General features: G+C 43.3%; 1 protein-coding gene and 1 pseudogene across 1 annotated transcript; both read left to right on the forward strand.

Moving 5' to 3' along the window:
* Positions 1-15,007: 15,007 nt before the first annotated feature.
* Positions 15,008-99,560, forward strand: LOC141103568 (putative ferric-chelate reductase 1). The gene is made up of 16 exons (XM_073593298.1): positions 15,008-15,178; positions 19,781-19,982; positions 31,458-31,597; positions 43,394-43,485; positions 51,737-51,800; positions 54,839-55,030; positions 60,000-60,101; positions 60,192-60,339; positions 60,996-61,109; positions 62,364-62,476; positions 82,297-82,383; positions 86,793-86,890; positions 93,382-93,440; positions 93,557-93,694; positions 96,529-96,554; positions 99,170-99,560. Exons 2-16 carry the CDS (start codon positions 19,787-19,789, stop codon positions 99,251-99,253), a joined length of 1,653 nt encoding a protein of 550 aa, XP_073449399.1. The 5' UTR covers positions 15,008-15,178; positions 19,781-19,786; the 3' UTR covers positions 99,254-99,560.
* A 29,781-nt stretch (positions 99,561-129,341) lies between these two features.
* Positions 129,342-129,991, forward strand: LOC141102972 (uncharacterized; annotated as a pseudogene).
* Positions 129,992-144,179: the final 14,188 nt, after the last annotated feature.

Here is a 144,179-nt window from a genome sequence, read left to right on the forward strand (position 1 = left end):
CTACCTCCAGTTCTTGCACCTGAACAACTCCTCCCCAGCTGGGCTGACTCTAGGTATTTAAGGAGGCCTACCCCCTGTCAATCCAGGTTGGCGATTGGTAAGGGCTCCTTAGAACACCCCAGACAGCTCCACCTTCCCCACGTTCCTTATAGAAGCCTCTAGAAGCAGAAGGGAGGTAAGCGAAAGTTGAAGCTAGCTGTGAGTCATCAGCCTACTCTAAGCCACTCCCAGCCCACAGATCAAAAAACAGGCCTAGCTTCTCTCTAGGCCTGCTTAACCACTTCAGCCCCGGAAGGATTTACCCCCCTTAATGACCAGAGCATTTTTTGCAATATGGCACTGCTTCGCTTTAACTGACAATTGAAATACATGGAAATGCTACTTGATATGAAAAAATTAATTTACCTTCGTACTATTACTAAATCGAAATGTGGACAGTTGTGGAGGCAACATGAACTCTCGTGGTACGATATGAACTTACAACAATCAATTTACAAAAGTATATAAATTTATTATGCACAAATATACACATCATAAAAAGCCTTCAATAGTAGATAATATACATTGGATGCTGCTAATCATGGAGCATCCACTTGTCTGACATAAATTGGAAGAACCCAGAATATATAATGATGATTCCGCGCTGTTACACACAGAGATTTATTTTTCCAGTTGCACACTCTAAATGTGACCCCCTTCATCAGGAGTATATTAGGTCAGAAAATGATCTACAAGAAAGCATATGAATCAAATATACAGTATTAACAACAGAAGGGCATAACTAATAACCAACCTTCATGGTATACTGTCATGCATCTTAAATCAATACAGATAGAATCTAATATACCCCTCAGTATATCCCTCGACATTAAGGATTAGGCCCATGTGAAATGATTAATTTAGGAGCGAAAAAATTAACTCACCCACATAGCCGGCACCAGAATTTGGGCGTCACAAGGCCAAAAATTGGCAATCTTCCGAGCGAGTGCGGGAACCAGGAAAAGTGAAGTCACATAAAGAGACTGTTGCATAAAGAAGAAAATACTTTAAAAATAAAAAACTAATATTTAAAAAGTTCATAAGGTGGAGAAATCTCACAACCATTGTAATTCACATAATGATGTGATCTTGACATTATGCTTTGAGATCTCTCAGATAGGTTGGTGTTTCTTTTGATCACTCTCATTAGGATTCGATCTGCGCTAAGACGTTTCAATCATTCTAACAATAAGCTTCTTTAATGTTCTTTATATATTATATAGAATGTGGCTTTAGATGGTTCCATGGACTTTTTCCATATACACCTGACTTCAATATCCACTTGGATAACACACTCTCTCCCCGCCTAATTACATGCTCTGTGTAGTGAAGACTCCATGGGTGTGTATCACTAATTGAAATACTTTGATTGCATACCTTGAATTTAATTACCTGAATTACAATGGTTGTGAGATAGATTTCTCCACCCTATGACCTTTTTAAATATTAGTTTTTTATTTTTAAAGTATTTTCCTTTTTATGGAACAGTCTCTTTATGTGACTTCACTTTTCCTGGTTCCCGCACTCGCCCGAGAGATTGCCAATTTTTGGCCTTGCGACGCCCAAATTCTGGTGCCGGCTATGTGGGTGAGTTAATTTTTTCGCTCCTAAATTAATAATTTCACATGGGCCTAATCCTTAACCACTTGCTGACCGCCTCATGCAGATATACTGTGGCAGAATGGCAGGGCAGGCAGAGTAGCGTACACACGTACACGTACGTTACTCCCCTCCCCGCGATTGCACTGATTCATGGCCACCCCCTCACAATCGCTCCTGAGGAATGAGATGCTTCCTCTGCTTCTGAAATGTAAACAGAAGCAGAGGAAGTGATGTCATCTCTCCTCATGGAGCCTTTTCGTTCCAGCTTCAGAGGAGAGAAGACATCAATGTGAGTTGCACCAACACTACACTAACACCAGTACACATAGGCACAGAAAACACCCCCTGATCACCCCCCTGCTGCCCGTCACCTCCTGTCACAGTGACACCAATAGCAGTTTTTATTTTTTTACTGATCACTGCATTGGTGTCATTTGTGACTGTTATAAGTGTTAGGGCTGTTAGTGGTAGACCCCATTAGGTCTAGGGTACCCCCCTAATAAAGGTTTAATCCCTTGATTGCTAGTGTCACTAATTGATCATTTTTCTGATCGCCGTATATGTGTCACGGGTGACGCTAGTTAGCCTGTAAGCTATTTAGGTTCACCGTCAGCTTTTTATAGCGTCAGGTACCCCCATATACTACCTAATAAAGGTTTAAACCCCTTGATTGCCCCCTAGTTAATCCTTTCACCAGTAATCACCGTATAAGTGTTACGGGTGATGCTGGTTAGTTAGTTTGTTTTTTATACCCGCCGTTTATTACCCAATAAAGTTTTAACCCCCTGATCGCCCAGCGGGTGATATCAGTTAGGTTTTAGGGTCAGATAGGGTCTGCGTCACCCCAGGCAGCGTAAGATTAGTGCCAGTACCCACGCACGCAGCATACACCTCCCTTAGTGATATAGTGTCTGAACGGATCAATATCTGATCTGATCAGATCTATACTAGCGTCCCCAGCAGTTTAGGGTTCCCAAAAACGCAGTGTTAGTGGGATCAGCCCAGATACCTGCTAGCACCTGCTTTTTGCCCCTCCGCCCAGCCCAGCCCAGCTCACTCAAGGGCAGTATCGATCGATCACTGTCACTTACAAAACACTAAACACATAACTGCAGAGTCAGGCCTGATCTCTGCGAACGCTAACAGTTTTTTTGGTAGCGTTTGATACAGTTGCTGACAGCCTAGGAGCTTTTTTACCTGTGAGTCTCACTACTGTACCAGTAAATTTAGAGCCCAAAATGGCAAATCGAAGGTACACTAGTGAAGAGGCCTACACGTTTCTGAGCATGATAGATAGTGAAGAGGAAGTCACTCATCTGTCAGATTCAGGCTCAGAATATGATCCTGTAGACCACAGCGGCTCCATGACAGATAGCTCTGATGACGGAGTTGGGGTCCCTGCCAAGGTCAGGTGTACCAGACCCCAATCTTCTTCTGCTGTTGTTGAGGTGCAAGAACCACAGGGCTCTTGGATGGAGGAGAGAAGTACTAGTGCCGCTCATCCTTCTGGTGAACTGGCAAGCACCAGCGGCCTAGTACACCCTGGTCATAGTCAAACCAGTAACACGTGGTGACGTGGCGAGTCCCATAAGTGCAGTTCAAGCTGACGAGGTGGCAAGCACAAGTAGTGTCCTGCTTCCACCAAGAAGACAAAGACAGGCCCGTCGAGCCCATAGTGCCCTTCCTGCTGCATTCGCCAATCCTAATTGAGAACCCACCACTTCTGCAGCACCCGTACTTCCCCCATTCACTGTCCGAACCCAGCATTCAGGTGGAAACAGTTGATTTTCTGTCACTTGATTTTTATTCACTGTTTTTCACCAAAGATCTCTATAGATCTATTGTGGACCAAAGTAATTTGTATGCTGGTCAATTCATCGCCGCTAAACCCCAGTCCTCCTTTGCCAGAGATTGGAAACCAATTACGGTTTCCGAATTTAAGACCTTTCTGGGCCTATCCCTCAACATGGGCATAATTAAAATGAGTATGTTGCAGTCATATTGGTCCACTGACCCAATTTACCATATGCCCATGTTCTCTGCCTCCATGGCCAGGGCACGATACAAGCAGATCTTGCAGTTCATGCATTTCAACAACAATGAACTCTGTCATCCTTGTATAGACCCTGGATATGATTGGCTCTACAAAATTCGGCCCCTCGTAAACCACTTTAACCAACGTTTTGCAGACTTGTTTACTCCCCATCAAGTTGTCTGCGTTGATGAGTCCCTGATTATGTTTTCTGGCCGCTTGTCTTTCAAACAGTATCTTCCCAGCAAGCATGCCAGATACGGGGTCAAGATGTATAAGCTCTGTGACAGGGCCACAGGCTATACATGTAGTTTTATGGTTTACGAGGGAAGAGATAGTCACGTAGAGCCGCCAAACTGCCCAGATTACATAGGGAGCGCCAGGGCCGGTCCTGGCCGGGGTGCACGGGGTGCAGTGCACCCGGACGCCACAGAGGTGGGGGCGCTGAAGCCCCTCCCTCCTCCTCCTCCTGTCCATGTCCGTAGGCGGCTCTTTCCGCCAGTCACCGCAGCCGCTGCCGTCGCTGTGTCTTTTGCCGAAGCCCATCCCCCCTCCCTCCTCCTGTCAGAGGAGGAGAGCGGAACCAGCCACAGATCGGAACGGCTGTGTCTCTGTGTGCAGAGAGACCAGCTGCGCAGTGACGTCACGGGGGGGGGGGGCGGTCCGTTCCCACGTGTTCCAGCTCTCCTCCTACTGTGTAACTCCCGCCTGCTGCCCAAGCCTGACACGCTCTGTTCTCCACCTGGGCGGCGCGGCTGCACACTGTCCTCTCCTCTCCAGCTGCCGCCCGGGTGTTTTTTAATTAGCTCAATGGAGGGGGGGGCTGCTTTGTCTAATGGAGGGGGGTTTGTCCTGGGGGGTCTATACTAATGAAGGGGGGTTGTCCTGGGGGTCTATACTAATGAAGTGGGGTTGTCCTGGGGGGGTCTATACTAATGAAGGGGGGGTTTGTCCTGGGGGTCTATACTAATGAAGGGGGGGGTTTGTCCTGGGGGGTCTATTCTAATGAAGGGGGGGTTTGTCCTGGGGGGTCTATACTAATGAAGGGGGGTTGTCCTGGTGGGGTCTATACTAATGAAGGGGCGGTTGTCCTGGAGGGGTCTATACTAATGGAGGGGGGGTGGTTTGTCCTGGGGGGGTCTATTCTAATGAAGGGGGGGTTGTCCTGGGGGGGTCTATACTAATAAAGGGGGGTTGTCCTGGGGGGTTTATACTAATGAAGGGGGGGTTGTGCGGGGGGGTCTGTACTAATGTAGGGGGGTGGTTTGTCTGGGGGGTCTATACTAATGGAGGGGGGGTGGTTTGACTGGGGGGGTCTGTACTAATGGAGGGGGGGTGGTTTGTTCTGGGGGTCTGTACTAATGTAGGGGGGTGGTTTGTCCGGGGGGGTCTGTACTAATGGAGGGGGTGGTTTGTCCTGGGGGATCTGTACTAATGGAGGGGGGGTGGTTTGTTCTAGGAGGGTCTGTACTAATGTAGGGGGGTGGTTTGTCCGGGGGGGTCTGTACTAATGGAGGGGGGTGGTTTGTTCTGGGGGGTCTGAACTAATGAAGGGTGGGTGGTTTGTCCTGGGGGGTCTGTACTAATGGAGGGGGGTGGTTTGTCCACGGGGGTCTGTACTAATGGAGGGGGGTGGTTTGTTCTGGAGGGTCTGTACTATTGGAGGAGGGGTGGTTCTGTACTAATGTAGGGGGGTGGTTTGTTCTGGGGGGTCTGTACTCATGGAGGGGGGGTAGGTTGTCCTGAGGGGGGTCTGTACTAATGGAGGGGTGGTTGGTTTGTCCTGAGGGGGGTCTATACTGATAGAGGGGGGTGTTTTGTCCTGGGGGGTCTATACTGAGGGAGGGGTTTATACTTAGTGGGGGGTCTGCACTGACGGAGGGGGGGTCTATACTTAGTGGAGGGGGGTCTGTACTGAGGGGCGACTATAGTTGGTGGAGGGGGGGTGATACCATGTTTTACCGCACCGGGTGACACCCCTCTCCAGTGGCGTCGCTAGGGGGTGGCTTTTGGGGCTATAGCCCCGAATCTGGGGCCCATAGCCCCGAGTCTCTGCAGGGGTCCCCAAGGGGAGGGGAGGCTCTCTGGGGACCCTGATGTAAGTGGGGGGCTCTCTGAGGACTCTGATTTGGGGGGAGGCTTTCTGGGGACACTGATGTAAGTGGGGGGGCTCTCTGGGGACTCTGATTGAGGGGGAGCCTCTCTGGGGACCCTGATTTAAGGGGGAGGCTCTCTGAAGACCCTGATGCAAGAGGGAGGCTGTCTGGGGACCCTGATGTAAGGGGGGCTATCTGGGGATATATACACACACATATATTATATACATGTTTATGCCTGCCCAAGCGTATAACTTTCTTTACTACGCTGCTATGGGCTCTAGCCCCAGATCTTTTGTAGAGCTAGCAACGCCCCTGCCCCTCTCCCTCTCCTCTTCGCACGCTGCTGCTGTACTAGTGAGCGGCACACTATGTTTCTTCCCCCCGCCTTCATATCGGCCAGGGAAGAAAAAAAAAGGAGCAAAGAGGAGGATTGTGGGACATGTAGTCCCGAGGACTGGCAGCCCCACTGTAACACGGAAACTGCAGCCCACACAGCATGCTCAGCTGAATGGGAGAGAGAGAGCCAGGAGTCCAGGAAAGCTTTCAGGGAAGTACACCCAGGACTCCAGAGGGAGAGGACAGTGCTGAGGGAACACCATCAGAGAGAGAACCCCGCTGACCTGCACCACCAGAGGGAAAGCCACACAGCCTGGCGCCATCCCTGACGAAGAAAGGAATGAAGTCATTGCCAGAATACAGATCTGGGTGCTACTCAGCCACGGGCAATTCAGAGTGAGCTGACTCCTGATCAGAGGAACCGTTGTTGCTGTATCACTGGGTCAGGTGAGAGGGCCGATCGGCCATTATCTACTAACGTCCATGGAACTGCAGTCTCTGACCATCTCTTGTATCATGTCTGCAATCTCTGATCATCTCCTGTACTATGTCTGCAGTCTCTGATCATCTCCTGTACTATGTCTGCAGTCTCTTACCATCTCCTGTAATATGTCTGCAGTCTCTGATCATCTCCTGTATCATGTCTGCAGTCTCTGATCATCTCCTGTATCATGTCTGCAGTCTCTGACCATCTCTTGTATCATGTCTGCATTCTCTGACTGTCTCCTGTACTATGTCTGCAGTCTCTGACCATCTCCTATATTATATCTCCAGTCTCTGACCATCTCTTGTATCATGTCTGCAGTCTCTGACTGTCTCCTGTACTATGTCTGCAGTCTCTGACCATCTCCTGTACTATGATTGCCGTCTCTGACCATCTCCTATACTATGATTGCAGTCTCTGACCATCTCTTGTAACATGTCTGCAGTCTCTGACCATCTCCTGTACTAAGATTGCAGTCTCTGACCGTCTCTTGTATCATGTCTGCAGTCTCTGACCATCTCCTATACTATGTCTGGGGGCTCTTTCTAACAGACTCTCTAACAGACAGCCCTCTGTGTGCATCAGAGAGATTCCCCTCCAGGTCTCATTAGTGTACGCTCTTCCTGTATTTTCTTTATTGTTAAAAGATCATGGGAAGATCCTAGGGTAATGAAGACTTCTTAGGGGAGCATCTCTGTGTTTGAGTCGTTGCCATAGTAACATTTGTAAAGGGGAGGAGTTGGTAAGATGACCACGCCCACGTGGAGGCGCCAGAAATATTTCTGCACCCAGGCGTCTGTGACCCTAAGATCCGCCCTGGGGAGCGCTGGCAAGATTGTGTGGGACTTGGTGTCACCCTTATTCGGAAAGGGGTACCATTTGTATGTGCCACTTTTTAGTCACTTGTTTGATCATCAGATTAGCGCATGTGACACCATACTTTCCCCAGCGGCTTGTAGAATCCCGTCTTAGGCTGGGGGAGAGAGCCTGCTTAAAGTGTAATAACTTGCTCGCTATGAAGTGGAGGGATAATAAGAATGTTTTCGTTCTTTCCTCCCTTCATGCAGACACGACGGTCCACATACCTACGGCGACTGGTGTTGTGGAGAAACCCCTCTGTGGCCACGAATATAACCAAAATATGGGAGGGGTGGACCTCAACGACCAGTTGTTGGCGCCGTACCTAGTTGCCCGTAAGACCAGACGCTGGTACAAAAAAGTGTCTGTATACTTATATCAATTGGCTTTGCTGAACGCTCATGTGTTATACAGAGCTTCAAGACAGACTGGATCCTTCCTTAAATTCCAGTAAAAGATCGTTAGAGCCCTTCTCTTTCCAGACGGTGCTTCACCTCACCTTCCTAATCCAAATGCAGTAAGTCGGCTGCATGAGAGGCATTTTCCTTATGTCCTCCCTGGTACCCCTACCCAGCGAGCCCCCCAAAGAAGATGTTGTGTCTGTAGCAAGCGCGGATATAGGCGTGACACCCGCTATTATTGTCCCTCCTGTCCTGACAATCCTGGTCTTTGCATTGGTGAATGTTTTGAACATTATCATACACTAGTGGAGTATTAGCGTAGGGTACAGCACTGCACAGACTAGGACACACTTTAACTGGGTCTCCCAAGATGCCATCGCATTTTGAGAGACCCGAACCTGGAACTGTTACAGTTACAACCGTTACAGTTACAAAAAAAAGTGTAAAAAAATAATTTAAAAAAACACAAAAAAATATATAAAATTAAAAAAACGAAAATAGTTGTCGTTTTATTGTTCTCTCTCTATTCTCTCTATTGTTCTGCTCTTTTTTACTGTATTCTATTCTGCAATGTTTTATTGTTATTATGTTTTATCATGTTTGATTTTCAGGTATGTAATTTTTTTATACTTTACTGTTTTTTAATGTTAACCATTTTTTTGTTTTCAGGTACGCCATTCAGCTGCAGCGCATATTTATAAATCTTGACAGCAACAGCGTTTGCTCCCACGATACATAAAGCCGTGACTCCAGCGCTATAGGAGGTGATTTCACCACCACAGTTAAAAACAAAATGGTGCATTTATGCCCATCATTAGAAGTGGGTGGATGAAGGGAGGTATTCTAATGGTGGGCATACCCACCAATCAATCTCTTTTTTTTCGTTCAGCCCACAGGCTGCATGAAAAAAAAGATTACAATATATGCCCAACAAGGACCAGCAACGTACTGGTATGTTGCTGGACTTTGAGTGGTTATACCAGAATGATGCCTGCGGGTTTAGGTATCATCTTGGTATCAATCTTTTCAGCCAGTGGTCAGCTTTAATGTAAAAGCAATACTAGTGGCTAATTAGCCTCTAGACTGTTTTTACAAGCAGTGGGAGGGAATGTCCCCCCCTCCCACCGTCTTCCATGGTTTTCTCTGGCTCTACTGTCCCAACAGGGAACCTGAGATTGCAGCCAGTGGTTCCACCAGTTGACCATAGAGCCGATCAGAGACCAGAATGGCTCCAATCATCTCTATGGCCTAATAAACCGGAAGCTACGAGCATTTCATGACTTAGATTTCGCCGGATGTAAACTGCGCCATTGGGAAATTGGGAAAGCATTTTATCACACCGATCTTGGTGTGGTCAGATGCTTTGAGGACAGAGGAGAGACCTAGGGTCTAATAGACCCCAATTTTTTCAAAAAAGAGTACCTGTCACTACCTATTGCTATCATAGGGGATATTTACATTCCTTGAGATAACAATAAAAATGATAAAAAAAAAATATAAAAAAGGAGCAGTTTAAAAATAAAATAAAAAAGCAAAATAAATAATTAAAAAACAAACAAACAAAAAAAAGCACCCCTGTCCCCCCTGCTCTTGCGCAATGGCGAACGCAAGCGTCGGTCTGGCATCATATGTAAACAGCAATGGCACCATGCAAGTGAGGTATCACCGCGAAGGTCAGATTGAGGGCAGTAATTCTAGCAGTAGACCTCCTCTGTAAATCTAAAGTGGTAACCTGTAAAGGCTTTTACAGGCTTTTAAAAATGTATGTAGTTTGTTGCCACTGCACATTTGTGCGCAATTTTAAAGCATGTCGTGTTTGGTATCCGTGTATTCAGCCTAAGATCATCTTTTTTATTTCATCAAACATTTGGGCAATATAGTGTGTTTTAGTGCATTAAAATTATAAAAAGTTTTTTCCAAAAAAAATGCATTTGAAAAATCGCTACGCAAATACTGTGTGTGCAAAAAAAATGAAACACCCACCATTTTAATCTGTAGGGCCTTTGCTTTAAAAATATATATAATGTTTGGGGGTTCAAAGTAATTTTCATGCAAAAAAAAAAAATTTTTCATGTAAACAAAAAGTGTCAGAAAGGGCTTTGTCTTCAAGAGGTTAGAAGAGATGGGTGATGTGTGACATAAGCTTCTAAATGTTGTGCATAAAATGCCAGGACAGTTCAAACCCCCCCCCCCAAATGACCCCATTTTGGAAAGTAGACACCCCAAGCTATTTGCTGAGAGGCATGTCGAGTCCATGGAATATTTTATATTGTGACACAAGTTGTGGGAAAAAGACATTTTTTTTTTGTCGCTAAATGATATATTGCTCAAACATGCCATGGGCATATGTGAAATTACACCCCAAAATACATTTTGTTGTTTCTCCTGAATACGGGGATACCACATGAGTGAGACTTTTTGGGAGCCTAGCCGCATACGGGACCCCAAAAACCAATCACCGCCTTCAGGCTTGCTAAGGGTGTAAATTTTTTATTTCACTTCTCACTGCCTATCACGGTTTCGGAGGCCATGGAATGCCCAGATGGCACAAAACCCCCCCAAATGACCCCATTTTGGAAATTAGACACCCCAAGCTATTTGCTGAGAGGTATGGTGAGTATTTTGCAGACCTCGCTTTTTGTCACAAAGTTTAGAATATTGAAAAAAAATAAATTTTTCTTTCCTTTCTTCATTTTTAAAAACAAATGAGAGCTGCAATATACTCACCATGCCTCTCAGCAAATATCTTTGGGTGTCTACTTTCCAAAATGGGGTCATTTGGGGGGGGGGGGGGGGGGTTGTGCTATCTTGGCATTTTATGGCCTTCGAAACTGTGATAGGTAGTGAGGAGTGAAATCAGAAATTTACGCCCTTAGAAAGCCTGAAGGTGGTGATTGGTTTTCAGGGCACTGTACGCGGCTAGGCTCCCAAAAAGTCCCACACATGTGGTATCCCCGTACTCAGGAGAAGCAGCAGAATGTATTTTGGGGTGCAATTCCACATATGCCCATGGCATGTTTGAGAAATATAACATTTAGTGATAACTTTGTGCAAAAAAAAAAAAAAAGTTTGTCATTTTCCCGCAACTTGTGGCAAAATATAAAATATTCCATGGACTCAACATGCCTCTCAGCAAATAGCTTGGGGTGTCTACTTTCCAAAATGGGGTCATTTGGGGGGTTTTGTGCCATCTGGCATTTTATGGCCTTCAAAACTGTGATAGGTAGTGAGGAGTGAAATCAAAAATTTACGCCCTAAAAGTCCTGAAGGTGGTGATTGGTTTTCAGGGCCCCGTACGCGGCTAAGCTCCCAAAAAGTCTCACACATGTGGTATCCCCGTACTCAGAAGAAGCAGCAGAATGTATTTTGGGGTGTAATTCCACATATATCCATGGCATGTGTGAGCAATATATCATTTAGTGACAACTTTTTGTAAAAATTTTTTTTTTTTTGTTATTATTCAATCACTGATGGATAAAAAAATTAAATGTTCAATGGGCTCAACATGCCTCTCAGAAATTTCCTTAGGGTTTCTACTTTCCAAAATGTTGTCATTTGGGGGGGGGGGTGTTGTACTGCCCTGCCATTTTAGCACCTCAAGAAATGAGATAGGCAGTCATAAACTAAAAGCTATGTAAATTCCAGAAAATGTACACTAGTTTGTAGACGCTATAACTTTTGCGCAAACCAATAAATATACACTTATTGACATTTTTTTTTACCAAAGACATGTGGCTGAATACATTTTGGCCTAAATGTATGAATACAATTGAGTTTATTGGATTTTTCTTATAACACAAATTAGAAAATATATTTTTTTCAAAATTTTCGGTCTTTTTCCATTTATATAGCAAAAAATAAAAATTGCAGAAGCAATCAAATACCATCAAAAGAAAGCTCTATTTGTGTGAACAAAAGGACACAAATTTTGTTTGGGTACAGCATTGCCTGACCGCCCAATTACCAATTGCAATTGCAATTAGCAGCACAGTGCCAAATTGTAAAAAGTCCTCTGGGCTTTAGGCAGCCAAATGGTCCAGGGCTTGAGTGGTTAATGTCGAGGGATATACTGAGGGGTATATTAGATTCTATCTGTATTGATTTAAGATGCATGACAATATACCATGAAGGTTGGTTATTAGTTATGCCTTTCTGTTGTTAATACTGTATATTTGATTCATATGCTTTCTTGTAGATCATTTTCTGACCCAATATGCTTCTGATGAAGGGGGTTACCCCGAAACATGTAGAGTGTGCAACTGGAAGAATAAATCTCCATGTGTAACAGCGCGGAATCATCATTATATATTCTGAGTTCTTCCAATTTATGTCAGACAAGTGGATGCTCCATGATTAGCAGCATACAATGTATATTATCTACTATTGAAGGCTTTTTATGATGTGTACATTTGTGCATAATAAATGCATTTACTTTTGTAAATTGACTGTTGTAAGTTCATATCGTACCATGAGAGTCCATGTTGCCTCCACAACTGTCCAAATTTCTATTTAACTGACAATTATGCGGTCGTGCAGCGTTGTACCCAAACAAAATTGACATCCTTTTTTTCCCACAAATAGAGCTTTCTTTTGGTGGTATTTGATCACCTCTGCGGTTTTCATTTTTTGTGCTGTAAACAAAAAAATTTTGAAAAAAAAAAATTTTTTTTTACTTTCTGCTATAAAACATATCCAAAAAAATATTTAAAAAAACAAATTTATTCAACAGTTTAGGCCGATATATATTCTTCTACATATTTTTGTATATATATATATATATATATATATATATATATATATATATATATATTTTCTATTTTCTATGTGCATATATGTATATATTTTCGACATAAAAAAATCGCAATAGGCATATATTGATTGGTTTGCGCAAAAGTTATCGCATCTACAAACTATGGGAAAGATTTAGGGACTTTTATTTATTTTTTATTGTTTTTACTGGTAATGGCGGCGATCCGCAATTTTTTTAGCAGGACTGCGACATTGCGGCGGACAAATCTGACCCCAAAGGACACTTTTTGGGGACCAGTGATATTATTACATTGATCAGTGCTGTAAAATTGCACTGATCAATGTAAAAATGACACTGGCAGGAAAGGGGTTAACACAGTGTGTTCTAACTGTAGGGGGGATGGGCTTACTGAAACATGACTATATAAATCGCTATATACAGTAAATACCGTATTTATCGGCATATAACACGCACTTTTTTCCCCTTTAAATCAGGGGAAAATCGTTGGTGCATGTTATACGCCGATCTACGCTAATTTTGATCGATCGGGGCGATCGCCGCCGACATACACATAGCGTGTAGATTTAAAAATGGCGCCGCGGAGTTCGCAGGAACTCGGCGGAGCTGAACGAGCGCCGCCGAGATCACAGTGACTGGGCGGAGCCGAGATACACATAGCCGAGTGTACTCGGCTCTTCTCGGCGCTGCTCACAGTCACGCCCAGTCCCGCCATTGGACCTGTGTTATGTCCATCATAGGGCGGGACTGGGCGTAACTGTGAGCGGCGCCAAAAAGAGCCGAGTACACTCGGCTATGTGTATCTCGGCTCCGCCCAGTCACTGTGATCTCGGCGAACTCCGCGGCGCCATATTTAAATCTGTAATGGACACTGGGGGCAAGGCTGAACTGACAAGGCTGCACTGACCACTGGGACAAGGCTGCACTGACAAGGCTGCACTGGGGCAAAGCTGCACTGACAAGACTGCACTGGGGCAAAGCTGCACTGACAAGGCTGCACTGATAAGGCCACAATGGACACTGGGGCAATGCTGCACTGACACTGAAAAGGCTGCAATGACTATGACAAGGCTGCAGATGGACACTGATAACGGTGCATTGATGGGCATTTTAATGTAAGTTTTTTTTCCTTAAACCTCCCTCCTAAAAGTTTTTTTCCTTAAAATACCCTACTAAGCTTGGGGTGCGTGTTATACGCCGGCGCGTGTTATACGCCGATAAATACGGTATATAAATAATATATATATATATATAAATCGTGTATAATAATAAAAATAATAATAATAATGACAGATCACTGTTCCTGATCACTGGGGACAGTAGATCCCTGCCATGTCACTAGGCAGAACGGATAAATGCCTTGTTTACATAGCCAGTTCCCCCGTTCTGCCTCTCCTCGCCGCGATCGTGGGCATGCCGGTGGGCATAGAGTCCGGTGGGTCCCGCGGGCACTCTCCCGCTGCGAACAGCGGCGCGCGCGCCTGCTATCCTGCTTTTACGGGCTGACGTACAGGTGCGTCAGTTTGCGCAGGAGAGCCGACCTGACGCAGTATATCTGCATGAGCAGGTCAGCAAGTGGTTAAATTTACCTGTACTACAAAAAAAAATCTCACTCTAGCACCTACACTGGGTAGAGGGTGCTACACATGCTGAGTATAATACCCTTATTTCTTAAGGCCGGGTTCACACATGTACGGTGCGAATTCCAGCTCTGTTTTCTCTACGAAGAGAAAAAACAGCTGTTCAGCGGTTCCTCTCCGTTGTAGCTGTGGATCAGTGAGCAGAGAGAGGAGGGGGTGTAGTGAGGAAAAGGAGAGAATTTGTGTTCAGAGCGGAATGCAGAAGATAATGTGCTTGTAATTCGCACTGCAATGCCCAGAAAAAGCACACGTTTTCTGGGCAATGCGCAATGCGAATGCAATGCACATATGTAAACCAGATGCATTCAAATGAATGCATTTTAAATGGTGTAAGCTGCATCTAATTCGCATAGGTGTGAACGGGGCCTAAACCTCTGAGCTATTAGCCCAGCAGCATTTTTGAATGGGAGTAAAATACAGCTAAAATTACAGGCTGGAACAATTACATTGTTTAGGTGATAATGAAAAATTTGATGGACCACTTGGTCTTTTTTCTGCCTTTTCTATGTTTCTACAAATTCTACACCGCACTTTGGATTTATAATTTTATATTCTGGCTAGAACTGTTGGGCTTTTGTTGGGTTCCAATTTACGTTATCGTTATGTATGCTCTATTACCAGGTACCATGGAGGTTTCACCAGTTAAATTTAAAAGCTTCCTGTCAATGAAGCAACAAGTTGTGAAAGAAAGGAGGCAAGCATTCTATTACAGGCAGCACATGCATCACACCGTCATTTACATACACCACTCCCTGTCATGGGAAGGATAATTAGCACAACCTGCAAGTCTTTTCTACAAGTACTTATGACTGAGACAATCCTGCTGCTGTACGACTCAAATATCTGTCTCCTTTTTTCAGTGTTCAACATCGCTCTGTATGACTGACCATCCACAGAAATAAAGATCGCAGGATTCCAGGTAAGGCTTTCTGTGGTTTGTGTTGTGTTTATTGGTAGCATTTTAAAATATACAGAAGAAATGTAACAGACATGACTGTGTCAGGAAAACGTATGCCACCAGTAGGACTCCTTTCACACTAGCTACAGGGTTTATTGCTGTGGATCTCTTTATAGAGGACAGTGAAGGGAGGTTTGCAGGTGATCTGGAGGTGATACTGTCAACTCCTGATGTCTGTTTTTCCTGGTGATTCCTGGTTACGGTTAGGGTTGCCAGCTCATCCCTTTAAACCCAAACACATATTAATTACACAGGTTCTGTGGCTGATTAAGGTGGTAGTTAAACTCCATGTGGTGCCTTATCTGCATTAAATTAGCCTCAGAACTTGTGTAATCAATATGTGATCAGGGTTTAAAGGGATGAGGTGGCAACCCTAGTTACGGTGCACCCCATTCACTTACATGGGGGAGTTTGACAGGCAGTGCCACCTGTCAAACTTTGCATATAGTGTTAAAATTGCCCCACCATGATGCAATGGGGTACCGTGTTTGCTTGTAGGTGGGGGAGGTAAAAAAAAACAAACAAATCAAATTCCTGTTTTTTTGCCTTCGGACTGCCCGTGTGAAAGGAGCCTAAGGCCCCTTTCACACTGAGGCGCTTGTAAACTGCCAGTAAAACGTTGAGCACTTTTGAAAAGCTTTTGAAGCGCTTTCCATTAATTTCAGTGGAGAGGGGTGTTTTTTCACTGCCCCAGTGTGAAAGCATTCATTGATTTTAATGAAAATAGGTTTTCGTGAGCTTTTTATGTGCTTTTTCTAGTGTGAAAGTGCCTCAGTGTGAAAGGGGTCTAAATGTAACGAGGCATGTGACCATTTTAAAATACAGGGGGACTTCTAGCACACTCAAGCTCGAATCAGGTTAAAAACTGATTTTTGATGCATACATTTGCAAATGTGTGCAATAAAAACCTTTTTATACACCATTCCCTAGTTGCTAGTTTTAAACAGATCTGAAGGGCTGTCATTGTTGCTTGTTTTTTGGTACAGACTCACACTAGAAGTCTTCACCTACCTTGGAAGGATGATTGCTGATCTCCTGGTATGTTGCTGTGGTCTCCACAGTGGGGCCGGTTTGGCTCTTTGCTTGCCTCTATCCGGCTCTTGGGGCACTATTCCATAGACTGGGATGCTATTAACGTTCATGTGCGTGTAAAGGCAAGCGTCCCAATAACTTTGGTAATATAGTGTATATTATACTGATGTCAGAGACATTTTCCAGTTCATGTTTGCCTTGAGGTCTTCATACACTTCACAATTTTTGTACAATCATCTTTATATTTTTTTTAAAGATGTAAGTTAAAGACATCTAACTATCCAATCTACAGTATACCTATTCAGGTAGACCCTGAACACCACATAAGTAGTGATTAGTAGTCCATTTTCTTTGTCATTGGGCATTTAAAATGAATGTAGTTTTTTGACATTCACTTTGAAGGAAACATTACTGTGCTAAATGAACAGCCTCTGGTCCTTGAGTGCAGGGGTCTCCAAACTGCGGCCCGAGGGCCAGATGTGGCCATTTGGCAGCCTTTATCTGGCCCCTGGGGCACTATTCCACCCAATGACACCAACAATGGGGCATTATTTATTCTATGGATACCAATGATGATACTATTCCTCCTACTAATTGGGGCACTACTCCTCCTATTGACCACCAACCCCCCGAGGCCATATTTATTCTCACTGATGATGGGCCTGTGACATTTTCTGCCCCTGTTGGCCACAATTCGGCCCCCCTAAAATCTGAAGGAAAATAAACTGACCCTTTTGTTTAAAAAGTTTGGAGACCCCTGCTTTAGTAGATCAATCCTAATGTGTTTAAAGATGTAGGGGTCTACCCTCCTTTTCTGGACTTCTAATGCACCCCTGTAAACACATAATACATTGGTGTGTGCCAAGCAGAGAGGCTGGAGGGGGCTAAAGGGGCCTATGTGATATGGGAACACCTATGATCAACCATAGGTAAATGAGGCTGCACATTTCTGGGCTAAAAGGGTGAAGTAGTCACCTGAAGTTCTCAGATATGTGTGGCCCAGGTTTGTGTTTGTTAATGGCTCTCGGGATGAAAGGGATTTCATATTAACTGGCATGAAATCAGTGACAGCTCTAGCGGCACATCACAGCCCTTTATAATGGTCCTGAACATGCGTTGCAGTACAATGCTTTGCGTATCCAAGTACCCAGGATAATCAGATACTGTACTTTCTCAGCATATAGTCCTATTAGTCATTGTACCTCAGTCTTGAAGCAGTTACTACCCAAGATTTTTGCAGTTGTCCATAGGCACCCTAGACGTGTTTTCTCTGATACATTGAAGTCTTGCATGCCATGGGTTATAAAGTTCAGAAGATAGGTGGCTGCCAAGGAAATTGATAAACATGTGCAGTTAGTGCTGGTTCACACAGGGGCGACTTGTCAGGAGACTTAGCTGCCTGACAAGTCGCGCTCCGTTCTGTACTATGGAACCATCCTAATAGCGGGTCGATTCGCTCCGACTTAGAAAAAGGTTCCTGTACTACTTTGGGGCAACTTGCATTGACTTCTATACCGCCACTGAAGTTGTGTGCAGATCGCCTTACATAGTCGCGCTGTAAGTCGGGTTGCCCCTGTGTGAACGGACACTAACTGTAGCATAACTTGCTACCCCCCCCCCCCCCCCTATTTTCCTACAGCAAAGGGTTTTTGCTAGCTGTGACTGGCAACACCAATTCTTGCTCCACCAATTGCATTTAAAGAGTGACTCCACTTGTTGAGAAAAAGCATTCCCCTCTGGGTGATCTATGTACATTGCAAACTTTGTTGCAGAGATTTACTTTTGGTTATTCTAAAGAAATTGCTGTTTGTCTGTGTCCAAGGGGAAAATGAATGTACATTTGAGTGATTTATTTTTTTTTAATCAGCTGCTGCACCTGGAGGGCTATAATGAGGACAATTGCATGGTCTGCATCCCTTTAGCAATTATTTACCTTTGGGCGTATCTCGCCAAAAATTACATTTTTGTTGCAGAGGATACTGAATCTGATTTGTATCTTAGTGCAAATTTCTGGGAATACCAGAAAGCCATTCATACAAGCAGGAATAACATTTTTGGGGGTGCTCTGTACATCACTTGTGTACAGAACGCCTTGAGGTTGCCATACTGCCTTGCTTTTTACAAAAAAATAGAGCTGCAGATTGAAAGGTAAAGGTAATTTTTAATAACATTCAATTACAATATGACTTTTATTATTATTATTACCTTTTATTATTATTATTATTATTATTATTATTATTATTATTATTATTATCACCTTTGTCTATTTTAGTTCCCACAGAAGTGAAGTTACCCAATGTTTCAATACAACAATCTTACCAAAAATATGTGGTCCTGTTCCTTTCCAATATTCAGGCTTCATATAAGCCCGTGGGCAGCACAGTGACTAAGTGGTTAGCGCATCCGCCTAGCAACACTAGGGTTGTAGATTCGAATCCCAACCATGCCACTGCCTGCATAGACTTTGCATGTTCTCCCTGTGCTGTGTGGATTTCCTCCCATACTCAAGATATGCTTCTAGGTTAATTGGCCCCAGCATGTGTATATTTAAATGTGAGTTTGGGACTTTCGATTGTAAGCTCCTTTGGGGCAGGGGCTGATTTAACTGTACAAAATATACAGTGTGTAAAGCACTGTGTAAATTGACAGTGCTATATAGGCACCTGTAATAAAAATTAGGTTGACCTTTTTGTTTTATTGCAATCAAATAAGCAGTCAGAAATATATCTCATTTTATATTTCACTGTGATGCTATGTTCATGCTAATTCATTTAACTGCATAACGTCCCCGAATGACACAGAAATCAATTACATTGTTTAAAACTTGACAAAAAAATATTGATGTGTGTGTATTAGGAAGTCTTTGCGTGCATTTGAAAAAAAAATATGCAGAGATATTCATCCTGTCAAACTGCATGTACGTTCAATATTTTTTGAATGTAGAAAAATGTAATATTGTTATGCTATTTTTTTTTCTCCGGTGTTTTCTTAAAAGTAGAATGCGTTAGAAAACTGCATTATGGTCAACAGATGCAGCCGAGAACCATAGTAAATATGTATTAGTTTACTGTGAATATCGGCTCCATCTAGTGGTCGTAAAGCAGTATTTTTTTCTGATTCATTATCTGTATAATTGATTGATATTTGACCTAGAGAGAGAAAATAACCTAATATTCAATTCACACAGATCAAATGTACATGCAGTTTCATGGGATGAATAGCACTGCATTTTTATGTTTTATAAATAGACCCTTGAATTCCATAAACCATGTTACATCATACACGTTTAAATAAAAGAGAAAAAAATACCTGTTATAATTCATGTCAATTGCCAGATCTATTAAGGCTGTCAAGATTAAGTCGGATCAGTTGACCAGCCAACTTAAAGTCTACTGGCATTTAGCCACTTTTACTTTACTAATTACTATATTACAGTATGTTGTAACTATTTAATGCCATGTTTTAACAATATCAGAGGGTTGTTATCTATTATTATCTATTAATAGCATTTTGAATTCTATGTATTTTCAGGAAGACATGGAACACACATTGTTGCTGCTCTTTTATGTTGCTGGGTGTCTGGTTGCTGTATTTGGGTATCCAAATGGACAAATAAGTGTTGCGTGTGACACCATGCTTCCAATACATGGGAATGCTGCTGCCCAGTCATCATCGGCCCCTTATGTCATCACAACATCTAATACCACATTTATGCCTGGTGATACTATAAAGGGTAAAGGCTTTAATAATAAAATTGCATGAAAAGCTGTTTGTAGCAAAGTCCAAATGCAAAATATATATATATATATATATATATATATATATATATATTTTTTTTTTATAAGCCAGTATGATGTTGAATAAAGCAGTGTAGAACACAAGTGTTATGTGAAAAGTATAAAACATCATTCAATCAAATTTTACTGTACTAGGGAAACATTGGTTGTTGTGGGGCATTGTACTTTGTGCTTTGCTGTCCATATTAGCAAACATGCCCATACAGCAACAATATGGTGTGAATTATAGCCAATGCATATGCAGCTATTCATAGGTGTTCGCATTAGGGTGTGCACCCCAAAGCTGAAACACACATGCCATTCTCTGCAGCCTCAGCTGCACTGGACAGTGAATGCATAGGAAGTGTTCTGTGCTGAGCGGTTTCCTGTTCATTCACAAACTGAAGCATAGTAAATACAGCTTACTGTGCTTCAGTTATGAATGAGCACAGTGAGTGTGTTCATTTTAGAAAAGGAAGGGCCTGGTAAATGACATACAGGGGGAAGCCCAGGCATTAGGGAATTGGCACCATCCAGAGTGATTAGGGTGTACCCAGGCACACCTGGCACACCCCCTGCGCAGCCATTGTAGAGCTACTACTGTTATGGGATGCAGAGCCGGTTGCGCTCACCTCTGTGGAAAATGTTTAACTATTTGTTGCCGTTGTGTAAATGTAATGACATGAAATGTTTTTTCTATGTAAACTATATTTAAAGTGTACGTCAAGCCATAATCTTTTTTTGGTGCTGGATAGTGTGGGCAGGAATTGAAACTCCTGTCTGATGTTTACTGCCATCCAAGGCTCCATTGGAGATTTCATTAAAAAATAAATGTCACCCACCGCTCTACAAAATATTGGCATCAGAATTGGTAGCGGTGTTGCTGCTATTTATCTTGAGTGTTCCCAATCTCTTAAAGTAGAATTCCAGGAAAAAATGTTTTTCCCATGCAGTGGGGTTGTGCCCATGCTGCATAGGTTAACTGCTAGTTTTTGTCTAGGAGTGAGGAGAGCGGAGATATACTTATCTAATCTGCCAATCCTCCGAGCGCAAGACCAGTCCCTGCCAATCCTGTCCCCCCCCCCCCCCCATGGTCTAGCGGTCTTGTGCGGTGGACTGTTCCTGATGTTGTCATGCCCATAGACCAGCTCTGGACGTGAGGACGTCAGGAACAGTCCACTGCTGGATGTGGGGGAGCAATGTTTTTCAGGGGATTGAAGGATCGGGTGAGTATAGCCTTGCTGTGTGCCCCTGGACAAAACGAGCAGTTAACCCATGCAGTCCTAGCATAGCCCCACTGCAGGGAAAAACATTTTTTTTCTTCTTCCTGGAGTTCTGCTTTAAGGAAGCTGAATTTTTATTTTTTGCCTTTAATATGCCGGTCTATTTGGTTTATGTCAATATAAAAGTGCACTTTATTTTAATAAAATATTTTAAATGAAGAGCATTAAAAGAAGGGTTGGGTTCCCCCCCCTCCCCGAATCCTACTTGCCTAGGTGGATGCAGCATGGGTCCAATACCGCATTTGTCCTCTGCCCACTCTATCACTGTGATCAAACACTGCCAATCGTTTGGTTCTCAGGGCTCCCTGAGCAGAGAGCTGGTGACAGTCAGTCACTGCACTCTACTCATCCCCCCCCCCCCCTCCGAGCCAGGTGATGGTCCAGGCATGCGGGCGGATCCCGACTTTATTGTCGCGATCTTGCCCGAGCCTGCACTGACTCTGTGACATCAGCCAACAGCAGGCTTCAGCCCGCTGTCTGTTGAAAACAGTTTACAGGAGAGCTAAAACAAACTGCACTCCTGTGGTCCATAGGAGAAATACAGCCAAACAAGCTTTGGCTGTACTTCTTTTCAATTGAGTTTTATTGCTTTTGAGGGACACGTGATTTGGAGTGATCATCTTAGATGGTAGTAGATTGGTGTTTTTACGGGGCTGGAAGTGTATACAATTATTCTATTTAAATTTACTATTGTGCCTGCTCAGACCTCTTATAATCTGGAGGTCCGTATTAAGGTGAGCAGATTCACAAATGCATATGGCACATGGTGGTGTTAATGGAGGAGGTGTTCACAAGAAGATTACAAGGAAAAAGAGTGCACGTGATTTTTGACGATCGCAGCACTTTTATTTACATTCTTTGAGGACGTGAACTTTATTGCACTTTAGTTTTTTTTTAAACTCAAACTTTATTGCACAGTTTTAATAATTTATTTACACATGATAATATGTTTATATTGCTGGATTCTATCCCCCTCCTCCCACTCTACAAAATAGTGTTGCTGATTAAGAATTCCCCTTACTTCCTGTCTGGTAAATCATTGTTGGCCAAACATGAAGTGAGGGTAAATCTTTGCGCCCCGGATAGCTGTAAAAATCTGACAGGGGTTGTAACCCTTCCCCACTCTATCCAAAAATTGGAAAACAGTTTTTGGCTTGAGATACAGGTTAATTTAAATTAATGATGTCAACATTTACAACAATTAGTACAATTGTTAAAGGAACGGTGAATGGTTTTAGGTCAATTTTTGTTTGGTTGTTTTTTAAAGTTAGTTTTTAACTTTTGGAACATACTGTATACAAGCTGTTTTTATAAATAAACGTTTGATACATAACAAAGGATTTTTTTTTTTTTTAATCCCTATCGGTTAACTAAAGAGACCACAGCAGAGACTGTTTGCTTTTTAGGCCCTGTTTGACTGAGAAGGGATGAGTTGCTGCTCCATTTCATCCGTGTAAATTTTAGCTTGAGCTATTGACGTCTGTGAACATCTATCTGTAAAAAGATAGAGGAAATAAAGTGAAAAATAAGCCTACTAATTGGAAAAAAAATGTTTATTTACCAGAAAAAAAACACTTTTTTAACCTTATTTGTTTTAGCTATCATAATAATTAAATACATATTCAAAAACCACTACACATTATTTTTTTTTTTTTTTTTTCATTTAAGTACTGAAAAATGGAATGTTGCATTGACCTGTTTTAGAGTATCAGTACTCAAATTAAAAAGTGTAGGTGATCACTGGTCGGAGATGATGTCAAGGCAGCTTATCTCTGGGGGAAAGAATTGGTATTGGGGCTGCTTTTTGTTTTTTGGCCCAATTAAAGAAAAAAATCCAGGTATGGCTGTTTCATACATAGTTGCATTGATCCAGCTTGGGCCATTGTAGTTTTTGTATATTCCATACCTGGCCAGTGCCTCTGGAAGCTGGAAATAACTGCTAACTCCAGTGATCTCCACTAATTTCTGGGTTTGTCCTGAGCGGTTGCCCTTCCACATTCTGAACACACGAGGCCAGCCACTCAGCACAGGCGTCATTCAGAGAATGCTTTTGTATTATCTGAATGAATGCAAAGCGTTCTCTGATCAGATGAGGTGGAGAGAGTGACATCACTGCCCTGCCTCTTCCAATCAGAGAACACTTTGCTTTTATTCAGAAAATACAAAGCATTGTCACATAGGCTGATCTCCTATAGTCAGAATGCAGAAGTGCAGCCGCTCATCGTTGGACCCTGGAATTCAGCGGAGATCACTGGAGTAGTGGTGTCTGCTTCAGTGATTTCCAGCTCTCAGAGCACACCTGGCTGATGCCCCTATACATAGTTTCATTGGTCCAAGCTGGATGAATGTAACTATGTAAAATACCCATGCCTGAAATCCATCCTTAATATTTCCATAAACAGTGGAAGGCTGTCGGAAAAGTGGAAACTTTACAACACAGCACTAAGATCTCAAAGCAGCTGAACACAGCTTCAATGATGACCACTGAGCAACATGTACTGGGTGTTGCAGCCTTTCAAGGCTAGGAAATCTTGTAGCTACACAGACACAAAGGGGGTTATTTACTAAAGGCAAATCCACTTTGAACTTCAAGTGCACCTGAAAGCAGGGCCGTCTTAATAGCATCATGGGCCCCTGGGCAAAGTAATGCTCTGGGGCTCCTACAATGAAGATAGCGCAGGTAAAACAAACATCAAGTAGGAAGGAGGCAGACAAGCAGAGCTTCCCCCTTTTGGGTGGAGATTCGAATTAACTACACGAACAATCATTCTGTACAGCAAAGAAACAGTGGGAAAATACTACATACGTAAAGTAACAAAGCTGTCCCGTGCATATAATATATCTGCTAGATTGATGCCTCCCCAGCACTATGGCCCCTCTACACCCCAGATATCCCCCCAGCACTCTGACCTCTCTATACCCGAGATATTCCCCCCCCCCCCAGAACTGTTATCATATACCAAAAGACACCCCTTGTATTGTGACCCCACTACATCCCTGATACCCCCTACACTGTGGCCTCTCTAAATCCCTGATACCTCTAGCACTATAGCCACCCAAGCTACCCAAAGCATTGCTACCCCCTATACACCCCAGATCCCCCCTCAGCATTATTTTCCCCCCATACACCCTTGATATCCCCCAGCACCATTACTCCATCCATGTAGTACTCCCTTTTCTGGTGGAGATACAGTGCATGTAAACTTTTGGCTGGCCCACTCACCCAGGTGTGCCCACTCATTAAGACAGCCCTGCCTGAAAGTGCACTTGGAAGTGCAGTCACTGTAGATCTGAGGGGGACATGCAAGGAAAATTAAAAACGCATTTTAGCTTGCACATGATTGGATGATAAAATCAGCAGAGCTTCCCTTCTCACCCTTCCTCCTCACCTGTACATAGTGCCCGCTGTCATACCCTCCACACTCCTCTCCTGTATATACACTGCCCACTGTCATACCCTCCATGCTTCTCTCTTATACATAGTGCTCACTGTCATACCCTCCACACTTCTCTCCTGTACATACCGCCCACTGTCATACCCTCCACACTCCTCTCCTGTACATACCGCCCACTGTGATACCCTCCACACTCCTCTCCCTCACCTGTGCATACTTCCCACTTTTATACCATCCATACTCCACCCCTATGCCTCTTGCCCATAAAAACAGTTTAAAATCATATTGAATATCCTTAATGTTACCAGCTCTAGAATGGGCAACTAAAGGAAATCTTCTCAGTCCTCATATTTGTTCTGCCCATTATTAGTACTCAATTAATTTTGTGATTACTACTGTGATTTATAGAGGAACATAGGTGATGTCAGCTATTCTAAATGTACCACTTGTAAAAAAAAAAAGTGTCCCTGAAAAAATATGTTGGCAACTATGCACTTGGGCACTGCCCAATGGCCACCGGGTCAGTAGGGGGCCCCATGAGAGGCTCCTGTGATATTAAAGTGGTAGTAAACTTTGCTAACATTACTACTTTTTAGAGGCCCTGAGGTAGGTTATGCCATAATGTACTAGTATGCACAGCATATTAGCACATTAGGGTACACTTACCTGTCAGACTGAGCCCTCCCGGTCCACTTGTAAAAAAAAAAAGTGTCCCTGAAAAAATATTTTTTAAATGTTGGCAACTGTGCACTTGGGCACTGCCCAATGGCCACCGGGTCAGTAGGGGGCCCCATGAGAGGCTCCTGTGATATTAAAGTGGTAGTAAACTTCGCTAACATTACTACTTTTTAGAGGCCCTGAGGTAGGTTATGCCATAATGTACTAGTATGCACAGCATATTAGCACATTAGGGTACACTTACCTGTCAGACTGAGCCCTCCCGTGCTGCAATCAATCTGGCGGGTCCCAGGCGCTTCCATCTTCACCTGGTCTTCCTTCCGGGTTCTGTGCCTTCGGTTACTTGCCTTGGCCAGGGTCTTTGCTGTCACTCCCACAAATTCCCTCTCTCCTCTCTCTCTCTCCCCTCTCTCTCTCCTCTCTCTCTCCTTATTCTCCTTAATCCGGCCCTGGGGTCTGCTGCACACAGAAGGCTTTTTATCTTAATGCATTAAGATAAAAAAAAAAAACCTTCTGCCTTCACAACCACTTTAACAATGTATAAAACCCAGGAACCAGAAGCAAGCCTGTCATTGAACTCATTACGTTCAAGTGAATGATAAAACCAGCTGACATGTTTCAGGGCACATGCCCCTTTCTGCTCTGAGGAAGGGTCATGTCCTCAAATTCATCAGTTGGTATTGACATTCACTTCAACCTAAAAAGTTCCATGACAGGCTTGCTACTGGTTCCTAAGTTTTATACAATGTTGTTATTCACATTTACTTTGTGGGTATAATTTATTAAAGTTCTTGAAGGTAATGCACTAGGCGTTTGTGCCCTTTGTGTCTTTGTTTCTCAGGTTTGGAAGCCTTCCATAAACATGACTTCTTGGGCACCTGCAACGTCAATATAACAATGATAATACCTTCCCAATTCAAAGACAAGTCACACTTCCTTTTGGCTCAATGTTGAAATGTCATTAAATACATTTTGTTGTCAGAGTAAAACACATTACCAATAAATAAACACCAACAGGATGATTATGTTAATGCAGGTCTCTCTTCTTTAATAAGAGCTTAATCCCAGATAAACCGTGCATCTGTGTAGAATTTAGAGATGAAAAATGCTTTACTAGCCAGAGTACAGCTGGTTTCTGGTTTATCATATGTAGCTAACAGGTAATGAAACCTTCGCTTGGGAGAAACGCCAACAAATCTCCAGGTTTCACAGATTGTTACAGAATGGGAAAATAAATAGAACGTGTCCCCACACAGCATCTTTTATCAGCTACACCCTGAAGTGGTAACATATCTACTGCATGACCTCACAGGAACATTCTCATGGCTGCCACAAAAGGATATGGGGGATGGAGGAGATGCGCACCTCATTAGCAAAACAGGTTTTACAAGGTTTTTATATTGAGCTGCAATTATTCTGCACTCGGCGTTCTTTAATTGTATGGCTCAGTTAAGGCAAATTTGAATACAAGTATGCAGGCAAATAAAAACATTCACAATTTGGAAACTGTAAGTGGAGAAGTCCGCGCTTAGGACAGTATGAGGGCTGCTGCCTATTCCTAATTGGTACCCCAAAAGGGTCCAATATAAGAGTAAATAAGATAATAAGGGAAAAAAACGGCGCTGCCCTAAGTATGATTGGGTATAGTATACTACATAATAGGTGAACCCAAACTATGTAACAAAGGTGCAATTACACTGTTTGTGCAAAAGTGACCCAAAAAGGGTCCAAACAGATCAGTAGCAAAGAGCAGATGCCGTAGTCTCAGCGCATGCGACACTCCTGCTACAGTGGAAAATAAAGTTTAAATGAAGTGCTCCCAGTGAGTAAATGTAATAATAAAAATAAAGTGAAGGAATATATCAGTGATATAGCAAAACAAAAATAGATATATATTTCCTCAGAACTCAAAAGTTTTGGGACAAAATGGCGCCAGGGGTGTTGATAAAGTGTTAAAAAATAATAATTAATTACAAGTGTATAAAGTATTAATCTCCGTGTAACATTATCATATGTGTATAAATATTTCCTACAATCTCCAAAAGTATTGGGACATCATACCATATGTGAACCCCAACAGCTTATTGTGAAACATAAATAGCTTTTAGTGACACCCTGTTGACACCCTCCTCGTTAGTTAGCTGCCAATTATATAAAAGAACGTACAATAGCCATGAAACTACATATACACTAAACATTAGTTTCTAAAAAGTCCATGCAGGGGGTCATCCATTAACGACCATATAGAGAAGACAAAGTTCAACACTATGTATGCTGTTAATTATATTCTTATGGACACACTGCAGTGACTTCAGTGCTTTACACTTCAGGAGTGACTTTAGGTGCTCACCCCCCAATGATACCCCACTCACCAAAGATGAACACCCCTACAGGGGTAACGAGCGACAGAGTGGGCTTCCCGGGGCAGGTGATATTCACTCCAAGTCTCCTTGCGCTCCTCTGCAGCATTCAGTCCTCACCGCTACTCCAGGGGATGGGTGTATTCTCATATGATCAGGGTACTGCAACGTATTACCACCTTCAGCACTCCAGTGTCCCCTCTGGGACACTGGAGTGCTGAAGGTGGTAATACGTTGCAGTACCCTGATCATATGAGAATACACCCATCCCCTGGAGTAGCGGTGAGGACTGAATGCTGCAGAGGAGCGCAAGGAGACTTGGAGTGAATATCACCTGCCCCGGGAAGCCCACTCTGTCGCTCGTTACCCCTGTAGGGGTGTTCATCTTTGGTGAGTGGGGTATCATTGGGGGGTGAGCACCTAAAGTCACTCCTGAAGTGTAAAGCACTGAAGTCACTGCAGTGTGTCCATAAGAATATAATTAACAGCATACATAGTGTTGAACTTTGTCTTCTCTATATGGTCGTTAATGGATGACCCCCTGCATGGACTTTTTAGAAACTAATGTTTAGTGTATATGTAGTTTCATGGCTATTGTACGTTCTTTTATATAATTGGCAGCTAACTAACGAGGAGGGTGTCAACAGGGTGTCACTAAAAGCTATTTATGTTTCACAATAAGCTGTTGGGGTTCACATATGGTATGATGTCCCAATACTTTTGGAGATTGTAGGAAATATTTATACACATATGATAATGTTACACGGAGATTAATACTTTATACACTTGTAATTAATTATTATTTTTTAACACTTTATCAACACCCCTGGCGCCATTTTGTCCCAAAACTTTTGAGTTCTGAGGAAATATATATCTATTTTTGTTTTGCTATATCACTGATATATTCCTTCACTTTATTTTTATTATTACATTTACTCACTGGGAGCACTTCATTTAAACTTTATTTTCCACTGTAGCAGGAGTGTCGCATGCGCTGAGACTACGGCATCTGCTCTTTGCTACTGATCTGTTTGGACCCTTTTTGGGTCACTTTTGCACAAACAGTGTAATTGCACCTTTGTTACATAGTTTGGGTTCACCTATTATGTAGTATACTATACCCAATCATACTTAGGGCAGCGCCGTTTTTTTCCCTTATTATCTTATTTACAATTTGGAAACTGGCCTGGTTTACAAGTCAATTCAGATCTATTTTAGATATTTATAAAAAAAAAAATAAAAAAATAAAAAAAATTTACAAAATAAAATCTGATTTTATTTTTTTTAAAGTTGTTTACAGGTAGCAGTTCTCCCTTGCTGACTCTACTTCTGCAGGCTTTGCTCCCCATTTTGCAGTGCTGCACAATAGTTGTATTTTACTTAAGACCTCATGCACATTGGATTTTTTACAGCTGCTGTTTTTGGCTTCAGATTTTTTTTTTCTCCTGCAGCCAGTAAACTCCCCTATGTATCCATGCACACATAGGCTGTAATCAGCAGTTTTTTGGCAGGGCCGTTTTCTGGCTGAACCCCCCCCAGAACTAGTGGGTTTTAAGAGGACTTCTTAAACACTCCAACTATGATAAAAGCTTAACGCTATTGAGCGTTTTTGAGCCATAAGCTTTTGTGCTGGAAAAATGCTGCAAAACTAATTCTACAGCTACAGTTTTCTACAGCTAACTCTACTGGAGTTTTTTTAATGTCCAGTGTGCATGAGGCCTTAGGCCCCTTTCACACTGGGGCAGTTTGCAGGCACTATTGCGCTAAAAATAGAGCCTGCAAACCGACCCGAAACAGCCACTGCTGTCTCTCCAATGTGAAAGCCCCGAGGGCTTTCACACTGGAGCAGTGCGCTAGCAGGACGGGAAAAGTCCTGCTAGCAGCATCTTCGGAGCGGTGTATACACTGCTCCTTCACCACTCCTGCCCATTGAAATCAATGGGGCAGCGCGGCTATACCGCTGGCAAAGTGCCTCTGCAGAGGCGCTTTGCGGTGGTTTTTAACCCTTTCTCAGCCAGGGGCCTTAGGGTAGATGTTACTAAAGGAGTAAAACCTGTTCACTGAGAAACATGAATACCCAATAATGCAAGGGAAATGTAAAACACTTTTTTTTTTTCTAAAATCTAATTGGATGTTCAAAGTAAACACTAGAACTTCCTGCGCAATAAGCTATTTACTATAATCTTCAAGTTGTAGAATCATTAATGTGCAATTAGTGTAGAATGGCAACTATTTTCAAATGCTCAGTAAAGTGCTTTCTGTGCCATAAATAAAGTACTGTATGTGCAATTCATAATACATTTATTATGAACCCCGCCCCACCAGAACTAGTGGGTTTTAAGAGGACTTTGCACATGAATTGCACATACTTTATTTATGGCGCAGAAGCACTTTACTGAGCATTTGAAAATTGTTGGCATTTTACACCTTGAGGATTATAGTAAATGGCGTTTTGTGCAGGCAGTTTTTTTTTTCTAAGGCTCGGTTCACACTAGGCACCATTCTGTACAATGGAACCGTTCTAAGGGGAGCGAAGCAAGTCGCTCCGACTTAGAAAAAGGTTCCTGTACTACTTTGGGGGCGACTTGGGGCGACTTGCATAGACTTCTATACAGAAATCGTTTTGCAAGTCGCCCAGGCAGTCGTGTGCAGGTCGCCTCGGTGAGGCGACCTGCAAGTCGTGCCGCCCCTAGTGTGAACCGAGCCTTGGGATTCACATCTAAATATTACAACATATTTTCCTGTGCCAGCAGCAGTATCTTCTATGGTTATATACTTTTCACTGGGCAAATGTTTGTTAGCGCTGGAGTACTTTATGTAATTGTATTAGTAGTATTTATTTATTGTTTTAGTAAACACTGCTGCACCTTAGTTACAAACATTCATTTTGCAACTTGAATAGCCTCTGATCTTTTAGTATGTCAATTCTGTTAGAGTTGTAAAGTCTCTGGGTTTTTCACCTTAATGCATTAAGTTGAAAAACCTTCTGTGCTGCAGCTGCCCCCCCAGAGCCCCCCCTTTTTCTCTCCTGAACCTGATCGTTCCAGCGATGAGAACGAGCCCAGCAGCTCCAGTCACTGTCTCAGGTCCTCATTGGATAGATTGATAGCAGCAGGAGCCATTGGCTCCTGCTGTCAATCAAATCCAGGGACACGGAAGCCAGGGGGCGGGGCCGAGTCCTGTCTGTGTCAATGGATGCAGCAGCAGGACTCGGGAGGGCGCCCGCACGAGTGCCCCCATGGAAAGCGGCTCTCCATGGGGGCACTCGAAGAGGAGGAGCCAGGAGTGCCACCAAGGGACCCCAGAAAAGGAAGATCAGGGCTGCTCTGTGTAAAACCTTTGCAGAGAGCAGGCAAATATAACATTTATTATTATTTTATTTTAACAAATGAACCTTTTACAATCACTTTAAGTCAGTTGACTCATGGCTGATTTTCTTTGCAGCTTCCCCTTTCCTGTTTACCATTTATCCCAAAATTTTGAGATGGGAATGAGGGACACCTATTAGCAAAAGTATGTAGGCATAGGACACGCTCCCTGCCACAACCCCTTAAAGGAGAAGATAAGTTTACAAACTTGAAGATTGCTCACATTAATAGAGTAAGGTAGACCTAATTGAAATACAATGTGGATTTGACCATAGATATACTTTAAGTAAATCTACCCCGTTGTGTGTATCCAGATGGTTACTAATCTTTCTACTTCATTCCATTTAGTAACCATACAAAACAGCGGATCACCTAATGGTTTTAAAGGGTTCCTTTTAGAAGCTCGATTAATGGGAGGAAATGGGATAACTGGAACGTTCAGCACTACAGATCAGAATGCTCAAATACTATCTTGCAACACAGGAGCGGTAAGCATTTTTGGTTATCCATTCCATACGTGAACTGACGTGTTTTTTTTTTTTTTTTTTTTGTTTTTTTTTTTTTTTATTACAGCTCAACTGAACATTCTTAACTCAAAGTACAACTGTGGCCTTGTTCACACTTGCTAAAAATACTATTGCTGAACAAACGCCCCCATAGCGTTAATGATGCCTATTTTGTTATGAAAAAGGCCTGACACACCACAAGCGCATGCTGCCAGGTTTATGGGCATTACCATAGACTTGAATGAAAGGAGTTGAGGTGCTTTAATTACTACCAAGCTGGACATGTACAGTAGCTTTGTGTTTTGATAATGTGAACAGCTCTGTGCACTGCCCATATTATAATATTCAGGCTGCTTTACTAGATGTCTGAGGGGTGTTAAAAACGTGTCTCAATTGCATGCTTTTAATCAGTGGCAGCCCGTCCATAAAGGGCACAGGGGCGCTGCCCCCCTAATCCATGTTTCTGGCCACCAATCTACATGCAGGGCGCTGGACTCCTGGATTTCAATGGAGTTGTTTGTGTTTTTTGGAAGCACTTGATTGGAGCCTGAGGCTCTAAATGGCTTCAAAAAATGGGTGGGCTCAGGGCGCAGAGTACTTGTAAATACTGAAACAAAAGAAAAAATCTCAGTGCAAAAGGGCTAGTATCATACTAGCATATATGTGGTAACTCAGCAAATTCTTATTAGTGACTCCAAGAAAATAAATAAATGGTGAACAGTCCCACCACCTTGTAATACAAACTGCGCAAGACTTCATCAGAGGATCTTCGTCCTCTGATGAAGTCACGTGACGATACGCGTCAGGATTGGAGCACAGGAACTGTCACAGACTGACGATAGGATACGAGCCCGGCGCTCGTGGATGTTTTTTACTACAGCCTTCTGGTAAATGTAAGTGTACCATGTTGTTTTTAACCTAATAAACTGATTTATATACGGGATCACGCTATGTGCACTCTCTTCCAACACTCCACATATATTCATCCCATTGTGACGAGCATTGAGGAAACGGGGACAGTTTGAAGACACCCTTTTGAGGTATACGAACTCGGCGTTCGTTGGATTGATGCCCACACTCATTTTACAAAAGTGAGTGCATCCCCCTTCTGTGTCCTGTCCCCTTTTTCCACTGTGGCCGCCACGGAGTTATACTATATACTGTCTGCTTATGTTTTTTATATACCATCCTGCACACCCACCACCCGAATCACCTGAACTACTGGATGGGACCGTTGCCTGCTGGTGATTTGTTACTGGATTACAAGCTGTTGTCTTGCAGCAGTAAGGTGAGCTGCTTGCGAGCACAGAGGTGTCCCCACTGAGGACCTTTTTCCCTTCCCTGTGGCTTGTGGACTTGCCTTTTTGGAACTGATGACTCATTGTTTGAGCACTTTGTACTACAAGGTGGTGGGACTGTTCACCATTTATTTATTTTCTTGGAGTCACTAATAAGAATTTGCTGAGTTACCACATATGTGCTAGTATGATACTTTTTTCTTTTCTTTTGTTTCAGTATTTACAATATTTTTTTATGTGCTAGTATGATACTAGCCCTCATGCACATGGACTTTGTTTGATTTATATATTTTTATTTGGTTCAATAATTTTTTTGTACCAACACTGTATTTGTCACTCATTTCATAGTTTTTTTATACGTTTTAGGCAATTTTGTTTCTTCAGTTTATTCGGATTTAGTGCTCATGAGATTGCACTTTATTTATACTTTTATATTTTGTATAATTTTTTCATTTTGCCTTTTGGAATTGATGACTCATTGTTTGAGCACTTTGTACTATAAGGTGGTGGGACTGTTCACCATTTATTTACTTGGAGTCACCATTAAGTATTTGCTGAGTTACCACATATGTGCTAGTATGATACTAGCCCTTTTGCACTGAGATTTTTCTTTTGATATGTATTTGCTGAGTTACCACATATGTGCTAGTATGACACTAGCCCTTTTGCACTGAGATTTTTCTTTTCTTCTGTTTCAGTATTTACAATAATTTTTATGTGCTAGTATGATACTAGCCCTCATGCTCATTATACCTTTATACTTTGTATAATTTTTTCATTCACCTCTCTATACATTTGAGCTAGCCCCTTCCCCTTCCTTCCTTCCCCCTTTTTATCACAGCACAATCACCACTTACTTTATTCACACCACTTTAATTCCGCATAAAACATTTAAAGAGGAAGTAAACCCTGATGGGTTTACTTCCTCTTTGTTTCCCTGCAAAGGTAAAGGATAATGGGCTACTATGCATCGCATAGTAGCCCATTATGTGTCACTTACCTGACACAGGAGCCTGTGATGTCACCGTTGTCCCCTCTGCTACGGAGCGTCTATCTTCTTCCTGGGTATCGTGGCTCCAGCGCTGTGATTGGCCGAAGCCGCAATGACGTCACTCCCGTGCATGCGCACGGGAGCCGCCACTAACGGTGGCATGTGGCATGATCAGTGATCAGTAATCTAGGCTTACCTGTAGGTCAAAGTGGTCTGTAAGGGATTACAACCACTTTAAGTGTCCTTTCATGAGATAATTCATGAGGGCGTGTTTAGGGGCAGTGTAGGGGTTGGGTGGTGGCGATTAACCCTTGAGGCCTGGTTAGTAGCTCAGGACTTGAAATTTTGAGCCCTGATGTACTCTATATCAGGGGCGTTGCTACATCTACAAAAGATCTGGGGCTAGAGCCCATAGCAGCGTAGTAAAGAAAGTCATACGCTTGGGTGGGCATACACATGTATATACAGTAATATACGTGTGGGTGTATATATATCCCCAGAGAGCCCCCCGTTTACATCAGGGTCCCCAGAGAGCCCTGCCTTACATCACCTTACATCAGGGTCCCCAGAGAGCCTCCTCCTTACATCAGAGTCCTCAGAGAGCCTCCCCCTTCCATGAGGGTACCCAGAGGGCCCCCCACTTACATCAGGGTTCCCAGAGAGGCCCCCTTACATTAGGGTCCCCAGAGAGCCTCCCCCTTAAATCTGGGTCCCTAGAGAGCCTAGGCCTTAAAATCAGGGTCCCCAGAGAGCCTCTCCCTTACATCAGGGTCCCTAGAGAGCCCCCCCACTTACATAAAGGTCCCCAGAGAGCCTCCCCTCCACTTGGGGACCCCTGCAGAGACTCGGGGCTATTGGCCTCAGATTCGGGGCTATAGCCCCAAAAGCCACCCCCTAGCAACGCCCCTGCTCTATATACTTACCTATTTTCAGCCCACCCTGGTTCAGTCACATAATCTGGCTCCCCTGTGTCAGTCAGAGGTGGCTGCAGGGGAGAGGAGGGAGCGCCGATAACAGATGGGCCATATGAATGTTGTCACCACTCCAGCCCTGACCAGCTGTTGAGTACTCTCCCCTCTTCTCTGCAGCTACATTGACTAACACAGGGGAACGTGTGAGCAGGCTGAAAATATGGAATTCTATATCCAATTAAATTCTTCTTTAACTGATCCGGACCGCCCACCGTACATGTACTGCGGCTGAGCAAAATCACGTACTTGTTGGTGCGCCACTGGAGCACCACTCCTGCTGTGGTTGGACACAGCAGGAGCCGATAAGCCGATCGTTCACAGGAGACACGGAGCAGTGGTGTCTATGTAAACCAGGCACACCGCTGATCTGTCAGTGAGGAAAAGACATCTTCCGTTTTTCCTCCATTGTAACACATTCTCCCCCCCTCCCACTGATGTGGCAGTGATGAGGGACACTAACTGGTGTGGTGGTGATCAGGGACACTGACTTATTTTTTATATATATATATATATATATATATATATATATATATATATAATTTTATTCAGAATACTTTATTAATCCCAAAGAGAAATTATTAAAACCGTTAAATTCAAGACAACACAAGATCACAATAACAAATGGAACAAGACACAATAAAATTGCCAATAACCGCAATTAGTACCAAATAAAACTAAATTAAAACTATACTTTAATAAACCATCCATTCTATTAAAATACAAGATTGAATAAATAACACAGACTGAAAAATAACAGAAAATCAAACTACCAAAATGCAAATACTACACCACTTTCTCTAGCATTACCCAAAATCATAATTAACCTAATACCAACATACTATAAAGCTACATAAAATATGGATCATAAACCAACATATATAATTTTTTTTATTTATTTACATACTATCACCAGAACAGTGCAATATTACCATTATGACACTGTACTACTTTTACTTTGAGGGGGGTGACCAGAATTTAGGCCCCTTTCACACTTGTGTGACATGGGACTGCAAAGTCTCATGACAAGTCGTTCCCCATGATTTCCAGTGAGTACCATTCATATCTGTGCGACTTAAAAATAGTCCCTGCACTAATTTGGTATGACTTTGATGCGACTTGGGGTCTCTAGACCTCAAGATTACACAGGCATTGCTTCAAGTTGCTACAAAATCACACTACTTTCAGGTCACGCACACGTGTGAAAGAGGCCTTATGCTGTAATTGCTTTTACAGTGATGATCACTGTAATAAGCAATTGGTTAGGCTCCATTCACACTCGTACGACTGAAGTTGCGCTGACTTTGGAGTGCAACTTTGGATGGGTGCAATTTGGATACGTCTTTGGCTTTGACCAGTGATAATGGACAACTGTTGCACACCAGTTGCATTGTATAATATTCAGGTATGGAGGGGTAAAATTGAAGTCTTTGGCCCTAAAGTTCAATGAAAGTCAGACCAAAGTAGTGCAACTACTTTGAAGTTGCTGCAACTTTAAAGGCCTGTACACACGATCCAAAAATTCAGCTTTCTAAGCGATCGTATGATAATCGGATCGTTGGTACAGAGCTTTTGAGAGCCTTACATGACAGTTCATCCGATTTATTATTCAATGAGACGAAAAATCTTGTACGATACCAGATCGTACGATTTTAGTTTTAATCAGTACAGTTGTCGTCCGAAAATAGAATACGAATACAACCCCTTCCCGTCGACTGTACGCACATATGCGGCCTTGGCTTTAGGGGGTTATACCGGAATAATGCATGCAACTGCCTTTAACGGTATAGTTTTTTTTTAGAGCGGACGGTCGACTCTTCAAGGATAACAACCGATGTGGCTTTTAACAAGGGGGGCTTCCAGATTCCAATAAGTCCCCCACCCGCAGACCCCGACAACCAATGGCCAGGTTTGTCAGAAAGAGGCTCTTGTCCCCATCAACATGGGAACAAGGTGGTTTGGGGGTCACTCCAAGCACCCTCCTCATGTTGAGGGCAAGCGACCTGGTATGGTTTAGGAGGGGGGATGACTTGCTCATCCCCCCCCCCCCATTCCCCTCTTTCCTGGCCTGCCATGCTGCTTGCTTGGAGAAGGGTCAGGTATGGACTTTGGGGGGGGGGGGGCCACGCCAATTTTTACATTTTGTCGTGGAGTTCCCCTTAAAGTCTATGCCAGACCCAAAGGGCCTGGTATGGATTTTGAAGGGACCCGCACGCTGGGTTTTTTCTTTTCTTAATTCTGTCATAGGGTTCCCCTTAACCACTTCCCTGGCCAGCCTGGCATTCAATCCTCAGTCACTCCAAGGCAATTAACAGTCCATTAGCTTTGTTTTTGTTTTTTTTTGTTTTTTTGCGCAGATTGAACTTGGTTAGGGTATAGGAAGTATGGAATTGCCAGTGAATTTTAGAACAATCAATTGGGACAACTTACTGTATATACTCGGGGGTATATATAGGCCTCTCTTCCTCCAGCACAACTCTTACTGCAGACTAATAATCCTCAGCTCCTCCAGCACTCGACTTGCATGAGCTCTCAGGCACAGCTAGCACCATGTGGTTAGGCCTGACACTGGCTCAGCCAGGCCTTAGCAATTGCCATTTGCAGGCAAGGACCGCAGGCCCCTATAGTGTAGCAAAATAGAAAGTCTCTGGTGCTAGCTGTCCTACACTGCCCATGACACCACAGTCCATTCCTCTGGTTCTGCGCTCATCCCAGACTGCATCCTCTCAGGCGTGCCTCTGAACTGTAAATATATATAAAAATTTACACGGACTGTACTATATACTCTGAACTGTATTATATAGTATACGGACTGCAGTGTGTGTGTGTGTGTGTGTGTATATATATATATATATATATATATATATATATATATATATATATATATATGTATATATATGTATGCATGTATGTATCTTCAAAAAAGTGTTCATACCCCTTGAAATTTTCCACATTATTTAATTTTTACAACCAAACATCTAAAAGTATTTTAAAAGTGGCACATAATTGTGCAGTGGAAGGAAAATGATAAACGGTATAACATTTATTTACAAATGACTATCTGAAAAGTGTGCTGTGCGTTTGTATACAGCCCCCCTGATTCAATACTTTTGTAGAACCATCTTTCGCTGCAAATACAGCTGCATGTCTTTCTGGGTTTCTCTACCAGCTTTGCACATCTAGAGGGTGACCTTTTTGCCCATTCTTCTTTGCAAAATGGCTCAAGCTCTGCCAGATTGGATGGAGAGAATCTGTACAGAAATTTTCAAGTCTTGCCACAGATTCTCAATTGGATTTAGGTCTGGACCTTGACTGGGCCATTCCAACACATGAATATGCCTTGATCTAAGCCATTCCAGTGTAAAATTTTAAGAGGTTTAAATACTTTTTCAAGGCACTGTATACTACACAGCCTGCACTGTATTATATATTCTACACTGACTGCAGTGTGTGTGTGTGTGTGTGTGTGTGTGTGTGTGTGTGTGTGTGTGTCTCTATATACAGCCATTAATATCTAAACCGCTGGCAACAAAAGTGAGTACACCCCTAAGTGAAAATGTCCAAATTGGGCCCAAATAGCCTTTTTTCCCTCCCCGGTGTCATGTGACTTGTCGTCCCAGAAGAAAGCCTCTTCTAAAGATGATGCACAAGAAAGCCTGCAAACAGTTTGAAGACAAACAGACTAAGGACATGGATTACTGGAACCATGTGTAAGGTACCTGTGGGTAGGTAGTGTCCGAGGTGGAGCTTTTATGCTGAGGATTCAGATGAAGACATAGTCAGGCAGATCAAGCTGGCAACAGATCAGGCAAAGCAGTTCAAAATCCAAAGAATGGTCAGGCAGGCGGAGGTCATACACTAGCTGGCGGTGAAGTGCCAAATCAGCAGGCTGGAGAATGGTAAAGAATTCAGGCAGAGGTTCAATACACGGTAGTCAAAATCACAGCGCTATCAATACACCCAGGGAGCTAGTCCAAACAAACGGGCACTGAGTAACAGGAATTGCTGCTATTTATGGGCTGCTTGATTGTACATTGTCCACAGCTGCCAGCAGGTGGGGCTGGTGAGTCCAAGGCAATGCATCAAGCTGGGAGAACATTGCAATAACTCCATAGCTCCTCCGTGGCACAGCAGGTAAGACTGCAGCTGTGGGACCAGGAACCTTCCGGTTTGAAGACGGCCATGTACATGACATCATGTCCTGTGGTCTGAGACCCAGATAAACTTATTTGGTTCAGATGGTGTCAAGCGTGTGTGGCGGCAACCAGGTGAGGAGTACAAAGACAAGTGTGTCTTGCCTACAGTCAAGCATGGTGATGGGAGTGTCATGGTCTGGGGCTGCATGAGTGCTGCTGGCACTCGGAAGCTACGGTTCATTGAGGGAACCATGAATGCCAACATGTACTGTGACATACTGAAGCAAACACACCTCCAAGACGACCACTGCCTTGCTAAAGAATCTGAGGGTAAAAGTGGACTGGCCAAGCATGTCTGCAGAACTAGGTGGAGGAGCGCAAGGTCTCTAACATCCACCAGTTCCGTGACGTCGTCATGGAGGAGTGGAAGAGGACTCCAGTGGCAACCTGTGAAGCTCTGGTGAACTGCATGCCCAAGGGGGTTAGGGGGGTGCTGGAAAATAATGGTGGCCACACAAAATATTGACTTTGGGCCCAATTTGGACATTTTCACTTAGAGGTGTACTTACTTTTGTTGCCAGTGGTTTAGATTGCTGTGTGAGTTATTTTGAAGGGGACGGCAAATTTACACTGTTATACAAACTGTACACTCTCTACTTTACATTGTAGCAAAGTGTCATTTCTTCAGTGTTGTCACATGAAAAGATATATTAAAATATTTACAGAAATGTGAAGGGTGTACCTAGTGTGTGTATAATATATCCTATCTATCACGGCCGCTGTGTAAGCAGCCTTATATAGTGTGTTGTGTGGATTTAGCCCCTGAGCCATGATTGGCCAATGGCACCCTGTCTTTGGCCAATCATGGCTCTGACAGTACATTGCGCTGTGATTGGCCAAAGCATGCAGGTCAGGTGCATGCTTTGGCCAATCAGCAGCCGTCAATACACTGTGATCACGCAGTGCATTATGGGGCACTCCATGGTGCTAGAATTTGCCGCAAACACCCCATATGTTTGTTCTGCGAACAAACAAGCACCCAATGTTCGAGGCGACCTTACGTTTGACTCGAACATTGGATGGATGGATATATATATATATCTATTTCTATATCTCTCAACTGCCCGCTTAAAGTATATTAGAAACAGTACACCAGAAACGGTCTGCAGTGAGTTCTAGCTAAACTGTATACAATGGATCTATCTATCTATCTATCTATCTATCTATCTATCTATCTATCTATCTATCTATCTATCTATCTACCTATCTATCTATCTATCTATCTACCTATCTATCTATCTATCTATCTATCTATCTATCTATCTATCTATCTATCTATCTATCTATCTATCTATCTATCTATCTATCTATCTATCTATCTATCTATCTATCTATCTATCTATCTATCTATCTATCTATCTATCTATCTATCGTCGCTCGCTGTGATTGACCAATCATCAGCCAGCAATGCACTGCGATGATGCAGTGCATTACAGGCCGTGACACGCCGCCCCAATTTTGTTGCGAACGGCCCATAATGTTTGATCTTCGTCGAGCGATCGAAAAACCGATGTTCGAGTCTAACTCATGTTCGACTCGAACAGACAGCCCAGCCCTAATAAAAAATATATACATGGGCATTATAACTAGGAGTCAGACATGAAGCTATATGGAGGGTGGAAGGGAGATATAAATCTTTATATTAAAGTAGTACTAAAAGCTAAGACTTTTTTATTTATTTTTTTCATGGCTACGTTCATTTCAAATATAATGCACTATACTGGTAAAAGTTTACTTAATATTAAATGTGTTGCCTTCTATTCCCTCCAGTCTATCAGCCTACAGCTTCTCTGGGTTCAGATGTTGATCTTCCCTGCACAGTCTTTAACTGGTTCCCGACCGGCTCACGCAGATATACTGCGGCAGAATGGCTCTCCTGGGCGAAATCCTGTGTGTGTGTGTATATACGGCTTTGTCCAGAAGAGCCAACCAGAGGGCGAGCACCGCTGGAGGCGTGCACTCACACCCGCTGCACAGTGGAGGACCTGGTGTCCGCCGGGCACTATCGCCGCCGGCCAAGCGCAATCGCTTGCACGAGAGCCAGTACGGGGATTTGTGTGTGTAAACACACAAATCCCTGTGCTGTCAGAGGAGAGGAGCCAGATCGTCTGGTCCTACAAAGTAGGAACAGCGATCTGTCATCTCTCCTAGTTAGTCCCATTCCCACATAGTTAACCACTTGATCGCCCCCTAGTGTTAACCCCTTTCCTGCCAGTGACATTTATACAGTAATCAGTGCATATTTATAGCACTGATCGCTCTATAAATGTCAATGGTCCCAAAAATGTGTCAAAAGTCTCCAATCTGTCTGTCGCAGTACCGCTAAAACGCAGATCACTGCCAAATAAACAAAAATAAATAATAATGCCATAAATCTTTCCCATAGTTTGTAGATGCTATAACTTTTGTGCAAACCAATCAATATACGCTTATTGTGATATATATATACTAAACTGATGAAGAATTTTATTTTTTATTTTTACATTTGGGGGATATTTATTATAGTAAAAATGTTATTTTTTTTTGTTTTCAAAATTGTCACACTTTTTTTGTTTTATAGTACAATTGTCAGTTAAAGCGACAAAGTGCCAAATTGTAAAAAGTGCTCTGGTCAGAAAGTGGGTAAAATCATCCAGGGCTGAAGTGGTTTAAAGTGTGTGGTTGTTGGGTGTTTTTTTTTTTTTTTAAACAAGCATGTTATACATACCTGCTCTGTGTAATGGTTTTGCACAGAGCAGCCCTTATACTTCTCCTGGGGCCCCCCACCAACGCTTCTGGCTCCTCCTGCCTTCAGAGTTTCAGAGTGCCCCATTAGTAAGCTGCAAAGTGTAATATAGAGTGCTCCTATAGCAAGGTAAAAAAACTTCTGCCTTTTTAGAACCATTCACTTCCTGCCCAGGACAACATGTTCACAAGTTCTCAGGCACTTGCTGACATTTAGAGCCCTTTCACACTGGGGCGGTTTACAGGCGCTATTGCGCTAATAATAGCGCCTGCAAACCGACCCGAAAGTGCCGCTGCTTTCATTCCAGTGTGAAAGCCCCGAGGGCTTTCACACTTGAGCGATGCGCTGGCAGGACGGTAAAAAAAGTCCTGCCAGCAGCATCTTCGGAGCGGTGAAGGAGCGGAGTGTATACTGCTCCTTCACCGCTCCTGCCCATTGAAATCAATGGGACGCCGCGGCTATACCGCCTGCAAAGCGCCTCTGCAGAGGCGCTTTGTGGTGGTATTTAACTCTTTCTCGGCCGCTAGCGGGGGGTAAAACCGCCCCGCTAGCGGCCACATACCGACAGTAAAACGCCGCTAATAATAGCGGCGTTTTACCGCCGACGCTGCCCCTGCCCCAGTGTGAAAGGGCTCTTATGGATGGTGTACTGAGCTGTATGTGTGCTGCACTGTATTTCCTGGTATGTAAACACATAATGCATTCTTTATGCAGGCCAACTAATCGTTTAGCCAATTATGAAAATAGTTGACAACTACTTTCATAATTGATTAGTTGTCCATTAGTAGTTTCGGCCCTAAATCTCACTGTACAATACAGACTGAGGGGAAACCTAGACTATTGTTGACCTCCTTTTGTAAATGGTGTCCAGATTGTAATGTAAATACCTAGTGTATTAGCAAGACACTGTCATTTATTGCAAACAGTAGCTAGCATGTTTATCATCAGTAGGGAAGTAATGCCAGGTACACATGGGCCGAATGTTGAGACATTGGCTGGTTCAAAGATAAAGGCCGACATCTGGCCCGTGTGATTGTCGGTCTCTCCAACATAAGTCAGCCATTCGGCTGCCTTCTGTCGGACGTGCATGCTGGAAAACCAGCAGCCCACCGACTCTCGATCAGCGCTCTCAGCCAATGGCAGAGAGCACTGATCGGAGTGTTTTGACGAGGGGGCGATCCCCCTGCCAGAACACCACAGCTCAGTGGAGGAGAACACTGTACTAATGTTGAATGGTTAGTACAGCGTCTCCGACTGGAGCTGACAATTTTTGCGTACATTAAAAAACTTGTAGTGTGTACCCGGCTTAAGGCTTTAAACTTTGTTTTAACCATTACTTCTACTTTAACAATGCATACAGAGGTGCTCTGTAGTCTTAATACACTTTCTAATGTTTTTTTTACTTAGCACTGCATAGTATATAGAAGACAGGACAGCACCATATTTCTTCAATACTTTTTTTTTTTTTACGTTTATTAAACAGATACGGTATGTCAAAATGCTTTAATGGTAAATGTAAAAGACCAAAAGGGAGCAAATAAGAGAAGTTTGTTGTATGGATTTGCATAATTGAACTCCTTTTTTTATTTTTTCTATGCAGAATAAAGCTGTCAGCCATACCAAGAGTAATTTTAAACAGTCTGTGACGGCTGTGTGGACAGCACCCCAAGAAGCAGGACCTGTGCGCTTCATGTAGGTATAGGGGAATCTGGTTATATACGTACATCGTACAGTACTTGAAACTTGTGAGCTGCTATAGTGACAACCTTAATTAAGTGTTCTTGCATAGCAAGACCACTTACTGTTATCTCACATATATATTATTCTTATTATTATAGCCAAATTTACCACCCTAACTCCTCCCACAGTTTTTACACTACATAGACAAGTAATATACCGAAACGTGCGGATTGTTCCCGAATGGTGTGCTATTACTTTGTGGAACGTTTCGCCGAATGGTTCACGAAATATCGTCGTTTTTGCGGCGAAATTGGTCCCATAGGAATGAATGGGGAAACTAGAGTGGGAGATGACAAAAGCTGGAAAATCAGAACATGATTTCTAAACTGCCTCCACTCCCTCATTTTCAAGCCCACCTACACAAATCTTATATCAAAACGTTCAGCTATCCCCGCTGCCACTAAACATGTCCACGGCTAAGCCATAGTCCTGATAGTTTTCACAATATGACCATTTGTTTGCAACTCACGCCGTCCATTGACATTCATTGAAACTACACTCTAGCCCCCTCCAAATTTGAAGGGCAATTTCTAAACTGCGACTGTGCCTTCATTTTTAATATTTCAGAGACATACTATACATCAAAATCTAGGTCTGGGTCTTGTGATTCTCACAATATAAAGATCTTCGCTGTAGGATGTAATGTTTTTAAAATACGGCCATTTGTTTAGAGGTCATTTCAGGAAATTTTAGCCATTAATCAGAGTGTACTGTTAGTGTTTGTTTTGTTGCCATGGTTACCAAAGCTTCTGTTATACACAGGGGGGGAGGTGGCTGGAGCATCTCAGCTGATTACAGAGCCCGGGGGAGGGGACAGACACACCATGTACTGATTTATAATAGAGGAATATGATGGGGCAGTTTTGATGGGGTAATTCTGATGGGGCAGTTTTGATGAAGCAGTATTTGGGAAGCATAAACAGGGCATGAGCGTTGCTAGGAAACAGTGGTTGTAAACACAAGATGCTGAGACACCCCAAATGCATGTGACTTCATCTGCTAGACTTGATAATGCTTGTAGACTCCTCCCACAGTTTTTACACTACAGAGACAAGTAATATACCGAAACGAGCGGATTGTTCCCGATTGGTGTGTTATTACTTTGTGGAATGTTTTGCCGAATGGTCCACGAAATGACGTTTTTGCGGCGAAATTGGTCCCATAGGAATGAATGGCGAAATGTTCAAAACTAGAGTGGGAAGTGACAAAAGCTGACAACCCCATGATCAGCCAAAACATTATGACCACCCCATGATCAGCCAAAACATTATGACCGCCCCATGTAAAAAAAAAATATTTTTGAAAAAAAAAAATATATTTTTGAAAAAAAAAAATATTTTTGAAAAAAAAAATTATTTTTGAAAAAAAAAAATATTTTTGAAAAAAAAATTACTTTAAAAAAAAAAATTATTTTTGAAAAAAAAATATATTTGAAAAAAAAAAAATATTTTTGAAAAAAAAAATTATTTTTGAAAAAAAAATTACTTTAAAAAATAATAATTTCGAAAAAAAAATTATTTTTGAAATAAAAAAATTCATTTTTGAAAAAAAAAATTACCTTTGAAAAAAAAAATTACTTTTGAAAAAAAAAATCATTTTTGAAGAAAAAAAAATCATTTTTGAAAAAAAAAATTACTTTTGAAAAAAATGTTCAGCTCTTTCAGCGAATGATGGAACTTTTTTACTACTATTTATACTTTTTAAAATATTAAGCTTTTTAACACTTTTCACAGTTACTCAAGCCACTCCACCCCACCCAGTTACTCCGCCCACTCCAGTTGTAGAGGCAAGAACACTTTTCACAATTTCCCCAGAAATTGTACCTTTTCTAGTTCCTTAAAGTGATACTAAAGTTGTGTTGTTTGTTGTTATATATAAGTTATTATATATAGAAAAAAAAATAATGCATAGAATGCACTAAGATAAAAAACCTTCTGCCTTTACAACCACTTTAAAGCTGTCTCCACCTATTAACACTCTCATATGTGTCTAGTAGCAAAAATAAAACAGGTGTGGCACTAACCACAATCTAGCACCACAAATTGTATCCTGTGCTGCTCTGTGTTTTGTATCACAATAAATACATATAAATAAAATGTTGAACAAATAACATTGAACTTGATAAACAAATAAAGTCTCTCTGAAGTTGTGGATAAGAGACACACAAAGTTTTTTTTTTTTTTTTTCCAAGAGATACATTCATTTTATTTATATTTATTTATTGTGATACAAAACACACAGAACCACAAGGTAAAATTTATGGTGTTAGATTGTGGTTAGCACCACAGAATTAGGGAAATCTGGCGCTGAGTCTGAACTATGGGAAAATCTCATTTTAGAAAATGCTGTTATTGAATGCACCATTCTCAAAAATAACAATTTCTTTATTCTAACTTTATTTAATGCTGGGATTCACTATTGGTTACCTGAAAGTAAACCAGAGGTTTGCAGACTATGCTGAACGTCTTTTGTCTTATGTTGAGAACTATTTTTATTCAGTAAGAAAAAATGGTTGTCTGTTTTTATAATGATACTTTGACACGCAGTACTGTACACTGCACACTACAAATCCAATATTTCATAGTCTCTAGTGCACATTGTGAGCAAGCAAGAGAGGGTGACTATATTTCTACATGCAGGGGACCATGGAGGATGAATGTAGCCACCCTCTAACAAAGTCAGATCACCACAGCAAAAATAAAAAGGAGATTTGGAAAAGGCACAGAGCAATAAAAAGTATTCTCAATTAACTTTTATTAAAAGTATGTAACATGTACATTGTATCATTTGCAATATGCAATAAAAATGTAGGCCAACAGTCTTGCATTGCAATATAACCACAATCATATTCCAAGTCCAAAGTTGCAGTGCATTGAGCAATACCCTTTTGACTGGTGCACAGGAATCAAAATGTATGTGTACATTATATATTCATCATCAAATGACAGAGTGTGGCTAGGTCAGCATTCAATTTCATAGCTGTTTTCTATAAGTTGGCCAAAGCTCTTCCGTTGAAAAGCTAATATGGAGATGTGTACGATGATGGGTTACACCAGGGCGGCTGGTGCTCAATTTGCTTGGGGGGGGGGGGTGTCCCGCCAGCCAGCCAGCCAACCAACCAACCAACCAACCACCCCCCCATTGCTTGATCACTGCATCACATGCCCGTCGCCCCCGCCAGCCCCGTACTTACCCCATCCAAGTCACTGTTTCCTGGCGGTGGCTTCTCCTCGCGGTCAATCAGCACTTAGGATTTCTGGCCAATCGGGTCTCAGGACTCGCTTCCTGATTGGCCAGGAGGAGGACCAGGAAGACCTTAGCAAATATTTGCTAATGTCACACAACTGGATGGACTCTGGGCCCAGTGCTCTGTGCCCCGAGCCCACCCTTTTTTGAAGCCAATTAGAGCCTCGGACTCTAATCATGTGCTTCTAAAAAAAAAAAAAAAAAAAAAAAAAAAAAAAAAAAAAAAAAACCTAATTGGAATCCATGCGTCCGGTGCCCAGATTAGGCGCTGGGCGCATGGATTAGGGAGGCGGTACCCCTGCACCCTGCATGAGCAGCCGCCACTGGGTTACACTTTGACGTTACCCCAAGAGACGATATTGTGTTGTAGATGGGTTTAGGCAATAAGCTTATAGGGTGAGGGGTTTTCACTTTTAAGTAAAAGAAAATAAGGGGAAGAAAAGGTAGGAGAGGGAACATGTAGGGTAATGGAGAAAAGGGGAAGAAGGTAAGTTGTGTTTTTTTTTTGTTTTTGTTTTTTTTTTTTAAGTTAATATTACATGAAATTTTCTTTTAGTGTTGCTTTAATGTAAACTTATGAGAATACAGTAATTGCTAAAAAGGAGGAACAGGCCAGGGACCTGATGATGCTTTTGTGATATTGGATAACCTTTTAACATTTTATAGAAACCTGCTATCATTTACGTCACTGCAAAAATAATGTAATCACCACTCTTTGGTTTGCAGAGGTGTGGTGCTCCCTTTCTCTGCTTTCTGTTTAATGGCTTATATAAACTAACAATGATTGAAGTGACAGTGTAAATATCTACTCAAGCAGTATGTACACTATTAGCAGGGCAAACTCTTAGTCAAAAATGGCTGAAACAATTTGGCTTTGTTTGGCTGTAGAGGCTATAGGGCTGGCAACACAAATAGGAGTCTGATTATTCAGAAACAAACAGCTGAGACAGTTTTTACATCGCCCAATGTGTATGTCCACTGTTTCTGGCAATATGCTGCAAGGGGAACGTTTTTTATTGCGCTCCATATTTTCTCTTTTTGCCAACCAAGTCATTTATGCTGACCATAGAATGAGCCATTTTTTTTTTTCTGCAACCACGGGTTGCAGGAAAGAAAATTGCTTGATTCCCCCATCAACACAGTCAGTGTTGATGAGGGAATCCATACCACTGAGCCATTGTGTTCCCCCGGCTGGGGGACCGAGAGCCATCCCCGCTAGTAGAACACAGTGATTATTGCTAGTGGCTACTGCCCCCCCTCCCTATGGGAATGAGGATGGGGTACATGGTACACCATGGTACAACCACGTTTTTAACAATTCCTTTAATTAAAAAAAATGTAGATCCATCGTCAATCGCGATGCCTGCCGCCACTGCAGAAAAAAAAGGATAAAAAAACCCCCCCCCAAAAAAAACAATCTGGCCTTGTCAGAGGCTCTTGCCAACTGCCTGCTCCTCCGTCTGAAATTTCTTAAATAGCTAAGGGGAGATTTACCGGTTGATGTCAGTGGGTGACCCTGCCCTCTTGTGACATCACCAACTGGGGCATGCTGGGGGAGACTCCATGCCTTAGCCATTCAAGAAATGTCAGATGGCGGGAGCGTTCGATGAGGACGGAGGTTTCTTTTTTCTTTTTTTACTTTTTTTGGGGTGTGGCGGGCATCATGATTGATGGTGGATCTATACCGAGGGGACTTTTGGCCACTAGGGGGGGGGGGGCGCTCGCCGCTGGAGCGTGGATCGTGTGTTCTCTTCTCTCTCCCCCTCTCCCTCCCCTCCATTTTTATAGCACTGGTCCCAAAAAAGTGTCCGCTGCAATATCGCAGTCCTGATAATCGCTGATCACCGCCATTACTAGTAAAAATGCCATAAATCTATCCCCCTATTTTGTAGGCGCTAGAACTTTTGTGCAAACCAATCAATATACGCCTATTGCGATTTTTTTTTTTATTTTTTTTTTTTAACACAAATATGTTGAATACATATCGGCTTAAACTGAGGAATTTTTTTTTTTTTAAATGGAATATTTATTATAGCAAAAACGAAAAAATATTATTATTATTTATTTATTTATTTTTTTTCAAAATTGGCGCTCTGCAGAGTTGATCAAATACCACCAAAAGAAAGGAATGGGACACTGGCTCATCCCCCCCCCTCGTTTTCTGGCCTGCCGGGCTGCATGCTTGAATAAGGGTCTAGTATGGATTCTGAGGGGGACTCCACTCCGTGTTTTTTTTTTTTTTTTTTTTTTTTTTTTATTTTGGCGTGGGTTCCCCTTAAAATTCATACTTGACTGGTAGGGCCGCTTTTGTTTACATTTCAGCTCTCAAAGGGGAAACTTGCTGAGAGCTGATGAGTCATTGGTTCTTGAGGATGCAGTGGCTGACTTCCCGACCCGCTCTTTACCAGCTATATATCACACAGAATTTGAATTGGTCGATCATTTTTCGACCGATTCAAAGTCCAGTTGTTCTGAAAATTTGGAATTCCTTAGGAATTGAATAAACGAAAGGAAATTAAAGGAAACTAAACAAATTCCAAAACGAATCAACAAAAAGGAAAGTAGTAACATAATGAATCCATCTGAAACTAAACAAATTTTTCCATTCTGCACATGTCTACTTTGAAGAGGTTCCCATGTGTTTATAGGACAGGAAGTGAAAATTAATCTCCCCAATGGGACATAGATGGCATAAAACCTAAAACGAGTTTTAACCATTCCCCAAAATGGGGGAAATAGGTTTTAGCTTTAGATGTGCTTGAAAGCCAACTCTGTGCAAAAAAAAAAGTTTTCCCTTGCAGTGGTGCATGCTCCCTATCTCCCACTGATGTACCACACCACTACTAGTGTAGAGAAAGCAGCGCTGCTATTTCTGGTCACATGATTCGCTCTATGTGTACTAATTCTATAGAGCTAAATGTGTCTGCATGTAAATGTGTAGTCCACATCTGAGGTGAGCTGCAAAGAATGGCTACATTCACATACACAAAGGGGGGGCATTGAGAATGATCATAGCAACCCTAGATCAGGAACTCTGAGAATAGCAGAAAAAAAGCTTGCATTTGAGAGATGAAAGAAAAGGAGAGAGATAGAAGGTACATTCTACTTATATTTAAACATATTGCATTTATTTTTATTACATATTAAAGAGGGTGGCTACGTTCAGTCTCCATGGTCCCACTGAATGTAGGAACCCTCTTTCTTATTTTTGAGATCAGACTATGGGATGTACAATTTGCAAAGAGCAGTGCACATGACTTAATGCACTGCTCATTACAAACAAATGGAGTTCATAAAGGAGGCAGAAAAACAATTTCATGAAAATGGATTACAGGACCATGAAGTAGTGGATATTTATGGATTCTTTTTTAAAAAGCCCTTTTGGGTGAGAATTACTAAAACTGCATACAGCTCTGCATAGAAACTAATCAGCTTCCAGGATTTATTGTGAAAGCTTAGAAAGAAGTCCAGCCTGAGCTCGTTAGGCTGGGCTTCTCCTATGGATCACATTAGTGCAATTCGGTTTGCACTCCTGTGACCCGTTTTCAGCAGAGAGCGCTCTGATGTCCTCTCTCCACTGACATCACAGGAATCTGTCCAGGCACCGTGTCATCACGACTTCGGAAGTCTGTATCTGCCAGGTGCCTGGACTGATGGCAGTCTCAGCCTCTCAGCAAGCCACTGAGACAGCCGATCCCCGCCCCTCCACAGCTCAGCGCTCCAGTGAGCATGGAGGAGCAGAGGAGAGAAGCTGATTGACGGTCAGCAACTCTCCGATCAGAAATCTGAGAGAACCGAGCCATCGGCGATGTTCAATGGCTCGGTTCTGAGTGTAGACGCCGGGGGGACAGATGCAGCATCATTCCCATGCTGCATCCACCTAGGTAAGTATAAAAGAGGACGGTATTCCCGAGTGTGACTCGGTGTTAAATTTCAGTACTATTAGCGGTAACCCCGAGCCACACTCGGGATTGCATTGCAGAATCCTTGTACAGCATACTTACCTTGTCGCCAGGATCCTGCGATGTCCTCCGCCAGATCATCCGCCCAATGCTCTGTGTTCGCATGGGGGCGGACCCCAGCGGCAAATTCAAAAAGTACAAAAAACATAACCTACGGTACACTGTAATCTTACATATTACATTACTGTATCAAATAATTTCACCTCCCTTTTCTCCCTAATGCTTTGTCCAGTGCCCTGTATGCACTTTTACATTATATGTACTGTTCTTTCTGCCTGGAAACTGGAGATTGTCCATGGCAACCAGAAACTGTCCCTTTTACGTCCAAAGTGGTTTTAGACCAGCTAGAAAATGGCGATAGTGAATTTGAATCACTTGCAGAATTGAGTGATAGTGAATCGTGGGGAAATTCATTTTATTATTATTATTTATTATTATTATTATTATTATTATTATTATTATTATTTTTTTTTATAATTAATTATACTTATTTATTATATTATAATTAATGATTTAAAGTTTCAAACTTCATCATACCAGGGATGTCTACTAGACTCTTGTTTGGACAGATTTAAGTTACTCTCAAGAATTACAGGCCTACAATATAAGACGCCAAATTTGTATTTCTATGCAAAACAATGTACTGCTTTGAGATTAAAAAATCTGACATAATCATACCGCCAGGGAGGTTAGTTGAACAAGCTGATTTACTATGCACAGCTGCACCAGATTCTGTGTGCAACGGTTTTCGTAAATCTCCCCCTTTGTGTCAATATAGGTAAATGTTCACATTTTTTATTTTCTTTACTTGAATTACCTGAATGTCATTGTGGACACCCTAAACTCTTCTCATACCCATACTAGTATTTTGGTTTCATTAACTTTGTTTAATCACTGTTTTAGTGCTGTTAGCATGAACAAGACCATTCACAAGGTATTGCTAGGCTTTTAACTGAGCATAACATTACATGTTCTTTTTTTCTTATTCTTTTCAGAGCAACTGTATTACAAGATTATTCTACCTTCTGGACTGGAGTTAAAAGTGACATCATTTTAACAGTAAGTTGTATTAGAACTGATCAGTTATGTCATTATTAGTTGCTATTGCTGGGTACTGAGGCAACACTATATATTGATTTTGTGGTTAGTCTAACTTACAGTAAGGCTCCGTTCGCACCTGATCGATCCGAATCGCGGACGGAATCGCCGCGATTATGCGTGCAATGCCAAATCACGGGATGCTTGTGCGATGCCATTACTACTTAATGACACCCCAATCACGATGAGATTTTGCCGCGATTGTCACAGATAAATGACAGCAAATGGCAATGCTGTTGCTCAAAAGAAGCTCCTGCTCCTTTTTTAAGCGACAAGCATCATGCATTGCGATTTGCCAGAACTGCAGCGTGATTTATCACGGCAAAATCTCGCCATGATTGGGGTACCAATAAGAAGTGATAGCAATGCACAAGCGTCTTGTGATTTGCCACGATTTTAAATCGCGGGCAGAATCGTGGCGATTCCACCTGTGATTCGGATTGCTCAGGTGTCAACAGAGCCTAACTTCTGTGGACAGGGACAGATTTCTTTATAGCCAAAATAGGCTGTGGTCCAGGGTGGTATGGCTGTCAGGGCACCTGGACTTTTGGCTAGCCAATAAAAACTGCGGTGTAGGTGGCACACGGCCACTTACCTTTGTTAAAGGTAACACCTGTTCAAGGCTGGTCTTGGCCATGTTTTAGCCATGAAGGGAACATTTCTGTTATCATGCCACTCATCTTTTCACTCCCCATGACATCACCACAATAGTGAAAGTCAATGACTGGACATAGAGGGGCATTTTTTATGCATTTGTAGCGCATATTGGGCCGTGTTTGGCAGTGGTACGGGGGCTCCCTGTTTGCTGCCGGAACAAAGTTGAGTCTGGCTAAGAGCTGTTCAGCCATTCACAGGAAGCCCTGTATTTTATCAAGGAATAAGAGGCGGGAAGATGATGCGACAATCTCCCCCTCAACCAATCACAGGAAGCCTCGTATTCATTCATAAAATTACAAGGCTTCCTATGCATGGCTAGGCCGTGCTTAGAGTGACTTAATTTTGTTCCGGCATTAGATAGAATGGAGATGAAATAGCAGCTACATTGAGTTATTCTTGGCGTGAGTGTTTTTTATTTTATTAGATGGGAAGTCCCTGTACTGCTGATGGAACACAATGCTGTCAATTGTTTGTAGCTTATGCAACGTACAGTTTATACAAAACTGACAGCCACTGCATCAATTGGTAAAGGAAGTAGTTTGTTTGGACTAGCTTGGCTCAAATGAACTATAGTATTTAAAGTGAAAGCAAACATGGAGTTAGGCTTTAACAGCATTCAGCCACTTTGGAGAGATCTTAAAGCATGCCATTTATGCTAGACAACCGAAAACTTTACAGGAACTGAAGGCTTTTTCCAAGAACGGACAGCTTTACCCTCATTAACAACTATCAAAAAAAAGACTGCAAGCTGTCATTGCTGCAAAAGGAAACAATGCAAAATATTAAGAATATATATATTTATTTATTTTTTTAATAACAAACATCTGTATACCTACCTGTTCTGTGCAATTCCATTCCACCGCCCCACCAGCGCTCCTGCCTCCTCCTCTCTGTTCATTGCCTCAATGGGAAGCTGTCTCCTGTGGGGGCACCTGTATGTGCTCTCTCCCGAGCCCCGCTGCTTCTCCCATCAATGGCTTTGATTGACAGCACTGGAAGCCAATTACATGGAAGTAAGGGCAGAGAAGAGCTACAGATGTGCACAGGGCTGGATTGAATGAGGGTTCAGGTAAGTATAAGGGGGGGTGAGGGGCCAAAATCGATGTTTAAACAATTTTTACCTTACTGCAACTAATGCATTAAGGTAAAAAATGTGGAGGCTCTAGAACCACTTTAATGATTGTGATATACCGTGATGCCTGATAATTTAATTTGAATCACATTATATGTGTTTTGCTCTGATCACTCATGTTTTAGTAAAAGATGGTTCACATCCTACAACTTATTTTGAGGGGAGGATGTAAACTCTGAGCACATACACAGTGTATAACTATTGCACATAAAATGTGAACAAATATTATATAAGTAGTAGGATACAAATTCCATTAGGTGTGGAAAAAGAAACAGTTCATAGTTAATTGGGGATAGTCAGCATTTTTTTGTTGATGATAATAAAAACTTTGCTAGAAACTCATTGATACTGGCAGTCCCTGGGTTATGTACAATATTCTGTGTAGGTTTGTTCTTAAAGTGGAGATCCACCGAAAAAAATTAAATAAAAGTCAACAGCTACAAATACTGCAGCTGCTGACTTTTAAAACAAGGACACTTGCCTGTCCAGGGCGCCCGCGATGTCCTCACCCGAAGCCGACTCATCCCTCAGCTTCCGGGTGGAGGCGCCGTCATCTTCAGTAAGGGAATCGGGAAGTGAAGCCTTGCGGCTTCACAGCCCGGTTCCCTACTGCGTATGTGCGAGTAGCGCTGCACGTTCTGACTGGTCCCTGCTCTCTTCTGGGACCTGTGTGTCTCCCAGAAGACAGCGGGGGGACGGAGGAGGGGCCGGACACGGCATGGTCGCCGCGGATTCTGCGGTAATCTTTCGCTGGAAGTTGGAGCAAATACCTGTATTAGACAGGTATCTGCTACCCCCTGAAAGGTGCCAAATGTGACACCGGAGGGGGGGAGGAACCGGAAGTTCCATTTTTGGGTGGAATCCCGCTTTAAGTTGAATTTGTATGGGAGTTGGAACTGGTACATTTTTTTTTAAGTGTAACTCCAGCTAAAAAATGTATTTTTACGTTTTAGATAGCATAGGGAAGGGTTAACTGGTCATGCAGTGATGTAGGATTGCTGACAGGTCAGCTGGACAGTAGGTGGCAGCATGCGGTAAGCAGCAAGATGCCCGTCCGGCGGTCTCCGGGACCAGCGTGACATCGCACTGCCTTGGTTCTTAAGTATGAGTCGTATGTAAGTCGGATGTTTGTAACTCAGGGACTGTATATATAAAGCTGTATTTTTGTCAAAGTAAAGTGTGTCACTCTCTTCTTCCTTTATGCCTAAAGTCACAGATGTCCAATATCACCTGTGGAACTCAGAAGAATTGCCTGAGTGATCCAGTGAACTGCAGTCCAAATGACAGTGGTTGTCTTTTCATGTCCTCGTCTCCCTCCAGTGATGGCATTGGCTTTGTGTTTGAAATGAGTGGGCCAACTTCAGGATATGTGTCTATTGGATTTTCATATGATACGATGATGGTAAGAACAACATGGAAATGTAGAACAGTATTTACTAGCCTATATTGCGACAAATGGACAAAACCATCTAACCTCCCTTTTTTTTGTTTTTTGTTTTGTTTTGTTTTTACTATGAAGAAACGTGTGGCGTCACAAGCCAATGTGTGCTTATTGTCACTGATAATCCCTTAGGTCCCTTTTTTTTTTAATCTAGGAAACACCTGCAACAGCAGTTCAGCAGATGTGAAGTTCACGGTGCCTCCCCGCATAAAAAGCCACTGCACCTGTGAGGGTGGGAGAGTGTACTATATGGGTGGGTGGCGGATCCCCAAGCATGTAGGCCTACTTGTGTATACCTATACCCAACAACAAAGATGTAATATAATGCAGCTTGCTGATACTTGGATGCAGTGACTTTTTTTTTTTCAGACTTTTTCCTTAATTTTTCATCTGTTGATCCTGCCAGTAACACACTTCTTCTCCTAGGGGGACAATGCTCACTCATTGCATTTTATCTATAAATGAGCAACATTGTCACCATATCCTGCTCTCCTGATTTGGATAACATAGTATTCCGTAATTCACAGAAGATGGCTGTGAAGGCTGAGAAGCTCCCATGAATTACATTATAAATCTGGCTTATAAGGGGTTAAATGGTTCTAAAGTCCAGTTTGTTTTTACCTTAGTGCATTCTTTGCAATAAGGTTAAGAAAAAAATGCCCCACTACTTCTTCTACCAACCCCCATCCGTGAACACTTACCTGACTCCTGTCACTGATCCAGCGCTTTCTCAGCTGCAGCACCGCTCTTCTCTCTTCCTGGTCTCACAGGAGATAGAGCAGTGGGAGCCAGGGTCGGGACAAGGGGTGGGCAGAATGGGTGGCTGCCCTGGGCACTGTGGTATCATGTGAGGTTTGGGGGCACCACCAGGAGATTGGGGGGAGGGGATTTATGTTGGGAGGGGGAAATGGGGGGGGCGCAGCTAAGGATTGTTCTAGGAGGGGAAATTTTGGGGGTTTGCTAGAAATGGAGCTGGGGGGGATTTGTGTTGAGAGGGGAGAGGATTTGTGCAAGAATGGGTGATTTAGGGGGGGGGGGTTTGTGCTAAGTGGGGACATTTTTTTTCTGGGAGGGGGATTTGTGCTAGTAGGGATGATTGGGGGCCATTTGTGCTAAGAGGGAGAATTTGGGGTGAAACCGGGGGGGGGGGGGGGGTGAGATTTGTGCTTGGAGAAGAAAATTTAGGGGTAGAGGATTTATTTATTTTGGGGGGGGTGGAAAGGTGGGAGGTTTGTGCTGGGAGCATATTATGAATGGGGAGATTTGAGCTAGGTATGCAAATTAACTCTCATTTTTTTTGGGGGGGGGGGGATTTTTGCTGACACCTAATGCTCATACATCTTGGGGGGGCGGGGGCACAATTTGGCATGCTCGCCCTGGGCTCTAGATTATCTTGTCTTGGCACTGGTGGGAGCAATAGGCTTTGGCTGCTGTCAGTCAAACTCCTGTGAGAAGGAAGCGGAGGCTTGGTTACTGCTGTTGTGGGTGTCTATGGATGCACACAGCCTGGCTCAGAATGGCATCTGCACGGGTGCTTTCTTAGCACCTCGCTTCCTGAGGAGGGAGAAGCGGACAGCGCCAGTGGGAAACTGCCAAAGAGGAGCTAAGGGACAGCTCTGAGCAATATCATTGTACAGAGCAGATAAATATTACCTCACTTTTTTCATAAAAATAATAATAATTTTAATATCACCTTTTAATGTGGATGTAAACCTTAAATTTACCCAGTGAAGTGAACAGCCTCAGATGATACACAGGGGTAATACAAATCTCCCTACATAAGTTTTACATGTATATTTGCTGCCTTCAGCTTTATGTATTCTTTAGAAAGTGCACATTGTGTTAGAGATTTTCTCTTCCTGTTCAGCACTGGGAGTGAAGTCTGGGCATACAGCCAAGACAGCTGATTGGAGGAAATCATCTATTTATAGCACCCACCCTGACACAAAATTCAGCCTGGTTTTATCTCAGTTGACGGAGAAGTTATCATGCTGATAACAGAAGAACAGAGCAGGAGAAAGCCATAGGACTTAGGGCTTTGAAGACAGATAAGGAAACACTGCAGATATACAGTATCTCACAAGTGAGTACACCCCTCACATTTTTATAAATATTTTATTTTATCTTTTCATGTGACAACGCTGAAGAAATGACACTTTGCTACAATGTAAAGTAGTGAGTGTACAGCTTGTATAACAGTGTAAATTTGCTGTCCCCTCAAAATAACTCAATACACAGCCAATAGGGTTTAGGTATGGAGACATGCTTGACAAGTCCATTACCTTTACCCTCAGCTTCTTTAGCAAGGCAGTGGTCATCTTGGAGGTGTGTTTAGCGTCATTATCATGTTGGAATACTGCGCTACGGCCCAGTCTCCAGGGAGGGGATTTGTCTTTTTAAACCTCACCTGGTTGCCGCCACACATGCTTGACACCATCTGAACCAAATAAGTTTATCTTGGTCTCATCCAACCACAGGACATCGTTCCAGTAATCCATGTCCTTGGTCTGCTTGTCTTCAGTAAACTGTTTGCGGGTTTTCTTGTGCATCATCTTTAGAAGAGGCTTCCTTTTGGGACAACAGCCATGCAGAGCAATTTGATGCATTGTGCGGCGTATGGTCTGAGCACTGACAGGCTGACCCCCCACCCCTTCAACCTCTGTAGCAATGCTGGCAGCACTCATATGTCTATTTCCCAAAGACAACCTCTGAATATGACGCCGAGCGTGTGCACTCAACTTCTTTGGTCGACCATAGCAAGGCCTGTTCTGAGTGGAACCTGTCCTTGTAAACAGCTGTATGGTCTTGGCCAACGTGCTGCAGCTCAGTTTCAGGGTCTTGGCAATCTTGTTATAGCCTAGGCCATCTTTATGTAGAGCAACAATTTCTTTTTTTCAGATCCTCAGAGTTATTTGCCCGAGGTGCCATGTTGAACTTTCAGTGACCAGTATGAGAGAGTGAGAGTGATAACACCAAATTTAACACACCTGCTCCCCATTCACACCTGAGACCTTGTAACGCTAACGGGTCACATGACCAATTCAATTTCATTTTGGACATTTTCACTTGGGGTACTCACTTTTGTTGTGAGTTATTGTAGGGGGACAGAAAATTTACTGTTATACAATCTATACACTCACTATTTTACATTGTAGCAAAGTGTCATTTCTTCAGTGTTGTCACATGAAAAGATATAATAAATTATTTACAAAAATGTGAGGGGTGTACTCTTTTTTTGTGAGATACTGTATGTGCCCAGCCCAAATTTCATGAATCGGGTTTTCATCCACTTTAAGTGCTGGGAGTATAGCTAAAACTATTTCCAGTGCTCCAAATATAAACCTTTTGGGTCTTGGATACTGGCTGCAGAGTCGATTGTAGCCCCTCTGTCGTGTCCATCAGGAAATACTTTCTATTATTTGAAACCATTTACAAAATACAAAGTTATCTGTGAACGGACAGCAGAGAGGAGGGGTCGGCAGTCACTTGGCAGCCTCATCTTTCCTGTTAAAATGCTGGGAGTATAGCAAAGCTGTAAAAATGTAAATAGTAAATAAGAGATGGTGGCGTGCATTTCATTGGACTTAACCCCTTTATAAGCAAGCAGATTTATAAAACTTCTGAAATTACTGGGATTCTTCTTTAATAAGTCAGTTCAGTGCACAGAATATTACAAGAGAAATTTCTAGCAGGATCAACAAGCATTTTCTTTCTTTGCAGAAAATAAAACTAGGCTGAAAAAATATAACTAATGCAGTCCTCTAAGGACTTGTAAGCTTAAATGCTTGTTCTTTGGTTTAGGTATACAGTACGTTATGTCCCAACTTTTTTGACATTCCGTTTCCAAAGTCATTGTTTTAGAAGTTGAACTGTTTGGCGAATTTGATGAAATATGCTGCTGCTTAAGTCCCAGGAGCTGAACATCTGTTTCTGCATTTATTAAAGTCTTTTGAGCCATATGTTGTCCTAACAAAATGCATGGCTATTGAAGTTCCAGTATCCAACTATAGGCAGTCCCCGAGTTACGAACCTCCGACTTGGGAACGGCTCCTACTTACGAACGAAAGGTGGCGTGACGTTCTGCGCATGCGCGGCCACTTTTCGACAACGAGCACCTTGGAAAACATCGGAAAATGATGTCTGCGCATTCGCCCCACCCATCCCCCCCACCACCTTCCACCACTCAGCATGGGTTTCCTGTCCCACCAGGAGGCCTGAGCGACCAGCCAGGACGTCCGGCTGGTTGGCCAGAGACCTGAACAAAGCCGATTGCTGTGTTCAGGTCTCGGATCTAGTAACCCGAAAGTGATTTCATGACATCTCTTCCAGATTACTCTTATCCTACAGGCGCCAGTTTAAAAAAATAGAAAATATTCAAAAACACCGATCTTGTCGTTTTGAATACTTTTAAGTGGAGGGGTTTGCGTTTTTATACACTCCAGATCCCTCCATAAAGAGTACCTGTCGCTGCCTATTTCTGTCACAAGGGATGTTTACATTCCTTGTGACAGCAATAAAAGTGATGCATTTTTTTTTAAAAGGACAGTGTAAAAATAAAAACTTTAAATTTACAGATTATCGACACCTGCTATCGGCTTAAAGGCAGATGAAATATCGGTATCGGCCCTGAAAAAACGATATCAGTTGACCCCTAGTTGGCAAATATTGTTGAATACAAAGCCTATCCCGGTCTTTTTCCAGTGGAAAGCTCTTTTTTTTTCTTTTTTTTTATCTTCCAATTTCTTATCACAATTCCAAAGAGATATCCTCAAAAAGGTTCCCTGGAACCAAAGAGCTGCCAACTAATCTTCACATACCTCTCATCATAAACCATAGGACATCATAGAGTCCAGAATTTCTCCATAATACAGTAATTAGCAAATCTCTCATATGTTCACATGCACTACATTTGATTTATTTTCACTTCCAGGGCAATGATGATGTTTATATCTGTACCAAAAACTCATCAGGAAACATTCTAGTACAGCATGGGTATACCACAGGAACTGTGGCACCTCAAATCAGCAACACAGTAAGTGTTTTATTGGACAAAGCTTCAAAAATGTTCAGTCTGAAGTTCTAACTTTTTTTTAATGTAGCTTTTTTTTTTTCTTTGCTTCAGAATACAGCAGGGAATATTGTTGCATCCTATATAAATGGCGTATTGAAATGTTCCTTTATTACTCAGAGTACCATTTCTACTCCGCAACGATCTAGTGCCAATTCAAGCTTTTACATTTTTCTAGTCAGTGGCCCATCAAATGCTGGTGGTAAGTATAAAACACGTGTATCTAAAGTTCAACCAATGCATAGTCCATTCAATTGATGCATCTCCTCTGTTCTTCTTCTTTTTTTTTTTTTTTTACCACAATTTTGGGCTCGGTACGCAGATCTGAATCCATCTGGTACTACAGCAAACTAAATTTAATCCAAGTGTTATAGGGTGGTAACGTTTCCAATTAAATATCAACTATATTGCAATGAGATTAAAAATCAAGAACATTTGTATTTCTCAATACTTGCATGTGGATTTTTCCAATCTGCAGACAACTATTGTAATTTATAAACTGAGATTGCCTAGATTCCGAAAACTGGCAACTATGGACATCAGACATGTCTACGTGCAAATGGTTACAAGAAACAAAGACATGAATTCCTGATTCACCTGATCAAATCATCCATAATTACCACATCATTTCTATAACCTTGGATCGATTGGGCAAAACTTGAAAAATCTGTCGACTGATATTTGCTGTCTTAAATATGTTTGGAGGTCTCCATTTTTACTTTCTGTTGATGCCTGTGAGGGAAACTCTCCCTAATCAATACGCAGACAGCATTTAAAAGTTTTGACCTGGAAACATTATCTCTCAAATGTATTAATATTTTGTAAGTAATATTTTCAATTCTAATCCATTGCAAATAGGACAAATTGACAAACACACCAAGACTCTGATATCCAAAACTACAGTTGATATGCTGTCAATTTCCAATGTGACTGGTGCAGCAAGTGGATCGAGCCCTTTAGTTCTTGGTCATGGTGAGAGTTCAATTGTCCCTTCATTAATGTTGTTTTTTATTTAAGTTCCAGTCATGGCGTAAGATAACCCTGTTTCCTCTGGGGCAATGTTCAAAGAGTAGTAAAGTAAAGGGGTATTTCCAAAAATCCTCCCAGTATCTTCAGCTCACAAAGTACAAAATAGAGTGTAATCATCATAGGTGTGTGCAGCTTATTGCTTTAGGGTGTGCACCCCAAAGCTCAAACACAAATGCCTTTCTCTGCAGCCTCAGCTGGACTGGACAGTGAACAAATGGGACGTGCTCTGTGCTGAGCGGCTTCCTGTTCATTCACAAACGGATGCATAGTAAACAGTTTATTATGCTTCAGTTATGATTGAACACAGTGAATGAGCACTCTGTTCATTTAGAAAAGGAAGGGGCCAGTAAACTACATATTAATTAGCTCCTTCCCCCATAGCAGCTGTGGGGGGGAAGAGAGGAAAGGAGGGAAGCCAGCAGCACTGCGGTGGGGGTTGGGGAGCCCAACACGAGGGGAAGCCTGGGCAGTAGGGAGAAATCGGCACCGCACAGAGATTAAGGTGTGCCCAGGCACACCTGGCACAAGCCCCTGCTCACACCTATGGTAATCATCCACTTAGTTGATCCTTTCAAAAATGGATAATCACATATGGCAGCAGTAGTTGGAAAATGGGAGAATTTATATTGTGTGCCAATTTGCCCTTGTTATTGACATGACATTGTAAAAGGCTACTGTACTCTTTCCATTAGATAATTTGAAGACCTCATCTCATATGTTGGCACAGGATGGCTCGTTAGTTACGTTGCCCTATTGTTTGCAATAGTGTGTTCCAGAAGGGATTGGAGTTAAAGCTGCGATTTTATTAGTTGTGTATCAAGTCATTATTGTACACCATACAGACAGAAAAAATATCTAGAGTTTTCCCCTTTTGTTGGAACATTGGTTTTGGGGTGGCGAATTGGCAGTGTAGTGAGAAACAGCCATACCGCCATAGGGAAGAAAGCTTCAGAGAAGTGCCTATAAATCCACATTTTTCTCTTGCAATCTACAATAGCAGTTGCATATAGTATTTTATTAGAAAAGACAATGCTTTTCAAAGTATATACTGTACATCACAAACATATTACAGTAATTCACAACATTTCCAAAGAACACGAGGTTCAAGTTGCTGATGGTTAATTGTTTGAGCAACTATATAAGTTTAACAAGGTGTTGTATAATATTTTATATCATAGAATGTCTTATGTTTCTCAGGTGCACTAATGCTCATTGCCTGGATGACTACTGGCGGTATTGGGATGATCATGGCTCGCTATATGAAAAGTGCTGCTGGCAAGCCAATATTTGGGAAGGCCATATGGTACCAGGTAAGACTACACAACGACCCTGCAAATAATACACTGCACAGTGCATGTATGTGTGTGTGTGTGTTATACTGTGTGTGTGTGTACCTTGTAGTAGGGTACCTTTTGACTTGATATTGAGCAGGTGTGCAGCACAGCCAAACAGTGTCCACTTTTGTTCTACACTACATAGCATGATATTAAAGGCATACAGTACCAGTCTGAAGAGGTAACATGGTTATAACTTAAAGCGGGGGTCCACCTATCTATCGTTTTTTTTTTTTTTTTTTCATTCACAAACTTTTCTTCTCAGCATTACATACTCACATATTGTGTGTAATATGTCCACCTGTGTCAGATTTCGTCGGAAAGAATAACTTATATTATTCACTGCAGGCGGTTTCCATCTTCATTGTGGGCATTTGAAGCCCACAAGCATTTATTTCCTGGATGTGGTGAATGCTGTGCTCCCAGCATTCACCGCTCGTTCCCGCACATGCTCAGTGGCATCCTGGGAAGCCTGAGACTAGCTCCCAGGAGTCTGGGAGAGGCTAGAAACACGCCTACTCCCACGGGAGGAGAACCAGGAAGTGCAAAGAAGAATAGAAAAATAAAAGGTAATTACGGCGATTTAAATTTTTTTAAACGGCATGTCAGCATCTAGGCAAGGAAGACAATACATACAGATATTGTTCAAAATTTGGGTGGAACCCCGCTTTAAGGAAATTGATATAAACATCATAAAAACAAAATCCATGGCATCCCTAGAATTCCCTGTTAATCATGCAATAAGGACATTTTTTTCTAACTGGCTATGTACATTGAATGTGTCCTTTTAATCTAAAGTATTAGAGTATCTTTAATTGGGCATTAAAAAAGAAGAGTTCACTGCTCTGCTCTAAACGCTGTGCCCCAACCCTCCTGACTAATGGGTGCCAGCAGTCCACTGCGTGCATTACAAACATATCACTTGGAATGAAGAAAGAACTGTTCTCCATTATAAACACATAACAAACATTTTAGTAATCCATTCAGTGCACAGAAAAATCCACCTGCCCCTCCAGCCTCTAATGCATTTCACTCAATGAATAGAGTGAGGATCACGAGGTGGAAGATTACATTTATTTATTTTTAATATCAAACATCTGCACCCTGGAGGAGTCCTCCAAAGGAGCTTCTAACAAATTCCCAACCTGTACCAACAATCAGACTTACAATTTATAAACATGAGACCTTCTTTATGTTTTAGACAAATTTTGTATCTATATGCGGATCACTCACATTGTAGTCAAATTGTAATCACTGTTAGCCAAAATGTTCGTACATAATAGAAGTTTGGCAATAGCGTTTTTTAGAGGACTCTAAAGGTCCTCTTTAGAGGACTTTATAGGACCTGCTGTGTGCAGGTTTTTGATATTAAAATCAAATAACTATCACGGTATAGCAGAAAATGTGGCTGTGAGCCGCACTTAATGAAGCCGACCCGTATGAAAGAGTGGCCTGGCTAGAGCCCGGGCTGAGGCTGGCATTCACTTTCATAAGGGTCTGCCCTCATGATGTGCGACTCACAGACACATTTTCTGCTATATTGAAGTTTGGAGCCGGGACGGGCTCTCATCCTAACCAGTACTTCCTGCAGTTGGCTTTGGACTGTACCTCTGACTTTTTAACTATCACAGTATGAAGAAATAACAAAGTGCTTAATCATTAGTAGCACTGTGAAATAAAATTATCAAATAACATAATGCCATTGAATAAAATAAGCAAATGAATATCAAAGTGAACAAATGCCCTTGAACACACTAAGGGGTTGATTTACTAAAGGCAAATGGACTTTGCACGTTTCCAAGTGCAGGTGCTCCAGAGCTTAGTAAATGAGATAAAGCTTCACTTTGTAAATAATACCCAATCACGTGCAAGGAAAATAAAAAAAAACAGCATTTTTGCTTGCACATGATTCGATGGTGGAAGTCAGCAGAGCTTCTGCTCATTTAATAAGCTCTGGAGCAACTGCTCTTGCAGAGTGCAACTGCATTTAGTGAAGTGCAAAGTCTATTTGCCTTTAGTAAATCAACCCCCAAGTGTTGCAAAAAAAGTGTACACCAAAATGTATCACCAGCGTGAATGCAGTGAACACCACAACCTCAACCCAATCTAGAGTTGCTCATCAGGTAAATGTGCCTGTCATCTTTAAGATAGGCAACTAAGGCATTAGAAAAGCATCCCCACAATCTGATTCCACATCTAATGGTATCTCTTCATTAACTCTTCGCTCACGATAGACCAGTAGTCACGTAAAGAAAAAAACGCCTCCAATAGTGCAGGAAAACCCAAATTAAAATTTTATTTTGTAAGAATACAGCTCACCATAAAACTTCTTGAATTGTAGCATACACTATAAATCAAATAAACCATAACAAACAGTCTTATAGCAGCTGCAAACACTCTACCAGCTGCTTAGATCTCACCACCACGCTCGTCGACTCTGACGACACTTCCGGTTACGTCATGTCCGCCTACGTCACTTACTGGTCATACCCAAAATTAAAATTAGACAACTGTATCCTCTGACCTGGAAATCCCCACTCTACAAATATAGGAGAGGTTCACCTTTGGAACATGTCACACCCTAATTTAGTCTGTAACATCTTTCAGCAGCACCCCATTACCCCCATCTTCCCTGTGTCAGCAGATGGGGGATATTCTTCTCCACTGCTACTGTCACATTTTAAATAAGTGTGGCTGTGTGGAACTCTATCTTTGATTCACGGAGATCTGGGAATGAATAAACTACAAGTTTCGTCTTCCAACGCAGCAGACAGCTTGTAGCTCTTGATGAACTAGAGAGTGCTTATCAACACTCTAGTAGTTCATTGACACTTCCTCCAGCTTTCAAACTGAAAACCTGTACAGGGGTATGGACAAGAAAGCTAGAGAGAATGTGCAGGAGCCTGATATTGCACTCACAATCGCAGGTGCAATGCTTTACAGGTTCCTACTGGGAAAATTAATAAATGAACACTTTTTTTTTTTTGTAAAAATATGTGCATATAATTTTTTTCCCTCCAAAAGTGAGCTTAGCCTGTAAGCTTGTTGTTGAGTAAAATGCTTTATAGGTTGGAGGGGCATTATAGGATCTGTCTGTGCATTAAATGGAATAATACTATATTTGTTATGGCTCTATTCTTTGTGTCCAATATGTATGTGCAATATCTTTTATCAGCTCTGTTGTGTTCTAATACTTTTTGTCTTAGGTATGTGATCAGGTATGTAATTTTAGGTATGTTATCGTTGGTATATTTTTTATAAAATGGCATTTCGAAAGCTTCTTTTTTTCTTTTGGCTACCTATGTGTTGTGTGAGAAATTGCTCTCTCTGGGGAATAGAAGTATCTACTGCTTGCACGTAATTTATTATAGAACACATCTCAGGTGGTGCACTTGGCATCTAAGGTGTTAAAGCACTGAAAGAAGTGTCAGTGAGTATCAACACCTGCATTCTCCAGAGACAGCTAGTAACTTGGCAACAATAAGCACACTGGCACTTAGATAACCATGCGCAATTTCTGAATAATGTGCTTTCATGCATATCTCTCATGGATAAGACAGACATTTCATTTAGTTATTACGTTTTGTTGCATATCTGTCTATTATTGTCACTGGAAACAACAACATATTTTTTCTTTTTTACCTAATTGTTGCACCTCTCTGACAACCCAAAGGCAGGATAGCACCTCCAGAAGCCGGGGTGGGCTAGCATTTCACGCCAGGGCTGAGTCTATGTAAAGGGGTGAGGTACCATAATACCAGATCATTCAGACCCTCCAGATCCATGTCCAGCTTCTGTCAGAACTTTTAAGCTGACACAGCAACACTTTTTAAGCACATTCACAAATTTCAGTGCATCCTCCAAGTGAGTCACTAGGCCCTTATGAGAGACCAGCCACCTTCTTGGCTCTCTCCAGCAAGAGGCTTTTATTAGGTCTCCTTCTTAGCATAGCTTCCTCCCAGACCAGGCAGGACAGCTTCAGGACCACTGCAGCACACTTTAGGTCCCCAAACAGGCTATTGGGCCTAGCAGCAGAGCTTCGTCCAGCAGCACTTCCCTAGGCCTCAGTCCAGGGGAAGGGAGTAAGCACATGGCCTGTCCCAAGTATTTTTATCCTCCCCCAGCATGCACCACTGGCATAAACCTCCTGGATTGGCTGAAGAAAATATAAATATTCATAACGTAGTTTGTGAGTTCTCATACTATGACCAGTGACATCTACTGTTGACAATGAGAAATCATAAACCAATTTAAGCTTAGGGAAAAACTAGGTGAAAAACTATACAATCAGTCTGAGCTAACTACAGCCCAGGAAAAAATGAAATTGACATATAAGCCCCTGAGCTCCATGCAAGCAAGTTTATAATGGAAGGAGAAATTATTTTAGGAAAAACCAAAGAGGAAAGCATTTCTTATTATCCACTGAAAAGCATACTTGTCTATCTTGACATGCAGCAATTACTTTTTCATTTGTCAGTGCGGGGTAATCTGTATTTAAATAATTATTCAGTTTAGGAAATACAATGGTGTCTGCTGTTACATATTTTTGATCTGTACTGTATGCATCAGTTAAATTAAGATTATCTAAAAACAAAATTTATTTTGTATTTGGATAGATTAGGATTGCAACTTTTTTTTTTTTTCTTTCTTTCTTTAATTTTGGATAATTACTTTTATATTCTGGGCCTGCCCCTATAACTCCAGTTATTTTAACCCCTTAATGCCACCTCCTGGTGGCCCTTTAGGTTGGTGTTAATGCCAGGGAGGCAGCAGGGCTTCTATATAATGTGACCGCTGTGATTAGCTCTCACATTGGTCAAATGATCGGGAGCCAGTCCCACTTGTCTTTATGGACTTTGCTTTGTGCACTGGTCCAAATCATTTGGGGAGGGAGATTATGGTGTGGGGTTTTTTTTCAGGGTTTGGGCTTGGCCCCTTAGTTCCAGTGAAGGGAACTCTTAAGGCGTCAGCATACTAAGACATTTTGGACAATTTCATTCTCCCAACTTTGTGGGAACAGTTTGGGGATGGCCCCTTCGTGTTCCAACATGTCTGTGCACAAAGCAAGGTCCATAAAGACATGGATGAGCGAGTTTAGGGTGGAGGAACTTGACTGGCCTGCACAGAGTCCTGACCTCAACCTGATAGAACACCTTTGGGATGAATTAGTATGCAAGTCAGGCCTTCTCGTCTACATCAGTGCCTGACCTCACAAATGCGCTTCTGGAAGAATAGTCAAACATTCCCATAGACACACTCCTAAACTTTGTGGACAGCCTTCCCAGAAGAGTTGAAGCTGCTATAGCTGCAAAGGGTGGGCCAACGCAATATTGGACCCAACAGATTAAGACTGGGATGCCATTAAAGTTTATGTGCGTGTAAAGGCAGGTGTCCCAATACTTTTGGAAATATAGTTTATATTTGGCAGCTGGGGTTTAAAGCCAACTTTTCTTGTCCATGCAACCATGTGTTATGCAGTTGGCAAGAGGTAAAAATGTAAAATACAAACACGTGTAAAGGGAATTTTTATGATGGTTTCGGTTATAAATTTACAGGCAAAACTATCTATTTGGAACAAATCAATTTTGATCAAAATTGCCAAAAAAATCACACACTATAACTATCCCACGTAAAGAAGCTGTTCCCACTGTGTTCCCATGCTGGGTGCATTCTTATAGGTTCCCATTTGTAACAGTCTGCCCAGAATGGGGTTGATTTACTAAAACTGGAGAGTGCAAAATCTGGTGCAGCTCTGCATAGAAGCCAATCGGCTTCCAGATTTTTTTTTGTCAACAAACTGAATTTAGAAGCTGATTGGTTACCATGCACAGCTGTACCAGATTTTGCACCCTCCAGTTTTAGTAAATCAACCACAATCTATAATGTCAATTTTTCTGTGTTTTGTATGCCCAACCAAAACCTTTTTGTTTTAGTTTTGTAAGGAGTGGGGATTAGAACCCCTGTCCGATTTTATACTGCTTTCTGGGTGTACTGTTGTGTGGCTTCCCCTCACTTACTGTTCCAGTGACAACAGGCTTACCAGACAGGAAGTGAGGGAAACTCTGCAACAGGGACACAAAGATAAACAAAATTGGTTTTCTTTAGTAGAGCTGGGGAGGGTAAAACCCAGGTCATGTTTTTATCTATATCTGTGTTCCTGTTGAAGGTTATCCCTCACTTTCTGTAAGAGGAAACCGCTGTCACAGGCGCAGAAAGTGAAAGAAAGCTCTCTTATGGAGCCCTAAATAGCAGTAAAAACCCAACCAAAGCTCTAATCCTTCCTTACTCTATCCAAAAATGAAAAAAAATAAAAAATGTGGATGAGCTTACACTTTAACCTCCCTAGATAGATAAAAGGAGATTTTGCGAACCACAATGGTATATTGCCTCAAATGTGGAAATCACCTAGCTGCCCGCGCAGAACACGTTTCATATGCCGTGCAATACAATGTATACAAAAGATACGCTGCGCTAAGCTGAAAATATCAATCTGGAGATTATTAATGCATATGAGGTATACTGAAAATACTGCATAAGCAGCTTATCCAGCCACAGCAAGGCACAAAGGATATATATAAAAACAAGTGATTTTAAGGTGCAATGTGTAAATAATAATAATAATATACTAGATATATACCATTAAATTAAGAGTAGCGATGACTAAACTACTAACTGTATATATAATGAATGAAAAATGTATTTATATAATCTGAAATTTACTGTGTAAAAAATATATAAATATATCACAGTGATAAGTGCAAAAATACAACAAAGTGCCAAGTGCCACACAATGAGTGTGAATATTAAATCCAAGATGTGATACGTGGTTATTAAAGTCCAATTTATGAAAGAAATGCACATAAAGTCCATAAAAACAGTTCATAAAAAATCCAACGTGCTTGCATTAATCTTAGTGCTTAGTGCTCAGAATTCCATGCTCAAATGCCATCCAGTGACCCCCCCGGGGACAACCGCTCACCTCAGAGCGTGCGACTCAGCTGTGAGACTGAGTCTAAACACGCTTATGAGCCATCCCACGGCTCAGTGATGGAATCCAGATACACAGTTTTCAGCAGCAACTCCAACTCTTACAGATTACATTACTGTGTCAAATAATTTCACAACCCTTTTGTCCCTAGTGCTTTAAACAATGCCCTGCATACACTTGCAGAATTGAGTGATGGTGAATCATGGGGAAATTCTTATTTTTTATAATTATTTATAGTTATTTATTATATTATAATTTAAGATTTTGTGTTTCAAACCTCATCATACCCAGGATATCTACTAGACTCTTGTTTGGACAGATTTAAGTGTGTTATTACTAGGAATTACAGGCCTGCAATATAAAATGCCAAATTTCTATGCAAAACAATGTACCGCTTTGAGATTAAAAAAATCTGACATCAGCATACCGCCAGGGAAGTTAATTATTAAAGAACAGATTGTTAATCCTTTTTAACCGAGCCTTTCAGTTTTAATTTTCTATACAAGGTACAGAGTTTGCAGGTCTGTGTTTTTATTTAGAAGGTTTTAGATCTATTCTGACCTCAGCAGAGGTTTTTAAACTTCTGCATCACTTGGACATAAAAAAAAACAGGGGAATGCTCCCATCATTGAGGTTAGCTATTGACTGTGGTAGCCTCCCTGGCAGTATGATTATATCAGATTTTTGCGTCTCAAAACGGTACAATTACTTTGCATAGATATTTGGCGTTTTATATTCCGGTTCCGGTACGGAAGGATAGAGCAGCGCCACATATCATTTGTTTTAGCATTTAGGTTCTGGGGTGTTGAGTGCACCTATTTATGTTGGCTGCTTTTCTATCTGGTACCACAATATTCATTATTCTATTCAGGCTTACATATTTTATTTAGGAGGTTGTGGTCTTTGCGCACTAGTCTTTGCAAATTTTTGGCGTTTTATATTGTAGGCCTGTAATTCTTAGCAATAACACACTTAAATCTGTCCACCAAGAGTCTAGTAGATATCCCGGGTATGATGAAGTTTGAAACACAAAATCATAAATTATAATATAATAAATAATTATAAAAAATAGTAATAATTAATTTCCCCACGATTCACTATCGCTCAATTCTGCAAATGTTCTAATTTACTATCACTGTTTTCTAGCTGGTCTAAAACCACTTTTGATGTAAAGGAACACTTTTTGGTTGCTATGGACAATCTCAAGTTTCCAGGCAGAAAGAACAGTATATATAATATAAAACTGCATGCAGGGGACTGGACAAAGCACTGGGGACAAAAGAGATGTGAAATAATTTCATACAGTAATGTAATCTGTAAGATTACAGTGTATTGTATGTATTATGATTTTTCATTTTTTTGAATTTGCCGCCGGGCTCCGCCCCCGTGCGTTGCGACGTTCGCAGGGAACAGAGCCCAGCACACAGGACATCAGGCGGAGGACAGAGCCCGCAGACACAGCAGGGGGACATCGCAGGAGCCTGGGGACAAGGTAAGTATACCACACCAGGATCCTGCAATGCAATCCCGAGTGTGGCTCAGGGGTTACCGCTAATGGTGCTGAAATTTAACCCCGCCAAGGCGGTTAAAGGGAATGTGTAGTGCATTTGAATGCGTTTTTTCTTTATTTATTATGGTCAGGAATTAAATCAAATTTAGTCAGGTAAATATACAATTTTGAATTCAAATATTTTATTATGTAGCTAGGAGGTGGAACTCCAAGCTCAATTTCAAATGGTCTTCTTAATTCCCTTTTTAAAATAGCCTGTTTATAGAGCTCAATAGCTACAGCTAACATTTTTTGCAGACACAGGAGCAGTAAGTCATCCTCTTCCTCCACCCTTCATTCAGATGGCCCCATACAATATTTTATTCAAAGACAGAGTTTATTTAATATAAAAAAGCTAATTTCTGGAAAACCTATTGTCCAGCAGGAATAAATGTAATAAGCAACTTTCAAGAACGCGCACACCCCTACACATCTTATAAACTTATAAACCAAACAAAATTAAAAGTAACCACTGATTTAAATATCATGCTCAAAAGAGAATTTTTGTGCCATGTATGCTCTCATTGTCTGACCACATTACCTGTCATAGCCCTGCACAATTTGGATAAATCTGACTGATTTCCCATAGAAGAATTGGAAGTGTTCCAAACAGCAATTTGCTAGGACATAAGCCATGTAGCAGACGTGGAAGTCCATAATCTCTATATGGGTGTTACCCGTCATTCCCATGTGGGTTCTGTGGGACTAGATCCAATATGTTCAGTCTCCTTCTACAAAGCTTTAGTATTCCTAATCTTAAAGGGCATGTTTTCAGCGATGCAGCTAGCAAACCAAAAGACCACGAGGTGGCAACATATAAAAGATATAATACAAAGTGATTGACAGGGTGTGCTAGTGTCAGTATATGAATGATTTTTTTTTTTTTTATGATACTGTTACTACTATTAGAGAAATTTTAAAGCAGGGTATGTCTTTGTTAGAAATCTCTTCATGGCAGATTGTAAGGCTTAGCTGTTTTAAGTCCTCTGAACTCTGTTTTCCCTATTCTCAAAAGGTTTATCTGCACAAGCACATTAATCCTATAAGCTGCTTTTCTACTTTTTTTTTTTCTTTTACTTAAGCCCTTTAACGAACCTTTTCAAAATTTGAAGATTCTGCTATAATAATCAAGTTATGATTAAACAGTTTACTTTTGAAATCAGGCAATAAAGAAGATTATGGTTACCACTCATGAAAGCCCTATTTAAAGGAAAGGGTAGCTGTTATCTTGCACACCTGAGTCTCCATCCAGAGCTGTAGGTTACCATTACCTGACTCCTAGAAACAGTGCTACGTCTGAAGAAAGCTTCTCATTAGAGACAATGCAAAGATGAGTTCTCCCATAGAACTAGCAGCACTTTTAGAAGGCTTACGATGCAAAATGGAGGACAGGTGGCCAGAAGCTGTAGAAAGAAGGTACTTTTTGCAGCACCATAGCTGTGCATTCTCCTGATCCCTGCCCAAGAAAAATTAACTGGTTTTAGTAGTTGGGCATCTAGGGATAAAATGAGATTTGCTAAAAGCATCCATTTATAAAGGAGCTGATATCGGAATAAAATATAATAAATCTGATCATGACACAAATTTTTCAGAAAATCTTTTATGCTGCCAGTGCCTACAAACCTGCCGCATCTTGTTCTAACTTGGAGTTTCAGGCCTGGAACTATATTCTTAAAGTTCCACCTGTTGCACTGGAAAGAACATGAGACTGAATCCAATGGCACTAGAGGTGACTGCTAAATATAAAACCTTTCTTCACTGATATGTTATCTTTATTAATTACAGGTACTTATATAGCGCCATCAATTTATGTAGTGCTTTACACACACATATATATTGTACATTCAGAATGTGTTTAGAAATAGAGAGAGAAATCAGGACTTTATTGGCATGACACTACGATTAGATATTTCTTTAAAAAGTATACATTTATTAAAATGTTTTAAAAACAGATGTAAATATATCTATATGCATACCATACTTATAACAATACAGAAATAAAGCTGATATCATCATTAGCCCTTACTATATAGCCTCCAAAAAGGTACAAAACAAAGTGTTTGTGTGTGTGTGTGTACAGTTGTGCTCATAAGTTTACATACCCTGGCAGAATTATGATTTCTTGTCCATTTTTCAGAGAATATGAATGATAACACAAACTTTTCTTTCACTCATGGTTAGTGTTTGGCTGAAGCCATTTATTATCAATCAACTGTGTTTACTCTTTTTAAATCATAATGACAACAAACTACTCAAATGACCCTGTTCAAAAGTTTAGCTACCCCAGTTCTTAATACAGTGTGCGTGTGCACATACTAGGGACAATTTAGACAGGATCCAGTTAACCTACCAGTATGTCTTTGGAGTGTGGGAGGAAACCCACGTATGCATAGGTAGTGACGTGGCTGGGATTTGAACCAATGACTCTACTGCTGCTAGGGGGAAGTGCTGCCCCACTTGTTCAATGAGTGTATGCAGCTCCATAATCTTTTGCTGTTCTATTTTCCAGTGGCCATACTCCTTCTTGCACCAGTCAAACAATGCAGTGTCCATTAAGCAAGACTAATATTTAAAATCTGCTAGAAATCTCTCAGTCTTTCCTCTTTGCACAAGAATACCTTCAACAAACCCTTTTTTCTGCTAACGTTTATGCCCTGTACACACGGTCGGATTTTCCGATGGAAAATGTCCGATCGGAGCGTGTTGTCGGAAATTCCGACCGTGTGTGGGCGCCATCGGACATTTTCCATCGGATTTTCCGACACACAAAGTTGGACAGCAGGAGGTAAAATTTTCCGACAACAAAATCCGATCGCATCAATTCCGATCGTGTGTGGCCTGTTCCGACGCACAAAGTGCCACGCATGCTCAGAAGAAATTCCGAGACGGGACAGCTCATTCTGGTAAACTTAGCGTTCGCAATGGATACAGCACTTTCGTCACGCTGCAATGTTCAAAATGGTTTAATACAGCGCACTCTCTTCTTCTTTATAATGTGACAAGAATTAAGTAGTTTTGCTGCTCATATTCACACACACTTCTCACAAAGTTTTATTTGTGTTTTTTTAGTGGGATTCCCTGAATATATTGTTATTAGTTGTCACATCTGACAGTTTTATATTTTTTTTTTTTTTTTTTTTTTGGATCTTCAGCCTTTTTTTCCAAGGCTGATCTTTGTTCAATGTTATTTTTATTTTTACTCCTGAATATTTTTTGGTGTGTTTTGTGTGTCAAGTTACCCCAACACCATTGATATCTTTTATTATTTAATCTCAAGGAGATTGTTTGTTGTTGGTGTCCCTTGTTCATTTCACATTGTATATTTGAAATGTACCTGAATCCTCACAAAAAAACTGTCCTTTTTGAAGTAAAACACATAGGAGAGTATAATTCAAAACAAAAATCCTTTATTAAGGGCTCAGAACCAAACAAAGAGGAAGGCAACACTGGATCAACATGAGAAATTAGCGAAGCCTGGGACCCCCACGGCAGACATCAATTCTTCAACATCAAAATTGGTGGCCTGAGGAATCCATATGTAAGGGAGGGCAGTCTGGTCCAGAATTCGCAGAGATCCGGATAGCAGCAGATGACATCTGTGTCCCCAGGCTGTGGTACCACAAGAGGCTGCATCTTTTGGCCGACCAGACTGAACCCAGGGCAATCACTGTCTGGTCTTCCTTCCATGCTTCCTTCCTGGCTGTGGCTGTGCAGTTGGAGATGTGGCAGGAGGAGGAGTAGGACCTGGAGGAGGAGGAAGAGGACCTGCAGGAGGAGGAGGACTGGGAGGACCTGGAGGAGGACTGGGAGGACCTGGAGGAGAGGGAGGAGGAGGAGGACCTGCAGGAGGAGGAGGAGGACCATCGCGAAGGTGTGTCTGAGGTGTAATTTGGCCCCTCATACCTTTCTCCAGAGCCTCCGATATGAGGGCCTCACACATTACTTTTTGGCCCTTCTCCATCCTCTGCATTTTATATGCAATGAAGGCAGCAATGTTCTCCTCCATGGTGTGTGGTGCTCCCAGGACGTCTGTAGCCCTCCAAATAAATCCTATAGCAGCCTCCTCTAGGGCACTTCTCCTACTGCCACTTTCTGTTTTCAGGGGGGGTGGAGGGACCTGCAGATCAGCCAGCCGGCTCGGCCCGGCCACCTCCTGGCTGAGACTTCCCTGTGTATGAAAAAAGGACATGGTTTTAGTTGTTGCTTCATCAATCACAATCATAAATTAGTACTCCCAACTAACATCTAGTTAACATCATTGATTGGACAAGCAGAAATATTTAGAGGAATGCTATACCTGGCTCAATCTGGGCTCCTCCACATGTGGCCTGGAAGGCCCAGGTTGGGCATCAGAAGCCTCAGCCGGGGGGGAAGGAAGCGTGGAAGGAAGACTGGAGAGTGATGACTCAGGTTCAGTCTGACCTGCCAGAAAATGCAGCCTGTCGTAGTACAACATCCTGGGGACATAGATGTCATCTGCTGCTCCGGATCTCTGTGAATCCTGGACCTTCTTGCGCTCCCTTAGATATGTGCTCCTCAGGCAACCAATTAATATCTTTAAATAAGTGATGTCTGCCGTGGGGATCACCTGCTTCACAATTTCACACAATTGCTCCAGTGCTGCCTTCCTCTTTGCTTGGTTCTTGAAATGGGGTGGTTAATCTCCCACAGACATGGCAGCTCCCTTAGCATCTCTATGAATACTGACATGAAGTCATTATCTTTGAGTACCATATCCATGTTCACTGCAAGACACAACACAAGACAAAGCCTAATGTCAGACAAAACTCTCCTAATCTTGTTACAATATAGGCCTCAATCTAGAAGCAGTATAGGCACAAGTTTGTCTCTTACCTTCGTTCTTACGATCGGCGCGTCCAATGCTCCTTCCTCCGCTCACAGATCGTACGTAATACGCACGCGTGTTACGCTTTATACACACTGCGCATGCGTGTAACTCCGCCCGCCCTTGACATTCTTTCTAGTCTATTCCCCGCCCCTTTTCGTTCGGCGCAGTGGGTGAAGAGCATGATGGCGGAGTTCGAGCAGGTGTGTGCTAATTATAGCAACGAGGAGGAGGAGGAGGAAAGCCCGGATCCGGGCACGTTTTAAGGCCACAAATATGTCCTTTGGGGAGATGTTGGAGATGGTCGACATCATGAGGAAGTCCGACTATGACGGAAAATATGGGCCTTACCCCAACCCCAACATCCGAAAGGCCAAAATCATTGCTAAAGTGGTCAAAAGCCTTCACAGGAATTTCAGGGTACGAAGATCTAAAGATCAGCTCAGGAAGCGGCGGTCGGACCTGAAGTTGAGAGAGCCAGAGCAGTACCGAAAGATCCGGAGAGTGCTGCAAAAAAGTAAGTAGTTGTGCTGTGTTCCTATTCTTTCTGTCTTTATTCCGTTCGTTCTGCTCCATATGCTTTTATTAATTGTAACGTTTAAAAGGGCAACTTTAATGTTCATGGGCCCATTATTCGTTCGTATCAAACATTTTTCTTTCGGCCTCTAGAACACCATTGTTTAGGCCATATGCATTTTCACACATTTTTTTTGGGCCTACTTGGATGCCAAATATTTGTTTGTGTAGATGGGTTTGTTACTAGAATGAAATGCCAACTAGATTGTGTGTAAGGAGAGGACACTGAGCAGCTGTTTTCACATCTGGACACTGGAGCACTAGTGTGGGACACAAGAACCCCATTTTTATTAGGGAGCCACACAGGTGCTACAGTGTATACTATAGGGGGGTCTCCATCTGTGAAGCTTGTACTAAACAGGTAAAGTATTGCAGCTTGACAAAGGCCAATAAAAAATATACATCTTGGAACTCTGCTAAAATAGACAATTGTACCCCACTTCCAAGCAATGTTTCCTATTTCTAGTTCTGCCATCAAATATCTGTGTGCTAATTATACCATTTTTGTTTTACATAGGGGAGAAAAGACTCGGAGGACACCCCTCATCCGAGGAGACCACAGACCCCCCACCTATGGAAGAAGGTGAAATACCCCTAAACGAAGCTGAGCAGGAGGAAGAAGAAGATGTGGTGGAGATTGGCACCACAACAGGTGAGTGTCTGCGACCACAGGCTCAGGTAAAAGAGATGGATGGTGGCAGATTTTTGAGACCTATTTTTTTTTTTATTTATCTCTTTTTAGGTGATCGTGAGGTTGTGGAACCCCAACGCTTTACTTCTGAAAGTGCCCAGATCCTGATCGGGGAGATCATGGGGTGTAATGCCGAACTACAAAACATCCAGCAAAAAATCCATGATGTTGTTAAAAAAAATAACATCATTGATGTTTTGGGGCGAATTTAAACCCCACAAAATCACTTTTTGTATTGTGGTTCAATCTTTTAAATTTTTTTGCAATGTTTAGAAAAGCCAAATTTGGAGGATGCACACAGTGTGCCAACATGTGCTATCTGCCATCACGGGAGATCAATGGACGCGTTTTGGGGGTGCAAACCCTTCCTCAATTATAAAGTCGCGTTGAGGAAGGGCTTGCTCCCCCAAAACACGTCCCTTGATCCCCCCTGATGGCAGATAGCACGTTGACATTTGTAAATTGGTGTGCATCTTCCAAATTTGGCTTTTCCAGGGGTGATTTCCCCCCACCTGAACGCTATATCAAACCCAGTTCCTAAATACTGATGTCTGATATAGCCTTCAGGTTTTACCATATGTGAACTTTGTAAGTTCTAGTTTTTTGGCTTTCTTGTTGGTTTTACACAGGCCTGTTTTATGTGAAATGGATATTTCGATTTTTGATAATGCTACTGCAAAAATTGTTATACAACAAACATGTTGGTTTGTTTTAAAAACCTTTGGTAAATGCACATGTGATTGTGCAGGTATAAAAAAGTGGCTTACTCAAGAATGTGTGGATTATTGTCTCAACACTACAACACTTTTGGGGTGATGTAATAGCTGTTTTATGCAAAAGTGGGGGTTATTTCCTAAGGGCAAATCCACTTTGCACTACAAGTGCAGGTTCAGTGCAGTTGCAAGTGCACTTGTAGTGAAATGTGTTTTTGCATTTAGGAAATACCAGCCAACGGTGCTTTGTATAAGGTTACCCAATCACGACATTTTCTGCACTCAAAACATTTCTGTCAGGGTCAGCTAAAACAAACACAAGCAGTAAATGTCCACAAAGAATTTCTTTTTTTTTTATTTGAAAAAGGCTTCACATATTGTCTGGCATATTAATAGCCCCCCTACCCGCAAAGAACTCCAGGTATCGTAACCGGACATCACGGGCACTCAGGGAGGGCAAGCCAGGACGGCCGCTTTCAAGCGCCGTCAGTGTTGTTGGATGTAGGATTCCGGCCTCAGGCCCAACTGAGCCAGCATAGTTGGCAGAATGTTTTCTTAAAAAATTATGGAGAACACAGCACGCCAGTATTATATGGTTCAGTTTATACTCCGCCATATGGATGGGTGTCAGAAATAGTCGGAACCGGCTGGCCAGGATTCCAAATGTGTTCTCCACCACTCTTCGGGCTCTGGCCAGCCGGTAATTAAAAACCCTCTGTTCCGGGGTGAGGGTCCTTATCGGGAATGGCCGCATCAGGTGGTCCCCCAGCGCAAACGCTTCATCAGCAACGAACACAAATGGGAGACCTTCCACATTGTCCTCTGGAGCTGGCAAGTCCAAGCTGCCATTCTGGAGACGCCTGTAGAACTCCGTCTGGGTGATGACTCCACCATCGGACATCCGGCCATTCTTCCCCACATCCACATACAAGAAGTCGTAATTAGCCGACACCACCGCCAACATCACTATACTATTAAACCCCTTGTAATTATAATAGTACGACCCCGAGTTAGGTGGTGGGATGATGTGGACGTGTTTCCCATCAATTGCCCCTCCGCAGTTAGGAAAGTCCCACCGCTGGGCAAAGTGGGAGGCCACAGTCTGCCATTCCTGTGGCATGGAAGGAAACTGTTGAGGAAAAAACAATAAACATTACTATTTTTTCACAGAAACATGGCAAGCAGATTAGACACAAACATTCTGGGGCAACCTCCAGATAGCATTTATTAAGGGGAATTTAACAAGGCCAAAGTATAAGATACACCTATCATATTCTCCCCCCCCCCCCCCCTCTCATGGGCCATTTCTAACATTATAGGGGGGGAACTCTTGGACAGGTAACCCTCTTCACTTCATTGAGAGATGAATGCCTAAATAATGGGTATTACTTGGAACAGCCCCTCCTTAGTTACACTATTGGCAGACCACTGGACAGGTAAGAAGTGTCATAATACAAAGATATAAATACACATTGTACACATTTGAGGACATTTGGACATTCTGCTATTACCTATCAAGATAATAATAGGATACAAAAACTTTAAACAGTACCATTGGAAAGTATACAGGCAGGCCCTTGCACTACATGCTTTGGGGAATTCATCCATAAATCAGAGCACAAAAGAGATGGGTATAGTGTGTATGGGTTTGGCAAAGTCAGCAGATAGATGATTGAGGATAGAGAATTGGGATCAGCTGACTTAGCAGTTGGGGGAGGGAGGGTTACTAAAAATTATTTGGGGACACCACAAAAAAAAGCCTCTGCCACTCTGCCTGAATTTAAAACAAAAATAACATTTCCAAACATTTTAGGGGGTGTTTGGGGTAAAGCACTACTATGGAGCTGATAAAATACATTGTTAAGTGACTACATGAGGTGAATATAGGGCAGGAGACACCATGCTGGGGAGGTTATTGAAGGGCAAATATGTATGAAGGACCTAAAATAATAATTACATAAAAATCCAGCATGCATGAGAACAAAGGGGACATTCACAGCATATTACAATCATGGTAATTAGGGAATGAGGAAAGTAATACAATATATTAGCAAACATTCAATACAATAAAATGTGATATTAAAGGATAAAAATCTTACCTTCATATACTCCTTCTGCAGGACCTGTATGATGGCAGAACAGGTCTCTGGGATAATGATCCCCAGAGCCTGGGGGGGAGATGCCTGTCGAGAACTTCAAGTCCTGCAGACTTCTCCCTGTGGCCAAATACCGCAAGGTAGCGACCAACCTCTGCTCCGGAGTGATGGCTTGCCTCATGCAGGTATCCTGCCTGCTGATATAGGGGGTCAGCGAAGCCAACAAACGGTGAAACACCGGGTCCGTCATCCTGAGAAAGTTCCTGAAATCATCAGGATTATTCTCACGGATCTCACGGAGCAAAGGCATATGACAGAACTGGTCACGCTGAAGCAACCAATTCTTGGTCCATGAACTCCTCCTCACCCTGTTCATGGACTGGACTTGTGTCAAGGTCAGGACCCCAACACCAAGCCCCCGCACAGCACGAACTCTACGAGGAGTACGCATACGAAACATGGCTACAAAACGTTCGGCTGCTCAGAACGAAGTAACAGAATGCACTGAAGAACAGCAAGGCCTGTGAAGAGCGACCTGAAAAACCGCAACGAGCAGGCAAGATCACACAGAAAACTCTGATACGAACTGACTGCACGCACTGAAGAGCAGATACAAACCCACAAGCACAAACTGAACGGCAGAAAACGATCTGAAAGCCACGAGTCTGAAAAAGCGCGAATCGTCTCTCACCAAACTTTTACTAACACGAGATTAGCAAAAGGAGCCCAAAGGGTGCCGCGCTTGGTTCTGAACTGGCCTTTTCTAGTCTCGTCGTACGTGGTGTACGTGACCGCATGGTTGGCGATCGGAAATTCCGACAACTTTGTGCGACCGTGTGTAGGCAAAACAAGTTTGAGCCAACATCCGTCGGAAAAAATCCTAGGATTTTGTTGTCGGAATGTCCGAACAAAGTCCGACCGTGTGTACGCCCTATTACAGAAAATGCCACCAAAAATGAATTATTCAGCTAAAAAATAAACGATTAGAACAAAATCAGTGTGCCTCTCGCACAGGGTATAGTCAATCATGTCCAACGTTTTAAACACCCCTGCCCTTAGCCCTCATTCCCACTACTGTGGCGCAATACATGGTGTCAAGCATGCATGCACTGTCGCACATTGTGCATGGAGCAACCTATTTATTTCAATGGGCTACCTACACACAGCAAAGAAGCTCAAGAATCTTTGTGCTTTGCTTGTTTTTTTTTTAATGTGCACTTTGCATCTCTGTCCAGTACAAAATCGTGTCTTACTTGCCATGTTTGGGGTGCCATCAACAATGAATGGCACTGTAAATGCAACATGCATTTTTTGCGCAATTTGTAAATGTGTAGCTGATGCTGGTCAAGTGAGGGACAAGTGAACTGACTAGGTAGCCAGAGCTGGAAGCCAGGGGGAGTGAGCCATAGATGGAGCAGGCTCGTATGGATGACAGGCAGTGCTTGCCGGGACAGCGGAAGAGGAAGAGACCCAGGAACCAGCGTGGAAAGCAGTTTCGTCTGTTGCCATGACTATGCGTTTTGCACGCATGCACTTTGTCATAGTCAAAATATGACTATGACAAAGCGCATGCATGTGAAACATGTCGTCACGGCAACTGATGAGCCTGCATTCCACGCTGGCTCCTGGGTCTCTTCCTCTTCCTGGCAAGCACCGCCCATCATCCACGCAAGCCTGCTCCATCTATGGATCGCTCCCCCTGGCTTCCGGCTCTGGACTCTGGATGCTTGGTCAGCTGACTCAACCTTCACTTGGCCAGCATCAGCTACACCACATTAACAGGCTTCTCCTGGGCTGTTAGCGGTCTGTCACCGTTCAGCTCCATTCCATCCCGTCCCTCAAACTTTGGTTAGTGGATTTCACTTTCCTCAGGATCCCATCTGGTGCAACATGGACATTGACACCACCCATGTTCCACTGTCTACAATTGTGGATGTTGTCAGCTCCTCACTGCCCCGGTGACCTCCTGTGGTATCATAGGCTCTTCCAATTTTTTATATATTTATAAATAGTTCACCACCCCATTACAAATCTTCTTATGAGTTTTGAAAAAAAAAAAAACTTTGTCTTCATTTTATTACTTCTCTTGTTGGATTGACTTGGTATTTACCCTTTCATTAACCCATTGAGCGCTGACCTACCTCCCATTTCCATGAATCATAATTTGTGAATTATAATTTCACTGTTAGCACGTTTGGGAAAGTAAAGTTTCACTTTAAACTCTAAAGTATTGACTTAGTACTATTCATTTCTTTCACATTTTAAACTTAATGCTGTCTTATTAGTTGTTAGGCTGGAATTGTTACATTTTTTGTTTTGTTTTTTATTTGTTTGCAGACTCACTTCCTCCTGATGATATTGACTGTAGTTCTAACCATAATAGCATTTATCATGATCTTTGCTGAGGTTTCTGGATGGAGTGGGGTATGTAATTTCTACTGTCTTAATTTTAGCTTTGGGTAAGGCCTCGTATACACGGTTTGATTGTTGTATGACCGAGCGTCTGATTTTTATCAAAGCAGCTTCATTATTATCCAATTAAAGAAGATGAGAATGTGCGCTGCATTTTAACATTTCATCAATTGCCGCGTCATGAATGTTAATTCTAGATTACGAACAGTAGAGTTCACATCCGACAAATTTTATAGCCTGCACATCCAGCTTTTGTCTGACGGAAAAAGTCAAATCGGCTGTCGAAAGCCCCATTCTAACTATCCGAAAATCCACAGACAGCTCGTCTTATGAATTTTCCCTTCTGATTTTCGTATCGTGTGTTTGGAAGTCCACTGCCATAATAAGCATTATAGTGTATCTAAACCAAAAGAGAAAATATTAATACATTGCAGGTTACTAGCTTACAAATTGGATCCCGGCAATAGTGTTCTTATTTAGGTTTCTTCCCTTTTTTTTTTATTTTGCTCCCAGTATATTTCACAAGAAGTGAAAAGGACATGGCTTTTCTCGCAGGATCAACAGATATTTTCTGTAATTGCTAAAAATGATCTTCTCTTGAAGAAAAAAATGCACCTACCATATCTAAGGACTAGTAAGCTGCAATATATTAAAATTTAAACATATAAACATAAAATATTGTATTTTCCTTATGCTCTGTTCACACTGTGGAGGTGTAACCGAGCGTGCCCGTGTTTTGTTTTTTGTTTTTTTTTGGCATTTAGAACAGTCATTTCTATTGGCTTCCTTATGTGTGAGAAAAATGCAAAAAAGATGCCTGCGTGGGTTCTGCACCTTTACGAAGGGGCAGTGACATTTTGTGTGTTGCAGGAAAGCATACAATTTTGCACTCATTCCTACAACACTGGTGTGAATGAAGCTTTAGTTAGTGACCATTGTAATAATAATAATTTTATGTAGATGCAGATAAATGTACCATATTATCTCTATTTACATATTAGAATGTTTATGGGTTGTCAGGAAGTCTCAAATCAGTAATAATTGTATGAACAGTAAATACATTTCCCTGTGAAATGCAATGTTATAGACCAAGGTTCTTCACCCAACCAGCTGCACAGGCTGCAAAGTTCTTTTACTGACACTTTGATCATTGTGACATTTCCAACAAATATTTGATATGATCAAGAGCCAGTCCTGTCATTAATAGCGACAGCCTGGTTACTGTGCTGGGATCATGCTCTCTGCACAGAAACCTCAACCGCCTATGGATGCATATGTGGGGCATGTGGGCATTAAAGATTTTGCCGCTGCACATATTCATTACATGGGCGATAACAGGTTAAAATGCCTGGCCATTTTCTTATAGGCAAGACCTGCTTGAATTACTGGCTCTGCATTTCTGCAGTGCTATGGCCATTATGAGATATTCCCTCTTTCACTGTTTGATACCATATAATAGAGATTGCAAAGGTGGGTGGAAACGCCCTAATTTTCCAGGTGGAGTTATGTTTGAGAGCAGGGAGATCTCTGTTTCAGACTGGCCATACATGTTCAATGTTCTTGTAAATTTTCCTTTTATATTTACCAAAAATCATATAAAATGAGATAAAAACTAAACAACTTTCAATTGTATCCAATTAGGCAGGCCCACGGTAAAAAAAGTCCTGCCAGCAGCATCTTTGGAGAGGTGAAGGAGCGGAGTGTATACCGCTCCTTCACCACTCCTGCCTATTGAAATCAATGGGACGGCGCGGCTATACCGCCGGCAAAGCGCCTCTGTAGAGGCGCTTTGCGGTGGTATTTAACCCTTTCTCGGCCGCTAGCGGGCGGTAAAACCGCCCCGCTAGCGGCCGCATACCGACGGTAAAACACCGCTAATAATAGCGGCGTTTTACCGCCGACGCCGCCCCAGTGTGAAAGGGCTCTTAAAGTTGCTGCAACTTTAAGTCAAGCATATATGAATAGGTATCATTGGAAAACATGGAACGACTTGTCATGCAACTTTGATGTTCAAAGGTGCATGACAAGTCGCACAAGTGTGAACGGAGCCTAAAAGCCAATGATCAGAAGATTGAAAGAAATACATTGTACGACGAACGATTGGATGATTATCTGATCAATGGTATAGTGCTTTCAACAGCTGATTCTGACTTTTTGTATGACAAAATAAAGGTGCAGGCTAGAAAACTTTTATCATACATGAACACCCTGTCCAGTTTTCGTTTACTTAGTACAGTTTTTGTTCGAAAAGAGTAAGAACAGATTCCTCAAATTTGGACTTTAAATGGACCACAAACAGTAAGTATAAAAATATACAAATTTATTGGACATAAATACCTATCAACAACATACGAGTGGGAATAAAAACAAACACATGTGTTGGGAGCAGAAATGGACACAGCTGAAAGGAAAGCCCAAGACTGTCAGGCAGACAGAGCTCCAACTCGTTTCGAAAAAACAAAATATAGATCTTCTTCAGGGGAAGAGGGCTTGTTCCGGTTTCACCCAACAGACACAAACAGCCACACTGTTCCATCTTAGACATAAGCTCAATATGGCTTCTCCAGCCGTTTGGTAGACTCCTGCATTAGTTTTTGACCTGTGATGGTTCAGATGCCCGTATCCAAGACACAGACTCTATTTTATACCAACCTGACCTGTCTTTGGGAGATAAATACCTTTTTATCTCTTTTAGAGTTTCTTTGAATATATACCACAGTCAAATATCTAGGCTAGTGGCCTTTTCTTAGTGGGACCATTCTGCCCTACGTGGATCACTGGTTGTCATTGACTTCCCGGTCTGATGCCTGTGCGTGGCTCTGACCGACCAATCTCTTTCTTTATTCGTTGGGTTGTGATCTTCCTGTTTGGGTGGAGCATTAACACTTGGGATTTAAGCTACAGATCTGGAACTTGCAAGCCCCCTGTGCCTGAAGATCTGCATTTTGTTTTTTCGCTCAGTCTGCCTGACAGCCTTGGGCTTTCCTTTCAGCTTTTTCTATTTCTGCTCCCAACTCATGTGTGTGTTTTTATTCCCACTCTAATGTTGATTGGTATTTATGTAAAATAATTTTGTATATTTTAATAAATCCTGTTTTGTGGTCCATTTTAAAGTGGTTATAAACCCAACACCTGCAAGACAAAGGCATAATGAACTAGTATGCATAGCATACTAGCTCATTATGTAATACTCACCTGAGATCGAAGCCCCCGCTGCGGTGCCCGTACACCACTCCAGTGGCCAACATCACTCCCGGGGGTTACTTCCTGGTATCGCGGCTCTGACACTGTGATTGGCCGGAGCCACGATGGCGTCACTCCCGCGCATGCGCGCGGTAATGGCACACTCACTGAAGCGACGGCACATACGTGCCATTGCTTCAGTTTGTGTCAGTGCGCATGTGCCGATGACATCAGCACATACAATACAGGGGATATCTCCTAAACCGTTCAGGTTTAGGAGATATCCTGGGTAGCTACAGGTAAGTCTTATTATAGGCTTACATGTAGCACAAAGTGGTCTGTAAGGGTTTACAACCACTTTAAAGTTCCAATTTGAGGAACCTGTTCTTACTCTATGTACCAGGGATGTGGTCCACAATCAGTACAGTCAGCTAGTTGTGGCAAATATCTCCCCTATTTGTTCATAGCGACTATGCATGAATAAATGAATAAAGTACAAACAATTCAAGATATTACATCACTTCTGAAGTCATATTCTGTCTTACGAGAATTTTCATAAATTCAGTAACCTTCATTTTTGATGAGACTAACATGCAAAAAAATGGACGATTATTCGTCCGATAATTTCATTGTGTGTACCAGGCTTAAAACATATAAGTTTGACTACCTAGTAGGTTTTTAGTTCTGACTCTTTAAAGCAGACCTTCAGTCATTTTTTCATCTTTGCATTTATTAAATCTTCTGCCCTTGTTTTACCTTTGGATAGTAAAACATTTTTTTCTGCCAGTAAATACCTTATACAGCCCACTTCCTGTTTCTTGTCTGGGCATTAGCCTAGGCTTATGACATCATGCACAGCTCTCTCTAACTCTAGTGAGAGTTTGCCTGGAAGGAAGGGGAGATGAGTCATAAGAGGGCCAATGAGAGCAGCAGAGCTGGAGGGGTGCCTTCTGTGTCTGTGTAAATCCAGGAAGTGAACAGGCAGCAGCTTCAGCTGCCCAGTTAAAATGGTTGCAGCCAGACTCAGTGGAGGGAGATTTATGCCACATATTTTGGCAAGTACAGAATCACAGTATATATAAAATAATATGCAAGTGGTTGGAGGGAAGCTTCAGAATGGCAAAGATGTTTTTTTATTACAAATTATGTGAGCAGACTGCAGTTCTTCTTTAAGTTTAACTAGTTACATAAGCACATAATTACAGACAAGGATATAACTGAGCATTTTTATTCTTTAGGACACAGGGGCCCATCCTGTTCTTGGGTGCATTGTAATGATCCTGTCATTCTTCCAACCCATTGCTGCAATGTTCCGTCCAGACCCAAAGAATGAAAGGTAAATGTTTCCATCCCCTGACTGTACTCATTTGCTATAGTTACAGTAATAGCCTAAAAGAGCGTTTTTAAAGGCTGTAAACATTGTTACAACAGCACCTGCATAGCTCCCAACTGTCCTTGATTTCTGTCCCTCTGTCCATCTTTCCTCCTCATTTGTCCCTCATGTTGGTCCGATCTATATACTTGTATATAAAATGCACTTTTTATCTTTTAAAAAGTATTTCCCAGTGCTAAACCTCTCATCCAATTTCTAAATTGCTGCATTTGTAAATTTCAAAAGCCAAAGGAATAGTAGTGGTAAAAAAAACAATTTGGGGTTTAACCAATATATTTTTTGGTATAATTCTCCTTTAAGGGGGTGTGGCAGGGGTGTGTGTCCTATGCCTACATACGTTTGCTAATAGGTGTCCCTTGTTCCCATCTCAAAAAGTTGGGAGGTATGGCACCTGTCTTCCATGTTTTTATCCTGATCAATGTAATATTAGCAAGCTAGCTAACATACCACTATAACCTAAGCTATAGAACAATCTGATCCCCCAACCAACCTCCACTCCAAACACACCCATTCATACTGTATATGTATACATGCCCAAATATATTGCAGATACTGTAATGTCATGGAAGAAATTGCCAATTGGCTAAAGTTCTGGCTGGCTTATAACCTTTTAGAAATACTTTGGGGTAGTATGAGGGACCCTAACATGTGTCGGAGTATTACAAGCTCCATTGTGGACTCTCAAACCCTGTAGCCAGCCGTTGTTAGTAGAGCCGGGGCACAGTTTGCAAGCCAAACATTCTCCAAATTATTCAGGAAAAGTAGGTACAAGCTGGGCTTAAGGTCAGTGATCTTTGCAGAAACTGTAATGCCCCGTACACACGATTGGACATTCCGACAACAAAATCCATGGATTTTTTCCGACAGATGTTGGCTCAAACTTGTCTTGTATTCACACGGTAACACAAATGTTGTCAGAAATTCCAAATGTCAAGAACGCGGTGACGTACAACACGTGCGACGAGCCGAGAAAAATGAAGTTCAATAGCCAGTGCGGCTCTTCTGCTTGATTCCGAGCATGTGTGGAACTTTGTGCGTCAGAATTGTGTACACACGATCAGAATTTACGACAACAGATTTTGTTGTCGGAAAATTTGAGATCCAGATCTCAAATTTTGTGTGACGGAAATTCCGATGGAAAATGTCCGATGGAGCCTACACACGGTCGGAATTTCCGACAAGCGCCCATCGAACATTTTCTGTCGGAAAATCCGACCGTGTGTACGGGGCATTAGAGGAAACAAATGTTAAATACAGTCTCCATGTTTAGTTTTGGAACCACTTTTTTTCCCCGAAATTTGGGCTCCTGATAGGTAGGACAGCAGGAATGTGTATAATTGTGTATAATTGCAACCATTGGTATTGAACAAGTACATCAGACCAGCTTCATCTTTGCAAAAGCAGCATCTTGAGAACAAGAAGAATTTTAATATTCTTACCTTATTGAAGGGATAAGAGGCCCTACATTGTGGGTGAATCCCTGCTACACGCAAATAGTAGCATTGGTGGTATTTTTTTTTTCTTTAAAAAAGCACTTTGATATGTAGCAGTTTAGTAATTTAATATATGTTGATTATCTGTCATTCTAAGGCAAATATTTTAATGTACTGCCAATTGCAATGTACCTTCTGGTAGACAAACAAGCATTCCTTTACCAACATTATGCTTCAGATTTTTATCATGCATATCTGAATACACACAAAAAAATTTCTTAGCTAAAAAAGCACACTCCTGCCAACTGTGAATTGCTAGATTGCCGCATGTTCTCCCAAGACGTCCTTCTCCCCAGATGTCTTGATTATACATTACCATGCATATTTTGTTGCAGAAACGGGAGTAAAAATTGTGTATGTCCAACGGGGACACAAACCGTAATAAAAAAACATTTAATCCCCTTAAACCCTTTTCCACTTTATCTAAAACAACATTAAGCATGTTTTGTTTTTTGAGTTTTTAAAAAGGTGCATAATTAAAAGGTGCAAAAGCTGCTCTCTTATTACTGATGTAAGATGTTGGTAAAAAAAGTATAGTGCTTTTGTTGCTAAATGATTATGTCCATTCCAAGTAACTCCCATCACCAGATAGTGCTAGAAACCTGATTCTTGTTAACTGTGGCCAGGGCTGGACTGGGACAAAAATGTGGCCCTGGACTTCATCCAGACCGGCCCAGGGCACAAAACATCAGGGCACGGTACATCAGGCCACATCAGGGTACAGAGCCCAGCACATCAGGGCACAAGGCACATCAGGGCACAAGGCACATCAGGGCACAGCACATCAGGGCACAGCACATCAGGGTACAGCACATCAGGGTACAGGGCACAGCACATCGGGGTACAGAGCCCAGTACATCAGCGTACAGGGCACAACATATCAGGGTACAGTGCCCAGCACATCAGCGTACAGGGCAAAACATATCAGGGTACAGTGCCCAGTACATCAGCGTACAGGGCACAACATATCGGGGTACAGTGCCCAGCACATCAGCGTACAGGGCACAACATATCAGGGTACAGTGCCCAGCACAGCAGCGTACAGGGCACAACATATCAGGGTACAGTGCCCAGCACATCAGCGTACAGGGCACAACATATCAGGGTACAGTGCCCAGTACATCAGCGTACAGGGCACAACATATCAGGGTACAGTGCCCAGCACATCAGCGTACAGGGCACAACATATCAGGGTACAGTGCCCAGCACATCAGCGTACAGGGCACAACATATCAGGGTACAGTGCCCAGTACATCAGCGTACAGGGCACAACATATCAGGGTACAGTGCACAGCACATCAGGGTACAGAGCCCAGCACATCAGCTAATAGGGCACAACACATCAGGGCACAGTACATCAGGGTATAGCACATCAGGACACAGCACATCAGGGCACAGAACATCAGAGCACACGACATTGAGGCACAGCACACCGGGGCACAGGACATCAGGGCAAAGCACATCGGGGCACAAGGCACATCAGGGCATAGGACATCGGGACACAGCACATCAGGGCACATAGCACATCAGGGCGCATCAGGGCACGTGGCACATCGGGGCACGGGGCACATGGCACATCAGGGCACGGGGCACATCAGGCCACATGGCACATCAGGGCACATTATGGCACATCAGGGCACGGGGCACATCAGGGCACATTATGGCACATCAGGGCACATGATGGGGCACATGGCACATTATGGTGCACATCGCACATCAGGGCATGGGGCACATCAGGCCACATGGTACATCAGGGCACATAGCACATCAGGGCACGAGGCACATGGCACATCAGGGCACATGATGGGGCACATGGCACATCAGGCCACATGGCACATTAGGGCACGGGGCACATGGCACATCAGGGCACATTATGGCACATCAGGGCACATGATGGGGCACATCAGGGCACATCAGGCTACATGGCACATTAGGGCACGTGGCACATCGGGGCACATCAGGGCATGGGGCACATCAGGGCTCGGGGCACATGATGGGGCACATAGCACATCAGGGCACATGATGGGGCACATAGCACATCGGGGCACATAGCACATCGGAGCACATCGGGGCACATAGCACATCGGGGCACATAGCACATCGGGGCACATGATGGGGAACATAGCACATCGGGGCACTTGATGGGGAACATAGCACATCGGGGCACATGATGGGGCACATAGCACATCGGGGCACATGATGGGGCACATGACGGGGCACATAGCACATCAGGGCACATGATGGGGCACATGATGGGGCACATAGCACATCGGGGCACATGATGGGGCACATGATGGGGCACATAGCACATCAGGACACATGATGGGGAACATAGCACATCGGGGCACATGATGGGGCACATGATGGGGCACATGATGGGGCACATGATGGGGCACATAGCACATCAGGGCACATGATGGGGAACATAGCACATGGGCACATGATGGGGTGATGGGGCACATAGCACATCGGGGCACATGATGGGGCACATAGCGGGGCACATAGCGGGGCACATAGCACATCGGGGCACATGATGGGGCACATGATGGGGCACATAGCACATCATCAGGGCACATTGTGGGGTCTTACTAGCCAGCATGCAGAGTAGCGCAGGGAGCTTCTGTAGTAATAAGTTCTCTCTCGTGTCATCACGCTGTTCTCTGGCGGCCCCGCCCCCTCCTCTCTTCTTGTCTATACCAGATGATCCTACAAGCCAATTGGTATAGACGAGAAGAGAGGAGGGGGCGGGGCCACCGGAGAACAGCGTGATGACACGAGAGAGAACTTATTACTACAGAAGCTCCCTGCGCTACTCTGCATGCTGGCTAATCTCGATCTACCCGTCAGGCGCCAGCTGTTGGCGGTTGACGGGTAGATCGCCGCGCACCGCAGATGCGCCTGAAAGTGAAAGTGGCCCAGACTGAGCCATCGGCCCACCGGGAATCTCCCGGTAGTCCCGATGGCCAGTCCATCCCTGACTGTGGCGACTGGTGAAGTTTTAGGATGGGAGGGGGGCGCCAAACCCCACCCTTCCTTTTTGACCCCTCCCACTTGGTGAAAATGGGCGTGGTTTCAGCTAAATAGTGGGCGTGGCTCTAAGGTGGCGTGGGTTGCGTCTGAGACGAACGAGGGATGGAGGGACAGCAGGCCCAGATCCTACACAACAATAAAAATATGTGTATTTTAGAAAATTTAACAATCAATAGATAAAGATGTTCCAAACACCTGGTGTTAGCACTTCAATCATCCCGGCACCATGGTTGTTATGGTGTCAGGATGATTGAAGCGCATTATTTCTATTATTACATTGTAATATAAAATGAAATCATTCAACTCACCATAATGCAGAAATAGTGGGAGTCCTGAGCGTATCACTAGCCACGTCGCCTGCCACCAGATGCCATCAGGTCTGTCTTTACATCAGGTGCCCCCAGCGGAGTCCCTCTTTAAATGCAGCCTGCCTGTGTCCCATCAAATGCAGCCTGCCTGTGTCCCACCAAATGCAGCCTGCCTGTGTCCCACCAAATGCAGCCTGCCTGTGTCCCACCAAATGCAGCCTGCCTGTGTCCCACCAAATGCAGCCTGCCTGTGTCCCACCAAATGCAGCCTGCCTGTGTCCCACCAAATGCAGCCTGCCTGTGTCACATCAAACCCCCCTCCCCCCGTTCTCCTTGGGAGCACACACAGTGGTACTTACCTTGCTGTTGTCCTCTCCTGCGGTGTCGCCTATCACAGCGGCGATAGGAGTCCGCTCCTCATACTTCCGGTTTTCTCTGTCCTGGGTGCAATGGGAGAGAGAAAACAGGAAGTGACATCAAATTCAGATGTCAATCAAACCGCCCGGCAATACTAATAGATACTGCAAGTGCTGGCACCGCAAGGCGGGATAAATGCCCGCAAATGAAGCGTCGCGTCTGCAATCTCGTGATTGCATAGACGTGACGCTTCCCATAAGTGCACTGTGTCCTGGGTCTAAACACAGTGCACTTAAGGACTTTTTTTTTTTTTTTTTGTGTGATTTCCATGGGGTGGGGGCGGCGCCCCTGCGCCACCTATGGACGGGCCACCACTGCTTGTTAAATACAGTCCCTCCCTTCCTTCTATCTCTAAACCATGCATGTTATGTTTTCAGTGCGTTAACATGCTGTACATTAATGCTGCACAATAATATCCGTTGCCTTAGGGCAGCCCAATAAAATGAATGGGCTGCCAATGCACAGACTTTTGAGTTGCAAAGCACTACGGTGCATTGCGCTACAATGCAGGTACATTTACCTAAATGGTCAAAATCATAGGTGCAGCAAATCATGTAGCATGCATTGCCCAGCACACATGTTAATGCATCAAAATGTCATAAATCAGTGATTTCCAACAGTACAAAATAAATAAATAAAGAACATTGTAAAACTGTAATTATATTCTCCAACTTAAAGTGAACCTGACTCAAAAACCATAGACATAACAAAATGTAGCCTGTTCAGCAACAACTGGCCATAATTTCGATCCATCTATGAGTCACTGCATAAAAGCTACCGACCATGATTATTGAATTTTACTGGCTGGGAAATCTCCCGCTGTCCCTTAACCATCGGTTGTATAATGTATGGTTTCTAGTAGTCTCAGGAGATTTGGAATGAGATTTGGTGATTCCACTACTGGGCTGCTCACTGTTCTCCTTGCTGGAGGCTCTGACATGAAGAAACAAAACCCTACCTCCACCAAAATGGCCTCCACACAGACGCAATAGAGATCAAGGCATTGTAAGTCAGTAATAGGGAAAGATCAGCTGCTGGAAGAGCACAAGCAATGCAGTCCTTTGCCCTCCACCTGTCTTTTTTTGCTTCCAGAGGAATGTTCCTCTTTAAAGGCAATGTAAGACCCTCAAAGCAATTCAGAAATCTGTATTATTGCCATGCTCATTTTCATCTGTTATAATTGCAGGCGCTATATCTTCAACTGGGGACACAGACTCAATGCACTGGTTATAAAAGTGCTTGCAGGTAAGAGTGTAGTAATCTTCAAATATGAAGAATACTGTTTTATTTTTTAGTAAACTGATTAGTGTTGTTGATTAACACGCTGTGCTAATTATCATAAACTTGATCTTTTTCTGTAGTGGCCACCATCTTTCTTGGGCTGATTCTGATAGACAAAACCTCCAACAATTGGATGCCCAAGGTTATGGGTGGATTTTTTGCATGGGAGGTTCTTTTTTATATCATCCTGGAGATTATGGTGCACTTGAAAAAAGAAAGTAAGTACCATATGGATTCCTTACAGTGCCACCTTACCTGCTAAAACTACGATGATGAAGCACTAACAATTTGTTATAATTTGTAGAATGCTCAAAACGGAGATGAAAATGGCTAGGGAGCTTGTGGGGCCAGCTCCTTTTTGTATTAAAAGCATTGCATTTGTATTTTTACCATTTTTTCTTTATTACCTACAGGATTCACATGTTTATGTTATCACTCTCACTAACTATGGTGGCTTCTTTTCAGGGAGAAACGATTGCTAGTGTGTCTGCCACCTGTTGGCTAAATCAAAGAAACCAGCTCAGGCACACATAGGCATGCTTTTGGCTTCACTAGGCAGCAAATAAAAATTCTGCTCAGTGCACGGAGATATTTCATGAGCATTAATTCCTTCTGGTAGTTCTGACACTTTGGTATGGCAATCTGTAATTGCCTTTATCATTCTGGTGGTCACCCAAGCCTGTCTTACAGATTCCTTTGTTTCATGTGCCAAACACACCCACATCTATTTGTATTTTGATCCTTATCCTAGAATTACCTTCCCTGATCTGTCTGTTTTGTAGTCTACATTTAAGGATAAGCTCAGGCATGTTGGCACAGCGCACGTGCAGAGCCCCCCAGGAAGTTGGAGCTGCGCTAATCACGGGCAGTGAGACCTTGTCCCAATCGCGGCTGCAGAGATCGGAAAATGTCTCACTGCTTGTGATTAGCGCAGCGCAGTGCCGACTTCCTGACACGCCAGAGCTCATCCTTAGTCTACATTATTACCTGCTGATTTGGCATTTGGTACAAATTATTCCCTGGTGTTTAAAGCCGGCCACAGAGCGATTTTTTTTTTTTTTTTTTTTTCCCCTTGATGGGGAAATTGTGTTCTCCCGGAGGGGGTGGGGAGGGCATCCTTGCCTGGCCTGGAGAACAAATAGTGATTATTGCCAGCGGCTATAGCCGCTGGCAATAATCACACGGAAAATCTGACAGGCTGTTTGTACCCAAATTGATGGATCAATCAATTTTGGGTACAATCAGTCAGCTTATACATGGTTCGAATCTTGGCCAGTCCCTGCTCAACCGCCCAAGATTCGAACTGTTTATATCCGGGTTAAGGGTTTTTCCTCACATGTGGTAAACCTGGCCACCCCTCTGAATGCTGAGAGTTGTAGTCCTGCGGGCATAAATTCACACACAATGGTAGACAAAAGGCTTCTGCCTTCCTCAGAAGCATTGTAAAAAAAAAAATCTTAAATCTAGATAAACCGTGGATGTGTTAAAGAGAATTTTTTCAGAATTTGTATTTACCTCTAAAATCCTCGTATGACCCTCACTGTTAATTATCAACAGCTGATTATCATTACAGTACTTTCCCTGAGAAGAAGACTGTAACATTCCATGGCAATGTTTGAAAGGGTTGGAACAGAACTGAAGCCAAAACTTTTTCTTTTCATGTTGGATAGCGTAAGGGAGGGTTATAACCCCTGTAGTCTGTTTCTTTCCATGTGTGTCCCATTGGGGAGATTTCCTTTCACTTCCTGTCCCATAGCCAAAACAGGAAGTGAGAGAATCCCTTGATGCCAATAGGGTCGCCAAAGCTAGTGTCCCCATTGGAAGATGTCCCCTCTATTCTGGTGACAATTCAAAGTTTGGGATTTTATTTCACTTTTAGTGATGATGAAAAACAGGACAATAAGATTGACACTCCCTAATGGGGGCACAGACAACAATAAAAAATCTGACAGGTGTGCTCATACCTCACTGCAATATAGACTTTTGCACTTAGTTATCTTTAACCTTATGCTGGTTCCTGGACTTTTAAGCCAGGCCTCAAATGATAGAAATGTTTGTTTTTAATGTGTGATAAAAAGGAGTTCACAAACTCTAACATCAAACTGTTATGCCACTGGGCATTTTTTTTACAAGACTATACCTGCTTTTGGCTCTGTTATTTAAGACGACAACACTTCTAAGGCCTTTTAAATATTCTGTCACAGCTGCTACTTCTACAGGGTTAATACTGCCTGAAGAAAAATCATGTGCTGCTTCTAAAATTACTTAACAGCTTTTTTTTAAATTAAAATTGATTAGGTTGGGGTTGCTGCTACAGAAGTCATTGTAAAATCAGCTGTTCTGGAATACCATGTACGGCTTTAAACCATTGTCCAAGCCTGTCATTTAAAGTATTTGCACATTTTCAAAGTTGCCCTGAAAAGTGCATGTAATCTGACATGGGTACATATCCTATCTGGCAGTGCCCAGCTTCCCATGCCCATTTATCATTTTATTTGTTGGCAATATCTTGCTTAGTATCCATACAATTGGTCAGAATTGAGTAGGGTTTGCACTTCATAGACCTCAATAAAGTTGGCCACAAATTGTTCAAGTCAAATTTGTGAAAACTGTTCGCAAACCGAATCTGGACAGATTTTCTCATCCCTAGTTGCTTGTTAATTCCATAAATAAGAGCACTGCATTTCAGATGGCCATAGAGGGGCAAATGTCCCCAAGAGTGACAAGTGGTAAGATGTCTGTCCTCTCATCTACTCATACACAGATCTGTAAAATCTGTATGCAACAAAAATGTATTACTCAAACCATTTCATTTCCTTTTGAGTAGTTAACCTTAACCATTTATCATAATTTGTTGTACTATTTTGCAAAGCTAAAATGATAAATTGAACAAAAGATCTTGCAGCATCTGGATCATTATCTAAAAATCATGATCATGTGGCCAGCATACAGTTATGGTATTTTGGATCATGGATTATTTAGTGTGATTGAATAATATAAAGATAACATATTAAGGCTTCATTTTTATGTGTTTGTATTTACTGTCTTTCAGATGTGTATGAAAATGATAGAATAAAGGTAAGTTATCTGTTGTTTTTGAATAGAATAAAACCATTGTAATTTTCACTAATTTACATCTCTATTAATTGCATACTTGTTGTTGGAGTAGTTCCATAACACATAATCTGAAAATATGTTCAAATTCTCAAAATTATGACCTGTAAGGCTGGGGCAGGTGGGGAACAGGATAGGCAGCTGGTGCAGTGTTTTCATGTAAGGGGGTAACTCCTCATCAGCTGTCAAAAAGGAAGAGAAGCCGGTCCACAAAGAGGATGCCTGCCCCATACGCTTGCAGCACAGCATGAGAGCAGGGTATTCTGAGCAGGCAGAGAAGTTCTGAGGCAAAGGACTGTGACAGGCATCATCCTTTGATACTAATGTGCTGCAAGGTCAGAAAAGGGAGTGCTTAGCCAGTGAAAAGCTCAACTGTCCTGGTCCTGATGCTCTTGGAAGTGAGGGGAGTTAAGGTCTGGACCCCTGAACCCCCCACCCCCACCCCAGCTACACCCCTGACAGCATGCTCCGTACTGCTAGTTTGAGAATATGAGTGCTGACACCTGTGCAATGTAGTTGGAAATTGTGGTGAAAAGTTGCCTGAGCCTATGATATGCTTTCTCTTCTACCCTATGTCATAACAGAAGATTCTTAAAGATGGATACACATTTGTGCAGCACCTTGGGGTGTGTTTGTGCAGATTTCATTATGACAAGGCTGCCAACACACCATAATGAGCAAAAAACATACGCGACCCATTTTTGAGAACATGGCACATCACAAAGCATGATGTTTTAGTAATGATGTGCTGCCATGCATTTGCCATTGCTGCATGGGCCATGCATAATAAATGGCTCCACAACGTGCTGCAGCACAGTTTGCATATTATAGTTACATGCAGTAAGGGCCTATTTATACCAGGCTACTGATGTAATGAATGTGTGCTGTTGCATTGTGGTGCCATTAATTGTGAATGGCAGCCCAGTGCAAAGTCCCGACCTGCATGCATTGCAGTGCACCCCAGGTGCGCCATAATACTGTACATTGTGATGCACTGCAACAACCAAACTATGTGCATATCCAATTTTTTGTCTACTGTGATGTCTTAAAGTGTTCCATCCAAAAATGAAAGTTCCACTTTAAGGACTCCTAACACTCTGACATACCACATTTGGCATGTAATTTTTTTTGGGGGGGGCGAGTACCTAGTTTTGACAGGTGCCTGCTCCCACTTCCACTTGCAGCTGCATAGGTGACTCCAGCAGAAGTTCTCCTCTCCGCTCCCTCCCTCCAATCTTCTGGGACACGTCATAGGTCCCAGAAGATTGTTTGGCCATTCAGGACACGTAGCGCAACTCACGCATGAGCAGAGTGAACCCGGCTGTGAAGCCACAAGCTGTCACAGCTGGGTGCCCACACTAGTGATGCCGGTGCTGAGGAGAGAACCGCTGGATTGTGTGACAGCTGAGTATATGTTTATTAAAAGTAAGCAGCTACACTTTTTGTAGCTGTTGACTTTTAATAAACACAGAAATGTCTGGAACTCCGCTTTTACTTTAACTCAATGCACATTAACGGACGACCCTGGTAACAAAGGAGTCCTAAATTGCCTTTTACACATTTTTACTCTTGGCTACTGAACATTAACAGTAAAAAAAACTCTGCTCTTAGTGTATGAATAAACTACCTAGCAGCAACAAACTATAAAGCGTTAGAATAGAAACACCAATGATAACGATAGTACAATAATAGTCATGCTTTTAAAGATTACTACCCAACGTGTGATAATATGTTATAAAAAAAAAATACCAAATTATACTATAAAAATACTATAACTTTAGTGATAAACAAGTGTATCAACCCAATATCAATAACATAAGTATAATATTGATACTAGTGCATGTGTCATGTGAGTAACAAAGTGCTGACACTCTACTGTGCAAACTTCATAATTGCATGCCACCTCCTTACCGGATAATCTGATCTCCAGATGATGTCAAACATGCCTAAATGTAATAGGACCGCCAAGGAACACATAAAAAGGATATCCTCTGCTTCTTAATGTTGCAACATCAGACCACAGCAGGCATTAGCCCAAAGGCTAAGCCCCTTTGGAAACAATGTCACCAATACCCCATGGGTCAAAGACAACAGTATGGCCCCAGAAAGAGAACAGAGGGACTACAGTTTACACTTTAAACAATCACTTTTTTAAATAAAAAGATACTCGCACATTTAAAAAGATAAATGGCATAGAGAGTACAAAAACACCACACTATATCACGCTCGCGTGTGTGATGATGCCCCCACCATGGCCCCTACCAACATATTTCGTCTTCAGGGGACAACAGGTGTGTCTCTGTTGCTCCTTCATCCAGAGAGTAGGCACTCAAATACAGGATGTGTGTTACTGGTCAGATCACCAGGTGAAAGCAGTAAAAAAGCCTAAGAAAAGGAAACTAATGCAGCTACCACATCTGATTGGTAAGCTGCTATATATTGCAATTTTGCTTTTGGGATTAATACCACTTTAAATGAAATGTACAATTCCAAATAGCCACTCAAGGAATAAGCACACTTTGACAGTAAAATTCTAAATACCATTCAACATTTAATGTACTTTTATTCTGTATTTGCAGCCTGAAATAAAAGTCCTCATTGTATTCATCGCTGGAAATGTGGCCTTCCTTATAGCCCTACTGGTGGGCATTGGACAATCTTAGTATAAGAACTGCTATTTGGAAGGATAACCCTTTTATTTGCCAAAAGACTGTTTACAATTATTTCCTTCTACTGTCATAAGCAAATGGCTTTCTACTTCTTTTGTAAAAAACCAATGTCCATACCCAATGTGTTCAGACGCATTTTCCTTGTGCAGAATGCATGTAAAGTGTTTACAATGACTGATATCTGGGCATGAATGAGTAAACACTGGGACAGATGACTGTATTTACAAAAATCATGTCAAAATTGTACTTAAGTTTTTATATAAACCTTGACTTTTGTTTTATAAATATTAATTTGTGTAAATTTTAATATTTATTTTTTTAGCACAGTTATAACTTGGGCATATGTCACTGCTTATTATATTTCAGACATAGGGGTTGATTTACTAAAACTGGAGTTAGAAGCTGATTGACTACCATGCACAGCTGCACCAGTTTTAGTAAATCAACCCCATAGTTTCAACCTTTATCACGGTTTCTATGCTTTTACCGACAGACTTGTCTCAGTTATGCTTTCGGTCAGATACATTTGTGCATATAAATGCAATCAGTAATACAAACATACAAAATTACTGGTAATGCAGTTTATAGGGGAACAGCTCATCTTATAAACTGTATAGATGGGGCTAAATTATACCTTTCAAAGTAACTCCTGTCTTTGTCTTCCAATATTTTTTTGTTTGAAAACACATTACAGTACAGAATATTAAAGTGAATTAAAAAAAATCTTCCTTTTGTCAGGTTTGGGTTAATGAATTGTGCACGGCAGCCCAACTACAGAGAGTAAAATGTAATACTCCTCTTTATCAGATACATACAAAAGTCCTGCTTTGAGGAACAACGCCACTAGGCACTGTAAACCTAGAGCAAGGGTCTCCAAATTTTTTAAACAAAGGGCTAGTTTACTGTTCATACTTTTGGGGGCCAGTGAGAGTAGAAAATGTCCTTATGTCAGTGGGAGAAATGGTGCCCCATTGTTGGTATCAGTGGAAGGAAAATACTATCAATGTTCACATTGCACACGTTCCTAGAATAGGCTGAGAACGAAATAGGTGCTGCAGCAACAACCAGCTGGGAATTTGGTACTATCACAGATTAATGTACATATTTGCCAGCACACCATGAACCTTCAATTAATGTCTAAATGCTTTTATCTAAATTTACCGCTACCCCTAAAGGAGCCGCTAATTGGGATGAGTCCGGTTCTGCCACGACCTTCCAGAGGCCTCAGCCCTTCTGGCACACCAAGGCCTGGGTTTTGACTAAGGCCTTACAGGCTGAAACGCGTCAACTGACTTAATCTGTGTTTGTTCACTGTGGCTATTCAATAAAATGAAGAAATTTTAAGAGCAATAACCGGAGTGTGAATCATTTTTTCTTCATTACTCTACTCAGCCAACAACTGTGGATCGAGCACCTGGGAGCTCTGCTATCTATGTGGTGTATGGGTAGTAGCACTGACTTTTCTGTTTATACTTCTGACACACCAGGTTAATGGAGGAAAAGAGCAAGCAACACAAATTCCATAACACTCACTAACAAGATTATGTTGAGTGAGGCACCAAGACCATGCATAAAAGTAAACTTGTATATTATTATTTAGAAAGGTGGTTAATAAGGCAAATGAAAACCAACAACGATTATGGTTACACAATCCAACACACCAAGTAGTTAACAAAGAAAGAGAGTAGGGCATAAATGGTGTGAAAGACCCAAATCAGCATAAACAGTAGCAGTGTAACCAGAGTACCCAACAGGCAGTAAACAGATCTTATTTAACAGTACTGGAGCTATACTGCCCAAGTGTCCTAATGATTACTGTGCTAAACCTAGACTGGGTGAACACAATCAGCATTAAACAGCATAAACCATGTAAAGGAAAAAAAAAGAAGTGAACTATTTACCGCTAGCCGACCACCTGCTGCAGTTATACTGCAGCAGATTGGCACAGCTGCGCAATTCGCCAAAGCTGTATGTCACTTCTTTTAGACGTCAGAGCAGGCATGCACCCGCCGCATGTCCCCAGAGCTGATGCGCGTGCCTAGCTACCGCGATGACCGCTGGGCACCCGCGATCGCTCGTGACAGAGCGAGAACCGGGATCTGTGTGTGTGTAAACACACAAATCCCGGTTCTTTAAGGGGAGAGGAGACATATCGTGTGTTCATAATAAGTATCTCTCTCCTCCCCTAGTCAGTCCGACCCCCCCTACAGTTAGAACACACCTAGGGAACACAGTTAAACACTTGATCCCCCTAGTCTTAACCCCTTCCCTGCCAGTGACATTTATACAGTAATCAATGGCTAATTTTAGCTCTGATCGCTGTATGAATGTTAATAGTCCCAAAATAGTGTAAAAGTGTCTGATCTGTCCGCCGCAATGTCACATTCCTGATAAAAATCTGAGATCGCCACAATTACTAGTAATAAAAATAGTAATAAAAATGACATAAATCTATTCCCCATTTTATAGACGCTATAACTTTTATGCAAACCAATCAATATACGCTTATTGAGTTTTTTTTTTTTACCAAAAATATGTAGAGGAATACATATCGGCCTAAACTGAGGAGAAATTCATTTCAAATACCACCAAAATAAAGCTCTATTTGTGGGGAAAAAAAGGACATTCATTTTGTTTGGGTACAACATCGCACGACCATGCAATTGTCAGTTAAAGCGACACGGTATCGTATCGCAAAAAATGGCCTGGTCAGGAAGGGTGCAAATCCTTCTGAGGCTGAAGTGGTTAAACTTGGTAAAAGCAGCAATCTCTACGATGGAGCTTCTGCCGGAAATGTTGGGGCCCTTAGATGATGGTGCACTATAGGAAGCATTTATAGTCTGTAGACAGTAAGAGATGCAGCTTACCACTTGCTTACTGGGCACTTAAACCCCCCTCCTATCCAGACCAATTTTCAGCTTTCAACGCTGACGCATTTTGAATGACAATTGCGCGGTCATACAACACTGTACCCAAATGAAATTTTTATCATTTTTTTCCAACAAATAGTACTTTCTTTTGGTGATATTTGATCACCTTTTGCGGTTTTTATTTTTTGTTAAAAAAATGTAAAAAGACCGAATTTTAAAAAAAAAACTTTTTTTTATATTTTGTTATAAAATTTTAAAAAGGGTAATTTTTCTCCTTCATTGATGTACGCTGATGAGGCAGCACTGATGGGCACCGATAAGTGGCAGTGATGGGCACTGATGGGTGGCAGTGATGGGCACTGATGGGTGGCAATAATGGGCACTGATCTGTTACACTGATAGGCAGCACCGCTAGGTGGCACTGATTGGCACCACTGGTGGGCATTGATAGGTGGCACTTGTGGGCATTGATAGGTGGCACTCATGGGCATTAATAGGTGGCACTGGTGGGCACTGGTGGCAATGGCAGGTGGCACTGGCAGGGGGTACTGGTGGCACATATGAGGCATTATTGCCTCTTCCTCTTTGGGACCGATGTCCCTTGCTGTCAGCGCAAGGAGAAAAAAAACAATCACAGAGCTTTTGCTTTGATCATGTGATCAGCTGTCATTGGCTGACAGCTGATCACATGGAAAGGGGCCAGGAACGGCCCCTTACTCGGATCGGTGATCACCCGAGTTTCAGTGACACCCAGCGGATGTCACCTGGTTAAACAAAGCAAGGCAGAACACTTGTGAGCCTAGGGGTGCATGGCAAAGCTGTAATATAATTGCACCATAACATTGCAATAACATAATGTAAACTTTAGTGGCCGAAATATCAACTGGTGGTATCTGAATATGAAGGAAATGCTAACCGTATCCTTACCTCAGTGGTCTGTCTGTTATTATTCACCAACAAATCATTAAAGCAGTTGTATACCTGCAGGAGAAAAAAAACCTGTAAGGCATAATGAGCTAGTATGCAGCACATACTAACTCATTATGAAATACTTACCTTAGAACGAAGCGTCGGTTTCTAATCTCGGTCCACGCCGAGGGAGCTGACTTTTTGCCCTCGGTGTGTCTTCCGGGTTCGCGGCTCCGGCGCTGTGAGTGGCCGGAGACGCCATGATGTTGTGCGGGAGTTTTCTTCCCGGCAAGGTCCGGCAGCGTCTGCCAGACCTTCAGCAGGGCATTCACAGCGCATGCGCCGCTGACGTTAGCGGCTGCATGCAAAGTGCATATTTCCTAAACCGTACACACATAGGAGCAAAACTTACAACAAAAATAAATTTTGTCAACCATGCAACAAACTGAATCATCATCTAAAAAACCTCTCCCATTCGTTAATAAAGACTGCTAAAATTAATATGTTAACGCCTACACCCTTACTATATAATCAACCAATACCCCTATATACTACCTCCTCTATAGTTTCAGAACCGTCCTAATCAATTTTACAACATTATATAAAAAAGAGAGAGAAAAAAAAGGAAAAAGAAAAAAGCAACAAAAAAAAGGGGGGGGGAGGGGAAGACAGTAAAAAAAGGGAAAAGAAGATAAAGGAAAAGTCATGTAAAGCCCATTTTATGGAGATAAACCTCCAGTGTGCTTGCAGCCAAGGGGAAAAATTGAAATGAGAACCATAGATACCCACATTAGCTATTCAAATTATTGTCAAGGAGGGTTCTTCCCTCCTTTGAGGCCAGAAAAACATTCCAAAGCGACCAGGTTCTGGAGCAGTCTTAAATAAATTTATATTTTTTTACAAATATGTATGTGAGTCCTTGCTGTAGTTGCCTCAAATCTTCTGCCTTAAATTTTCAAATTGATAGGATGACGGTACATTATGTTTGTTTATGGTTTTGTAGCGATATTATTCAGGACAAAATATGTGTAAACAATAGAACTAATTGCACAAATTTAGGTATCTCTATCAAAATGTAAGTCCGTGTATATGAGCCTTGGTTACAAAATAACCCTATGCCTATTCCTGACATGCAGTAATTACATTGTTGAGATTATACAAGGTGAATAATAAATGCAGTGCTTACTACGTTATCAACAGTAATTATAACTTGGGTGCTCGAGCTACCTAAATGGCCTAAGTTTTTGACCTCAACAGGAGGTACAGCCTGTCACCCCATTTGGGTTCACACTGTGAACAGACTTTTTGTTGGGTTTTCACACGGTAGCTCACCTTGGACCTTATTGAGGGTCCATAGAGAGATAAAAAGAGTAGTAAGTTCTGTCATTGTATTGTTAGAATTTAAGAACATAGATGTAGTTTGGTCATAGGTACAGAGTTATTCCCACACACCCAACACACCACCATGTGCGACTCACTGATAAGCATCCAACAGTTGGAGTTTGACCGCTTCTATTAATACTCCACCCCACCAACAGGCATCATATATGCTTCAGAGTATCAATATTTTCTGTTCATATTTTATAAATGTGTAGAGGCATATTTAGAGGATCTCCAAATCTCCCAATGTTTGTGGAAAGTCGGAGATCCTCTTTTTGTGTAGGCAAGAATTTTTTCCATTGTATATTGAGCATTTACTCTGGAGATGACCTCTTCTTTAGGGGGGTGTTTGTGATCACCATTTCTTTGCTATTGAGATGCGGGCTGCGAACAGTATATGAATGACCACTTTCTTCATTAGAGGGGGAAAAGATTCGATACCCAGGCTTAGCAGTGTAAATGCAGGGTTGAGGGCATAGTGTATGTTTACTTAACAGACAACAATACTTTTCTGATGGGAACATCTAGTCTTGAGGTGCACTCTGGATAACCGAATCCCTAAGGTTCCTGGCTATTATGTACAGTGAGATTATTAAAGAAGCATTTGTATCATTGAACAATTTTATCCTATGTATGGCAAGGATGTTTGGCAAAGTAACAAGCTTTTTTGAATGCTCCCCTCCCCTGTAGCATATAGATGCCTTTCCGTCATTCCCTTCTTGCTCCATTCAACTGCTTGAACAAGTGTTCTAACATCAGAAGAATGAGGTGTTTTTGGTCACAAATGGGACTTTGAGAGTGACCAATACACCAAATATGTATTTATTATATAAATTTAGACATAGTTAAAATTGTCACAGTGGACATAGAAACATGACAACATGTGAAATAAACAATTGATGCATATACAGACATTAATTACATCTCGGATGAACCTGACGTTTCTGGCTAGATGCATTTCTTCAGGGGTTATTTACAAACAGACAGACAGTAGACATAGCAAAGCTGAAGGCAAATATTGATGAAATATCAAATGCATACCAATGGTATCAATTGTGTAAAAAGTAAAAATGAGAGCAGGAAGCAGGCTGGTAGGTGCAGAGCTGAGGAGACACAGATTCTTGCACCCCTGCAGGGGTAAAACGCCTGTAGTGACTGTACTGGCTGTATGTGGAGAAGATACCTCCACCTTGGTTCAACAAACACTGGGGTATCCAGATCCCTCTGCCCCTCCTGGGGTGAATCACTACCACTAGATAAAGTTGCAAGTCACCTTTCCGTGTCAGACCGCAGGATATCCTCTCACCCGCCGGTGTTCTCGTCCGGCATCTCCTCCGCAGCGTCGGCATCTTCTTCCCTTCTTCTCCTCGGGCCGCCTCGCTTCCATGATGGCATGGAGGGAGGCTCCCGCTCTTTTCTTCATCTTCTTCTCTTCATCTTCTTCTCTTCATCTTCTTCTCTTCATCTTCTTCTCTGGGCCGCTCGGCATCCATGGTGGCATGGAGGGAGGCTCCCGCTGTGTGACGCTTCTCCTCTTCTGACGGTTCTTAAATAATGGGGGGGGCCACCTTGTGACTCCACCCCCTCTGACGCATGGTGACTTGACGGGACTTCCCTGCGGGGAATGCCACAGGGAAGTCCCGTCAAGTCACCGTGCGTTATTTAAGAACCGTCAGAAGAGGAGAAGCGTCACACAGCAGGAGCCTCCCTCCATGCCACCATGGATGCCGAGCGGCCTGGAGAAGAAGATGAAGAGAAGAAGATGAAGAGAAGAAGATGAAGAGATAAGCGGGAGCCTCCCTCCATGCCATCATGGATGCAGAGTGGCCCGAAGAGAAGAAGGGAAGAAGACGCCGCGGAGGAGATGCCGGACGAGAACACCGGAGGAAGAACCAGAAGAACCAGAAGAAGATGGAGGAAGAAACCCAAGGAAGATAGAAGAAAGGAATTGTCAAAAACTGTCTCTTGTCGTTTTTTACAGTTTTTTAGTGAAATGGTAGGTGTACTTTTGTACCCCCTTACCATTTCAAACAGGGGGGAGGGCCGGGATCTGGGGGTCCCCTTGTTAAAGGGGGCTTCCAGATTCCGATAAGCCCCCCACACGCAGACCCCCACAACCACCGGCCAGGGTTGTGGGGATGAGGCCCTTGTCCTCATCAACATGGGAACAAGGTGTTTTGGGGGGCTACCCCAAAGCACCCTCCCAATGTTGAGGGCATGTGGCCTGGTACGGTTCAGGAGGGGGGGTGCTTTCTCGTCCCCCCCTCTTTTCCTGCAGCCTGCCAGGTTGCGTGCTCAGATAAGGGTCTGGTATGGATTTTTTGGGGGACCCCACAGCGTTTTTTTTTTAATTTTGGCGTGGGGCTCCCCTTAAAATCCATACCAGACCTGAAGGGTCTGGTATAGACTTTGAGGGGGACCCCACGCCATTTTTTTTTTTCATTTTGGTTCGGGGTTCCCCTGTGGGGAATTCCCATGCCGTTTTTATCAATGAACTTCTATGTGTGTTGTCGGACCGGCAATGCATTAATAGCCGCGAGTAATTTTAAATTACTTTTTTTCCTTTGAAATGTCACTTTGCTGTCAGACTGTTCTAAACACGGGAAACATCCGCCCCTTTACAGGCATACTATAGACACCCCCCAGGTACGAAATTTAAAGGGATATTACACTTTTATTGTTTCACTTTAAGCATTATTAAAATCACTGCTCCCGAAAAAACTTTTTTTTGCATTGATCCATGTCCACTGGGGCAGGACCCAGGTCCCCAAACACTTTTTATGACAATAACTTGCATATAAGCCTTTAAAATTAGCACTTTTGATCATTCATGTTCGTGTCCCATAGACTTTAACGGTGTTCGTGTGCTCGAACAAATTTTTTGCCTGTTCGCATGTTTTGGTGCGAACCGAACAGGGGGGTGTTCAGCTCACCCCTACTCTGCACCTACCAGCCTGCTTCCTGTTTCCTGCTGCATCAGCTGAACTGACAGCACCTGCCATTCAAGCTGGAGCTGCATTGAATCAAGCTGGAGAGTAACGTCTGATATCAGCATTGAGCCCAGGGGTGGCTCCAAAGCGTGATTTGACTCAGGGTAGCAGCTGAGTAACACGCTCTGAGGTGAGCATATTAGCCTAAGGGGGCCACTGGAGTGCACTGGAGCATGGTTTGCAGCACCAAGGATTTATGAGCATGTCGAATAACACCACAAATGGACAATATCTACATTATGATTATATATATGATTATATAATGGGACATTTGTGATGGTTATCATGGAGCACTAAGCACTTTTTGCATTTGTTTATGCGCTTTATATTTGTATTATTTAATATCTAATATTTTTTTGTATGCACATTGCACTTTATACACTAGATTTATATGAATTCACTTTTACTTGTTTAATTTATTTTCACGTTATATATAAGATTTGTTATTATTTATTGGCATTTTATTGGCAATTCTTCACAGTATAAGTGCCCATTTACACATCTCATATTCTATATTATATATCTATTAATTATTGTGTTCAGCGCAGCGCATATTTTCCATCAGTAGTAGTTTGCACGGTATATGAAACGTGATCTGCGCTTGCAGCTGGATATTGGCATACATTTGGCACAGGACCGTTGTGGCTCACAAGATTCTCTTTAGTTTGAATAAAAATATTACACGACTTTTAGGTTAATTTAATGACTAGATTTTTCTTTTCCATAAGTGGCTGCAATATCTGTGATTGAGTCTTTGACATGTTGGAACTGGTATTCTTACATAGGATGGATTCCCCATTTCTTATTACCAATTTGGTTAACAGGTCAACATGTGTATTTGCTTGCGTTGGACACTTCTTAGATTTATTCTTGTGTTCCCTAAGAGGTACAAACACCTGCCGTTCTTCCTTCCCTAATGATTTTATTTTATCCACGTCATATCTCTCCATTTCTTCACTGGCCATAGGTGTACTTTCTTTCTTCAATGTGTAACGACTTTAAGAATTCTGTAATTGATGTGTGTAAACTCATGCAAATTAGACAGAGCTCCATCTAAAAGTAATTTCCTCAGTTTAAGTATGGGACCCTCCAAGTTGTATTTCAAGTTCAATTTCTGAGCAAACAGGTTCATGTTACAAGTTCAAAACAAATCAAATTCAGATAGAAATTAAGGCCTAATTGTTATAAATGCAATTTCTCCTGAAAGTAAGACATTGATGTCAATTTTATCACTTCAAAATCCATATGCATATGTATCTAGGTTATGGGTGTGACATAATGATCCATACTTTCCCCCTTGGTTTAATCTGACTGTTTTTCTTCTCCATTCTCGACCGTTGGAGCAGAGGCCTAAAAGATGTGTGTCTGACATGCATGTAACTCCCATGTTTCCTGAAGGAAGTGCATTCTGACGTGTCAGATCTAAAACCCCATCACCATTGTCTATCATTGTGTCATTCCATGAAGTCTGGAACCTGATACCTCACATGGAGAAGTTTTCCTTTTTACTCATGTTCCGAGTTTCATATGTTAGCTGTGCATGCCACGTGACTCACCACCACCAGACCTGTGTGATTTCCTCCTTCTGAACGGAGTCCTTATATATCTGCTCAAGTGACTAGTGTCCTGTGAAGACATTTTTTATCTTTATTTTAGACTATCTGCTAAATTTGTTTTTCCAAAAAATCTCTACTTTTTTTATTCTCGGACTGGTAAACCATGGACTCTGAAAAGCCCTCAAGTTTTCCAAAGATGAGTTGGATATCTTGATCCAATTTAACAAGTTCTAAGTCATAGTATTGTTTGAGCATATTCAACATACCTAGTGAACAAAAGGTCAATTTTCAATTTTCACTCCCATTTATCCTTAAAATCCTGAGTAGGATTCTGCACCATAGGAAATACCTGCATGCATAACACAAAGGGTATTATTTCTTTTATATACATCATGGAACACAGAGTCAGGCTAATCATTACCTGCTGGGTTATACTCCATCATTAGGTGAATGGACACTGGTAGACCAAAGGTCTTTAGACAGGAAGTGATCCCCTATATAAACCCTCCCATACAGGAAGTACTTTAGTTTTTTTTACCAGTGTCTGCAAGGTGGATGACACGGTTTGTTTGATCTCTCTGAGCTCCAGGTCTCTAGTCTCACAAATGGTTCCAAAAATGAATCAAGGGATTGACGGATCAGATCCATTTGACACAGGCTTTTATGCTTAGATAAATGGTACCCGAGTCCTCGTAAAGAAGACTCAAGATTCTGCGAGCTTTTGCCTGTGTCGTGGCCTCCGGGCACTGGACCCTGTGGAGTGGAAATCCTGGACACTATAGTGCTAAGGCATTTCCTGCAGGGTGCTGTACAGGTCCAAGGAAGTGGACCCTAATCATGAAAGGGTACTCAGTCCTTGAAGGTCCAAGTGACAGGAACAAGCCGTGAAGGGTAAAGATTGGGCCCTTAGCTTCTAAGTGGCCCTGCGCCTGGACGGGTAAGTGAAACCCCTTTATTTTATTATTATGGGGTGTCCCAGTGATTGTAACAATTAGTCAAGCTAGCTATAGGCTGGACACCTGTGTACGGTGACCATACGGGGGAGTTCAGGGCTAGCTGTGGGTGTTTGCAAAGTGTACCTTTTTTGCTTGTGTCTGGCTATTTTATACCTGTATGATGGCGCAAGATGGTGCACCATTTCTCCTTGGTTTGCCATGGCGCATGTGCATTCGCAAGAGCGCTGCTGAGCTAAGCAGTTTGTTTTGTTTGGCGGCCATAGTGCACGTGGCTTCGCCACGCATTCACTATAGCCTTTATCTGGGCGCACGAAGATTTGCGTCGTACGCAAATACAGTCACGCCCGATCTCTGGGATCGCACACATGCATGCGCACACACTCATAGAACGTTCGGGCACACACCCAGCTTATTTAAGCTATGCAGGCCAAGCATGTGGTGCTTCCAGAAGGCAGCTGTGGGACACAGAGCAGGCTCTGAACAGACACTTGCAGTGGTTCATTTTTCCCTTTCCGGGTCACATGAGTCACCAGGTGTGCTTGGCAGGCTAAAGGTGCGTAGCAGGATTGTTGCATAGGGGCTTGGTGAGCCCTTTTAAAGGGTCCCCCTTCAGTACTCTTTGTTTGGGGCATTAAATGTCTTCCAAAAAGAGGAGTGGGACTAACACCATAGGTAAGGGCACACCTATGTCATCAGTAGTTCCTGATGAATAGGGATGAGCCGAACACCCCCCGGTTCGGTTCGCACCAGAACCTGCGAACGGACCGAAAGTTCGCACGAACGTTAGAACCCCATTGACATTTATGAGACTCGAACGTTCGAAATCAAAAGTGCTCATTTTAAAGGCTAATTTGCATGGTATTGTCCTAAAAAGGGTTTGGGGACCCGGGTCCTACCCCAGGGGACATGTATCAATGCAAAAAAAACTTTTAAAAACGGCCGTTTTTTCGGGAGCAGTGATTTTAATGATGCTTAAAGTAAAAAAAAAAAAAATATTCCTTTAAATATCGTACCTGAGGGGTGTCTATAGTATGCCTGTAAAGTGACGCGTGTTTCCCGTGTTTAGAACAGTCCCTGCACCAAATGTCATTTTTAAAGGAAAAAATCTCATTTAAAACTGCTTGCGGGTTTAATGTAATGTCGGGTCCTGGCAATATGGATGAAAATCAGTGAGACAAACGGCATGGGTACCCCCCAGTCCATTACCAGGCCCTTTGGGTCTTGTATGGATATTAAGGGGAACCCCGCACCCAAATTAAAATAAGGAAAGGTGTGGGGCCACCAGGCCCTATATACTCTGAACGGCAGTATACAGGCTGTAGGTTTGTTGTTAAGTAGAATCTCTTTGTAATTTTAAACGGGTACATTTTTAACGTGTTTAGCTCCAGCCAAAAAATCTTTTTTAAGCTTTTTGGAAAACATAGGGAAGGGTTATCACCCCTGTGACATTTGTTTTGCTGTCTTTCCTCCTCTTCAGAAGATTTCACCTCACTTTTTGTCCCAATGGATTGGAAAGCATCAGTGGAAAGGAGAAATGTTTTTCCCATATTAACTCTTACAGGAGAGAATTTCCCTTCCTAGGGGTAGATTTATTCTCACTTCCTGTTGTCTCCTTCCGTTTGCAAGTAGGAGTCGTTTGTAAGTTAGTTGTTTGAAAGTAGGGTCCTGCCCTATATACTCAGCAGAAATTTGGGCCTTAGGTGTTGCTGTGGCCACAACACTGTAAGCCCTTACAGGGCTCTGCTGTGAAATATTAGATCAAGAATTGTAATTACATGCCCCTGTTGAACAGGAGCTGAAAAATTAGGCCTTAGGCACTGGTGCTGGTGCCACAACACTGCACCCCCTCACAGACACTCTAGTTGGAATGCAGGAACGAGCCCTGCTGCAAAGTATTGCATCAAAAATTGTAATTACACGCCCCTGTTAAACAAGGGCTGAAAAATTGGGCCTTAGGCACTGGTGCTGGTGCCACAACACTGCAACCCCTCACAGACACTCTAGTTGGAATGCAGGAACGAGCCCTGCTGCAAAGTATTACATTAAAAATCGTAATTACACGCCCCTGTTAAACAGGGGCTGAAAAATTGTGCCTTAGGCACTGGTGGTGGCACCCAGAACCAAAAATGTTCTTACAAGCTATCAGCGTGATGATTGAGGAGGAAGAGGATAATTACTCAGGGATAGTCACTCAGCATCAGCATAGGCAGTCTTTGAAGGGATCTGAGATTTCAAAAAAAATTATTCGGTTACATCAGCATCAGGTGCTTGGTAGCTGGTGGTGATCCAAGACTCATTCATTTTTATGAAGTTCAGTCGATCGACCGAGTCAGTGGACAGACGCACCCTGTGATCGGTTACCACGCCTCAAGACCCAGTAACCCAGAGGATTTTCGGTGGGAAAGGTGTCCAAGTCTGATCTTGCCCCTAGGTATTCCTGCACCATGTAAAACAGACGCTGGCGATGGTTGCTGGAACCGATCATACCTTGGGGCTGCGGACCAAAAAATTGTCTGAACGCATCGGTCAGACGGCCACCTTCTCCACCGCTCCTTCTTTGACTGACCGAAGCCTCAGCAACACGTTGTCCAGAAACAGGAGTTTGTAACCTCCCAGTCTCTGGGAACGCGTTGCACAGACCTTTCTGCAAGGCCTCCCGAAGATGTTTCATCCTCTGCTCCCTCTGCGATGGCAAGATAAGGTCCGCAACCTTACCCTTGTAACGTGGATCAAGGAGGGTTGCCAGCCAGTATTGGTCCTTCTCCTTGATACCACGAATACGAGGATCCTTATGCAGGCTTTGCAGGATCAGGGAGGCCATGCAGCGTAGGTTTGCTGAGGCATTCGGTCCGGAGTCCTCTGGGTCACTAAGGACGACATGGTCCGCAGCCACCTCCTCCCAGCCACGTACAAGTCCATGTGTTTCTTGGGACTGATCCCTTAAAGACTGCTGCTGATGCTGAGTGCCAGGCTCCACCTCCATACTGACACAATCTTCCTCCTCCTCCTCTTCCTCCTCGTCCTCTTCCTGTGTGATCGGCGGGCACGCAGGAACACTGTCTGGATAAAGGGGGCCTTGAGAGCTAAGGAAGTCCTCCTCTTCCTGCCTCTGTTCTGCCTCAAGTGCCCTGTCCATTATTCCACGCAGCGTGGGCTCCAACAGGTGGACAAGGGGGACAGTGTCACTGATGCATGCACTGTCACTGCTCACCATCCTCGTGGCCTCCTCAAATGGTGACAGGACAGTGCATGCATCCCTGATCATGGCCCACTGGCGTGGGGAAAAAAAACCAAGCTCCCCTGACCCTGTCCTGGCGCCATAGTCGCACAGGTACTCATTGATGGCCCTCTGCTGCGTGTGCAGCCGCTGCAGCATGGCCAACGTTGAGTTCCACCTGGTGGGCATGTCACAGATTAGGCGGTTCTTGGGCAGGTTAAACTCCTTTTGGAGGTCCGTCAGCCGAGCACTGGCATTATATGACCGGCGGAAATGCACACAGACTTTCCTGGCCTGCCTCAGGACATCCTGTAAGCCCGGGTACCTGCCCAAGAACCGCTGCACCACCAAGTTAAGGACGTGAGCCAAACAGGGCACATGGGTCATTTGTCCCTGTCGGAGGGCAGAGAGGAGGTTGGTGCCATTGTCACAAACCACCATTCCTGCCTTAAGTTGGCGTGGCGTCAACCACCTCTGAACCTGCCCCTGCAGAGCTGACAGAACCTCTGCCCCAGTGTGGCTCCTGTCCCCCAAGCACACCAGCTCAAGCACCGCATGGCATCTTTTGGCCTGCGTACTTGCGTAGCCCCTTGAACGTCTACGGAGCACCGCTGGTTCCGAGGAAGAGGCCATGGAGGAAGAAGAAGAGGAGGGGGTGGAGGAGAGAGGTGTGTCACAATCATTAGCATTTTGGAGGCGTGGTGGCGGAACAACCTCCAACACTACTGCACCTTGTCCTGCATCCTTCCCAGCTGCCAGCAGAGTCACCCAATGCGCCGTGAAACTTAGGTAACGTCCCTGTCCATGCCTGCTGGACCATGAGTCAGCGGTAATATGCACCTTACCGCTGACCGCCCTGTCCAGTGAGGCATGGACATTGCCTTCCACATGCTGGTAGAGAGCCGGAATCGCCTTCCGTGAGAAAAAGTGGCGTTTGGGTACCTGCCACTGAGGAACCGCACATTCCACAAACTCACGGAAGGGGGCAGAGTCTACCAACTGAAAAGGCAGCAGTTGAAGTGCTAGCAATTTTGCCAAGCTACCATTCAACCGTTGGGCATGTGGATGGCTGGGAGCAAACTTCTTTCGGCGGTGCAGCAGCTGGGGCAGGGAAATTTGCCTGGTACAATCTGACGTCGGTGTACCAAAATCAGATTGCCCACAAGTACGTGGCTGTGACACACCTAATTCTACACCTTCATTCCTCTCAGTGCAGGTCTCAGAGAGGACTGAAGGTCTAGTGGGGTTGGAAATCTCAGCTGATGAGGAGCAAGCAGAGGTCCTCTTTGTTCTTTGGTGTGGGTCTTTTAGATACGCTTGCCAACGAACTGCATGGCAGGTCAACATATGTCTGGTCAAGCATGTGGTACCCAAGCGGGAGATGTTTTGGCCACGCGAGATACGCTTGAGACATATGTTGCAAATAGCAGCGGTGCGATCTGATGCAGTCATCTCAAAAAAGGCCCACACCAAAGAACTTTTTGAATAACGCGCAGAGACTGCAGCGCCCTGCACATGTGGAGCTTTGGGGTGTGATGCAGTCAATGTGCTGCCCTTAGGCTGGCCCCTGGAGGGCATCCTGCCTCGTTGGTGATGTGCCGCCTCCTCCTCCTCCTCCTCTCTCCTATCAGGCACCCACGTTGAGTCAGTGACCTCATCATCCCCTCCCTCCTCATCACTGGAGCAAACCTGGCAGTATGCTGCAGCAGGGGGAGCATGACTGCCAGATTGCTGTCCTTCTTGGGCACCCCCTCTGTCCGTGCTCGTGTTACTGCCTTCATCGAGCTCAGTATCTTTATCAGAGCCTTCCAAACGCTGGGCATCCTCCTGGAGCATGTACCCAACACTGTGGTCAAACAGTTCGAGGGACTCCTCAGGAGGACATGGTGGGGCTAGGGAAGGAGTCACTGATGACATTGAGCCGAGGGAAGAGGCCGCTGCTTTGCCAGACAAAGTACCCTGGGCATGGGTGAGAGAGGATGAGGAGGATGAGGACGGCTTGGTCATCCACTCGACCAAGTCTTCCACATGTTGCGGCTCAACATGGCCAGCTGCCGAAAAAAAGGCCAAGCGTGTCCCATGGCCACGTGCTGATGAGGATGCACCGTCTCCACGACCAGCACTAGACACAGAGCCTGCTTGCCCTCTCTTATTGGCTTGTGACTGTCTGCCTCTCCTTCTTGGCCTTCCAGACATACTAATGGCCTGTAGCTGCACTAAGCTGGGATATATATATATATATATATATATATGTACTGATACTGCAGCTAGCAAAATCAACTGCCTGCCTGTAGTATGAGAACACCACCAACCTTCTACAGGTAGCTTTAGCTGAACACTGTGAGGTGGACGCACCCCACTAACTTGTAGGTTTAGCAGAACACTGTGAGCAGGACGCACTGCACTAACTGTAAATAGTCTAGCTGCCTGACTGTGGTACTAATAGGATCAAAAGAACACCAGCAATTTTCTTCAGGTAGCTGTATTTACTGTAACAAGACAAGCCTGCCTGTCAGTAAGAAGATAACAGAAACGGATCTAGCTGAACACTGTGAGCAGGACGCACCCCACTAGCTTGTAGGTTTAGCTGAACACTGTGAGGTGGACACACCCCACTAACTTGTAGGTTTAGCTGAACACTGTGAGCAGGACGCACCCCACTAACTTGTAGGTTTAGCAGAACACTGTGAGCAGGACGCACTGCACTAACTGTAAATAGTCTAGCTGCCTGACTGTGGTACTAATAGGATCAAAAGAACACCAGCAATTTTCTTCAGGTAGCTGTATTTACTGTAACAAGACAAGCCTGCCTGTCAGTAAGAAGATAACAGAAACGGATCTAGCTGAACACTGTGAGCAGGACGCACCCCACTAGCTTGTAGGTTTAGCTGAACACTGTGAGGTGGACACACCCCACTAACTTGTAGGTTTAGCTGAACACTGTGAGCAGGACGCACCCCACTAACTTGTAGGTTTAGCAGAACACTGTGAGCAGGACGCACTGCACTAACTGTAAATAGTCTAGCTGCCTGACTGTGGTACTAATAGGATCAAAAGAACATCAGTAATTTTCTTTAAAATACTGTAACAAGACAAGCCTGCCTGTCAGTAAGAAGATAACAGGAACGGATCTAGCTGAACACTGTGAGCAGGACGCACCCCACTAGCTTGTAGGTTTAGCTGAACACTGTGAGGTGGACGCACCCCACTAACTTGTAGGTTTAGCTGAACACTGTGAGCAGGACGCACCCCACTAACTTGTAGGTTTAGCAGAACACTGTGAGCAGGACGCACTGCACTAACTGTAAATAGTCTAGCTGCCTGACTGTGGTACTAATAGGATCAAAAGAACACCAGCAATTTTCTTTAAAATACTGTAACAAGACAAGCCTGCCTGTCAGTAAGAAGATAACAGGAACGGATCTAGCTGAACACTGTGAGCAGGACGCACCCCACTAGCTTGTAGGTTTAGCTGAACACTGTGAGGTGGACGCACCCCACTAACTTGTAGGTTTAGCTGAACACTGTGAGCAGGACGCACCCCACTAACTTGTAGGTTTAGCAGAACACTGTGAGCAGGACGCACTGCACTAACTGTAAATAGTCTAGCTGCCTGACTGTGGTACTAATAGGATCAAAAGAACACCAGCAATTTTCTTCAGGTAGCTGTATTTACTGTAACAAGACAAGCCTGCCTGTCAGTAAGAAGATAACAGAAACGGATCTAGCTGAACACTGTGAGCAGGACGCACCCCACTAGCTTGTAGGTTTAGCTGAACACTGTGAGGTGGACGCACCCCACTAACTTGTAGGTTTAGCTGAACACTGTGAGCAGGACGCACCCCACTAACTTGTAGGTTTAGCAGAACACTGTGAGCAGGACGCACTGCACTAACTGTAAATAGTCTAGCTGCCTGACTGTGGTACTAATAGGATCAAAAGAACACCAGCAATTTTCTTCAGGTAGCTGTATTTACTGTAACAAGACAAGCCTGCCTGTCAGTAAGAAGATAACAGGAACGGATCTAGCTGAACACTGTGAGCAGGACGCACCCCACTAGCTTGTAGGTTTAGCTGAACACTGTGAGGTGGACGCACCCCACTAACTTGTAGGTTTAGCTGAACACTGTGAGCAGGACGCACCCCACTAACTTGTAGGTTTAGCAGAACACTGTGAGCAGGACGCACTGCACTAACTGTAAATAGTCTAGCTGCCTGACTGTGGTACTAATAGGATCAAAAGAACACCAGCAATTTTCTTCAGGTAGCTGTATTTACTGTAACAAGACAAGCCTGCCTGTTAGTAAGAAGATAACAGAAACGGATCTAGCTGAACACTGTGAGCAGGACGCACCCCACTAGCTTGTAGGTTTAGCTGAACACTGTGAGGTGGACGCACCCCACTAACTTGTAGGTTTAGCTGAACACTGTGAGCAGGACGCACCCCACTTACTTGTAGGTTTAGCAGAACACTGTGGGCAGGACGCACTGCACTAACTGTAAATAGTCTAGCTGCCTGACTGTGGTACTAATAGGATCAAAAGAACACCAGTAATTTTCTTTAAAATACTGTAACAAGACAAGCCTGCCTGTAAGTAAGAAGATAACAGGAACGGATCTAGCTGAACACTGTGAGCAGGACGCACTGCACTAAATGTAAATAGTCTAGCTGCCTGACTGTGGTACTAATAGGATCAAAAGAACACCAGTAATTTTCTTCAAAATACTGTAACAAGACAAGCCTGCCTGTCAGTAGGAATATAACAGGAACGGATCTAGCTGAACACTGTGAGCAGGACACACTGCACTAAATGTAAATAGTCTAGAAGATAACAGGAACGGATCTAGCTAAACTGAATACAGTGTATATATATATATATATATATGCAACACCTGGGATGCATATATATACACAATACACTTTAAGTGCAGCTAACTGACTGACTGTCCTGCCTAATCTAGCTAACTCAAATGAAATGACACTGTCTCTCTCTCTCTCTAAGCACACCGGAACACACTGCACAGGGCCGCCGTGCAGGCGGCCTTATATAGTGTGGGGCGTGTACTAAATCCCCTGAGCCATAATTGGCCAAAGCCTCCTTGGCTTTGGCCAATTATGTCTCTCTGTTAAGGCGGCGCTGTGATTGGCCAAGCATGCGGGTCATAGTGCATGCTTGGCCAATCATCAGCAAGCAATGCACTGCGATGCCGCAGTGAATTATGGGCCGTGACGCGCCACACTAATTTGGCGCGAACGGCCCATATCGTTCGCAATTCGGTGAACGATCGAACAGCCGATGTTCGAGTCGAACATGGGTTCGACTCGAACACGAAGCTCATCCCTACTGATGAACCTAGTTGTATCTCTAGTGTTGTATCTCCTGAAGGACCAGAGGCTCCCGGGCAATCTGAGCCGATGTGCCTATCTTGTATTGTACCTACAGTCAAAGCTGCTGCTTCAGCCTTTATCACTAAGGATGAACTGTCCTCAGCCCTAGCCTGGGTTAGAGCACAGGATTGCGGTGTCCTGTCGAGAACTGTCCCCCATCAGATAGTGTCCGCCCTGTACTGCGCAGTACAGAGGACAAAGGAGACACCGAAAGTCTCCAAACATGAACAGCTGTTCATGAGCTGTACACAGCGCATGCGCAATTAACACTACATTGTGCCACACGCTCCCGCAGGCTCCCGATGCACGGGTGTAGGGTCTGCCCATCATTGTAAAACTGCAAAGACATGTACTGTAGTTTACAGGCTTCTCAGTATTACATCCACCCCTTTGAGAAATCCGCCTCCATCGTCTCAGCGTCAGGGCGGTTCCGCCGCCAACAGGGCGCTAGGGCCAGGGGCAAGCCGCAAGGCCAGGGCCAGAAAAGGCCCTGGGTCCAAAATTCTTGTAAACCCAGTGCCAAGCCCTCCTTTTGAGGGGACACCCACACTCCATCGGGTGGGGGGAAGGCTGCTGCACTTTGCGGACATTTGGAAAACAAAAATTCAGGACGAGTGGGTCACCTCAATTATATCTCGCGGTTACAAGCTGGAGTTACAGGGGGTTCCCCCTCAGAGGTTTCTAAGATCCAGTGTTCCCTCGGATCCTCCAAAAAGAAACTTATTGCTTCAAGCACTACATCATCTAGTGCAGTGGTTCTCAACTCCTTTCCTCGGGACCCACTAACAGGCCAGGTTTGCAAGATAACTGAAATACATAAGGTGATATCATTTGCTGCTCAGTAATTGCAGTATTCTAGTCTGCATCTCTCCAAGGTAATACTTAAATTCTGGCCTGTTAGTGGGTCCTGAGGACCGGAGTTGAGTACCACTGATCTAGTGCATCAAGGAGTGATTGTAGAGGTTCCTGTATTCGAAAGGGGCACAGGGTTTTACTCAAACCTGTTTAAGGTTCAAAAACCAAACGGGGACACAAGGCTCATTTTGGACCTAAGGTCCCTGAACAAGTATCTATTGATACAGTCCTTTCGGATGGAGTCTGTCCGCTCAGTAGTAACCTCATTCCAGAGGGGAGACTTTTTAGCCTTCATCGATATAAAGGATGCGTACTTACACGTACCTATCTTTCAGCCTCATCAGAGGTTCCTACATTTTGCAGTAGAGGAACGTCACTTTCAGTTTGTGGCTCTACCCTTCGGGCTTGCTACAGCTCCCCGAGTTTTCACAAAGGTCCTGCACCAGTACTGGGTCTTTTAAGGGCCCAAGGAATCCTGGTGCTTGGGTATTTGGACGACCTCCTGCTCAGAGATCACTCAGTACATGCTCTAGAACAGAGCATAAAATACACAGTGAGGTATTTGAAAAGCTTAGGCTGGATCATTAATACCGAAAAGCCACCCGCAAGGATCTGTGCCCTGAAGGATCAGGTGCGTCAGATAAGGGGCACCAGACAACCCTTCATTCGGCTCTGTATGAGTCTTCTAGGGGGGATGGTATCCTCCTTCGAGGCAGTGCACTATGCCCAGTTCCATTCCAGGCCTCTACAACAAGACATCTTGTGGGCTTGGAACAGAGGAAGAAAAGCCCTGGATTATCCAATGTGCTTATCTCCTTAGGAATGCTTAAGCCTAAACTGGTGGTTGCAGGATCAGAACCTGCGAAAGGGAAAATCCTTTCTCCAGGTATCTTGGAGAGTACTGACTACAGATACCAGTCTCTTAGGCTGGGGAGTGAAAGCTCACAGCTCAGGGAAAATGGTCAGGGACAGAGTAGACCCTGCCCATCAACGTCCTAGAATTACTGGCAGTACGTCTGGCCCTGCGGTCCTGGATGGTGGAGCTTCAGGACTGCCCCATCAGGGTTCAGTCCAACAATGCCATGGCAGTGGCCTATATAAACCACCAAGGCGGTACCAGGAGTCATTCAGCTCTGAAGAAGGTGAACTACATACTAGCCTGGGAAGAGCGACATTTGCCAATGATATCTGCAGTCCACATCCCGGGAGTAGAGAACTGGAAGGCAGATTATCTCAGTCGCCAGCAGATCTGCCTGGAGGAATCCAGAGTTGTTCCAGGAAATTTGTCAATGTTGTCAATGTTGGGGATGGCCAGAGGTCGACCTACTGGCATCCAGGTTCAACAACAAGCTACAGCAGTTTGTGTCTGGAACAAGAGATCCTCTGGCAATTGGAGCAAATGCTCTGATAGTTCCATGGAGCCAGTACTCCCTGGTTTATGCTTTCCCTCCTATCCCTCTCCTTCCACATTTCTTGTGCAGGATTCGGAGAAAGGGGGTTCCAGTCATTCTGTTGGCACCAGCACTGGCCCAGAAGGCCCTGGTTCACGGAGATTGTGAGACTGACGATAGACGGGCTATGGACGCTTCCATATCGCCCCAATCTACTGTCTCAAGGTCCTATATTCCACCCCAATTTACAGTGTCTAAATTTTATGGCATGACTATTGCAGCCAGGTTGTTAAAGGACAGTGGCATCTTGGGACCAGTGGTGTCTACTCTAGTGAATGCTAGAAAAGCTGTCACAAGGAAGATTTATCATAAGGTCTGGAAGACTTATATTGCTTGGTGTGAAGCCAGAAAATGGCATCCTCAGAAATATGTGATTGGGAGATTTCTCTCTTTTCTACAGTCAGCTGTGAAAATCATATTGGCTTTGAGTACAATCAGAGGTCAGGTTTCGGCCCTATCAGTATTCTTCCAAAGGCCTTTAGCCTCCCATTCACTGATCCAAACCTTTATGCAAGGGGCAACTCGCTTGCTTCCCCCCATTAGGTCATCTATGTGTCCTTGGGACTTGAACTTGGTGCTGTCTGTGTTACAGAAACAACCATTTGAACCTATTAATGAAATTCCATTAGACTTGCTGTCACGCAAGCTAGCCTTCCTGATGGCTATCACCTCGGCTAGAAGGGTGTCGGAGCCCTTTCATGCAGCGAACCGTACTTGATCCTTCACCATGACAGAGTCGTGTTACGACCTGTTCCATCCCTTTTGCCAAAGGTGGTGTCGGCCTTTCATTTAAATCAGGGCATTATTTTGCCTTCTTTTTCTCTCAGCCTCATTTGGCGGAAGAGAGACGACTGCATTCTTTGGACGTTGTCCGGGCAGTCAAGGTTTATCTGTCTAGATCTGCGGAGATCCGAGGATAAGACTCTTTTTTTTGTTTTACCAAAAGGACCCAAGAAGGGGCAGGCAGCTTTTAAAGCTTCCATTGCCAATTGGGTCCATCAATTGGTCATTCAGGCTTACGGTCTGAAACATAAAGCTCCTCTCTTTAGGGTGAGAGCTCATTCTACCAGGGAAGTAGGAACTCCCTGGGCTTTTCGCCATCAGGTATCTGTGTCTCAGATTTGTAAGGCTGCCACCTGGTCTTCAGTGCATACGTTCACAAAATTTTATTAGCGGATGTTCGAGCAGCCGAGGATTCGGCTTTCAGCCGCAGTGTACTGCGGACTGCCGTATAAATTCTGCTGGCTATTGTTTGGCAGGGTGTCTCCATCCCCTTAAGGCTATTGCTCTGGGACGTCCCAGCAGGTAATGAATATTAGCCTGACTCTGTGTTCCATGATGTATGAAAAAGAAAATAGCCTTTTTACATCATACTTACCTATAAAATCCTTTTCTTTGAGTACATCATGGGACACAGAGAAACTAAAGTACTTCCTGTATGGGAGGGGTTTTATAGGGGATCACTTCCTGTCTAAAGACCTTTGGTCTACCAGTATCCATTCACCTAATGATGGAGTATAACCCAGCAGTTAATGAATATTAGCCTGACTCTGTGTCCCATGATGTACTCAAAAAAAAGGATTTTACAGGTAAGTATGACGTAAAAATCCTATTTTTCGTATGCATATATTATTTATAAATAAAAATTGTGGCAAAATACATTGACTAATGCTTTAACAGGTGTCTCAATTGAGACATGTATGTAACAGTCTAATTTTGCTCTTTACTAGTGCCCAACGTCTCTGACCTAATTTGTTGTGCAAAACCCCTCCCATGTTGTACCATATAATACAGCCATCTGTGTATCTCGGAAACAACTAAATATCAGAAAAAAAAATTAAAAATATATATATATTTGAACGTGACTCGGGTACGACGGGACTAGAAAAGGAAGTCAATCTCGCCGCTTTTATCGGCGAGATTGACACCTTGCGAGCCCCGTCGCGGGGCATACCAGGCCCTTAAGTCTGGTATGAATTATAAAGGGAACCCCCTACGCCAAAAAAACAGTGTGGGGTCTCCCCTAACATCCATACCAGACCCTGATCCGAGCACGCAGCCTGGCCGGTCAGGAAGGGGGTGGGGACGAGCGAGCCCCCCCTCCTGAACCGTACCAGGCCGCATGCCCACAACATGGGGGGGTGGGTGCTTTGGGGGAGGGGGGGGCCCTGCGGGCCCCCCCTCCCCCAAAGCACCTTGTCCCCATGTTGATGAGGACAAGGGCCTCTTCCCGACAACCCTGGCCGTTGGTTGTCGGGGTCTGCGGGCGGGGGGCTTATCGGAATCCGGGAGCCCCCTATAATAAGAGGGCCCCCAGATCCTGGCCCCCCACCTTATGTGAATGAGTATGGGGTACATGGTACCCCTACCCATTTACCTAGGGAAAAAGTGTCAATAATAAAACACACTACACAGGTTTTTAAAATAATTAGACAGCTCCGGGGGGGGGTCTTCCTCCGGCTTCAGGGGTCTTCTTCTGGCTTCGGGGGTCCCTCCGGTTCCTCTTCTCCCGGCATCCGGTTAGTTCTTCTCCGCTCTCTCTGGCCTCTTCTCCTGGTGTTCCAGTTCTTCTGCCGGCTCCTCTGCTGTCTTCATGCCGCTCTTTTGCCAGCAGAGGCCCGGACTTCTGGCTTCTTGTCTTCTTGGCTTCTTCCCTCTTCTCTTCTCCAGATGTTGACACGACGGTCTCTCCGGCTGGACTGCTCTCTGAGTGCTCCGATGTGACTTATATAGGCGGAGACCCCGCCCCCTTATGCCGTCACAGTCCCTGGGCATGCTGGGACTATGACGTTTTAGGGGGCGTGGTCAACATCAGCCGAGGCCCTCTTATTATAGGGGGCTCCCGGATTCCGATAAGCCCCCCACCCGCAGACCCCGGCAACCAATGGCCAGGGTTGTCGGGAAGAGGCCCTTGTCCTCATCAACATGGGGACAAGGTGCTTGGGGGGGCCCACAGGGCCCCCCTCCCCCAAAGCACCCACCCCCCCATGTGCATGTCCCCAGGGCATGCGGCCTGGTACGGTTCAGGAGGGGGGGGCGCTCGCTCTTCCCCACCCCCTTCCTGATCGGCCAGGCTGCGTGATCGGATCAGGGTCTGGTATGGATCGTAGGGGGGACCCCACACCGTTTTTTTGGCGTTCCCTTTATAATTCATACCAGACTTAAGGGCCTGGTATGCCCCGCAACGGGGCTCGCAAGGTGTCAATCTCGCTGATAAAAGCAGCGAGATTGACTTCCTTTTCTAGTCCCGTCATACCCGAGTCACATTCAAAATGAACGGACTTGTCCGTGTGTGGGCAAGTTCGTTCATTCTGAAAGTCCGCCATAACTCCGGCAAAAGTCCGTCGGAAAGACGGGCGGACCTAGCCTACCGGAAAGTCCAGTCGTATGTAGGCAAGTCCGTCCGTTGAGAAAGTCCGGCAGTAGTCCGCCAGACAGTCCGGTGGGAAGAACGTCGGACCAAGCATGCCGGAAAGTCCGCTCGTATGTACGCAGCATAAGTGTTTGGTGCATATATGATTGAATTTTTTCTCTTTAATGGGACCCCTGTGACGGACACGAGGTAACGGTAAGCCCAATTTAAACCAGCAGCTCCTTCGGGGGTAAGTGCTACACTTGCTTTCCTGAAATCCCTTCTGGCTCCAGATCCTGCTTGCTGTTTCACTACATTGATCCCTGACTTCTGTCTTGGCTGACTATCCGTTCCGGTTACTGAACTTTGGCTATGTTTTGACTACGTTTGTTCTTTTTACTGTTATTATTAAAAAAGTGTGATCTTACTGTACTTCTGTCTTGGTCTGATTTCATGGTTTCTGACAGTAGGCAAAGACCATGAATTCAGAAGATGCAGTCAATTCACTTGTTGGTAATATTTTTTCCCAGATCAGTTCGCCATGACGTTACAAACGCTCCTGAGTCGCACGGCTCACCTGGAATCTCCCACTGTGGCCGCCCCGGTACAACCTATGTTGCAGGCCGACCCTGCTGCTGCTCCAGTCTCTGTGCAGGCACCCGCCTCGAGTGATACCTCTATAAGAGGTATGTCTGGTTCAGCTCTGCTTCCCCAGCGATTTGGGGGCGATCCAGTCCAATGCAGAGGGTTTCTCAACCAGGTTGAAATAAACTTTGAGATGCTGCCCCAGGCATTTCCCACGGACAGAAGCAAAGTTGGTTTTGTGATATCTTTGCTTTCTGAGAGAGCCTTGGTCTGGGCAAACCTTCTATGGGAGACGCAAAAACCTGTTGTCTTGAGCTACCCTGAGTTTGTGGCTTTGTTTAAAAGGGTATTTGACGTTCCCGCACGCTCCGCTTCTGCTGCCAAGTGCCTCATGTCCATCAAACAGAGTACGAGAACTGTTGCCGACTACGCCATTGAATTCCGTACTCTGGCAGCAGAGGTTGCATGGCACAATGAGGCCCTCGTGGCTGCTTTTTCTCATGGTCTCTCGGATACCATTAAGGATGAGATAGCAGCCCAAGATATACCCACTAAGCTGGAGAAGTTGATCACGTTTGCCATCCTCATTGACTCCAGACTCAGAGAAAGACTCTCTTTTAAGGAGCACTTGTGGAAGCCTCCTGTACATTTGTCTCCAAGCTTTGCAGTCCCACCCGTGCCTCCCTCACCTCCCATGCCTCCTGGTACTGAGTCAGTCAGTGAAGGTGACCCCATCCACTTGGGTTTCACACATCTGTCTGCAGATTAGAGAACCTTGAGGAGGGAGAGATTGTACCTTTATTGTGGCCAGGCAGGTCACTTTTTGATGTCTTGTCCTACCCGTCCAGGGAACGCCCGCCTGACCTTGAGGTCCTGTCACGGACAGACCTTAGGTGGCGTTGTTTCATCCACAGTTATCCAAAAGGATAAGCCCCTGGTTTCGGTTACCCTTTCTTGGGCTTAGTCGTCCGTCGAGATACAAGCTCTAATCGACTCTGGGGCCGCAGGCCTGTTCATTGATGCTGCCTTTGTATCGAAGCACTCGATTCCGCTGCAGCTGCGTGACACTCCACTTGCCATTGAGGCTCTTGACAGGAGACCTCTACATACTGCCCATGTGACTCATGAGACGGTTCCGTTGTCCATGGCCGTAGGGGCTCTTCACCATGAGATAATCCAATTCCAAGTTATTTACTCACCTAATTTTCCGCTGGATATTGGTTATCCTTGGTTACAGAGGCACAACCCCTCTTTTGATTGGCTCCGTGCTGAGGATCTCTCCTGGTCACCACAATGCAGTGAGATATGCTTCCAGAAGGTAGTCAAGGTTCTGTGCACCTCTTCACTCTCCTCCCTGCCGGAGGAGTACCGTGATTTTAGCGATGTCTTTGACAAAGGTCAAGCCGGTAGTTTGCCTCCACACCGGCTGTATGATTGCGCAATTGACCTTCAACCTGGTGCCATACCCCCTCATGGCTGGGTTTACCCTTTGTCGGTCTTGGAGGATAAGGCCATGGAGGAGTATGTTGCAGACGCACTTTCTCAAGGTTTCATCCGCAAATCCTCGTCTCCTGCTGGTGCTGGTTTCTTCTTTGTGAAGAAGAAAAGTGGTGAACTGAGACCTTGTATTGATTATAGGGGTCTCAATCGTTTCACCATTAAGAATGACTATCCGATTGCATTGATTACAAAGTTGTTTGACTGCCTCAAGGAAGCAACGGTTTTCATGAAGCTTGATTTGAGAGGGACATACAATCTCGTGGGGATTAAGGAGGGCAACGAGTGGAAAACTGCGTTTAATACCAGAACAGGCCATTATGAGTACCTCGTAATGCCTTTTGGCCTTTGTAACGCCCCGGCAGTTTTCCAGGAATTTATTAACAATGTCCTCCGAGATTTGTTGCAGTTATGTGTGGTGGTTTATCTCGATGATATCCTCATATTTTCCAAGTCCCTGGAGAGCCACCACACAGATTTCTGTCATGTGCTTTAGAATCTAAAAGAGAACAATCTCTATTGTAAACTGGAGAAGTGCGAGTTCCATCATAAACAGGTTAAATTCCTGGGCTATGTCTTTTCCACTGCTGGTTTTTCGATGGACCCAGAGAAATTTTCGGCAGTCCTAAAGTGGCCCCGACATCATTTACGTCCTCTGCAGCGTTTCCTGAGCTTTGCCAACTATTATCGGAAGTTTATTCATAACTTCTCATCTCTGGTCAAGCCCCTGACTGATATGAGCAGAAAGGATGGTAACCCACAGAGTTGGTCTCCGGAGTCCATTAAGGCCTTTGAGAGTCTCAAGGCTGCTCCTGTTTCTGCTCCTGTGTTGGCACATCCTGATCCTACATTACCTTTTGTCTTTGAGGTTGATGCTTCTGAGACTGGTGTTGGCGCCCTTCTGTTTCAACATCCTACCTCTGAGAGCGCTATGCATCCTTGTGGATACTTTTCCAAGAAATTGTCACCTGTGGAGTGTAATTACGAGATTGGTGACAAAGCTGTTGGCGATCATTTTAGCCCTGAAAGAATGGAGACATCTCCTCGAAGGTACCACTGTGCCGTTTCTTATTCTTACTGACCATAAAAATCTCACATTCTTGTCTGAGGCTAAACGCCTCTCTCCCAGAAGGGCATGATGGGCTCTTTTCTTGTCTAGTTTCAATTACATTGTCTCATTCTTACCCGGTACTAAGAATGTTAGGGCTGATGCCTTGTCATGACAATTTTCCTCCACTTCCAAGTTGGAGTCGGTTCCGGTACCTGTGATTCCTCCTGATCGTATTCTGGCTACGGTTCGCATCAGTCTCACTTCTCTTTTGGGTGACAAAATTCTTGCTGCTCAGGTCCATGCTCCTCCTGAGAAACCTTGTGACCGCTGCTTTGTCCCAGAGAGTCTCCGTACAGCCGTGCTCCAGACTTGTCATTCTCCCAAGGCTGCTGGCCACCCTGGGAAGAATCAACTCGTTTGGGCCATTTCCCAACAATTCTGGTGGCCTAGTCTACGTGCTGATGTAACTGCCTTCGTAGCTGCCTGTTCCATGTGTGCTCATATTAAGACTCCACGACACCTTCCAGTGGGCCTCCTACAACCCATACCCAATGGAGAGAGGCCCTGAACCCACCTGTCTATGGATTTCATTGTGGAGTTACCCAACTCCCAGGGCAACACAGTTATCCTTATGGTAGTTGACCGGTTCTCGAAAATGTCTCATTGTATTCCACTTGAGAAGTTGCCCACTTCTAACTGGCTTTAATTTTTGCTCGGTAGATCTTTCGCTTACATAAGCTACCCAAGGTGATTGTCTCGGACAGGAGTAGTCAGTTTGTGTCCCGGTTCTGGTGAGCCTTTTGTGCACAGTTGGGAATTCAGCTTGCTTTCTTCTCTGCGTATCACCCGCAGTCTAATGGGGCCGCAGAACGAGCCAATTAGTCCTTGGAGCGATTCCTACGTTGCTATATTTCTGACCATCATAACAACTGGTCAGACCTATTATCCTGGGCAGAGTTTGCTCACAACAGTGCTGTCAGGAAGATCCTGCCAGTAACAGGCATCCTGAGCGTGCAGTTGCACAGTCGCACGCGCCTATGCGCATGCGCGTGCACGCACGGGAGCACGCTCTCACGCCCATTAGCACCAGGCTGGCTATTTAAACCAGACTGTCACATTGGCATCTTGCTGTCTTCTCTACAGTGTTACATGTGTTTTGATCCTTGAGAACCTGTTCCTGTGCAAAACCCAGCTTGCTCCTGACTATCCTTGTTGTCTGCCTGCATCTGATCCCGGCTTGTCTCCGACCATCCCTGTCATCCGCCTGCATCCGACCCCGGCTTGTCTGACTACTGTTCTGCCTGACCCTCTGGCACATCCACTGTCTGCCTGACTACCGACCCGGCTTATCCGACTCTCCAGTCTCAGTATCCTGGTTCCTGGTTCGAGTCTGCTGTCTAGTTCCGGTCTGCTGTTCGGATCCAGTCTGCTGTCCAGTTCCAGTTTGCTGTCCAGTTCCAGCCTGCTGTCCAGTTCCAGTCTGCTGTCCGGTTCCAGTCTGCTGTCCGGTTCCAGTCTGCTGTTCAGTTCCAGTCTGCTGTCTGGTTCCAGTCTGCTGTCCAGTTCCAGTCTGCTGTCCGGTTCCAGTCTACTGTCCAGTTCCATTCTGCTGTCTGGTTCCAGTCTGCTGCACCAGCCTGCTGATCTAGCTCCCTCCAGGTTCCGGTCTACCTTCCGGCTCAGTCTGAGGTTCTTCTGCCCAGTGCTTCCTGAGTTCCAGACCCACCACCTGCCGTTGATCCTGCCAGGCACTCATGCCACTCTTGACTCCTGTGCTTCCTGTTCACCCTACCAGGGCCCTCGAGTCAGAGCCGCAAGAGAGGCCATCCCCTGCAAGTCGGGCTCAACAAGGTACGTGACAAGTGCCTTGAATTCTGCTTCCCGATTGTCCCTGTTTATGGTGAATTATGATTTCCAACCTTCCATGTTGCCTGACTCGTTTGTTCTGCAGAGTATACCTGTGTTAGAGGAGCATCTCCGTGGTCTTCGTTCCACTTGGGCACAAGTCCAGGAGGCTTTACGTCATGCTAATGATAGGTACAGACTCCATGCTGAACGCAGACGCCTGCCTGGGCCTTCCTACCAGGTTGGGGACAGGGTCTGGCTGTTATCTCGCCAACCTCCGACTTAGTGTTCCCTCACTGAAGTTCGCACCTCGGTTTATTGGGCCTTTTCGTGTTCTTCACAGGATTAACCCAGTGGCTTACGCATTAGACCTTCCTTCTAATATGCGTATTTTGAATGTATTTCATGTCTCCTTATTAAAACCTTTGGTCTGCAACCGCTTTACCACCTTGGTGCCACGTCCTCACCCTGTACAGGTTGAGAACCATGAGGAGTATGAAGTACAGTCCATTGTTGACTCCCGTAGGTGCCGTGGGTGCATACAGTACCTGGTGCATTGGAAAGGGTATGGTCCGGAGGAACGCTCTTAGGTCTCATCCTGGGACGTACATGCCGCTGTCCTCCTCCTTGATTACCATAGACCTTTCCCCCCAAGCCTGGTGGTCCTCCGAGGAGCAGGGGTCATTGAGGAGGGGGAACTGTCAGGGCTGGGCCCAGCCCTTTCTTCTCTGAGCTGGCCGCTCAGCTGTCGGCTAATTGCCAGCTCCCATCTCTCTCCACAGTTACTCAGCTGTTGATGATATCCTGCTTTTCAGTCCTACCTACTTAAGCCGTTCAGAGGATCTCTTCCTTCACCTTAATCAACATCGCAGAGACGATCTTCTGCGTTCCTGTTTAAAGACTTGCTTTGCTGACATCCCTTCTGGCTCCAGATCGTGCTTGCTGTTTCACTACATTGATCCCTGACTTCTGGCTTGGCTGACTATCCGTTCCGGTTATTGAACTTTGGCTATGTTTGTTCTTTTTACTTTTATTATTAAACAAGTGTGATTTAACTGTACTTCTGTCTCGATCCATTTTCATGGTTTCTGACAGAGGGTCCCAAACTTAAACAGAAGGAATTACCTTTAGACAGACTTCTGTCTAATTGGCGCAAGTTCACACATACCAATTACAGAATTCTTAAAATCCTGACACAATTGGAAAATGAAAGTACACCTATGGTCAGTGAAGAAACCGAGAGCTATGACTAGGATACAATACAACCATTAGGGTAAGAGGACAGCAGGTGTTTGGACCCCCTAGAGAATACAAGAATACATTTCAGAAGTTTCCAACTCAAACAAATACACATGTTTATCTGTTCACTAAATTGGTAATAAGAGATGTGGAATCCATTCCTATGTAAGAATACCAGTTCCAACATATCAAAAACTCAATCACAGGCATTGTGGTCACTTATAGAAAGAAAATTCTAGTCATTAAACCCTCCGATAAGGGGGGTAATATTGTTATTATGACACAGGATCAATATTTGGGGATGTGTGAACATTTTTTTTGATAAATTCTGTGTGGTACCGTTGGGTACCATCTACTATTATGGGTGATTTCCAATGTTCTTTTTTGAGATCATTACCAGAACATACAAAAAACAGTTTGTATGCTCTAATTAATAGAGATACTAGAGACTTTTTGAAAGTTAGGTACTCTAGGACCCCCACCTTTTATGACTTCCTGAAAACTCATAAAAATATGAAGGCACCTCTATTCAGACCAATTGTTTCAGGTATATAAAGTTTTACTCATACAGCAAGCAAACTTTTTGATGACTATTTATGCACCTATATGGAGGGCTCACCTTCATATTTGAAGGATACAATTCACTTACTAAAGAGGAGTTCCACCCAGGGGGGCCGTCAAAAAAAAAAAAAATTAAAAGTCAGCAGCTACAAATACTGCAGCTGCTGACTTTTAATTGGACACTTACCTGTCCCTGGGTCCAGCGATGCGGGGGATCGAAGCCCCGCTCGTCCCCCCCCCCTCCGCTCGTCGGCGCCGGCATTTCAACTGTGGGTGCCGGGCTGTGGCTTCACAGCCTGGCACCCACTGCGCATGCGCGAGCGGCGCAGCGCGCCGTGATTGGCCGCTCAATCACCTGGGACCTGTATTGGGTCCCAGATGATTGACAGGAGGGAGGGAGCAGAGCGGAGCCCTTCTTGTGCCTGGGGGGAAGTGATGTCACCAGCCCAGGCAAAGGAACAGGCAGACTACGAGGGACCACCTAGCAACAGGCATTTAGAGGTAAGTGAAAAAAAAAAAATATCCAAATGTTTTTTTGTTTTGTTTTTTAGAATTTTTACAGGTATTTTTGTTTTTTGGGTGGAACCCCACTTAATGATTTTGAACAATTTACATGCAGATGAGGAGACAATTTTGGTCTCAGTTGATGTGGAGGCACTATATTCTAACAATCATCATTCAAATGTAATCAACATGGTGCTGAATGCTGAGTCCAACTGAGTCCAAAGCAATTTTGTTGTTGAACTCTTGGAGTTTATTCTAATACACAATGTTTTTATGCTTGATGGCTCCCACTACCTCCAGGTACAGGGTGTGGCAGTGGGGATATGTGCCCCGTCGTACGCAAACCTGTACTTGGGGGGTGGGAGTAGTCCATCTTCTCTTCTGAGCATTTGTCCATGTACCTCTGCCATATTTCTCTCGGGTACATAAATTACATTTTGATCTTTTGGGGTAGGTCCTGAAGCCCTGCTATTTGAATGTGTGGAGACAATGAATACTAGTGACTTCAATTTAACCTTTACTTTAAAATGGAATTTTCAGTCACTACTCTTTTTGGACCTAATCATTTTCAAAGATGCTAGTGGGGTTATCTCCACTGGCCTCTATCATATATCCACTGCAGGATGCCTTGTTGTATAGTCATAGTGCACATCCTCATCTTGTCATTACATAGATCCCTACAGATCAGTACTTTAGAGTCAGGAAAAATTGTACAGATGACTCCTGATTTTCCAGCAAGGAAATACAGGGATCGATTCCTGAGGTGAGGACTTAGTTAAAAAATCCCTTGTGGGTGCCTATTACAGGGCAAAAAGCAGACCACGAGACATCCTTTGATTTCAGGGCGAGAAAAATTAAGAATTTAGGAAAATCCATCCTACTGTATCATTAAGTATAATCAACAAATTGATTTGATTTGAGATATGGTAAAGAAACTATTGCACAGAACAGATAAGTATAATTTTTTTTTTATTATTACAACCTTTAGAATTGCCTTAAGACCTACTTGCACCTAACTTAAGCAAGCATTTCCACCAGTGTTGATAGCATTACTGACACATGGAGCAAATTCAAGTAATTCTTACTACCACTAGATTAAGAACATGTCACCAATGCAGTTACAAATTATATGATCTATTACCCCAGAAAATGATTATTACTGTCTTCTAAGATTCAGCTCCCACTGACTCTAATTGTGTTAGGATTCAGCATCTAAACTTTCTTAAATTTGTAAACTCACCTTAAATCCGAACCCCTCATTGCTACCTAATACATAGCCTGAAAGGCCTGCCACTGTTTTACTGCAACCTTAAAACCTTTCCTATATTCTTCTACTCTCAGGACATGAGAAGTGGAAAGTATCCCAGGAAATTTTTAGGAATATTGACAACTATGAATTTACTTTCCAAAGTTACCACTTGTAGCATGGAAATCCATGTTAATAATACATGGAAAAAGTGTAAAACTCTCACTAGCTATTAAATATAAAAAATAATCACTTCAAGTATAATAGTAGAAGGAAGGCCCAAAGGTCCCAAGGTCATTAAATTTCTTATTTCAGCAAAACATAACGTAGGCCCCTACAAAGAAAGAAAAATAACCCAAGATATTTTTAAATCCTATTTCAAAGTATTTTATTGGTTTTCAGACAGAAAAATACAGTGTAACATGAATATCCACTAATGAATCACTATGTCTGGTACACATGAACAATACATTCAACTTAGACAGTGACCGGCTGATCGCTATGCATAATGGGAACGAATCGTCTCCCGACACCCTCCTTGGGTTCTAGCTGTGTCGAGAGAAGTGAGGTCACTCCATCCCCTTCTGTGATAGCTTGTGCACCAGAGGCCTCTATCAAACCAATAATGAGACTGTAGATCTCTCATGAGTGCTCTGTATAACAGAACCTCCAGCACCTCCATGGGGGCCGGATTTGAGCCTGGTTAACAATTGCACTAGCCTACCAGGCTACAAGGTGTGATCCAGGAAGAAAGATTATAGTGTAGAGTACACTATAGGAGTAGTTAGAAGAATAGAGGGGAAGAAGAAGGAGAAAGTAAAGCGTTGCCAACCACAGAGAAGTTAAAGTTAGTCTATAAGTGATTGTCGATGCCGGGTATCAAGGAAATTCCCACATATTGAGCCCACGGTTCCCAGATTGCCTCAAACTGTTTGGACGTATCTAGAAGCACACTGATTAGCCTTTCTTGGGCCATTATCCAATAAATTTTCTTTTTTGTGGCGTTAATAGATACTTTTGGTTGTTTCCATGCTTTGGCAATTGAAATTTTCGTCCCTGTCAGGATAAAGCGGATCAATGTGCGTGACAGTTTGGGGATGTTTGGTACGTAGCCGTTCAGAAGGGCTATGGATGGGTTTTGGGTCACCGGACATTTTGTGACTTTACGTATGATGTGGAACATATTCCAATATCCTCTGATTTTTGGGCATTCCCACCATGTATGTATCATTGTCCCCAGGCTGTGACATCATCTGAAGCATAGCGGTGAGGTGGCAGGAAATATGGCAGCTAGTCTGGAGGGCACTAGGTACCATCTTGTGAAAAGTTTTATATTGGCTTCTAAGAGTGAGGTGTTGTACATACCTTTAAGAGATCTAGAAAACGACTCATGCCAATCCTTTAGGTCTCGTTCCTCCTCAAGGTCCCTGTCCCATGCTGTCATATATGGTAGTTTGTCAGCGTTTTTGGCTAGTGACGTGTAGATTACCGATATTCCTCCCCTCTGTTCCATTTGATAAAACCTGAACCTCTCTGAAGTAGGGAGATCCAGTTTATCTTCAAAGTGCTTCAGGGGTAGGGATCCAGTTGCAGAGTAAAAATGCCCTATGCGGTACACTCCCTTATCCAGCCACCATTTAAATGCAGAAATGTCCATACCTGGTTGGAAATGAGGGTTATGGAAGATATGTGCTAGCGGTTGGAGCTCAGAGACCAGGGAGGGAAGCCCCCTCATGCTATCCCATAACTTAAAAGAATGAGAGAGAGTGGGGGAAAGAATCTGGGGTCTATTTTTTGGGGGACACTAAAGTAGAAAGTCCAGCGCGTGGTTCAGGATTGCATGTCTCTCTATGGTTACCCAATCTGGTTTTTCAACCCTGAGGTAGATGGTAGATAGCTGGGCCAGCCTTGCCGCTTGGTAATACCATAGTAAGTTTGGGAGGCCTAGACCTCCTTGTGTAGTCAAATTATATAAGATCCGTTGAGTAAATTGAGGTCCTTTATTATCCCAGATGAACCAGTAATTATGCCCTGAAATGATTTGAGATGATCTGTTTTGATCGCGAATGGTAGCGGAAAAGGTAGAGCAACCTTGGCAAGAGGGTCATCTTCACCGAGTTTACTCTGCCCACCCAGGATAACTTGTGTTGGGACCAGTTCATAAGGTCAGACTCTAATTTGTGGAAAGTGGGGGGAAATTGGCCTGGTATAATTGTTCTATTTAGGGTGTGAGGTTGAGTCCTAGGTATCTTATGGAAGATTCCCCCCATTCGAACTTAAAGGTGCTTTTCAAGTATGTAACTCTAGTGGGTGGTAAGGATACATTGAGTGCTTGTGATTTTGTCATATTGACCTGAAGGCCTGACACTGAGGCAAAGGTATCTAGTAAAGAACATAAAGAGGGTAAAGATGAGTCAGGGGAAGTTAGGAAAAGTAATAGGTCATCGGCGAATAAGGCGCATTTGTGGGAGGAAGAGCCACAATCCACTCCCCTGACATCCGGGTTTGAGCGTATCGCTATCGCTAGAGATTCAATTACTAGGGCAAATATCAGGGGAGAGAGTGGGTACCCCTGTCTAGTTCCTTTGGCTATTGAAATTGGGTCTGCATAATATCCCTGTAGTCTCACTGTTGCTTCTGGAGAGGAATAGAGAGCCTTCAGTATTCCCAAGAAGTTTTTCCCGAAGCCCCATCTTTGGAGGACTAAGAATAGGTATGGCCAGGAGACCAAATCGAAGGCCTTCTGGAGGTCTAAAGAGAGAAGCATTCCTTCCTGTTTGGGACCCCCTTCCCATCCTGATTGTAATATAGAAATTATGTCTACTGCTCTCCGCACCTGGTCAGGGCCTTATCGTCCCGGTATGAAACCCACCTGGTCTTTGTGAATATATTGATTTATGAATAATGCTAAGCGGTTTGCCATGACTTTGGTCAAAATATTTAAATCTTTGTTGATCAATGAAATAGGTCTATAGTTCCCCACTACCCCTGCGTCTTTGTCAGGTTTAGGAATTACAGTAATATATGCAGAATTAAGAGTGTTTCCGAGCGGCTTCCCGTCCCTCTTTGCATTAAAGAACCTGGTCAGGTACGGTGTTAGGGTTTCTGCAAAAGTTTTATAGTAAGGCACTGAGAAACCATCTGGGCCTGGAGCAAAGCCCCCTCAGATTTTTGATTACCTCCCTGACCTTCTCAGTTGTTATGGGTGATTCAATTACCGCTATATGTTCATCCGTCAAGGGTGGAAGGGTAATGCCATCAAGGAATGATTGCATCTGTGATAGGTTTGCATCTCCAGTTGTTTTATATAAGTCAGTATAGTATTCCTGAAAGGATTTTAGAATACGTTGTGGGTTTAGCGTAAAGTTGCCGTCTGCTTGTCTAATCTTCGGAAGTGAGTATGACTTATGTTTTGGCGTAAGTTTAGTAGCTAGCATTGTGCCTATTTTGTCCTTTTTAAGGTAGAACTTAGCTCCCACCCACCTAATATGTTTGTCAGCTCTCGCTGTCAGTGCTAAGTTTAGGGCTAGTCTCGCCGTATCAAGAGATGATGTAGGACACTCATGGGGTCTGTTTTGTGTTTTTTGCAGAGGTCCTCATAGTCCTGTTCCAGCCTTGCTAGACCCCCCCGTCTTTCCTTTTTAGTTGTGAAGCGATTTGTATTAATTTGCCCCTAATAGTGGCTGTATGTGCCGCCCATAGCGTTTCCGCCATAATCTCTACAGTATCGTTAAGCTTGAAGTATTCTTGTAGAGTCTGTAATAGTTGTGTCACTCTGATGGGATCACTAAGGATGGATTCATTAAGTCTCCAATTTGACTTGTTTTGACTATATGAGTCCCTGCGGAGTGACAGAGACACCATAGAATGGTCGGACAAGGCTGCATCTATAATAGATGATTTGGTGGTCAATGGAATATGTTGAGTAGAGAGGAGGATATGGTCTATCCTTGCATATGTTTGGTGAGGGGAGGGGTAGTGGGTAAAATCTTGTGTGGAGAGGTTCAGTTCCTTCCAAATGTCTGCTAACCCTTGCTGGAAAATCAGTTTTGCTATCTTGACGCTGCCTTTGAGGGGTCTAATAGGTTTCAATTTAAGAGGATTAGATTTATCTATGCCTATATCAAAGGCCATGTTAGAGTCTCCGCCTATGATTGTGGTTCCCTCGATCAGGGGTTTCACGACTTGAAACATCTGTTGAAAGAATTTGTACCTGTCCTCTGTTGGGGGCATAGTAGGAGACAAAGTTATATTTGTGTTCGACCAGAATACCCTTGACAAGAAGAAACCTTCCCTCCGGGTCTCTGTGCTCCAGCTGGGTTGTGAATTTGCAATGCTTGGAAAACAAGATTGCCACCCCCCTAGTCTTGTCTTCCACACTTGCTAGGTAAAATTGTGGGAAGTGGGCATGAAGGAATGAGGGAGTGTACCGCCCCGGGAAGTGAGTTTCCTGCAAGAGGACCATGTCAGCATGATGAGATCTATATGCTTGGAATGCCTTCCTCCTTTTCATGGGAGAATCTAACCCTTGTGCATTGTGGGAAATTATGCGAAGGGGAGGTGAAACTACTTTACTAGATGCCATGGAACAGAGAGGTAAAACAGCCCAACAACCCAACGTCACCTACCTTATCCCGGATCAGAAACTGGGAGAGGAAGTGCAGTGGAGGAGACTTTATGGAGACATCGCCATTGCCGCTGTTTGATACCTTCTCTAGGTTGGCTAGAAAGAGGAAAAGAATAGAAAAAGAGAGAAACAGATATAGTAACATTGTAGATTTACAGCCATGGAATGGCCATGAATGGAAGGAGGGGGAGGGCTCCCCTCCTGCGTTCAAAACAAACAGTTTACTATAGCCCTATAGTGGGGCTAATTTCCCATCACTCGGGCATGGAAAAACCATATCCGAATGATAGGGGGAGGCGCTAGGCAACTGCCCCGGCACCAAACAACTCCACCGAGAACCGTTAAAGAACTGATAAACAAATTTTTCAACAGTAAACAGAACCAACGTGGGCCTTGTGAGGCTTCATGGGCACTAAAAAGCCCAGTGAGCCTCTGAGTGACAGAATGTCGCTGGGGTGATAGTAAGGGAGGTTATATGCAAACATCCTGAAGCAGCAAAGTTCACATGAACACTTCCTTAAAAAAAAAAAAGTGTGTAGAAAAAGATGTTGAGGTTCTGTCTCGCTGAGTGGAGACCCAAAGCTGACCTTATGGTTAGGTCAGAACCATTGAATTCAAAGTCCCCGTTATTTTATGTAGCCTCAGGGAGGTAAATTGTCCTTTGCTTTCTTGGTCTTGGTCTTATCCCATAGGGGTGATGTGGGGATTGTCGGCGTAGGGCGCTTGACGGATCCTTGTTGTGGGTTGGAAGTGTCCATTGAGTAGTCTTGAGTGATGATTCTAAGGTCTAGTAGCATTCGCTCGCCTTCTGCGAAGCTGGAGAAGGAGTTTTGTTTGCCTCTGTAAGTGAACTTCAGAGCGAAGGGAAAGGCCCACCTGTACTTGATGTCCTTCTTGGTAAGAGCTAGAAGAAGGGGTTTCAGGGACCATCTTTTTTGAATTGTAAAGGGGGAAATGCCAGCAAATATTTAAATGCTGTGTCTCTGGAATTTAAGCTGAGTTTGCTGTCTAGACTTTTTCATTACTTCTTCTTTAATGGAATAGAAGTGGGGCTTGACCACAATGTTCCCAGGCGATCCATCTTTCCGGGGTGGGCCTAGGGATCTATGTGCCCTGTCCAATTCGAGCTTGTGCTCTGGTACGGCTGGGATAAGGTACTTTATGACTTACTGGACTGTGGTAAGGATATCCGCAATGGTTTCTGGGAAACCCCTTATTCTAAAATTCTCCCTTCTCAATCTATTTTCAAGATCATCGATCCTCGCCTGTGTCGTGTCAAGTTGTTCCTGTAGGACGTGATTGTGATCAGTGTTCTGATTGGCTCTTGAGATGGTAACATCTAATTTGTGCTGGATCGTTTCTATTCTTGTCCCCAAGTTTTGAAAATCCGATCAAATGTCCCCAGTAATCTTGTCTGCAGTCTGTGTCAGACCTCTGTCGAGCAGCTATGAAAACTTTACAAAAAGGCCAGCTACAGTTAGTGGCATGTCCTGAGCAGAGCCTCCAGAGGCTGTGGGGATGCTTGGCTGTTCTGGGGTTAATGCCATAGGAGAAAGTCCATAGGGTCCCAGGGACCTTTCCAGTAGTGAGACAGTGGATGCTGGGGAAGGAGTTTGGCTGCAGGGGAAGGAGCTAGAAGCTTGGGGTGGATAGGAGAGGGTTTCAGGAGCCAGCACTTGCCTGTTTTCCTTCCGTTCTCCAGCGATTCTGTCTCGTGGCTGAGACGCGGCTGCCATCTTGGATTTCCCTTGCTGCTCCCCGCTCTCAAACTGTGGCCCCAGGTTCCTCCTGGCTGTCACCCCTGACATGTGCCGTGCTCGGGGGTCTCCGGCGCAATGCGGCCGTTTTTGGGTGGCTTGTTGGGCTGGTTCTGCCGCTATGTGAGCTGTATAGCCGGGGCATGCGCCTGATATTTTTAAATCCTTACTCACAGTGGAAGCCTGGTAGGTAGGTCATTGAGTTTATTGCTATGTATGTAGCTACAGTCATAACCTACAAAAGTTGCATCAGGCAGAATAATGCTATCAATAAGTTGCTAATATACACAACAACTCCCAAGTCCAGTTCTTTCTCTAAAAACAAATAACATTATAGGTAACGAATAAGAAAATGATGACATATGGAAGTATGATAAACTCTATTATATGAAAACTGCTATCTCTCAAATGTAAATGTAAATCACCTACTGCATTCTCATTCTAGGATTTCAATCTAAACCTATTTTTATGTATTTACAAATGTAAATCTAATTGCAGTCATATGTTGACATGGTTCCTAGAATCCGGTAATGCAGAACAAATATCAATTCACTGTTTTGAGTTCTTTGTAGTAAGTATATTTAGTTCTCCAGTACCAGGTGCAGCATATAAATTGCATCAGAAACTATGTGGCCGTATGTGTACCATAGCAGATCACAGGTGACTGCAACCCACAATGCTTGCCTGTGATTGCTGATCATTTAAAGGGACCACTTTCTAGTCTACTCATTGCCTGTGATAAAATGTAGTTTGCTATTTTGTCTTGATCACTTGCCACCAGATCCGACCTTTCATCCAGCATGTATGCTCATATTTTATTACCTGATTGGGCTGATTGGGTACATAAGACCTCAGGGCATTCAAAAATGAAAAACAACACATAAGGTGTCCTGGCACAAAGGCAGATAATACTTCAGCAGTGGTCAATATATTTATATTTAGACTTATTTTCTGCTGTCCTGTGTTTTGTATTTATTGGGGTGCATGAGCTTCGTAAGGGAACTATGAATACCCCAGTATTTGCGGTGGCTTCTGAAGCAAGTAGGGGAGTCCATCCATGAATTTGATTGCTATCAGCAATCCCATAAAGGGGAGCACAGGAATTGATGAAGTGGAGAAGGAATCTGCAAGGGAAGTTCTTTGGGACATCAGAATCAGGATAAGGAACCACACAAAACACCCACAACCTTTGATCATTGAATAGATCTTTATTCACATGCATAAAATTGTCTAGAGAACTGGAGACCATAATACAATAATGTCCCATAGCAAGCATTCAAAGTGTTATGAAGAGGCCATACATTTTTGAGATGTAATCCCACTAGCATCCAATTACACATTTAGTACGATTTTAGTACAACTGTTGTGAGAACATAAACCTTATTATCTTGATTGATTACATACAAGCTTAAACTTTGATACACTTGCCGATGTCTCAAGTACATGGATGCCCAGGAAGCAACCCTGGGAACCTCTAGTATGTAAATTGCAACGTTTTGGAAACTTTTGCATCGAAGAAGGCCCACAGCACAATTCAACAGTGCCATAGGTGCCTAAACAAACCATTGAGAGGCATCTAACATTAAACAGTGAGATGCGATGCTATTGCTGAATCCTGGAAATCACATATTGTAGGTGACTCTACAATTCAGATGCTCTAAGGGCACCATGCAGCAACATCATTTTAATCAAGCTAGACTGCACTTTGTGGTTCTAAGTCTGCCTTTAAATGCTTTTTACTGCCTGTTATCTATTGTGATAATACATTTTGGTGAGTGACTGTCAAAAGCAGAGCAGCATTAGGACTCCAACTAGAGCCTTTTTGTGAGTATCCTGAGCAGAGATAGCAGAGAGACAAATCTGTTAGTTAAAAGCTTCATGTGGGTTGAATTCTCTATTTGTCATGTAAATGGCAATCATTTGTAAATAGATACAAAAAAACTGTGAGTAGCTGCCATTTTATATGTACTTTGTCTACTAATCCTTGCAGAACTATTAATTGTAGTTTTTGCCCTTTCGGCAACTTACTTTGCTAGTCCAATGTGTCCCCTTTCAAGGAAAATCTGACAATTTGTTGCAACCTAAAACTGTAGGTCTTTAATGGAGATCTAACAGTTAATGTAAACCTAACCCAACTTAATCCAAAAGCAAAAAAATGTAAACTATTGTAGCTTAGTATTTCTTAGGTGTGGTGGCTGCATTTGTTTCCTTGTTCATGGTGAGAACATTTTCTGCAGGTACAAAAAAATAGGCTTTTTGACTTAAAACCCTTTTCTTGGAGCACAGTACAGGACACAGGATAAGTATGCCAGAAAATTGGGATGCCCAAAAGTAGTCCAACTGATGGGTGACCAACAGAGCCAACACAACTCTTTCACAGCATATTTAAGTATACCATCAATTGAAGATTGAGTACAGCCGAACTAACATGAGAGGCATTGGACAGCTGACAATACTGAAGCCAGTGGAGGGCATAGCCCTGTAGGTAAAGAGTAATAGATTATAATGAGGGGCATATAAAATGATGAGATTCAACTAGCCTGCATCATCCCTATAAGAGAATTTTTAAAGAATGTGCAAGCAAGATACACACAGCGATATTGCTATCCTAATGAAAAAAAATATATGTATGAAATACATGAGAATACTGTATATGCGTATGTATCCTACCTGCACTTAATGATAACAGATAATTGTTGAGAAGATGATAAAAAGCACTGTATAGCTGATGTCACACTGAAAGATAATAAAGGCATGACAGACAGTCACGTATGTGTATATATATATTTGCTGTGTGCATATTAAAGGCCCGGGCTGGGTATCAAGCCACAGGCGTGCATGATCTCCTATAATTAAGAGATCCATAGGAGCCGGTAAGCGGCAGTTTGTGTGGTGGTGGAAGGCAGACCTTTTTATTTTATCACCATTCCTGGGTGTTCAGTGTGGTATCTGCACAGTGGAGAACAACTATCAAATTTGAATGGACTATTTATTATACACTATGTGATTAGCTTTTCACTTTATTGTTTGACTGTAAGGTTTTAGTACCATATTTGTCACAATTTATTTACAGCGCGACTTGATATTTAGAAATTGTCTCACAGAGGAGTCGCAGCAGTTCACACTCACCATTTTTTAATTTAATTATCTATTTGGTGTAATTTATTGTTCCAGGATAGCGCAGTACTTACTTACTATATGTATATATATATCTATAGATATAGATATATATATCTATATCTATAGATATATATATCTATATATCTATAGATATATACACACACACACACAAAGGTGTTTCAGTATGATTTTATAATGTTAGGGGATTACAATGATTGTTCATAACCCAGCCTCTACCTTGTTTAGCTATTGTTAACAAACCCATATAGGATTAATAGGGCAGGTTAAAGGTGATCTAAATTCACATTGCAGGTGACATGTAACATTCAATTAATTCAAATTGATGGGCATAAACTAAGATATTGAGTGACAAAAACAACTAATAACACAATATGATAATGCATTTAAATAACCAAAGATGGAACTAAGGTGCATCTACTGGCACATATCAAGATTGTGCACCAGATGTGCGGGTGCAAATACTGAATAAATATAAAAAAATTGTGACATAACAAAAAATCAAAGTAACAAAAGTCCATAAATAAATTGTGAAGACAAAAAGTCAATCCATAAGTGAGGAAATTGAATACATATTAAAATGAAACATCGGAAGATCCAATAGTGAAGGCAAGTCCACAGTGATATATAGCGAGGTTCCACACTGAAGTGATAGGTGCAATATATGAATCTCCTCCACCACTGAAAAATACTGCTGCTTACCAGAAAACGATGGTCCCTTATTACAGGGGACCACACTGGGCAGATGGCTGTAACCCCAGCCCGGGATCTCCCTGGCAAACCCTGGACTCCAAAGCGCCAGCGGAAGTAGTCAGCAGAAGAATCGATATTCTGGCAGTATTTACACCAAAAAAACAAGAAAACTCCACATAGTGTAAATCCTTATACATTTATTCAAGGTAAAAAGACAACTGGTAACTTACAGAGCAATGGATAAAAAATGCGCATAGGTATAAGAAAGCGAGCCGGCCGGCTTCCACAAAGCCCGTATGCTTTCGGGCCTGCACCCAGTGGGACATTGCTTTTCTCTAAACTTACGTTAAGAAACACATGGTACCCCGCAGTCTAAGGTGGGATGTTGGCCCCCAGAAAGGAGAAGTTGATTTGGAGGGCTGGTACAGGCATTTTAATGAAGCTGGGATCAGCCTTCTCAAATTTCTACTTAAAAGAAAAGCCAGTAAGCTGGCTAGGTTGGATGATGAGATTAAGCTAATTAAGGACAAGCTTATCCCCTTTAAACCAGGAGAGGAATATCTGGATAGATCTAACAATCTACTTAAATTGCTAGAAAAAGAAGAAAAGGAACAAAAAATTAAGAAAAAGAAGAAATTTAATAGGGATTTGGCTGATTATGAATCACATACAGTTTTTGAATGGCAAAAGAAATTACTGGCCGAACAGGCCAGTGATGCCATCCAACCAATGGATACCATCTCACAGGTGGCAAATCAGCCTGTGATCCCTTTACAGGGTATCCCTGTTGGCACCACTACCTCTGGTGCAGCGCCGCCTCAGCGAGTTCGCTCTACTGCTGCGGCGGCACAATCTCAGTCACAGAGGATGAGCGGTAGGCCTCCTCCTTTTCCTAATCCTAATTATGATAACTACACTAAAGGTGGTAAACGCCCTCATGTGTGACCCCAATCCCCACAGGCTTACAGATATGGTCCGCAACATCATGGCCCTCAGGGCCCCCCACGGGGTCATGGAAGGGGTTGGATGCAGGGATCCCCGTACTCCTTTCGTGGGCTGGGCCCCACACCCAACTACACTAACGGTTATTCCAATAGGGGCCACTCTAATAATGATCATTTCGATTATCGTATGTCTGCCTCACCTCACTCTTGGGGCCCTGGGTATACTCACCCTAATACGTACAGCGAACAACATGTGGTGCACTATGAGGGTGATTACGATACTGGATTTAATGTCCCTGTTCAGAATA

Source organism: Aquarana catesbeiana, linkage group LG07 (assembly GCF_042186555.1).
Source record: "Aquarana catesbeiana isolate 2022-GZ linkage group LG07, ASM4218655v1, whole genome shotgun sequence".
Taxonomy (NCBI): domain Eukaryota; kingdom Metazoa; phylum Chordata; class Amphibia; order Anura; family Ranidae; genus Aquarana; species Aquarana catesbeiana.

Coding starts and splice junctions, on each gene's coding strand:
- LOC141103568 (XM_073593298.1), top strand. CDS start 19,787: ATGGAACACACATTGTTGCTGCTCTTTTATGTTGCTGGGTGTCTGGTT. Junction 62,477..82,296: donor GGAAGGCCATATGGTACCAG/GTAAGACTACAC, acceptor ATTTGTTTGCAG/ACTCACTTCCTCCTGATGAT. Junction 93,695..96,528: donor GGTGCACTTGAAAAAAGAAA/GTAAGTACCATA, acceptor ACTGTCTTTCAG/ATGTGTATGAAAATGATAGA.